This window comes from Patella vulgata, chromosome 4, assembly GCF_932274485.2.
Source record: "Patella vulgata chromosome 4, xgPatVulg1.2, whole genome shotgun sequence".
Taxonomy (NCBI): Eukaryota; Metazoa; Mollusca; class Gastropoda; family Patellidae; genus Patella; species Patella vulgata.
The window spans coordinates 78,782,852-78,901,447 of NC_065882.2; the positions used below are offsets into that span (position 1 = coordinate 78,782,852).

General features: G+C 37.6%; 2 protein-coding genes and 1 long non-coding RNA gene across 3 annotated transcripts; 2 read left to right on the plus strand and 1 right to left on the minus strand.

Annotated features, from left to right (window-relative positions):
- Positions 1-1,965: 1,965 nt before the first annotated feature.
- Positions 1,966-31,548, plus strand: LOC126819353 (angiopoietin-1 receptor). The gene is made up of 17 exons (XM_050547346.1): positions 1,966-2,315; positions 8,805-8,945; positions 11,295-11,435; positions 11,893-12,030; positions 12,604-12,741; positions 15,076-15,210; positions 16,932-17,066; positions 17,775-17,912; positions 18,683-18,846; positions 21,305-21,491; positions 22,851-22,961; positions 23,346-23,527; positions 25,290-25,403; positions 25,637-25,707; positions 28,703-28,840; positions 30,929-31,028; positions 31,459-31,548. The coding sequence occupies exons 1-17, from the start codon at positions 2,252-2,254 to the stop codon at positions 31,540-31,542; spliced, it is 2,181 nt and encodes a 726-aa protein (XP_050403303.1). The 5' UTR covers positions 1,966-2,251; the 3' UTR covers positions 31,543-31,548.
- Positions 31,549-39,690: 8,142 nt separating this feature from the next.
- Positions 39,691-66,585, plus strand: LOC126819346 (nucleolar protein 6). Its single transcript, XM_050547334.2, has 23 exons — positions 39,691-39,784; positions 40,955-41,164; positions 41,901-42,017; positions 43,378-43,560; positions 44,041-44,209; positions 45,181-45,315; positions 46,254-46,420; positions 46,949-47,069; positions 47,689-47,852; positions 49,446-49,561; positions 50,482-50,659; positions 51,553-51,675; positions 52,188-52,339; positions 53,765-53,999; positions 55,401-55,509; positions 56,467-56,621; positions 57,501-57,664; positions 58,496-58,648; positions 59,952-60,049; positions 60,955-61,169; positions 63,511-63,699; positions 64,555-64,656; positions 65,078-66,585. The coding sequence occupies exons 1-23, from the start codon at positions 39,758-39,760 to the stop codon at positions 65,213-65,215; spliced, it is 3,420 nt and encodes a 1,139-aa protein (XP_050403291.1). The 5' UTR covers positions 39,691-39,757; the 3' UTR covers positions 65,216-66,585.
- Positions 66,586-68,347: 1,762 nt separating this feature from the next.
- LOC126819393 (uncharacterized) lies at positions 68,348-103,863 on the minus strand. Its single transcript, XR_007679598.2, has 2 exons — positions 103,280-103,863; positions 68,348-71,696 (listed from the first exon to the last, which is right to left on the minus strand). It is a non-coding gene; the product is annotated as an uncharacterized LOC126819393 (long non-coding RNA).
- Positions 103,864-118,596: the final 14,733 nt, after the last annotated feature.

Here is a 118,596-nt window from a genome sequence, read left to right on the forward strand (position 1 = left end):
TTCGTACCTTTCCTCATCAACCGGGATAACTTTATGCAATAATTCCAACTTCCAAGGATTCTTTTACGTGCACGCCAACGTATACCTGGTTTTTCGTAACCTTTACTTATTGCCCTCCCCCCTCCCCCTTCTTTGACCCGCGACAAGGGGAAACTTGACTGAAAAAAATAGATGTGGTACTATGTGGTTTGTTAATATTAGCGCTATACATACCGAACTATTCTGGCTTTCTGTTGAAAAGGAAGATTCGTTTAATACTATCAATTGCTTTAATGGCATTTAGTAATTGAACTGGAATAAACAGGTCACAGTTCTATGGAATGCAGTTACTGCTTATTACGGAGCTTCTATAGAATACAATTACTGCTTATTACGAAGCTTCTATAGAATACAATTACTGCTTATTACGAAGCTTCTATAGAATACAATTACTGCTTATTACGGAGCTTCTATAAGATAAAATTACTGCTTATTACGGAGCTTCTATAAGATACAATTACTGCTTATTACGGAGCTTCTATAAGATACAATTACTGCTTTACTGAACTTCTATAGAATACAATTACGGATTATTACGGAGCTCCCATGGAATGCGATTACTGCTTATTATTGAGATTCTATAGAATACAATTATTGCTTATTGCTGAGTTTAATTGTATTCCATAGAATTGTGATCGGTATATAGCTAATTCTATATGTCGAACCGAACTAACCACCTTTCAATGTATTTAATGAATGAATTATCAACGAATACATCCAAGGAACAGAACTCACCACCTTTCAATGTATTTAAAGAATGGAATATCAACGTCCTACTTTTCTGCACCAACCGGGATAATGAAGACGGTCATACGCCATACTGTGTGCTATGGGAGCAATTTTGCCCTGGCAGCAACTGAATTCCAACTGTAAAGGATTATTTTACGAGCACGTCAACGTGCACACGGGAACTAGGTCAGGCCCTCCGTCAGGAACCACTGATAATGGGACACCAAGTCGGAATATCCCGATGAACTTTCTCGGCCAATGTTTTCCTCCGACTGGGCTAATGAAGACGGGAAGCGGCACTATAATGGCCTACTCTTATATCGAATTCCAACTGTCACGGGACCTTTTACGTGCACGCCAATATACACGGGACCTCGGTTTTTCGTACCATCCGAACGACTAGTTAACTGTCCAGGCTAGTGAGCCAGCGTAACCCACCTAGCCACGGTGGCTCCGTCCTAGTATAAGCTAGCGTCTTTCGCACTGAGCCACGGTGGCTCACACCATCTTTCAAACAGAAACGTGTAAAAACTTTGACGTAGCGAGTTAAACACCTGCATTATTAGGCTACAACTAGACTCCAGTTGCAAAAATAACAAAATGAAAAGTCATTATTTCCATATGTAGAAATATCATTTAGAAACAGAATAGAGCCGTTTCAGATTTAATTTGAATTAAAGGATTAAACAAAAAAATATTATGTAAACAAATTCTAAAAGCTAATACAGATTTTAAAGAAATGAAAATACAGTATAAAAGTGTTTCCATGTTTCTGACGACTAATGAAACATGAGGATATTGTGTTTTAAATGATCTTTCTTCCCACTCAAGATCTTTACTGCAGTTAAAAGCGCGGTCTACAGCAGTGGCACGAAACCATACATCACTGGAACTTGATGAACTGGGGAAACAGTTTCATTATTTGCACATCATGACACGAGCTTACCAGTTTCTACAAGGGGGTGCATTGTGAGAAACGACTGTAGCAATTCACAGCGCATGAGCCAGAACCCTATCAGCAGCGACAAAACAAACCGTTTATTCTCAGCATTCTCGGGGATTCTTTTTTTTCAAATAAAAATGAAATAAATAGTACGTTCTTTGTTGATGATTTTTTTTTTGGAGTAGCGCAAAGTGAGTCAGTTAACTTCACAAGTTTTAGCAAACGTTTGCGTTCACTATTTTTTGTGACACAAACATGATTGGGGGGTTTTAAGTTACAGGAAAACCTCCTTTAGTTTTCTTTCTTCAACTGTATGAGATTTGGACGTCGTGAAAAGACGTCGACTATAGCTGGAGTTCAAGTACAGATATGTGTAGTCGCTATTTTAGCCATTTTAATGAGAGTGCACAGGAAATAAAAGAAGTGGCTTAAATCGCAGCGTGACAGATTCATTCTCACTGTTGGATACATTGCAGAAGAAAATTTCATCTTTTTGAACAGTATAAACAGTAGAAGACGGAGAAAATACGAAGTATCAAAATGACAGTCTTGTTTCTGTGGTTCCAGTTTGTTTTTATACAGTTTTATCTTGTCAACAGCGAGGGTATGCCCTTTTCTTATATTTATATCTTAATTTAAAAATATTTATGTTTGTTTTCTTATATTTATTTTAATCAAACAATAGAATATTGTAGCATGTCGCCAGATCATCTATACCCCAGTAGTTGATATATTCACATCTTATTTTACTGTAAAACCATATTACGATTTAATTAAGGGGCGCATGGCTTTATTTTTTGAAACCATATATGGTTCTAACAGCACATATTAATGTATAATGAGTGTAGTTCTTTTTTTTTAAAAAATTGTAATTTCTAATCAATTATGTTCGGTGAAATACGGGAACAGTCCAAACTGAACGACAGTCGTTTACGCCTGCTTCGTCCGTTCTAAATGTTTTTTTTATTATTATTATTATTCTATCATTTCTGAATCAGCCATTATTATATTTACTGTCGCATAGTATTTTTTCTTTCTTCATTGATTTTGCGCCATAAACGATACGGTACACGACTCGTGTACCGTATTTTAAAACGTTCACTGTGTCTTAAATATTGGATATTACCACATTTTCACGGCAATATAACAACATCAAAGTGGATTGAAATGGACAAATATTGAATTCTAATTTGTGTTTTTAATTTCGACTGTTATGATGGTAGAGACTTAGCTCCTTTAAACAAATCACAGAATAACTGTTAAGTTCAGAATCTGTCTTCTAAGAAAATGTTTCAAGAATTGTTAATATTGTAACGAATATAAAATACAGCTCCTAAAAGATCATATGGGGCAATCATGGGCCTAAATCCAATAGCGGAATGGGAAAAATCGAAAGAATTTTCATAAAGTTGTTCGTTTTTCTTTAGCTAAGAGTACATTCAATGGACTACATATATCAATTTAATATGTAAATCCACAGGTTTAAATCGGGGAGTTCTTGTTGTTAGGAGGGGCTGGCGGTTGCTGGTAAGATTAAATGTGCCTGGCTATATCGAACTTCGATCCTTTTCTCAATCTGTGAATAAGCGCACTGACTTGATGGATTTGAATAGATTTTCTTAAGTACGATTACGTTTACTTACCTCCTTATTTAATTTCGATCAATTTATTATCATTGTGTATTTATTAGCCATGGGGGGGGGGGGGCGAATGGTTAGCACGTGCACGCTGTATCATACGGTCTGCCATTGAGTCAACTGGCGTGGTTTCGATTCCCAGGTTGTACGTGACAAGGAGTAGGGTCGCCTTCCAACCTCGTGGGTTTTCTGTGGATTCTCCAGTTTCCTTCCACTGCTAAAGACCCCTACGCGCTAGCGAATTATTGAAATAAAATTGAACCATGTGTTAGTCCCGAAATTACCTAGTTTGTGTCGGGTGGACGTTAAACCCATTTCATCTGTCGTGTAACAGACTGGTTTGGTTAAAATTGATACTGGATTAAAATGGACTTTTTATATTCAGAACATTTCAAAGGGTAATAGTTTTTCAAATAAACCTTCTGAAAATCACCAGGCTGGCAAAGGAGATGTTATCACAAATATACTCATATATTTTTACTTTTCGGATTGAGTTGGGGTGTTAATTAATAATTAGACGTAATAAAATACGTTCAAGAAGGGAACCCTGGGGTAAACCAATAAAATATTCTCCATAGTCCACATTCGTGGTTCGTTAACATATATGACTTATCAATTCGCCCAAATATTAACACTTAATCGAGAAATCTGTATTCCGTTTAATGCAGAATATCGCACGAATTTTAACATCAGTGCAGAATATCACACGATTTCCAACATTACGACACCCATTAAACATATTTTTTGTATTTCTTATCTGAAACACGAACAATTAAGACTTTGTATTCAACGTGAAAGATGCCATTGAAAGGTAAATACTGCAGGAGATACACGGTTTTAACCTTAGTTAATCTAAAAGACGAGCAGTTGGCCCTTCCCTCCCAGATAACACCATTATTATCTGGTCGCTATAACAGGACCAATTTCTTACCTACGGACATATAATCTGTGTTTCGAGCATGTGTTTAGTGCACTTCTGATTGATTCACTTTGTTAGATCCCTCGTTTATCACTAATCAAGTTGTCTGTGTTAATGGTGATAAGAGAAATTGTTTTTTTACCAGAGAGCTGTTGTTTGTATTTATATGCACAAAAGAAATATCGGCATATATTATCTTTGTAACGATAGCTGAAGAATTTACTAGGTTTTAAGTCTGTCGGCTGTTTTCTTTCTCCGGGGTTAATTTCAAAGAAAATGATTTGTTGAAGCAACACCTGAGCTTTGCCATTTTATTCGTTCTGTAGTAAAATATATTGCATGGTTCACTATTGCCGTTAGAAACGTCCTACTGTTCTGGTCCGACTGGGATAATGAAGACGGGCAATGAAATGAAATAGGGTTTAACGCCCTACTGGGCTAATGAAGATGGGCATACGCCATACAGTGGCTATGAGGGAAATTTTGCTCGGGCAGCGGCACTATGGCCTAATCTTATATCGAATTCCAACTGTCATGGGATTTGTACGCGCATGACAATGTATAGACGGGACCTCGTTTTTTTTATCCCATCCGAACGACTAGACAGCTCTCCTTGTCAGACTCTCCGTCTTGCACCACTGATAAGGGAAAACCACGTCGCTAGAGTAGATTTGGTTTTCTTTAAATAAATAGGAATAACGCTAAAACCCCTAAATAAAAACAAATTACGAGGGATTGCCAAGGGATCTTTTACGTGCACACAAGTGTGTACACAGAGCCTCAGTTTTTCGTCCAATTCGAACAGCTGTCTTTGTCCGACCCTCAGTCCTGTACCACGCCGGAAAATAACGATGAACCTTTTTCGGCCAACACCGGGATCGAACCTTGGACCTCCAGGCTAGCGAACCATCATCTTACTCACTTAACCACCATGGCTCCCGACAAACAATAAAACAACAGTCACAAATATATTAGTTATTAAAATGTAGTTGGTGCACTACAAATGCCAAAAGATAATATCTCAATTCTATACCCTACTTTTCATTAGCGGGTTATATCACATACATTGTACCAAGAAGTGGTCAGCCTTTTTATGGGCAGAAAATTGACCCACTGCTCCACTAAAGTAATAAAAAAAATATCGCTTTCATATCCTGTTGACGTCAGTGAAACTCATCGATTAAGAAATTAATTTAATTAGTAAATGAATCATAGCGAACAATGACATCACGTCAACAGCACCAAACCCGTTCAATAGAAGGAAATGAATGAAAGAAATTGACTAATTAAAATGAAACTGTTTTTCCGTTTAAAGTGTTTTTAGAGAGTGCGGCATCCTTTAGCTTCTTTGCTTCTCACATGTCGATTAGGTACAAATACATATTTTTCACGTAGTTGTTAAAAACAAAAAATATCTGAACATTAACACGTGTATTTTTGTGTGAAAGAAAAAAATCATTTTTCATTTGTAATATTTCATTTTTAAATTGTGTTACTTATTTCATCTGCTGAAATAGACGGTTGGTCTTTTTGTTAAAAATTTAACTAAATTTCGGGGATAACATATATAGTGTATTTGTTTCATCTAAAGAAATGTTTCGTAAATTGTTTATAAATTGGTTATAAACGAATGGCCGCGAGGAAGAGGCCTAGAGTGAAAACAAATTATTTAAATTTCCTGAGATAACATACCTAATGCATTTGATTCAACTAGAGCAGACACCATAGGGATTTATGAATGATGTTTTGAAGTCCGTGCAAACAGAAACCCATGTACAATTAGGTACGGGGGGGCGGGGGGGGGGGGGGTGGATGGCTGAATGGTTAGCGTGAGCGCGCTGTATCATAAAGTCTGTCATTGAGTCGACTGGTGTGGTTTCGAATCCCCGGTTGTACGTGTCAAGGAGTAGGGTCGCCTGTCCAACCTCGTGGGTTTTCTCCGGGTCCTCCGGTTTCCTCCCACTGCTAAAAACCCCTACGCGCAAACGAATTATTGAAATAAAATTAAACCATATGTTAGTCCCGAAATGACCTAGTTTGTGTTGAGTGGACGTTAAACCCCACTTCTCTCTCTCTCTCTCTCTCTCTCTCTCTCTCTCTCTCTCTCTCACACACACACCCCCCCACACACACACACAATTAGGTACGCAATTGTTGGTATTCGGGCCGTGAATTTTAGTAGCTGACATCAGTCAAATTAAGAACAAGTATGATCGTACTATGGACCAGGAACTGATGATATTCCAACATAGAGTTCACCAAATCCATGCAAAATTTGTCAACGAACAATCATGTCAATTTTCATGTCGATCGGACTTGAATTGACGGAGCCTTAGGCTTTTGTGAAGAGCGTCACCCCCAAGAAGAAGAACAAGATAAGTAGCAAAAATGAAATGAAATGGAGTTTAACGTCCTAAGATAAGTAGCGGTTAGCGACCAGTTCCTGGTCCCAAAAAATTCTGATCATCTTGTTATGGGATAATGTGCCACGTTTTTGATTTGGGCCTGTTTCACGAAATTTTAACTAAGATAAAATCCAAATTTTAGTAATTTGATTGGATAATATTAGATTGATTTTAGTGCTTAGTCAATCAAATTTGAAGTATATACTAAAATTGGATTTTATCTTTAGTTAAAATTTCGAGAAACAGGGCCCTGAATGGCTATTAAAAAGATGACGCGATGGTAGTAAAGTTCGGAACTACTGTAGATGAAGGACAGATTCATCAAAACCGTGTACAAAAATATTACACATCTAAATATGGAAAAAACTTCTTCCTTATATTCTAGTTTACAAATTTCGTCTTGAAATAAGAAGCCAAAAATAGCATTTTGTACATTCATTCCCAGATATATATGACACAGTTAGCTTATGGAGACATTCTATCTGGGCAGAACTTTTAGAACACGACACCAACTGAATTCTGAAAATAATTGTAAACCTATACATTGTCGTATTGATAAATGAAAACCTATTATTATTTCCGACAAGAAAATAGCTCGAATTCCATATGTATTTTCTTTTTATTATTAGAAGCAACCCCCGATAATGTCATCACATATCATGCACGAACTTTTTGTTACATATTTAGGTAGCTATTTTAATCCATACCGCCTAGTTTATATAATTCAATAAATGTGTCGCAGTGAGGTATGTGCCATATTGCAGATAGGGCCCGTGCACTGGGCTCCATTTGAAAGAGGCGCAACTTAGATTAAGACCATTGCATCAGTGAAATAAAGGATGGTGCAATTGTATTTTTCAATTGTATTTTTGAACTGATTTTATGGTAAAGTTATCTTTAACAAAATGGATGTCAGATGTTTAGTTCAAATGCTTGCACAGGCGCTATTTTCTGCCGATACGCCACTGATGGTGTCATCTCTGATTTGTCACGATGCTTATCACAAAAAGTACCTTGATCATCTTTGTGAATTGTCAAGGCAGATGCCACGCATTTTAATGTTTGATGTACATGTACTTATAATTATTAAACATACATTATGCAAGAGCTAAATCTTCCTATTGCATGTCTTTCTTTAGGCCTGAAATGTTATATTAACTATTAATTAGACATTTATTAACATGAAAAAACCATAATCACCTGTCGATGCCATATTATCTGTGCGATTTACAATGGATTTGAATCCGATCTGCTGTTCAAGGTCCATTGATGATTAAACGCATAAATGGATGATCTAGACTTTGTTAGTGACATCGCTTACAATGACAATCGGGGCTACAAAGATTTTAGAATAAGGTTTTCTCGGCTTAAGGTGAAGCAATTTGACTAAATTTTCAGCATATTCCCATTACAGCATCTAGTTTTTAATTATTTTAATGAGAACTACCAGCTCTTTATCTTATCTCCCATTATGTATCTTTAATCTCTTAAGGTTTATGATTGCTGTTATGTAATATTTTGTTAATTTTAAAAATTGTGTTTAATGACGTGTCCAAGGACTATAGGATATGGGTTCTGGCTGATAATAAGTTGGAGCAGATTTTCAGTAAATTGTCCACCAATCTGATTAAAATACAGATCCATACTTCGTTTCGTTTTTTTTATACTTTCGATGGCCTACACTACATGAAGATCTTACTAGTGGATTACCCAAAGTTCCGTGCAAAACACGCCTAAAGCTCGCCGTAACAGACCGTTTCATTGGCTTATCCCTGACACCATTCAGAACACGAGTTTAATAACAACTCTTCCAGATCCAAGTGTAGTAACGACAAGTAAAACGAAATTTTGAACTATAAAAACGAAACGAAATAGGATCTGTGTTTTAACCAGATTGATTGTCCACTTGACACATTGACGCATACTAGGTCATGTTAGGACTAACATATGGTTAGGGATCATCGAAGGACCCGGGGAATACCCATGGGTATGGACAGGCGATCCTTCCCCTTTTTACATATCACGCTATTTGACTCAATAATAGACCTTATAATCTAAAGTGAATGCATTTAAGGTAATGGTTGTGATGTTGGGTTTTATGGACCCTACGATCTAAAGTGCGTGTATTTCAGATAATGGTTGTGATGTTGGGTTTTATGGACCACACTGTTCTTACAAGTGTAGTGAAGGTTGTCTACATACATGTGATCCTAATAATGGCGTCTGTGAAGGCGGTTGTAAAAATGGCTGGGTGGGATTACAGTGTGATAGAAGTAAGTCTTTTATTCTATTAAAGATGAAAAAAATATAAATGTTTTCAATAAATGGAAAGATGAAAGAAAATTTGGAAATTTAAGAAGTTAAAAAAAGAAAATATTTTTTAACATTTGGAAATGTGAGATGTGAATAATGCCAGTGTTTTAAATAATTAAAAGTTAAAGACGTAAAATAAAATGCAAGTTTTTTTTAATAATTTTATTTATCAAAGACAATATCAAATTTCAAATAAATATTTTTATTCCCAGTTTAACTATTATAACATAATTAAACGTTTATCATATTAATGCTGATTTTCTTATCTTCGGTGATGGGGGTGGAGGTGGCTTTTACATAACAAGGAGTAGGGTTGCTTGCCCGCCCCCCCCCCCACCACACACACACACACTGCTAAAAACCCATACGCGCAAGCAAATTGTTGATATATAAAAATTGAACCTTTTTTTAGTCCCGAAATGACCTAGTTTGTGTTGATTTGCCTCTAAATCTCATCTCTCTCTCATAGTATTTTGTACTATTAGGTTATTATATTGTGGTCTATTGCTACATGACGGATACTTATGATGATTGGTGACTCCAACACGAGACATGCACACTAAGATTATTTATGGCATATTATACAGCTGTTGTGAATTATTTAATTAAGATGGAAGAGGGGAATGTTATAATGACCAATGATACCACGACTCAAACACGACAAACATACACAATTGGCGTAATTGGTTGAAGCCTTTCCTCTTCACAATGTAATAGAAATCTTGAAACAAAGGAAGCTCTATATCTTAGTATAAAAAACCTAAACGTCATATCTACGTGGATTTCCGTCCGTGGAAAAGTAGTAAAAGATGTAGTTTACTTAATGGCCGTTTAAACTTTACATTGGCTTCTATGAATTTCGTGTGTATCCTGGACAGATATTGTAATAATAATTATGATATCTTGTCGTACAACCTACCACCAAACAAACACTTCAGTTGATAATAAATAACATTTTGTAACAACATTACACGGTAAATGTACTCTTAATTTGCCACTTTACAGCGTTTTGTAACATTGTAACAACATTACACGATAAATATACACTTAATTTGCTACTTTATAGCATTTTATAACAACATTACACGGTAAATGTACACTTAAATTGATCAGTGACAGCATTTTGTAACAACATTACACGGTATATATACACTTAAATTGCAAATTTATAGCATTTTGTACAAATACTATAGAACTTTAGTAAAGGTTTCTACCAAATTGGGGTACTCTATCAGGACACGTGACTAAAACACGATAAATAAATATACGTTTAAATCTATTATTTATTGAGTGAGAAATATCTATAAAATTCTACTATTTTGGTGTAGTTGTCATTTACCATTTAAAAATGAAATGAAATGAAATGGGGTTTAACGTCCTACTGTTCTGCTCCTAAAATGGGCTAATGAAGACGGGCATACGCCATACAGTGTGCTATGAGGGAAATTTTGCCCGGGCAGCGGCACTATCGCCTACTCTTATATCGAATTCCAACTGCCAATGGGCCTTTTACGTGCATTCCAATGTATACACGGGACCTCGGTTTTTTCGTCTCATCCGAAGGACTAGACAGCTGTCCTTGTCAGGCCCTCCGTCCTGCATCACTGACAAGGGGGAACCACGCCGGAAAATCTGGATGAACTTTCTCGGCCAATGCAGGGATCGAACAAACTATAATGATTAGTAACCCCAATGACAAATACATGTATTGGTCCACACGTAAAGCATGTAAAGATGCATTATGTAAGAGCTAAATCTGCCTCTTGCAGATCTTTCGTTTGGCGTCAACAATTATTATATCAATCATTAATTAGACATTTAGTCACATGTCTAACCCATAATCAAGTCTATAGATTATCGGATTGATGTGATTTTCAACGGATTTAAACACGTTTACCAGTTAATAATTTGATTAAGGAGTGGATAATCGAGACTTTGTTCATTATCGTAACGACTTTAGCAATGACAATCGAGACTACGCTCTTTTTCAAACGGTCTCATCTTCGCCCAGAATAAAGTAAATTTTCAATATATTCCCATTTCAATATTTGTTTTTTGAACTATTATAGCGAGAACTGCCAGCGCTTTATCTAAATCTTGTATAATGCATCTTTTAAAAAATATCATTTTGTACATCTACACAGGGTGTCTAAAGTTTAGATATGGCGCTAATTGTGTTAGATCTTGTGTGTTATACATGTAGATTGTCTAAAGTATTTATATGGAGCTAATTGTGTTAGATCTTGTGTATTACAGATTGTGTAAAGTATTGATATGGGGCTAATTGTGTTAGATTTTGTGTATTACAGATTGTGTAAAGTTTAGATATGGTGCTAATTGTGTTAGATCTTGTGGATCTTGTGCTAATGATAAACCGTGTGATCCTATAACCGGAGATTGTCCAATCGGTGGATGTGTACCAGGATGGATTGGAGATAAATGTGATCAAGGTAAATGTTTCTGTTTATGATATCAAAAACCGTTGTGGTTTTTTTTTTTCAAATTATTATTTGTTGTTCTTTGTTCATCCAAGCTTAGAGTCTTCACAAAGAGTCATGTATTGAGTGACCATCTCCATCTTGGCTTCGTTCAGTGGAATATGAGCGATCCCTAAGATGCTCCAGAAGAAGCGATGTACCAGGCGATCTTCTTCATCATGACTAGGTTCAATAGACTTTGAGGGATGCTCTATTGGATCTACTCTTTTATGAAGTCTCGCTATATTCTGCAGAATTTGGGTATTTCTACTTTACTCATCTTCAGAACTTATATGAGTTTCTGTGGACGTTGACTGAACTTGACTGCAGTTCTATAGACAATGATGGTCAGATGAGCCCGTGGACTGTACTGTATTTTTCTAACTATTTCTCTGTGACTTTGATTAATAAATAAGACTTATGTTTTCAGTTTGTGAACCGTTTACCTATGGTGCCAACTGTAACATGGAATGTGGTAAATGTAGGTTGAAGATGGACTGTAATAAAATGTCGGGTGAATGCAGTGGTGGATGTGAGCCTGGTTATAAAGGAAAGACCTGTAGTGAAAGTAAGAAATACAAATTTTAACCATTAAAACATTATACACGTGTTCGGATTTGCGAAAGTGGAAGTAAAAAATAAGAATCTTAACTTTTAAAACACCTTAATAAAAATGCATATTTCCAATTATATGAAACTTCGAGCTTTCCGTTATACAAAGTGATAGTAAGAAATTAGAATTTTAACTTTAAAAACATATAAAATAAACATAAATATTTCCAATTATATGAAACTTCTGACTTACGGTATAAATGTGTTCGGGGTTTGCTAAATTGAAACTAAGAAATACGAATTTTAACTCCTATAACATATAGAATAAAAATGCACACTTCCAATTATGCACGTGATCGGATTTGCTAAAGTGAAAGTAAGAAATAAGAATTTTAACGTTTAAATCATATAAAATAAACATAAATATTTCCAAGGATATGAAACTTCGGGCTTACGGTATGCATGTTTTCGTTTGCTAAAGCAACAAAATGGGCTTAAATGTCATTATCTATAGATATGAATATTAATTAACTCTAGGCCTAAATATATGTTATCCAAACGATTCCCATGTCGCCATTTTGTTTTTCAGGATGTCCAAATAAGTCATATGGTGTAGATTGTATGTTAACCTGTGGACATTGTCTGGCTAATACTTCTTGTAACCATGACACCGGTCATTGTTTAAAGGGGTGTGCACCAGGGTGGACTGGTACCAAATGTACACAGAGTAAGAAAAGATTCTTCATTATATTAAAGATAAACAATCAAATTAAAACAGGTTATATTTTTGGCCCGTTTGTTCAGATGATGACTCCGTCCTGCACACCTGATAAGGGAAAACCATGTCGGGAAATCCTGATGAAATTTCTCGGCCAATGCAGGGATCGAACACGCGATCTCCAGGCTAGCAAACCAGCGTCTTACCTACATAGCCACGATATGTTTAAGAAAAGCGCGGTCTATCACGGGTAGGTGTTGTAAAACCATTGACCTTATAATACATTTTGCAGCATGTTGTATATCAACAGTAAATATAAAAACCCAGTACACTATATTAATTTTGGAATTTGAATATTATTCACCATGTCTTGATGTCCGATTGGGCATATTCCCGGTCGGACAATTTTGGGCGTTTCGAAAAAAGATTCGGACAAGTCCGGAATATACGGGTAAAATCCCATCATTCGGCGAGAGCTCGTACATTTATTTTATACATGTTATAGTAAGTCATTATTATAACGGAGCAGTGCGCATGCCCGGTAACCACAACTCGTTAATAACTTCTGATAAGCCGTCTGGACAAGGGCCAACTCTATTTTTAGTCCCCTCCCGCCCACTTTCTTTTTGTTGAATTGAATAAAAAGGGTTTGAATGTACATTTTCTGCCAGGTTTTGGTGAATATTCATGATTTTGAGACGGAAGGATACAAGAGTTAAGAGGTTGGTTAGGTTGAAATGTACGGTGGAATATTGCATGTGTATCTCAAGTTTTTCATGATGAACCTCATACGAGCTTTTGGGCAAGAGGTTGCCACATGTTGCTCTATCTGTGGTAGAACGTGTTCTGCCCAACGAAAAAGTGGCCGTCTAAAATTAAAGCGCGGCATCCATCGCTGTTTAGATCATTAAGCCGTTACCAGTCCATATATTATAGGGTTCATGGTAAAACTCGGGGTCGTTGTTTCAGGAACATGGGGAAACCCGTCCTGTTTCAATCAGAACGAGAATCGCGGACACATATTGACTGCACTCCCCCTCAACGATGAGAAATCTGTTATTTTAAGTAAAACGAAACAACTTGCGCTCTACCTCTAAACTTTACGATGATACGTGATTCAAGTACAAGAGTCAAGAGATTAAGTCATCATGTTTGCATCCAGTACAGTAAGAGACAATAGAATTCAGGACGGAATGCAATTTATGTTGACATTTATAAAACCCACACATAATATAATTGAACTTATTTAAATATTACACCTCCAGGCCCATAAAACATTTGTTTTTCAGCTGAGTATGTCATTGCATTTGTTTATATATTTATCATAAACTGAAGAACATCTAAAAATGTTTTAGTTGTAAAGCGCGAATCGTGACCAGAATGTCGACCTTGGATTGCTTGCAATTATAAATTTGAGGAAATCCGGTAACTAGTATTAGAGTATCTAGTTTTCTCACACATGGTTATAACTACACAGCAATAATTCGTTCAATTGAATACGTTAAACGGGGGAACATTTGTTAGACTTGGATAAAAATCAAATTTTACTTAATGTCCTATTGTTATGCACCAACATTGCTAATGTCGACGGACAAACGCCACGCGGTGTGCTATGTGGGAAACTTCGTCCAGCCTATACTATAGTCAATGGTGCAGAATGGGAACTGGGGGGGGGGCGAAACCCGAGATCCGGTATACACGTAAGCCCTGGCACTAAATGTTACAATTCAATGAGAGAGAGAGAGAGAGAGAGAGAGAGAGAGAGAGAGAGGGTAACGCCCATTTGACACAGACTATGTCATTTCGAGACTAGCAAACGGTTCAATTTTATTTCAATAATTCCCTTGCGCGTAGGTGTCTTTAGCAGTGGGAGGAAACCGGAGGACCCGGATAAAACCGAGAGGTTGGACAGGCGACCCTACTCGAAACCACGCCAGTTGACTCAATGACAGATCTTATGATACAACGTGCACGCTCTAACCATTTTGCTATCCAACTCCCCTACGATTCAACGAAGAGTGGGCGGACATGTCGCTTTCCAAACAAGACTCTCCCCTTGCATGGCGTATACCTCTCTTGATTATCCAAGTTGGGGCAGAAAAAATAAGACTTAACCCCCATTTCGTGTTAGAGGGGGTGGGGGGTGGATGACCGAATGGTTAGCATGTGCGCGCTCCCCCGAAATGACCTAGTTTGTTTCAAGTAGATGGTAAAGGGACCGTAAACCCCATCTCTCTCTTTCCCCATATCGTTTCATTTAAGAACTTGATCCATCATTATATTGTGTTTATTATAACAACCTTTCTATCTATTTGTCAGAGAAGTCTTTGTTATTTATCTTAGGATGTCAAGCTGGACATTATGGGCGTGGTTGTTTAGGAACATGTGGTATTTGTGTCAAGGGAACGTGTGATCATGTAACAGGTTATTGTAACCAAGGATGTGCCAGAGGATGGGGTGGTTTCCAATGTCAATCAGGTTTGCTTAACTTTAAAAATAATTCTTACATTGTTTAATGCACTTTAAAGCTGGATGCAAACTCACGATATTCGACGTCACCGATCTAATGTTTAATGTCTGTGTCTTGATTCAAATTTCATTGCAAATTATAATCCCAGTTACTGTTTTGTGGATGATGATCGAGTGTTGTCGGTACAAAGACAATCTGATTAAAATACAGATCCAAATTTCGTTTCGGTTTTTTTTTATACTTTAGATGGCCTACACTACATGAAGATCAATGGTCGTACGAGGGGCCTTTGACTCTATATGGCGTTAGACATTGATTGATCAATCAGCTTGACTTTTCTAGTGGTTTATCCATAGGTTTACCCACAAGAAGGTTTCATTGGCGAATCCCCCACGCACCCAGAATGCAGGTTATATAACAACTTTTCCAGACGAAATTTTTAACTATAAAAAAACGAAACGAAATAGGATCTGTGTTTTAATCAAATTGGTTCGAAGTCCTTGTTCAAACTGGAAGTACAGTTTCTAATAGCAGCGGTAATGTCTGTAGATATTGCGGCTTTATTTCTTTAGAAATGGTGAAGAAAAAATATTATTTAAAGCAAAAGATGTGTAGTATAATATATTAAGAAGACACTATATTATATATTATTTAAATAGAAATATAGTCTTCGTTTTATTAATGTAATCCAGCTTTAATTGTATCCATGATTGAAAATGAATATATCCGGGGAGTAATTCTCGCTTATTTACTTAGAAGACCGCCCGCAGACTTTGTAACCAAATCCCACATTTGTAAATTTGACCAGCATCCTGATAAATATTTATAAATTAGGTATACACTGGTACCCCCAATTTCGGAACTTTCCAGTACTCCCATCTTGGTAAACGTTTAGGATGTCATTCAGTACATCCAATATATACCAGAAACCCCCACAAAACGTTTTCTCGCAATTTTTAGGGGTTGGCCTCTATTTCTTCTTGATAAATTGACTGATCTATGGTTAGGATAATGTAGAAATGATTATTTTCGTAGCCACTCTAAGGCAAAAATTGACCACTTGATCCAACGATCTGTTGTACACAATGTAGGAATGGTTATCTTCGTAGTCACTCCGCGGTAAACACTGACCACTGGATCCTGTGATCTGTTATAAATAAAAAAGTGACTTACTAGGTTCTGCCTTGTTGCTACTGGGTGTTGTTGGTCTCCTTGCCTTGGGCGCCGCGCTTTCCGGGATTCCTGCGATCTGATGTAAATAAAAATGTGACTTGTTAGGTTTTGGCTTGCTGCGACTGAATGTTCAGTTTTCCCATAGGTCCCAAAGCCTAGGTGACCACCAGCTTTAGAAGCATGCGCCCTGTTGTAGGTAAAGCTACTCTTTAAGTCTATTTGAATGTTCAGCGAGTCTGATACAACGAAAAAAGAAACGCTATGCACACAAAATAAAATATCCACTAGCTTATTTGCCAATCCTTATAATTAGACCTTACGTAAGATTTAACCAGGTAGGTAAATGCCGTCATTGAAGGTCCAAAAGTAGATACTTGTCAGGCATCCGATATCGAATGTCCACTCTACAGGTCAGGATGATTTACGGACTTTTCGGTGATTTTTCATTGGATTATCGAGGGCGATTTCGCTGAAGTATTACACCAGACACCCGCTTAATATGACCGGATTGCAAATTCATTTAATTCTAATGTAGTTACAACGTTTGATTTTACAGAATGTGAACCTGGATCATATGGTAATAACTGTTCTCAGTCTTGTGGACATTGTAAAAAACAAACATCTTGTCATAGTGTAAATGGCATCTGTAGTGGGTGTGAACCCGGGTGGAGAGGTGTCTATTGTATGGAAGGTAAGTTTAGGGGTTTTGGATATCTGATATGTACAGATTCTAACGGGGGATGGGGTATACCTGATTTAAGGGGCACACAACTGGTGACAACGTGTCAATGTCGTGGTTCAATACTCGGTACCCATTTGGCCGGGTTTCTTACTATTTTCAGTTACAAACGAGGAACTATATCCTTGACCCAATAAGTAACATCGATCTGCAAGTAACATGGAGAGGAGAGAGTGGTTTAAACGCCCACTCAACACAAACTAGGTCATTTCGGGACTAACATATGGTTCAATTTTATTTTATCATTATCGCAGTGCAGCGCGGTATCTCTTTAATTGTAGATGTTTTTTTTTATCATTATAACAGTGGTATCTTTTTAATTTTAAATGTTTTTTTATTCTAGATGACAGGGTCATCTCACTAATTTTATCTGTTTTATATCATGATATCACAGTGGTATCTTTCTAATTTTAGGTGTTTTATGCCATGATTCTGGATCGCAGTGGTATCTTTCTAATTTTAGGTGTTTTATATAATGATTCTAGATCGTAGTGGTATCTTTCTAATTTTAGGTGTTTTATATCATGATTCTAGATCGCAGTGGTATCTTTCTAATTTTAGGTGTTTTATATCATGATTCTAGATCGTAGTGGTATCTTTCTAATTTTAGGTGTTTTATATCATGATTCTAGATCGCAGTGGTATCTTTTCTAATTTTAGAATGTGAAGCTGGTTTTTATGGAGAGAATTGTAAGTTTCGTTGTGGACAGTGTAAAGAAGGAACAACTTGTGATTCTATGACTGGATATTGTCCTGATGGATGTCAGCCTGGTTGGTTAGATAATACATGCTCCCATGGTTAGTATTTATATTCAACTATCACACACGCTCTATATAATACATGCTCCCATGAATGGTATTTATATTCGACTATCACACTAGCTCTATATAATACATGCTCCCATGGTTGGTATTTTTCTTCGGCGATTTATTTATATTCGACTATCACACTAGCTCTATATAATACATGCTCCCATGGTTGGTATTTTTCTTCGGCGATTGCACTAGTTCTATATCCTTTGAAAATGAAATGAAATGAGGTTTAAAGTCCTACTGTTCTGCCCCGACTGGGCATATGCCATACAGTGTGCTATGAGGGAAATTTTGCCCGGACAGCGGCACTACGGCCTACTCTTATATCATATTCCAACTGCCTTATATCCTTTGGACTTTATGTACTTCATGCTAATGACTCAGTGAATCATGCCCTGGCTCAATAAACAGGAGATTCCGTTTGTTAGCCCAGGAAGTTCTTCGGGGTTTCCTGCATGACAAAGAACAACGCATAGTTCATCAGAAGGTGCTACAACTGGGGTACCGTGTACATGTCGACTCCCAAAGATATTCACTTGCTCAAGGGATATATGATAAGATTAGCGGCAATGGAAATAGAACTTCATCGCTACAAATCTTACTGATCAGTTTCAGTTGAAGATATATCCATGTGAAAATTTAAGATTTGTAAAAACTTTCGACAAGCAGAACTTTTGATAAAACCTAATGCAGGGGTATAATGTGACACGATCAAAATATATAGCAATATATAGGTACACGAATTTGTATTTTAGCTAATTTAGAATCAAGCGATACAGTTGATCTGAAACCCATTCTACCCTTCTTGATCGTGGCCATGGTAGTTGTGGTAGCGGCTTTATCTTGTATGTCACTATACTTCTTGGTGATACGACCCAAACTGCGCAGTAAACCAAACAGACTTCAAACAGCTTCTAGGGTGGGTATTTGTTTATATCTATTTCCCATTTTGTTAACAATTTGAAGACGTCATACAAATTCTATGTTTCCAAAATATATATCTAGTCCTAAAGTTTCCCCATTTTTTATGAAAATTTTGAAAATGATATTGTTTATCAATTCTAACTCCCAGCTGTTTTAATGGTAAACGCTATTTATGTTGGGGGGTTGGATGGCTGAATGGTTAGCCTGCGCGCGCTGTATCATAAAGTCTGTCATTGAGTCGACTGGCGTGGTTTCGAATCCCCGGTTGTACGTGGCAAGGAGTAGGGTCGCCTGTCCAACCTCGTGGGTTTTCTCCGGGTCCTCCGGTTTTCTCCCACTGCTAAAGACCCCTACGCGCAAGCGAATTATGTAAATAAAATTAAACCATATGTTAGTCCCGAATGACCTAGTTTGTGTCGAGTGGACGTTAAACCCCATCTCTCTCTCTCTCTATCTCTCTCTATTTATGTTAAAACTCTACGGAAGCATATTAGGGCCAAATAAATTTTGAAAATATCCCTTAATTAGGACAAATTAGGACATAGTCTATCCTAATTAACACTTAAAAAGAATTATTTTTATTTATTTTTGGCCCTAATAATAAATCCTAATTAGGACACACTGAGTCCCAAAATAAGAGTTACTATATCCTAATTAGGAATGGTAAAAACTAGACATAATCTACGGAAGAGTATTAGGGCCAAAAAAATTTTTAGAATCTCATTATTTTTATTTATTTATATGACTCTAATAATAAGTCCTAATTAGGACACACCAAGTCCTAATCAAGAGTTACTGTCTCCTAATTACGAATTAGTATTTCATAATTAGGACTTAAGGATAATTTATTTATTTGGCACCAACTCTTAAATCCTAATTACGAGTTACTATCTCCCAATTATGAATTAGTATTTCATGATTAGGAGTTTAGGATAATTTATTTATTTGGCCCTAATAGTCTTCCGTAAGAATGAACACGGAATGTTATATTTGTAATGCTAATGATACTGACATAATATAACATATTACCCCACCTAGTTAATTATTTTAAAATTTTTAATTTTTTTAAAAACTGTTCCATATTTTTATGAATATGCTATGCAATTTCATGTATGAACGAACTCGTAATTACTTGTTATGCCCGTATGTTTTAACTATTTATTTACTTCAAATGGGCATGGGACAAGGCGTGTTTGTTTTACCAATTAGATATTTAATGCGTGCAGATGACATCAAACTAAGTGTTATCATATTATAATTAAATGAAAAAACAAAATCCCCAGTTCACATGGGATACAAATTCTATTACATTTCAAAGGTTGTTTGTTTTAAAGGAATTTTTTCCAGTTTGTTATCGTTTGAGATATTTCTGTTGATACGGATAGGTGCATATTTTAAAATAAAATAAGTGCAGACTTATTATATTCGCAGGCTATCTATTTAATATCTTAATGAAACTCATATGTTTTCCATTGACTATCCATATGGGGTTTAGATTGGCCAGCTATTTAGGTTTTATAATGGTCACCCATACATGTCTTACAATGTCCGCTCATGTAGATTCTAAAGTATCCGCTCATATAGGGTTTACAGCGTCCGCTCATATAAGTTTTTAATTTAACTGTCATACAAATAGGTTTTAAAAGGTCTGCTCATATAGGGTTTGAACTGACCAGTTATATGGTTTTACACTTACCAACCATATGTTTTACATTGCCCGCTCAAAAAAGGTTTTACTTTGACTTCTCAATATAGCTTTTTACATTGTCCGCTTATCTAGGTTATTACATTTCTCGCTGATCTACATGTAGGTTATTACATTGTCCGCTCATCTAGGTTATTACATTGTCCGCTCATCTAGGTTATTACATTGTCCGCTCATATAGGTTATTACATTGAAATGAAATGAAATGGGGTTTAACGTCCTACTGTTCTGCTCTTAACCTGGGCTAATGAAGACGGGCATACGCCATACAGTGTGCTATGAGGGAAATTTTGCCGGGCAGCGCTACGGCCTACTCTTATATCGAATTCCAACTGCCAAGGGATCTTTTACGTGCACGCCAATGTGTACACGGGACCTCGGTTTTTCGTCCCATCCGAACGAATAGACAGCTGTCCTTGTCGGGCCCTCCCTCCTGCATCACTGACAAGGGGAAACCACGCCGGTTATTACATTGTCCACTCATCTAGGTCATTACACTGTCTGCTCATATAGGTTTTTATATTTTATATTATCTGCTCATATAGGTTTTTATATTGTCTGCTCATGTATGTTTTTACATTGTCCGCGCTTATACGTTATTACCTCGTCCGCTCATATAGGTTTTTATATTGTCCACTCACATCGGTTTTTATATTGTCCGCTCATATAGGTTTTACACGGTTTATAATGTTAACGATTTATATAAATTGCGGTTATAAATTATTATGTTAATGGATTATTTCCTTAGGCTGAAGATGACCCTGAAAGAGTTAGAAATACTTATGAACATATCCAGGGTAGTCAATGGGAAATAGCCAGAAGCAACCTTGTCATAACCAATCAGCAACTGGGTAATGGTCATTTCGGGGAGGTGAAGAAAGGATTTATTAAAGAAAGAGGCAGACAGGAACCGGTTGCCATCAAGTCATTAAAAGGTAACTGAATGTTTCCTGTGTTGTTGGTAATTATTTAACGTCGCCGATCTCGATCGTGTAGTTTTGGTGACTCCCTCTTATTTTCCAAGGTTTAATACATTTTAAAAATGCACTCATTGATTAAATGACATTTAATTAAAAACAACAAAACCAATACACCAAAGGTACATAATCTAATTTAGCATTAAAAGATAATTGAATTTTTCATGTGTTTTGGGAAATTATGTAGTGTCGCCGAAATCGATTCTGTTTTTTTTATGACTATATCGTTTTTGTCACGGTTAAATACATATTAACAATGTACTCGCATGATTATAATTTAAAAAAACAAGGCATTCAGGCAGATAATCTCCCGAATTAGATTTAGTCGGATTAAAAGGGATTTACCCAACACTTTTACGTTGCTCTCTATATGGTTAGAATATATGTGGTAAAATACAGACACTCGCACGTGCTTTGCAATGAAATACGTCACGCGGATTCAAAGTTTCAACTAGTATAAATAATGCACGCTTGGCACATTTCCTGCACCATTTTTTGAAATATTGGTACGCCAACATCGAAGGATGACGTCACATCTGTGTTTTAAAAATAATTATTATGATAATATTTTCAGATTATATCTCTGAAAGGGATAACATTGGAAATTAGTAGACTGTACACAGTTTACAGTTCTATGGAACACACTAGTGTTTATTTCTGAGCCTAGTCAAAACGTCGCTCATTAATAATAAGCAGCAATGACATTCCATAGAACTGTGGCCTCTGTATTTCCAGTTCAATCCCTAAATTCCATTGAAACAAGCACTACGTTAAATTGTTTTATCTATGATATAGGCAGTCTTTCCTTATCATGGCCAAATGTTTAGCGCGTGCACTTTGTATTCTAAGTTCTGTCATTGAGTCAACTGGCGTAAAGAATATATAAAACTTATTGTCGAAATTTTCAATCATTTACAGTACGTCTAGTTGTTCGGATTGGACAAAACCGAAGGTCCCTTGTACACATTAACCCGGTCGGTGTAGTAAAAACGTCGGAATTCAAACCCCGTTTTGAAATTGAATGTCCAACCTCGTGAGTTTTCTCTAGGTCCTCCGGTTTCCTCCCAGTGCTAAAGACCCCTACGCGTAAGAGAATTATTGAAATAAAATTGAACCATATGTTAATCTCGAAATGACCTAGTTTGTGTCAAGTGGACTTTAAACCTCAATTCATTTTATTTCCATATCATGATGTTTAAATTTGGGTACAATTAAGATAGTAATGAAATTAAATTAGGTGGAATTATTTTGTGTATAGATTTTCCTTATCATGATATATGTCCAATTTGGATACAATTTAGATAATAATATTTTCAGACAACGCCTCAGAAAAGGACAAAACAGATTTTCTAAACGAGTTGAATATCTGGAAGAAAGTGGGTAAACATCCTAATGTTGTTTGTCTTGTTGGTGCTTGTCATATTCGAGGTGAGTTGCTTCTGTAGGTTGATGTGATTTAATAAAACACGAAGATTCGATTCATTCATTAATATCCCGTGTCCATGGATACCAAAAACCTATTTAAACATACATTATGCAAGAGCTAAATCTGTCTATTGTAGGTCTTTCTTTAGGCCTCGGGACAGACAAACAAAGACAATCATAAATATTAGTATAGAGAGATGCCCCGGAAATACAACCAGGACGGAAGAGCGGACAGACAGCGCCTATTTCAACATCCATCCCATTACGTCGGTTCGATGGTTTATTGTGTTATTTGCAATTTATTAATGTGTTCAGATATTTCGCCAAAATTTTTAAATTTAAGAGAACAACTTCTATTTTCAATTTGAATTTAATTATTTTTTTTAGGCGTAATGTATGTTGCAATGGAATATGCCAGATACGGTGACCTTCGAACCTTCCTGAGACGCAGCAGAAAAAACAAAGACCATCATACATATGCCAATATGGCGTCAACACTTCGTCAAACAACACTTTTAAAATTTGCTCTGGATACTGTTAGTGGATTAGCGTATATCGCAGAGAAAGGGGTAAAGAAAATTTTTAAACAATTATTTGATTTCTTGGTCATTATGCGCCGATTTCTTTTCTACTAAATTTTAATAAAATGAAAATTGAATGAAATGAAATAGGGTTTAACGTCATACTGTTCTGCTCCGAACTGAGCTAATGAAGACGGGCTATGAGGGAAATTTTGCCCGGACTACGGCCTACTCTTATATCGAATTACAACTGTCAATGTGTACACGGGACCTCGTTTTTTTTCGCCCATCCGAATGACTAGGCAACTGTCCTTGTCCGGCCCTCCGTTCCGTATCACTGACAAGGGGGAACCACGCCGGAAAATCTGGATAAACTTTCTCGGCCAATGCAGGTATCGAACACCCGACCTCCAGGCTAGTGAGCCAGCGCCTTTCCCACTTAGCCACCGTGACCCCGCAAATTTTTAAAAACAAAACAACAAATAGCACTGCAAATATACCAAGGCATTTAGTTTCTTTAAGTTTTTAACACCCATCTGCACCATACACGTCTTTTTCTCAACTACCCTGTCAAGTAATTTATCAAATTTTAACTTTTGCATCTAGTAGAACGCCGGGGGTTTACGATTCCTTTTCCTTGTAATTGCCAAGTTGTGTTCAGGTTCCACTCATATCGCATTGTTTGTATGAGAACACGTCTTCTATGTTTTCTTCGTAATTTATCATTGTCAATTCATGTCTGTCGAGTATGCGATATCATATCCTTCTTTGTCTTAAATTGTAAATAAGCCGTATACATAATTATAATGTCTGACATTTCGCGTACCAATCACACTAAGCCATAACAGATCTATACCAGATTTGGAAAGAGAGAGAGAGAGAGAATGGGGTTTAACGTTCACTAGGTAATTTCGGGACTAACACATGGTTCAATTTTATTTCAATAATTCGCTTGCGCGTAGAGGTCTTTAGCAGTGGGAGGAAATCGGAGGACCCGGAGAAAACCCATGAGGATGGACAGGCAACCCTTACTCCTTGTCACGTATAACCGGGGATTCGAAACAACGCCAGTTGACTCAATGACAGGCCTTATGATACAGCCATCCAACCCCCACATGGTTTGGAAACGATACCACATATTGCTTAAGGACATTTAATAAGAAATATGGGACCTTTCTGGTCGAGCGGTAGGGAACTAGAGAGAAAGAGAGAAAAGGGGTTTAACGTCCACTCAACACGAACTAGTTAAACCCGGAACTAACACAATTATTTCAACAATCCGCATACGCGGGAGGAAACCGAGAGACACTGAGAAATCTCAAGAGGTTGGACATGCGACCTTTCCCATTGTCACGTACAAGCTGTGAATTTAAGCCACGCCACTTAACTCAATGACAGATCTTGTTATTTAAAGCGCTTGCCGTCGGAGATAGGATAAAATTATGCCTAGTCTCTTTTACTTCTATAAACCAATCGGCCATCCCTCGGTAGGAAAGAATCCCCGGTTGTACGTGACAAGGAGTAGGGTCGCCTGTCCAACCTCGTGGGTTTTCTCCGGGTCCTCCGGTTTCCTCCCACTGCTAAAGACCCCTACGCGCAAGCAATTTATGGGAATAAAATTGAACCATATGTTAGTCCCGAAATGACCTAGTTTGTGTCGAGTGGACGTTAAACTCCATTTCTCTCTCTCTCTCTCTCGGTAGGAAACTCGCCCCAGGTCGTCTAGAGTGTACAAATATACCAAATGCCACATTTATACCATTTAAAATGCTCATCTCAAACGTTAATCTTCTAATTGATTTTGTTTTAGATAATTCACCGTGATGTGGCAGCTAGAAATGTTTTATTAGCTGACCATTTAACAGCTAAAATAGCCGACTTCGGTTTGTCTAAAAATGATGATACATATGTCAAAACTTCTCGGGTAAGTTAAAGTAAATCATTATTTTTTATCGAAGATATATACATAAAATCAGGGCCATTGGCCGGATGCATTTATTTATAACGATTGCTCGGATTGATGCAAATAATAAGATGCTAAAGATAACAATCAGCTAATACAGTCAAGGTATCTAAATATCTTTCTGCCATTTAATGAATTATTTTCCTACAGTTTTTAAATTTAAAGATAATATTCCTCATGTTTTATTATTTCAGACGCGTGTGCCAGTTAGATGGATGGCTGTCGAATCATTGTTTAATAATACATATACCACTAAAAGCGACGTGTAAGTAACTTATAACAGTCCATAATATGCTGATTACACTATTTTGCCTGTTTACACTATTTTGCCTATACCGTTTTTTTAGGACTTCGAATTTTATCTAATGGTTTGGATTGTTCGTACTTGGTTTTATTTTATTGAACTTAATGCTAGGTTCCCACTGTGCTGCGATGCGTTACGATAGGATTGTTCCCGTTGAGTACACGATCTGGTACGTGTAAATACGTCAGGATACGTTTCAATACGATCTTCACGATTGTTACGACTGACCTCAACATATGATAAGACCTGACAGGATCATCAAGATTACTCCAGGATTAAAAACACGGCTTCAGTCGTAGCGCGAATCGTGATAGTGTGAACCTAGCATAAATCTAAACTGAAAGCCGATTAACCGTTCATTGATTCCATTTATAGTTTATGCTGACTTACGGTCTCTGATTGCAATTTGTAGTTTATATTGACTTACTGTCTCTGATCGTCATTTGTAGTTTATATGACTTACTGTTTCTTTTCGTCATTTGTAGTTTGAATTGACTTACTGTTTCTGGTCCTCATTTGTAGTTTATTGTGTCGGGTCGTCATTTGTAGTTTATAGTGACTTACTGTCTGTGATCTTCATTTGTAGTTTATAGTGACTTACTGTCTGTGATCGTCATTTGAAGTTTATATTGACTTAATGTCTCTGATCGCCATTTGTAGTTTATATTGACTTACTGTCTGTGGTCGTCATTTTGAGGGATGTTTAATCCTAGGTAAATACAGTATTCAAAATAAATATCAGTTCAAAATGGCTCAGTTCCGTCATTTAAGTGATTTTGTAATTCCTTGGTAAACTACAATATTGAAAAGTCTAGATCTTAAAAATAAATATCAGCTCAAAATGGCTCAATCTCATCATTTAAGTGAGTTTTAATTCCTTGGTCAACTACAATAATGAAAAGAGGGGTGTGGATGCCGAGCTGGTGAAGACTAGTTCGATGAAGTTCACCCCACTAAATTATTCACATGACACCGCTACAAATCTAAGCTAGTCCCTTTTCAGCATATCGTTACATACGCGCGTCACCGCTTTGATAAAACCCCATGATGTGTCCATAAGAAATATGAAACTGCAACATAACAACTATTTATTCACCATCACATTAGTTATTTCACAAAGGTTCACTGGTTACAAGTCATATTCTGATAGATACATACATAGATAATCTTAGCGTTTTGGCTCGTGTTAACTTGCGGTAGAAAACAGTACGCTGTCACCAGCTCACATCACGCACTTTCATCTTTACTTTCATCGCACATGTTCACAACATCCGCTCGGTTGCTAAGCAACTGACTCGATTTTCAAGACACTAGATAATATCCTACAATATGCAATTAGACTCGATTAACTCACATTTAACTTAATATACTGCATGTATGCACAGACACATTATATTGCCATATGTAGATTTTGAACATTACAAGGGGATTTTAAAAAAACGAATATCAGTCCAAAAATGGTATAATTCCGTTCAGTATTTACAAAGATATGATGAGCTGAAAATATGTCAACACTCGACAGCCACTGTATATGATATATAAGATCTTATCAACATAAGGCACCACCAACTATGAATTGCACAGAATCATTCGATGGGCCTCATTTTAATCCCATTGAAACCAAGGCCCAGAGAATATCTACTTATTATATACTAATTTTCTTTTCTTAATTAAATTTTAAATAATTAGTATGAGTACATTAGATATCTTCACAAAAATGCAAATGTTGATCACTGGCTTTAGTATGTGCGTTTGCTCTAAGGAATTTGTTGTATCAACATTTCAAAATTTTTTCTTGTACTTAAAAGTGGAAGTCGAAAAGTCTGTAGGGTGGAAAGAATGTAACGTAAAGTTTTATATTTCCAAGTTGAAACAATGACTAGTATAACCTATAATAGAATTACCCCTACTTGACATGTGTTTCCTCTAAAATACCACTTAACAATGGTTTTCTTTAACATATTCATACAGTTATTATGTATTGCATTATAACTTGATACTTTCTTAGATCTCGTGCCGATCACTGCATTCCATATGCTGCTGATGATGATGCTATGTTGTTACACCATATGGTTATGTTTAAAGGATATCACCCTCGTAGCATCCGCGTCCACCATTTTTGCAGCAAAGTACCCGTATCCCGTCACCAAGATCCGCCATTTCATTTACTAGCCGCACCATCCGCTTGTACATAGTTTTCGTGGCACACCATTGATGCAGCAAAGTAACCGTATCTCATCCACAAAATTCACCTGTCAATCATGTACCTATCATCAATCATAGGAGCCACGGTGGATAAATGAGTGAGACGCTGCCTCGCTAGCCTAACCGTCTTCATTAGCCCAGTTCGGAGCAGAACAGTAGGACGTTAAACCTCATTTCATTTCGCTAGCATAAAGGTCGTGGGTTCGCTCCCGGTGTTGACCGAGAAAGTTCATCGGGACTTTCCGACGTGGTTTGCCCTTGTCCGTGGTGCAGGACAGAGGGCCTGATAAGGTGACAAGGACAGCTGTCTGGTCGTTCGGATGGAACGAAAAACCAAGGTCCCGTGTACACATTGGCGTGCACGTAAAAGATCCCTTGGCAGTTAGATTTTGATATAAGAGTAGGCTGTGTGGGCAAATTTCCCCTTATAGCACAGTGTATGGCATACGTTTTCACGTGGAGTTTTGGTATATGGTTATGTGGTTTTATTATTGTTTTCACGTGGGGTGGGGTTTTGGTATATGGTTATGTGGTTTTATTATTGTTTTCACATGGAGTTTTGGTATATGGTTATGTAGTTTTATTATTGTTTTCAGATTGAGTTTTGCTATATTATTACATGTAAATAGTTTTGTTAATGTTTTCAGGTGGGAGTTTAATATATTATTATATTGTTTTATTTAGTCATTGTTGTTTTCAGGTGAGGTTTTGATATATTATTATATGTTTTTATAAATTATTATTGTTTCAGGTGGGGTTTTGGTATATTATTATGGGAGATATTTACACTAGGTGGTACACCTTACGCCTGTATAGACACACAACAGTTATTTAACTTTCTCAAGGATGGTTATCGTCTCAAGAAACCTTCACTGTGTGATCAAAATCTGTAAGTTTTTATTTTAAAGCTGCAATTTCATATTTTTAAGTTATATTTTTAAAATTTATTAAAATAAAGCCTTAAAATAGATGGTATCCATAAACCGTCCTACCTTGTTAAAGAATAATCCTATTAATCCTATAATTCACTATTGCCAGCTGAGAAATTGGCAAAAATATCATTTTTAACTTCAAATTCCAACGTTTGAGGGTAGCTAATGCATGGAGGCAATAGGAAAACAAGGGAGGTAATTGTGTTATTATTTCCTGTGTCAATGATTTTTAAGTGTGAGAATGACACCTATGATCGTATAATAGTGAGTTGATAACCTATCGAGCAAAAGACATAGAAATAATTATGTTTTGACTTTCTTAGAAAATATGAAATTATCGCTTTAATCATCTATTAATCCTGGAAGATTGTCGACCGCAATATTTTTAAAGCGCAATATTCTTGAAAATGAATTTTAGGATACAGGAATTTTGATTATCTAATTTTCTACTGATTGGTTCCTCTAGGATGCCGTAGAGCAGGGGCCTGTTTCACAAAATTTTAACTAAGATAAAATCCAAATTTTAGTAATTTGATTGGATAATATCAGGTTGATTTTAGTGCTTAGCCAATCAAAATTGAAGTATCTACTAAACTTTGGATTTTATCTTTACTTAAGATTTCGAGAAACAGGGCCCGGGCGATTATTTACACTGTCAGCCCTCTCGACAGAATGCTTGTCTAAGTGCAAGGATATGTTAAACATTTAAACTATCCCGTCAATTTATAGGAAGAGTGGGCGGCATTATGTACCCCGTTTCTCTATTCTTAACTGTCACGACAACAAACACGTGGTATATAGGGATATAACTACTTCTCTGTTATATCTAATAACACGTGGTATATTTGGATATAACTACTTCTATGTTATTTAATAACACAAGATATATATGGATATAATTTATATATACATGTATCGTTTTTCCTGTTATTTATTAACACAAGGTATATATCGATATATACCTACTTCTCCGTTATTTAAAGGGGCATAATGGGAGATTAGATAATGAGTTGACAGTTCTCGCTATAATAGTTAAAAAGTAGATAACTGCTCCACTCTGAACCGAGATATAGCTTTTCAATTTTAGGCAAAAACCCCGATCATCATTACTAAAGTCGGTACGATAAAAAACAAAGTCTCGATTATCCATATTTACGTTTAATCATCTTTCACAAAATGTATTCCAATCCGCTAAATAGCGCAGGCTAGCGATGGCAACGAGGGTTGATTATGATCTGGATAAGTTCATTAATATCTATTTAAAATAATTTAGATAACATTTCAGTCCTAAAGAAAGACCTGCACTAGGCAGATTTAGCTCTTGAATAAAGTATGTTTAATAACGACGTTTCATGAAACACATACACTAATACATGATGTACATGATATGAGCTGTATGATAAATATACATCAAGTCAGCCTATTATGCAAGCTTACACCAAACTAATTAATAGTAAAAGATTACATTTGAAAACATTACCTGTATGTTACGAAACGTGGTTAGTAAATAACAGAGAAGTAGTTATACCCATATATACCTTGTGTTTGTTGTTAAAGGGACAATAACACTCTTGCTGGGTTGACAGCTCCAAAGAATAAAAAAAATAGCCTTATTCTAAGTACTAGATGTGTTAGTGTCCTACCTGTTGTGTACATTATCCATAAAATCCTATTTTACTTGTCCAGAGGGTTCAAAAATATTTTTAAATCCAAGCAACATTTGAAAAGCTTTACGTCAGGCTTTTCAAATCATTTAGTTATATTTTTCCAATTTTTTAAATTAGGTGTGTTAAGATGAAATTTGTATCATCAATTAATTGGAATATTGTAAAATAGTACATTTTGTTGACCAGAATAAAGATTGGGACATATTATTCAGTTACAACAAGAGTGGTATTGAGCCTTTAATATTTTATCCTGCTTCTAGATGGCATGTGATTAGAATTGATATTCTTAACCTGGCCTTGTTGGAGATGGTTATTAAAGGCATAATATCATATATGTAGGTATGCAATGGTGTTATAAAATATTGTATTATATTTTAGGTATGCAATGATGTTACAATGCTGGAATGAACGACCAGAACGACGACCAACATTTCCAGAAATTCAGGGTAGATTACAACGAATCATTGAAGATAGTCAGGTATATAGGGTGCTTACATAATCTATAAATATATTATCACTTCCGGTTTAGGAGGCATCTACTTCCGTTTTTACAAAACTGCGATTTTCTACCGCCCAATGACGGATAAACAGCTGCTCTCCCGGAAATATGAGGTCACACAACTTTCAGGTGTCGAATTATATTCGGTTCCGGTTTTGGTCGAGCAAGTTCGGAAGCTGGGGGGGGGGGGGTCCGACCAGATTGCCCCTTATTAGTAATGCAGGGCAGATTACCTGGAAAAGAACTAGCTAGTTAACCGCCATTTCAATTCATTTTATTATAACATTAACACAAATTTTCAAACCACTGAGAGGGTGGGGGTAGGGGCGGAACACAGATAATTATTTGGACTGATGGATGTGTCCTTGATTTGAATTTCTCCACATTAATCTGTATATTTTATTTCCAGGTGTATATGAATATAAATACTGAAGATGAATCACAATATGCTGAGATTGATACTGTTAAAGACACTGAGGATAACAAAGACTGAATTATAGTCTTTGGAATTGACACTGTTAAAGACACCGACAATAATAAAGACTGAATTCAGTAAACAATCGTAGCCAATGATAGTCTTTGGAATTGTTACTGTTAAAGACATTGGGGAAAATTAGGATTGAATTCCAGACACATCACATAATGATTGTAGCCTAGTCTAGAATTTTACAGCTGACCAAATACACTGCCGGTAATAATGTTTGGTATTGATGATGTTCACGACACTGGGGATAATAAAGACTGAATTCCAAACAAATAACATTCGATGTAATCTAACCAAGTCTAGACTTACCATATACACTGCCAAATTATAATACTTTGGAAATGTCTATTGGATGCTAATTGCTGAATTGTAATATGCATGGATCCATTAATATACCTTAGAATGAATATTCCAATGATTGATATCTCTGGTCTGTAGTAGATAGATGGTCAGTAGCTAACAGAGTTAAAGCAAACTTCAAAATAAACGACATTTTATAGAAGATGTGTAGTGATTTGCATTTGTATTGGTCTCATAACGCTTCAATTATCTAGTCTAGTCGTAATAGGAAATAATTCCTCCTACTTTCACGGTTAACTTTTCTGCCGTGTGATGCTCTGGAAAAACACCCAAATGCGTCGGAATTTATCGAGGAATGCCAGTTGCTTAAAATGGTGAAACGTGCTCTCTGTAATCGTCACAAACATCATAAGAGATGGGCAGATTCGAAGCCTCTCTTTTTGGTTAAAAGCAAATAATGTACTTGATTGATGTATATCATCAATGATAGATATTACTCATATTAAAATGATTACATTATATACAACATTATGGAATAGTTTGATGTCAATATGACAATTTGGAAAGAATATATAGTAGTGTTACTTGTCAATTATTCAGATTAAAAATGTTTCGGATTTTTAACTCTAATTAAAAGACAACACCCGACTTCCAAGGCCTAAAATAAGTACCCGGCGTGGGCATCAGGAAGAAACCTTGTCATTGCTTATAGTCTACCAAGAGTGTGCCGGAAATGAAAACGTTGCGTGTGCCCAACGAATAAAACCCGTCATTTGTTTATATCCCAACAAGAGAGTGTCTGAAATGAATACTCAACGTGGGTCCCGAGGTCGACAACTTGTCATTGGAAACATTCGAATGGAACTGAACAAGAACAAACTGCAGTCATATAGAATTGACCTGGACAAGTAACTTGTAGATTATATATTCATTTAGGGACCTAATAATATACTGGTATCTTGAAAAACTGAAATCTTGACTGTTATAGAACGTATAAACAAGAATAATTCTGGTGTGAACCCCATCATTTCTTGAAATCAGAAATATTAGAGACCTGCGTGTGTGTGTGTGTTGTTAGTTCCATATTCCCTTCAGGTTTCCAATTCTTGTTTATTTGTACAGCCTATACTCGAAACACCGCTTGAAGGATATAAACCTTAGTAGTGTAATGTTTTATGTGGTTTTACAAACCCAGACATTTTGTGTGTATATTATTCTTCTTTGAAGTTTAATTTGATGTTTATAGTTAAGTCACAAACCGTCGTTATTATTCTCTAATGACCGAATTGTACATTAGATATTATTTTATATCTTTATACACGTATTTTGTTATAACTTAAGTACACGTTTGACAGATGGAAAACAATTGGACTTAAAGAGACATTAATGCTTTGAACATTGTCGTCTGTTGGTACAAAACATATTTTGCCGTGATTAGACCACTTCCAAATAAGATTGTGTACAAATCTTTCGACACATCGGTCAATAAACACGTTTAAAGATGCATTACTATTCATACACTATTATAGCCCCTACAACGGTTTTCGGAGAATTCAGGAGGGAAGGGGGTGGGGGTCTAAGTAAACCAGTCCTTGGATTTTAGTTAATTAGGTTGGTCTAGCTTTATATTGAATAATTATAATGTTATATAAAATCAAATTAGTCAACTACCTTTATATTTTCTTAGTTTATATATCTATGTTAAATGTGTTAATATCTATTGAACGCCACGTCATCGTGTCCAATGTGAGGCCCCTTTAACATCACGTAACCTTTACTTTTTCAGTGTGGTGTCTCTTTAACATCACGTCATATTGTGTTCAATGTGATGTTATTTAACGCCATCTTGCTCAGTCTGGTGTATCTTTAACGCCACGACATCTTGTTCAGTGTGTTACTTATTTTAATGCTAAAATCTGATATTTATATATAAATATAGCCTTAGCTATCCAACACCAAATTTCAGCCTCGGGACAGTCTTAGTGTAGTCACAAATATTAGCAGAGATTGCTAGGCTTAGACATTTTATCGGACAACTGTGTTTCTACCTTGAATTTCAATTACCAAGATGGGATCTAACCACTAACTTTCCCACGCTCTTTACCCATCTCCAGACTGTGGTCTAGTAAAATGTCAGGATAAGGTTCAAAGGCTAAATCATACACCGAATGAGGGGGGGGGGCTGAGCAAATTTTAATCTCGACAATATCTGTACTGTTGGTGTGTACATGGTCAGTCGTCTTTCGTTTTGTTATTTAGTATATCTCTAAATCCGCTTTTTCATTTTGCCCTGACAATTGGGTGTCGCGTTATAAAACCCAAAAGGCTTTTGTCGTCATACGCCAATCGTCATGCGCATTTTACACGACTACCTCGCACCGATAATTGTGGTCTGGCATCGATATAATATTGGCCACGAGAATCATTTAATTTTTGCAAAATTCTCGGTGAAATAATCGGCAATGATAATTAGCCTATACAAAAACCATATTACAGCAGTTACCACCAATAAGATAAGATGCAAAATTATATCGCTTCAACTTTGGATATTCATTTATCTTGTTGTTTCCCTTTACAGTAAACTTAAAACTTTAGACAGCATAAGGATACATTCTAACATATGATTTCATTTTGAATTTAGTTTAAAATTTACTCTGATTGTCAGATATATAGCTGACCGAATTATACAAGTTTTTCCCACGAATGATTTACAATGGGGGTTTATTCCGTATTAATTTTATCATTTGTATATATTTAAATTTATTTTCGGCTAGATTTTTTTCTGGCTGTGAATTATTGTAGTCTGTGTATATTAAATGATACTAGATATCGTATTATTTATGATATGTTTCTTACAAAAACCTTTTGTCTTCGCCTTAACTAGATGTATTGTTTACTTCCAGCGATATCTGTATATAAACTTTTAGATATAGAAAGCTTTAAATTTAGACCCGAAGTTTAAAGTGATTTAAACACTGTCCATTTATAAATTTGAGGTCCAATTTTTTGTATATTTTTAGATTGTATAGATACATATTGTATACAATGGTTTATTATAAATTTCTTTCGTTCTTTGTTTCTTTTTTCGTCAGTCCTGCACCACCGGCAATTGAAACCAAGCTGAAAAATTACACCTTACTTTTTTGGTCAATACCGGAATCGAACCCGGGACCTCCTGGTTAGTGCGCCACTGCCTTACTCGCCGAGATCCCCTATTCGATCCCGGTGTTAGCCGAGAAATTTCCATGTTGGTTTTTATATTGTTCGACGTGCAGGGCAGCTGGCGAGAAATGGTGTCTATGTAACACTATTACAGTGATAACAGATATCAGTTTCGTATATACGGGATTTATTTACATCGGGAACAGGAACATACATACACAGAAACATAAATCAAACAGGAACTAAACTACACCAGGAACATAAACAATAACATTAACACGCAGCGGCTGAACTCGGTTAGTCCATACGCCGGTCTCTTCTCACTTCCCCCCGCCTCGCCTCTGTCCCTCGTCTGCGTCTCCCTAACTGTTAGCAAACTGATGGTACCTTTCACGTGGGTCTACACACACGTTATCATTACTATATATGGAGTTTACAATCTTAATTTCGCTGATTGGTATAAATGTATACAGATCTTATCTACATTGTCCACACATGTGGAATTGATAGCCTTCAATTACGTCCTTATAGATGAATAACAATATCTTATAGTATCAAAACCAGCTGGGGGTCAATAAGTTCTATGCACCTAAATAATCGTTCAATTTGATGAAAGTTATAGAGCACTTTCTCACAACTAGTCTTTCAGATAGCAGAACAGTTGGACGTTAAACCCCATTTCATATCTTTCGGATAGGACGAAACTGATGCATACCATCGGCAACACTTTAAAGCGCCACTGTCAGGGTAAAATTTCCTTTATAACGCACGTCCGTTTTCATTAGGAAAGTTAAATCTCTTGTCTTATCATGAATTTGATTCATTTGGTGGTGCCATCGGCATACAAGTGGTGGAGTTCGTTAAAACGTTATTAACAGAAGTCTAATGATTTAATCTATGACAGCCTACTTACAAGTATATATTTCAAATCACCAGACAAGATGACTGGATAACACTTCGACTTATAAATAGATAAAATATATCATAATATTCAAATATGAAAAAGTAATTTTCTCTATGGAATAAAAAAAAATATACGTCTATTCGTTTGACGGAGTTAAAAATCGCAATAAGTATATTTTGTGCTGGGTGTTTTTGTTTCGTCTGCCATGGAACGAAACCTGTAAGTTAATGGGATATCAACTTTCTTAAAGTGAAAGATAACCATGAAACAAAGGCAGCTTTGTCTAGAGAAACATAGTAGTGTATATGAACGTAATAAATGTCATGTCGTGAGAGGTGATACAATTCTTGAAACAATATATCGTGCGTAGGCTTGGGGTTTTTTTTAAAAAAAAAAGGTCTCTCTGATGGAAAATATTTATAGATATCTTACACAAAGCTAAAATTAAGAAATATGAGAGGCAGTAATTTATTTGACCTTCCATTTCAGACGATTTCATGTTTTGGTTTGAATGCTTTGCAGCATTATTCATCTTTGAAATTCTGAATATAAACGAAAACAAAAATGTCGTCCCCGTCACATGCATTACAAAAGACAATTTTTCTCGTGCTCTTACGACATTACGTTAGGTCATATCTAAATATTAAGGCCATCTACAGATTTCGTCATGGTCACGAGATGCAAAAAGGGTTACGGCACATGATTGTTGCCGGGGAGTGTGGATCAGGGTTTAGAGTATGGGTTAGGGCTAGGTCTTGTGACCTTGACGGAATCTGCAAGTGGCCTTAATATTTAGATCTAACACGTTATGTGATCATTCGGGAGATGTTTAGTTATCAAATGCAAATTATTTATCAACCGATATACGGGGGCGTGTTCCTCGTTTATCAAGGACACAAGGCTAAGTATTAGAACGCCCCTGTTTCGATCCCGTGCGGATTTCCCTTGCCAGTGGTCCATGACGGAGGGCCTGATACGGATAGTGTCTAGTCCTTCGGATTGGACGTAAAACATGAAGTAGTAAAGAATATAAAAAAACTTATTATCGAAGTTTTCAGTCATTAACAGTACGTCTAGTCGTTCGGATTGGACGAAAAATGGAGGTCCCAAGTATACCTTAACCGGTTGAGTTTCTGTTTCTTCCGTCCAAGGAATCCTTTTCGCTGTCTACCATGTGTGACGACAATATCAATTATATTAATGTTTGATTGTGTAAGTTAAACATACATTATGCAAGAGCTAAATCTGCCTATTGCAGGTTTTTCTTTAGGCCTTAAATGTTATCTAAATTATTAATTAGACATTAATTAACTTATCCAGACCATAATCAACTCTCGATGGCATCGGGTTTCTCCGATATTAAACAGTTCAGTCATATTTTGATTTAAACTAAAAATGGAAGAGCGAGACTTAGCTTCGAACAACCATTACGGTGGTTGAAATTATTGCACACGTCTTATCAAACCTTAAAAGGCTAATATATTCGCTCGCAATGACATTTGCAAATTATTCGTTCTACATTATCTATTTTCGAACTATTATAGCAAGAATGGCTAGCTCTTTATCTAAATCTTACATAATGTATCTTTAATTGGGCGTGTCTCGTAAAAACAGTAACTTTGGCTCCCCAAATCTTAAGGGCATATGGTTGTCGTGAAACGACAGGGCAACTGCAAACACAGACGCAGAAGGCGTTAATTTTCTTAAAAAGACTAATAGGCACATAACCTCAACCATTTATTAAATCGATTGGCGATGGGTTTGGTTTCATGGTATGCCTGTCAACCTTCGAACAGATATAGAAATGAAATGTAATGTAATGAGTTTTAACTTCCTACTTTTCTGTAATCTATATCACCCAGACAAATATTCTACCTTCCGTAAGTTGAAGACTAGGGGGTTCTGGGTGACCGAGACTAACTTTTCTGCACCAACCGGGGTAATAAATACGGAGTCATAACCCTACATTTAGTCCGGCCAGCGGCCTATCCACCAACTCTTCGAAATCCAACTGTCAATGGTTCTTTATGTGCACACGTACGGGACCGCGGTTTTAGTGTAATACTTTTAGTAGAATTTTTGCTCGAGAAATAACATATTCGCATAATATGTGATATGTACTTAAAATACTTAAATCAACTTAGGGTTTGAATGACATATTGTGATATAAAAACACTTGTAGAGCCATAACATAACTGGTTCTATGTCAACAACATGTTAACAGATATCTCATGAGAATATTCTTCAGTAAAATTCCATTCCACCATATAAGGGTGGGTTGTCGACGTCATTGGGCTCAATTAACCAATCTCTATAATTATTTACATCATATTTGACCAATTGGATAATTGAATGTCCAAAACCAGTAGATACAAAATTAGGATACTGGTGAGAATTCGCCAGACTTCTATTAGGTTCCAGAGAGCTTCCATCCTAGACAGCTGCGAGGCTGGCTAGGGTAGAGAAATGGTTTTAGCTAGTATTGTTATCTATTATGCTTGTATACCTGTATTCAGCTATATATATGTAAAATGTAGAAGCAAACTGTTGCATTGTTATTCCTGGTAAGACAAACGTCTTAAGAAACTGTAAGAAGTAAATACACGACGTGAAGCAGAAGTAAAGACAGCTAGAGACAAATTCTAGACGATCACAAGGCTACAGAAATATGTAGTAAGAAAAGATGCATGGGTCGTATGTAGGATGTGGCGAACGGTTTCCGACATATGCCCGCTCTCCACGTCAGACAGAAGACCTATGGTGCTACATTAGTCCGAAGGGCTAGGCCTTTAGTCCTGTACCACTGACAAGGGAGAGAGAGAGAAATGGGGTTAAGCCTTCAATCGACACAAACTATGTCATTTCTAACTTATGGTTCAGTTTTTATTTCAATAATTCGTTTAATCGTATGGGTCTTTACATGGGGGTTAAACGGGAGACCCAGAAAAACCACGGGGATGGACAGGCGATCCTACTCCTTGTCACCTACAAATGGGCTCGAAACCTGCAAGCCACACATTGACTCAATGACAGACGTTATATGATCTAATAACGCCCTAAACTCCACACCCTACCGGAAAGGAACGAAAGGAGAGAGAGAGAGAGAAATGGGGTTTAACGTCCACTCGACACAAACTAGGTCATTTCGGGACTAACATATGGTTTAATTTTATTTCAATAATTCGCTTGCGCATAGGGGTCTTTAGCAGTGGGAGGAAACCGGAGGACCCGGAGAAAACCCACGAGGTTGGACAGGCAACCCTACTCCTTGTCACGTACAACCGGGGATTCGAAACCACGCCAGTCGACTCAATGACAGACTTTACGATACAGCGCGCGCACGCTAACCATTCAGCCATCCACCCCCCCCCCCCCCCGGAACGAAAGGATATAGGCCCTATAGAAGTTTTAAGAATTTAACCATCGGTCATGTAAAATAATGTGCTAGTAGCCTTGTAGGTAGGCTAAGTAATTCGATATAATATAGGCTATTCAAAACAATAAAATTACTAGGTGAGGCACAATATTATATCTGCCTAAGTCGATTTTAGATGTTCAAAAGTAATGAAATGGATGTTTAATTTCTTGCTAAAAGTGGTAATTCTCCTTTAATTTAGTTTTTTATGTCCAAACTATCTGATAAAAATTAATTTTGATTATTTTATTAGTAAATCGTCGACAAACGATGGTGATCATTGACATCATATAGACGTCATGTTTGACAGTCTGGGTAACGGAGTAATATTTCTTTAAAAAGAGTTATCTCCCTTGTTTGGAAGGTGAGGGCCATGTTATGAATTACTACACGTGGTGTTGTTGATACTAATAATTAGAGAAAAATAAAAAGTATTTAGCAAAATGGGTGGAAAACGGGAAAGACATGAGGTAGATTTTTAACTTGAACTATTATTTTGTCTATTACAATTATTTTCGATTATATAGATGTCATTTTTCTTGTGAAATTGTAGACTAGCTAGCTGTAAACAGTCGCAAACATGTTTGAGAAACCATATGGAGTAGTCAGTAGCTAGCAATTCTAGAAAGGATAAACTTAAAATTAAAGACCTTGATAGATTTGTAGTTTCCGAATGCTGGAAGTGCAGGCATCTCGTCTAGTCTTCGCCAATACATGCATGTACGCAACGCACATAATTTCTGAATGTGGAATGGGTGTACAAATTTGTCTTGTATTTTAGGCCTAATTATAAATTGATGTTAATGAGTAGTGAGGGATTTGACTGACAGTGGCACAGTAAATATATCTTAGACTATGTAGAACACAGTTAAATGACTTGACATAATTAATAAACCTGGGTGGCAAACAACCATGCGAAGCCAAAGATAGAGAAGGCACCATGCGCATGGAAGTAGCATACACATGAAAAGTTGTGTTTTCTAGGATTAGGATGAACAAATAACAAAAACAGGTTCAGATTACTCCTTAATAATTTTTCAGTTGCCATCTGTGCTATATCTGTCAGTTGAATACTGTGTATACACCCTTCCCAATGACATGATTTTGGTAAATTTAAGTACATGTAGATGTTGCCTACTCATATGATACCTGTCGCAATAGATGCATTGTTTCCAATTCGTGTTTCCATAGACCAAGACAGAGTTTGTCTGAAAATAGAGGGTGCTCACTGGATGTAGGCCTACATGTACATGTAAAAATCCAGAATAAGTGTTCTGGTATTGAATTTTATAGGATAAGACTATAATCATAGATTATTTTTATAGTACTTAGTCAGTAGTCACCAACATGAGTTATGCCAGAATGTTAGGTACCGTACTTAAGTAGATCCAATGACGTTTGCCTATTTTTGCATGAGTTGAACAATTCTAATGAGAAAGCAATGACTGTTAAACCTTAAACTAACCCTTGAAAAATACAATATTCAGTATTCACATGACCATATCTCTTCTTAGGTATAGAAATGGTTGTGGATGCCTTTTTACTAGATCCTGCTTTTATTTTTCCTACTTAATGAACGAACTAACTTCTGTTTACAGATAAAATCTGTTTTAGTTATCAAAGATTTGCATATTTTTCAGTCAGAGGGGTCTTTACCTGATGATATAGAAGAGGATGATGAAGATGTTCTTCAAACGTTAACAGCACAGCAAAGGGAGGTAACTGGAGAACCTATGAAGAAGATGACTAAGAAAGAAAGAGAAAAGTTGTATAAAGAGCCAACAGTTGAAGAGTTAAATCAGATGAAAGAAACAGAAAATCTATTCCACTCAAATCTTTTTAGACTACAGGTTAAAACATATTAATATTAACATAAATCCATAATGTTTATTGTAACCATGGAACTTATATATTCTGGGAGCCACAGTGGCTTAGTGGGTAAGACGCTGGCTCGCTAGCCTGGAGGTCGCATGTTCGTTCCCTGCATTGGCCGAGAAAGTTCATCTGTGATTTTACGGCGTGGTTTCCTCTTGTCATTGGTGCAGGACAGAGGGCCTGACAATGTCAGCCGTCTAGTCATTCAGATGGGACGAAAAACTGAAGTCCCATGTATACATTGGCGTGCGTGTAAAAGATCCCTTGACATTTGGATTTTGATATAAAGAGTAGGCCATAGTGACGTTGCCTGGGCAAAATTTCCCTCAGAGCACGCTGTATGGAGCATGCACGTCTTTATTTGTCTAATCGGAGCAGAACAATAGGACATTAAACCCCATTTCATTTTATAATACATCCATGTTGCAACTAACAATGTGAATGTATAGATGATTGGGTTGTGACTTGACTTGATTGCACTCAGAGTAACAGCTAGGCAAAAATTATTCAAATATAAATTTGGCATAAAAAATAGGTCTTCAGCTGGTTTAAAAAGCATAGTTCTTGCTTGTAAATATCTTAACACCTCATCAAGATTATTTGGTGGGTTTTTTTTAAATTTTAACGCAATATTTATTTAAAATTTTTTTTAGACTTTTATCTTTTGTTTGATGCAATATTTATTTGAAACTGTTTTAAATTTTCTTGTAGATAACTGAAGTGTTAAAAGAAGTTTCTTTGAAAGAAAAACACAAGAGACAAGCAGAGAAATTGATATCAACATTGAAAGAAACAATTCTAGATATACCAGCTAGTGAACAATATGATGTAGGTTTAAGTTTTTTTAAATCTTTGCATGGAACCTGTTATTTTTATAGCAAGGGCCAATGTTTTGTTGTTCGGATGGGACGAAAAAAACGAGGTCCCATATACACATTGGCGTGCATGTAAAAGATCCCTACATCTGTAGCACTGATGTCTGGACAGAATTTCTCTCATACAACACTGCATGGCCCATCTTCATTCGCCCAGTCGGAGCAGGACGTTATACCCCATATCAATTCATTTTCAATAGGATCAATTCATTTTCATTAGTTGGATGGCTGTATCATAAAGTCTGTCATTGAGTCAACTGGTGTGGTTTTGAATCCCTGGTTTAACGTGACAAGGAGTAGGGTCACCTGTCCAACCTCGTAGGTTTTCTCTGGGCACTCCGGTTTCCTCCCACTGCTAAAGACCCCTACGCGCAAGCGAATTATTGAAATAAAATTAAACCACATGTTAGTCCCGAAATGACCTAGTTTGTGTTGAGTGGAGTTAAACCCCATTTCTCTCTCTCTCATTTTCATTATTTTTATAGCTACATTGAGCAGAAATTTGTAATTTTAGAGGAGATCAGACAAGCTAGTTAATTAAGCAACATGGGGGCCACAGTGACTCTGTTAGTATGCCTCTGGCTCACTAACCAGGAGGGGCTGGGTTTGATCCCTATGTTGGTCGAGAAAGTTCCTCAGATTTTTCTGCCAGGCCTCACCTTGTTAGCGGTGATGGACGTGGACTTTGAAGGAAAGGTGTCTAGTCCGAGTGGACAAAAATCAAAAATTTAGTGTATATCATCTGCCTATGGCAATAATAAAAAAATAAGAGTAGGCCATAACACTGTTGTCAGGGCAGAATTTTGTGTTGATAGCATGTGTCTGTATTCATTAATTAGTCAGGATGGTGCAGTCACGTATTTTAAGTAGTTATCTTTGGCAGTTGTTGTTTAAATGTACATTGCTCATTAAGGATGCATTATGTAAGATTTAAAGAAAGAGCTGCCCGTCCTTGCTATAATAGTTTCAAATAAGATAATGCAAAATGAATATATTGAAAATTTCTTTCAAATTACTTTATTCTGACCGAAGTTATCACTGTTTTAGGTTTTGACAGGATGTGGCATAGATTGTTTATTATCGTAGCAACGGTACTTATTAATCGAGACTCGCCCTCAATTCACCAGTTTTTTATTAAATCATTAAATGGCAATCAAGTTTCAATCACCAATGTTCTAGACAGTTGATTATAGGCTTGTCATGTGAATAAATGTCTAAATAATAAATTTGAAGCCAAAATAAAGACCTGAAATAGACAGATTTGGCTCTTACGTAATGCATCTTTAACAGAAATTTTTCAATTATCTTTTCAGTTGAAAGACACAAAGTGGTTAACAAAACAGAAAGTAAAACTACCTATACATCAGGCATCAAGTTGTATGAAGGGAAAGTTTCAGTTCTTACCTCCCTTGTCTGTTAGAATTATTGGTAGTTATCTACTAGATACAGTTGTTAAACCAGATACAGTCGTTGATCTAATGGTGGAGATGCCAAAGGTACGTGTAGGATTGTTCACACACCCATATTTTAATGTGGTTGAATATTGTCCGTTCGTTGTGGACATTATTTAGAGGCTAAATTTATCATCTGATCGAGTTGTAATTCATGCACAGTGTTCATGAGATGGAGATGCCAAGAATTAATATCCAAGTTTTTGCCCTTAACCACTTTGGACAATATCTTGTGTATGCTATAGCAGCTAAAGTTATCATCCAATATTTTGAAATTTATAAACAATTGTTCATGAAGAAGAAGAAGCATGTTGATTTTCAAGAATTTCTGAGTTGTAGAAATTGATCACTTGTTTCACTGTAACCCAGGTATCATTTAATCTTGTGTATCTAGCACTAATTTCTTTCACTGGACAGAAATTAGTGCTGGATACACAAGATTAAATGATACCTGGAGAATCCTGTTGATCTGCAGTGTGATTATTTATGTGTTCAATTATTAAATGCCATTTGTATTTCTCTTAGGCCTGTGTATCTGAAAATGACAGCCAGAACCACCGTTATCTTAGAAAGAGAGCTTTATATCTGGCTTGCATAGCAACACATCTCAACAAAGATTCACAGTGTGAACATTTACGGTTTACATATCTCCATGGCAACCATCTGAAACCCATTCTGGTCGTCACTCTAAAAGGTAAGATTTAATTTTGTAGATTCTTGGGAAAGGTTAAACCCAGGAAATGTATGAAATGATGTTTAATCAGAAGCGAATTCAAATTCTTCTTTATTTTTACTCCTAAAAAAAATGTTAATTTGTTAGAGGGAAATGGGGTTAAACATCCACTCGACACAAGCTAAGTCATTTCAGGCCCAAAATACGGCATTCATTAAGCAGTTGGGGACCGAAGGTCTTAGTGAAAACACCCGAGTGTTGGCAGGCAACCCTACTCCTTGTCACCTACAAGCATTTGAGTCAAAATCCCACCACTTGACCTTATGTTCTTAACCAGACTCGTTAGACCACCAACCCACCCACCCTCATTTGTTAGATATTCTTTCTACAAGAGATAATACAGTAAACTTCAGATAAGTCTGATCTAAGTGGACTGACCAATTTTATCCGAGTTAAGTGTAGATCCGAGTTACCCGAAGACTGAAATTAATCTTAGCCCGATTAGAAATAAACTGCAAGAGCCGGATAATAATTGATTTAAACCCACATCTCAAGCTTTTGTTCATATGTGCGAGTAGATAACTTCCATGTGGTGCCAGTAGATAACTTCCATGTGGTGCCAGTAGATAACTTCCGTTTTGTTGCCATCTTTGACACCTAGTTTAGAGTTTTCCAGGAAAATTCTATTATTGTGTTGCGTCACGTAGGCTGATTTGAGTCAAAATGGTAGGGGAAAGTATTTTGGGGCTCTGTGCATGGAATAGCTAACCGTGTTTTAGACCATCGAGTCGAAACTGACTTAGTCAAATTCCGACTTAGGCAAAGGAAAAAAGCCGGAATTAGATCAATGGATCAAAGTTTCCAAACAATTTTATCCGAGTTGCGGGAAGATCCCATTTATACCAATCTAACTTATGCAATGTTTACTGTATTCATATACTTTATAAGATTTTAGGATGAAATGTATTGAAATCCTACCATCGTAATTACAGGAGATAGTCGACCAATCACAGTACATATACATGTTGTTATGTCCAGTGATGCCTTTAATCCCGAGTTATTTAACATCAATAAATGTAACGTCAATACAAAATGGTGGAAAGATGTCACTCAACTAGAGGATAAAGGTAATATAAATCCAATTGGACTATTTTTTTTTTTAAGATGCATTATGTAAGATTTAGATAAAGAGCTGACCATTCTTGCTATAATAGTTCAAAAAAAGGTAATGAAAAATTAATATATTTAAAATTTTATACAAATTTCTATATTCTGGGCGAAGTTATGACTGTTTAAAAATGTGGCAGAGATCGTTTCTTATCGTAGAAATGGTACTTGACAACCGAGGCTAAGTCTTGATTATCCATTTTAGCGTTGAATTTTTAAATCTTGCGGGTGTTCAAATCCATTTAAATCTTGGCCATCCAATGATCTAGAGAGTTGAGTATGGCTTGTCATGTGAATAAATGTCTAAATAATAATTTATATAACAATAGTCAGATTTAGCTCTTACATATTCCATCTTTAAAAGGGCACCATAACACTTAAAGTCAAGGAACGTCAATCCCTTGCCAACTGCAATATTGTGAACGTTGAATCTCTAAAAGAAATATCAGTCTAAAAATGGTTCAATATTTACGAAGATATGACAAACTGAAGATTTGTCAACATCTGACATCCACAGAGAACGTATATACATGTATGATGGTGTCAAAACATGCCATCAGTATGGTAGCTTATTTTCGAAACCACTTGATCTCTTCAAATAAATGCATTCATAGGTCTTTTATACAGTAATCCACAGCTATTCACATTACTTGAGTAGTTCAGGATCAGTACTGGGAGTAGAAGCTTCAGGTTGTCAAAGGGTTAACAGGGTATCTAGGAATATGGCTGTATTATTAGGATCAGTAGTGGTAGTAGTAGTTTCAGGTGGTCAAAGGGGTATGGGGGTTTTTATATCCTGGATCAGTAGTGGGAGTAGTAGTTTCAGGTGGTCAAAGGGTTATGAGGACTTTGTAATTCAGAATATATAAAAATAAACTCAGCCTTTTACTGTTTGTAGATGATGTCGTATTAAAACCTACTCCTATAAGTAATATGGCTGTATTAGAAGATTTAACTCTCCAACAAAATACAGATCACCTGGAGAAAACATTGACTGATTTATCAGGTTTTACTGAGGGGATCAAATTACTCAAGATTTGGTTACGACAACGTGAGTTGGATAAGGTATGTTTAATGTTTATTATCCCACCCCTAACAAAAGTTAAAGGACAATATTGGTGTCAGTCATTATCACATATGTGATAGAACTTGTTAAACACGTTTCAAATATAATTTTAACACAGAGATCATTGCTACGATAGATGCGTTATGAAGATTTCAAGAAAGGGAACAGATGAATGCAAAAGGAAAATATGAGTTATCCTACTATATAACTGACTGAAGTAACAAGTGATAACAGATACATGGGCAAATTTCTGCTCACTAATAATTCCTTCGAAGGAAGACCAAAAGTTGTTATATGAGACTGGGAGGATATCTGACAAAAAAATAATTGACTGCCACTAGATAACAGAAAACTAAAAAAAAAAGTCTGTACATTCCCTTGTTTTTATTCATTCTATACTTAATAAAAACATTCTAGTGATATCATTTTTAAGTTGTCTCATATTTATAAGTATTTTATTGTATTATGACTATGTTATATTTTACAGGGTTATTTTAGTTATGTTATGAATCTGTTATATATTACAGGGTTATGGTTATTTCAACAGTTATATTATGACTATGTATGTGGTATATTTATTGTCTCAACGTCTACTCAATAAAATGATGAGTAGTTATCAAGTATTTAGAAGTACTCTGATACAGTTAGGTAAGAATTTACATACTTTTATAACTAATTGATCCTGAAAAATGAATATATTGAAAATTCCATTCAAATTACTTCATTCTGAGCTAAGTTATCACTCACTGTTTGGAGTTTTTGAAAAGATATGGCATAGATTGTTTATTAATATTATCGTAACAAAAATTTGTTTTTAAAGCATCGCCATCCGGTGTCTAGAGAGTTTATTATAGGCTTGTCATGTGAATAAATATCTAAATAATAATGTATCCTTAAAACATAGAAATTTAGGTTTTAGCTCCCTTTTGAGATCCGACATATTTAATTATTGTTTAGGAATAATTTATTTTTCACATGTCCAGCTAAAACTATTGTATAAAAATGATGTATATTTTTGATTAATTTGGTAAATGTTGTATAACGATAAAGTATATTTGATTGATGGGGTAAATATTGTATAAAGATAATGTATATTTGATTGATATTGTAAGATGATGTATATTTGATTGATTGGGTAAATGTTGTATTGATAATGTATATTTGATTGATTTGGTAAATATTGTATAAAGATGATGTATATTTGATTGATGTTGTTTAAAGATGATGTATAGTTGATTAGCTGATCAGTACTGTTTATATATTTCAGCTCGTAGTGATTGGTTGAGTAAACCACCATCATTGTATCGTAATAAGAAATCTGGTACTGATACAAGGGAGAAAGATATGATGTCAGTATTTGATGTGGTCTTTCTAGATACTACTGGTCTCGTTAATATTTGTTCAACTCTAAATAAATCTCTCTTTCAAAGGGTAAGGTGTTCTACTCTTAATAAATCTCTTTTTCAAAGGGTAAGGAATTAAATAAAATAGGGATTAACCTCCTTTTCTGCACCAACAGTGTGCATTAGGGACATTTTGCCAGGACAGCGGCACTACAGCCTCAAATTCTGTCAAGGGTTCTTTTACGTGCACATCTGTACTATCCGTATGACTAGACACTGTTCCGTGTCAGACCCTCCGTCCTGTACTAATGACAAGGGGGAAGCCCCGGCAGAAAATCCTGATGAATTATCTTGGTGACCTGGTTAGCAAGCCATTGTCTTACTCACTGAGACATTGCGACTCCCTGTATATATTATTACTTCATATAGGTGTGGTTTAATGGTCGAGAACGAAACATTGAGTAATATATTGAAACAACACAAGGGACATCAGTCCCGAGTTATTGTTTCAATATATAACGCAATGTCTTAAGCTCAAGACCATTAAACAACTTAAAATACAGACACTAGTACATGTTTTGCAATTAAATACGTCACACGTGTCCAAAATTTTTAGTATAAATAATGTACACGTGGCACATTACCCCTCCAAATAATGATAACCAACATCAAAAGAATGACATCACATCTGTATTTTAATTGTAATTATTTCCCCCCACCCCCCCCTAACAGAAGAGCCCTTAGTATTTCTGTTCTAAACTGTAAAGTTTCAATTTTTAAATAAAACAGTTCTACTTAAAAGTTATGATCAATTGAAATTTCATCTATTCATATTACTCAAATATTTAGCTGTGAGAAATTTGATATTTTAGCTAAAATGCAAATGATGCATCAAATTTTTTAACTTATTATTAGACAGACAGTTTAGATTCACATACGTGTTGCAATAATATTTGAACCAATATGTATTTCTAAGAGTACTTTCGATGTGCGTCCTCGCTAGAGATAAAGGGACATAATTTATAGGCGAGGGGGTCCCACGTGACCTCATTGTTTACCGTAAAGCACAGTTTTCCTGTACATTCATTACGAACTTGTGTGTTGACAAACGTTGTTTTTGTCGTTAATATGGAATTTAATACCGATACGATTCTCTTACCATTGAAAAGGTCACGTGGAACCAAGTTTTTACTAGCGACACCTGGTGGGAATTCCTTCAGCGAGGACGCCCATTGCATACAATATACATGGTTGACTTTTATTCTGTCTTTATGTCCCTTCAATTGTTTCTTGTGCCTCGCCTATGCCCGTCTGTCTGTCCGTCACACTTTTTGTGGCAATAATTCTGCTTCTTATTGACCTGAACAGTGCAATCTTGATATTGATGTGTATTAGATGAATGCTGTGACTGAGTATGATGATGAGCATTTTCTGCATAGGTTAAGCAGAGACACACAATTTTATTGGTCTAGACTTAGTCGCTGTTTTTATTGTATGTGCTTCCGCGACTTTCCACTCCCCTCTTCATTAGCTACATGGAAACGATCCCATTACATTTGCATTATACTGACTTTTTGCCGGGTAAATGCGTAAATGGAAAACAGGCCTAACTGTTGATACATTTTTAAATGTGTTTAGTTGTTGTTTTTATATGTGTTTAGTTGTTGTTTCGTTTATTTAGGTTATTCATGAAGCCAAGTTATCGGCTGATTATTTAACTGGTAAAACAAGTGAAGCTTTTGATCTTCTCCTGATGACTCCAGTTACCTTTGATAGAAAGTTTGATTATTGTTTCCAGTAAGTGTACTTTAATTTTAAACATACAGTACACAAGAGCTAAATCTACCTATTGCAGGTCTTTCTTTAGTTCTTTAGGCCTGAAATGTTATCTAAATTATTAATTAGACATTGATTAACTTATCCAGACCATAATCAACTCTCGATGGCATTGCTAGCCATCAATGTTTTTTGGATTAGGTTCCGATTTGCTGTTCGCTTTCCATTCATAATTAAATCATGAAATGGATAATCAAGACTATGTTTTTTATCCTACCGACTTTAGTAATGATGATTGAGGCTAGGCCGAAAATTTAATCGCTAAAATCTTGGTTCACAGTGGATCAATTTGCCATAAATTTTCAGCAAATTCCCTTTACAGTATCTAGTTTTTAACTATTATAGTGAGAACTACCAGCTCTTTATCTAATCTCCCGTAATGTATCTTTAAATCTTATACAAACTGTTAATTAGACATTTATAAACATGACATGATCATAATCAACTCTTGATGCTATTGGATGGCTCCGATTTTAAGTAGATTAGAACAGTTTAATGATTTAATTTAAAAATGAAGAAATGAGGCTAAGACTCGAATGACCAGTGCGGTGGCTACGATCAATGCACAACACATCTTGTCAAAACTACAACTACAATTTTTAATATATTCATTTTGCAATAACTATTTTTGCAATATTATAGCGAGAACGGCAAGCTCTTTATCTAAATCTTACATAATGTGCTTTTAAATATGTCACCAAATGGGGAATCCAATTTCTCTGTTGGCTTGCTTAATCCTTTAACTTGTTCTGAATTAAGAAATGTGATGCCAATAAAGATGACCAAAATACAGATAAATCCCAAGATCAGTATGGAAACAGACAATAAATATTTAACTCAAGTATACTAAATTTTTATTAAATACCATACAATTTTTACAGTATAGAGAATATCCGACCTATGGTAGAGAAGGGTGAAGAATTGGGTGGTATACACAAGATGGTAGATAATGGTGGACACTATTTACATGCTTATCTACCAGCTGTATTAAATATCTTACAGAAAGCTCTAGATAAACGAATATATTTAATACAATCTAGAGCTTGTCCTACTCCACAGGTATATATAATATTACTTTTATATATAAAATTAGAGGGGGGGGAGGAGCAAGGTCAAGCTCGCCTATCCAACCTAGTGGGTTTTCTTTGGGTCCTCCGGTTTACCCACACTGCTGAAGACCCCTACACGAAAGCGAATATGGAAATAACATTGAACCATGTGCTAGTCCCGAAATGACCTTGTTTGTGTTGTGTGGACGTTAAACCCCATTCCTCTCTCTCTCTTTGTATATAAAATTAAACAAGATCTACATCAGCTGGGTTTTAAAATAATCTGGTGGAGGAAAGAGAAAGCAAGGGACTATTAAAATGGGTACATCCATCTGTCTGTGTCACTTTTATAGAAAACAGTAACTCTGCCTCTAATTGGTGTTGATGTTTATTGGGTGAATGCATTTTCTGCTCAGACCAGAGTTATGTCGTATATTCAATTCGATCTGTCATATCATGATAACTTTGATTCGAATTAAGTGAGAGTAATGAAACTTGGTGTATAGTTTCACTGCATCAATACCTTGAGTAAGTGGAATGGTGAGCATTTTCTGCTTAGGCTAATATTTAAACTTGATGGTTGTTAGGTAAATGTCTTGACGGAGTTCAACAGTATCATTTTCTGCTTAGGCTAAGATAAACAATTTGATTGGTTGGATTCTAACTTGACCAATTTCAATCAAAAAGATAAATTAATTTTGTCTCTTTAATTTGGGATTAAGGCGGGGAACATCAGCCTGGCTATTGGCTTGTTAATTTGGGGTAATATAAATATATTATTAAGGTGTTATTGTATATATTTTAGTATGATATAAATGTATTGTTGATAAATGTATTGTTAAAGTGGGATATAAATGTATTGTTGATTAATGTATTGTTGAGGTGTAATTGTATATATTTTAGTGGGATATAAATGAAGAAGTAAGAACATGTGATGGTATAGAGAGAGTAACTATAGGTATATTAGTTGATACACTTGTATCTGTTAGAGCTGTTGAAAAGGGTCCAGCTGCCGATTCTCCGCAGGTAAGTTCCTAAAACTAGTTTCTCACAAAAAGATACCATAATACAAGTTTATGTCTCTAAAACAAGTTTTTCACAAAAAGATACCATAATTCAATACAAGTTTATATCTCTTTGTGGTAAATATTAAGCCTTAACAATATTAATAACTAGCGAATTACCTGACGCCGTATGGATTGAAAGTAGTTTAACTCTGAACCGGAAAGAGGTAGGCCAATGCCACCTAGCCCATGTTACAACAAATATCAGCCTCGGGACAGCCCTGGTGTAGCCGCCAACCCTGAGCAGAGAGAGAGATATCATTATCGCACATAAATCAGAAAGAATGCAACAGGACAGAAATGCATTTCCAAATTACTTTATTTCTAGTTTTCCTAATTTCGGCTTTCACATTGTCTTTTCCAACATCACTCTTATGTCTTTACCTTCTGAAAGCGTTTCTGTTGTATCTTTAACATCACTGTACAACTGATCATCTCTTCTCGCTGTTTTAATTGTTTTATAAATCTTCTAAGGCACGAGGATTCAGAGAATTTTGGGGTGAGGTGTCTGAATTACGAAGATTTCAAGATGGCAGTATTTGTGAAGCTATTGTCTGGTCAAAAGGTTCAAGCTACAGAAAGAAAAGACTGGTTTCTTCTAAGATAGTTCCTTATATTTTAAAGAAGTGAGTTGTGAATAAATTTCAGTTAATAAATGTGTGTTATAGTGTCTTTGAAAGGCATTTAGTGAAAGCGATATATAATAAACAGACAGCTTTATGGATAACATCATTCACTAGGTTTATTAACTGCAACGTTCCAGTGACGATACTCTCACTTGATAACTGTGAGAGTTTCATCATTGAAACGTTGCAGTTAATAAACCTAGTGAATGTTATCCATAAAGCTGTCTGTTTATTAATAATTGTGTGAATTTAGAAAATATATAAAAACTAATAAGCTTTTTTTTTTTTTGCCAATGTCATGGATTTTAGCCTTTAAAATTCATCATAATTTTGTCTGTTTATTTTTGTGTGTTAAGAAATTCACAATTTTGCAATTTATTTAAAATTGAGATTTGCAACTGATATAAAAAAAGTATTTGCTTATTGACTTGTAGATTTTAGTCGTTTCAATCATCAACAACTTTTCTCAACCTTTTTTAAATCTGGGAGCCCCGATGGCTCAGTAAGTAAGATGCTGGTTCACTAACCAGGGGGGATCGCGTGGCTAAGTGGGTAAGACGCTGGCTCGCTAGCCTGGAGGTTGGGTGTTCGATCCCTGCATTGGCCAAGATAGTTCATCCAGATTTTCCGGTGTGGTTTCCTCTTGTCAGTGATGCAGGACGGAGGGCCTGACAAGGACAGTTGTCTAGTCGTTCGGATGGGACGAAAAACCGCGGTCCTGTGTACATATTGGCAAGCACGTAAAAGATCCCATGGCAGTTGGAATTCGATATGGCGTATGCCCGTCTTCATTAGCCCAGTTTGGAGCAGAACAGATTTCATTTCATTTATTTCTTTAAAAGAGCTGGGGTGGATCCAGAGGGGGGTTTGGGGAGGTCCCGCGTACATATTGGCAAGCACGTAAAAGATCCCTTGGCAGTTGGTCTTCGATATAAGAGTAGGCCGCAGCGCTGCTGCCTGGGCAAAATTTCCCTCATACCACACTGTATGGCGTATACCCGCCTTCATTAGCCCAGTTTAGGAGCAGAACAGTGGGACTTTAAACCCCATTTCATTTCAATTCACTAACCTGGAGATCGCGGATTCGCTCCTGGTGTTGACCGAGAAAGTTCCTCACGATTTTCGAGCGTGGTTTTCCCTTGTCAGTGGTGCAGGACAGAGGGCCTTACAAGGAGCAGTACTGGTATCCAGTTATTCGGATGGGACAAAAAATAAACAATGTCCTGAATACACATTGTCGTGAACGTAAAAAAAAATCCTTGACTGTTCGAACTCGATATATGAGTAGGCCATAGTGCCACTGTCCATCTACATTAGCGTTGCAGAAAAGTAGGACGTTAAAATTCCATTTCCTTTGATATATTATGAAAATATTTGACATGTAAATTTTAAAGATGTCTGTACATTAGTATTTCTGTTTTCCAGATACGCTGGTATAGATATTGATGATATCAGATTTATTGGTGAAGAATTTGACATACCGTTACATCTACCGTTTCCCAAACAGCCTGATTTACCAGTTTATGGTACAGGGGAGGAACAACATGCAGTACTGTTACAGACGTACGACTCGTTACGTAAATCTTTACGTGCCCTACCTGATTTACCGTTACGTATAAATACTATACAAGGTATCCATCCTGTCTTCAGATTTACTGATGTAAGTTAATATAATCTACTTATAAACCATATTTCAATGTGGGTGAATTATGTCATCACCCATGTCCGTCCATCCAATAGAGGCTACAGATTTAACATATTTTAAAGATACATTATGGGAGATTAGATAAACAGCTGGCAGTTCTCACTATAATAGTTAAAAAAGGTAATGTAAAGGGAATTTGCTGAAAATTTCAGTCAAATTGATACAGTCTTAACCGAGAATTTAGCAATTGACTTTTAGACCTAGTCTGGATCATCATTACTAAAGTCGGTACAATAAAAACATAGTCTTGATTATCCATTTTTTTATTTAATAAGCGTTGAGCAGCAGATCGGATTGTAATCCAGTAAATATTGTAGGCTAGCGATGACATCGACAGTTGATTATGGTCTGGATAAGTAAATTAATGTCTAATTAATAATTTAGATAACATTTTAGGCTTAAAGAAAGACCTGCAATAGGCAGATTTAGCTCTTGCATGATTTATGGTTAAGTTCTGCATGAAAGGATTGTGTTTTTTATAAATGCAAATAAACCAAACAATCTGTCAGTTAGGAACAAGCCCACATTTATCTTGACAGAGAGAGAGAGAAATGGGGTTTAACGTCCACTCGACACAAGCTAGGTCATTTTGGGACTAACATATGGTTTTTAAATTTATTTTCATAATTCGCTTGCGCGTAAGAGTCTTTAGCAGTGGGAGGAAACCGGAAGACCCGGAGAAAACCCACGAGGTTGGACAGCCGACCCTACTCCTTGTCACGTACAACCGGGGAATCGAAACCCTGCCAGTTGACTCAATGTCAGACCTTATCATACAGTGCACAATTTTATGCCATATTTATCTTGACACACGGTCGTTCAGAACAGTTAATGCCACATTTATCTAAACATAAGGTCGATCAGAAACAATTTATATCACATTTATTTTGACACAAGATTTCATGCCATATTTATCCTGACACAAGGCCTCTTGGAACAATTTTATGTCACATTTAGGTCAGCTTAATTATTTCATGCCACATTTTATGTTTGTATATCTCCTATTATATAGGAATTAGTAAAGTTTGCCTGAAGACGCTTATAAGGGGAAAGTACAAGCAAAAACCTAGTTTTCTTTCCTAAAACAACTTTATTTCTAATATATATATATATATATATATATATATATATATATATATATATATTATATATATATATATATATATACACACACACAAAAATATAAAAGTTTTTGAAAAAAGAACTACATTATTTGTCGATAAAGTACAAGTACTTCTTTGTTTACGGTAGTTAAATACATAAATAAATAAAAAATATGTTCAGGTAAAAAATTCTCCACTTTACTTCATTCTGACAATGACATATATATATGTATTTATTGTTGTTATTGTACAGGTATTTCCAGTGATGGCATTAAATCAGTTTAAAGAAACAAAGAAGATTGGTGATAAATATTTCCCTACTAGATCTCAATCTGCTCCACCGTTTCACCCTGTTTTACCAGGTAAAATTTCTCATACACCATATTTCAGTATGATTATATATTGTCATCATGTTCATTGGGCTGTCTTGACAATTTAATGGAAAAATGGAAAAATAGCAGCACACCTAGCTAAATATTAATGAAAAATATTTGAATTTTGCAAAATAAAAACATGGCATGTCATAGACGGCATACAGCTGTAGACACAGACTGTCATAGACACATAGAATGACAAACTAAATAAAGAAAAACACAGCTATGAACTTACTTTATTGCAGTGTTTCGAATTTCATCAGTCAAATAGCTGGCTGAATGATTAGCGTGCGCGCGCTGTATGATAAAGTCTGTCATTGAGTCGACTGGCATGGTTTCGAATCCCCGGTTGTACGTGACAAGGAGTAGGGTCGCCTGTCCAACCTCGTGGGTTTTCTCCGGGTCCTCCGGTTTCCTCCCACTGCTAAAGACCCCTACGCGCAATCGAATTATTGAAATAAAATTAAACCATATGTTAGTCCCGAAATGACCTAGTTTGTGTCGAGTGGACATTAAACCCCATTTTTCTCTCTCTCTCTCTCTCTCTCTCTCTCTCTCTCTCTCTCTCTCTCTCTCTCTCTCTATTTTTGGGCCATGTAAACATAATGTACTTTATATAAGGTCCATGTAAAAACCATATACTTTATATAGGGTCCACGTAAAAATGATGTCTTTTAGATACCGTCATATATATGGTCTATATAAACAGTGTACTTTATATATGGTCCATGTAAAACAATGTACTTTATAATATGGTCCATGTAAAAACAATGTACTGTATATATATTTTATTTAATATGCAGTGTGTTTAAGTTATGTGTGTATTGGAAGGAAGTGTACTGTATATATGTTTTATTTGATGTATTATCGTGTTTAAGTTATGTGTGTATTGGAAGGAAGTGTACTGTATATATGTTTTATTTAATATGTATTGTTGTGTTTAAGTTATGTGTGTATTGGAAGGAAGTGGTAAATGGCCTGATAATATAGATGCTATAAAGAGATTGAAGGCAGCTATTTATATTCAAATATCCAAAGGTTTAAGCACTGACAAGAATTTAAAAGTTTATCTTCATGCCACCTATATAGACATCATGAAGGTAATTATAAGATTCTGTATATTTTTTCAAGTTTTGGTGGTTTCGATTCCCCGGTTGTACGTGACAAGGAGTAGGGTCGCCTGTCCAACCTCGTGGGTTTTCTCCAGGTCCTCCAGTTTCCTCCCATTGCTGAAGACCCCTACGCGCAAATGAATTATTGAAATAAAATTGAACCATTTGTTGGTTCCCAAATGACCTAGTTTGTGTCGAGTAAACCCCATCAATCTCTCTCTCTCTCTCTCTCTCTCTCTCTCTCTTTAAATGACATCTAGAAGCAGGGTTAACTATTCATAACAAAGCACAACACATGGTATAAACAACGTTTAATGGTTCTAACAGTTCAACGGTTCGTGTCATGTTTTTTTCAAGTTAATGATAAATATCTGTTTGTTCGTTCCTGGAGTTTTACGTCCCCTTCCACCAAGGGTGATATTGTAGACAAGATAAATATCCATCTAGTCGGCTGATTTATACATATTTTGGCTTACAGCAAATTAATTATTAACAAGAGGATACCATTATAATAATTAAAAAAGCAACCATAATGACAATAATAAGACAAATAATAATAGATAATTAGCCCTTTAGAAGCTAGTGAAAAGATAATCAGTACCTGAGATGTTGGCAGTAACAGTGATAATACTAAAGATCGAAGACCGACGTTAATAGGGTTTCACAATATTATGTTCAATCGCTAAATGCCATTCAAAGACTGATATTTTTGATGGTGTTTTTTTTGTTGTTTTTTTAAATATTTTCTGTGTGTTGATATTTGATATTATTTGTTATATTTTCTTTGTATTGATATTTAATATTATTTGTTATATTTTCTTTGTATTGATATTTGATATTATTTGTTTATATTTTTCTATGTATTAGGATGGTTATGTGTTCCGTATAACTATATCAGCTTTAAGAGAATTAAGTATATTGAAATCTACAACTAGTAAATCTGGTATGTTACGTGTACAGACTACAGATCAATCAATGGAGTTTGAAAAAACAGTGATAGCTTTACCTAAACTTACCAGTACTATACATGGGTATGTTTCACTATTATTCTCCATCGGGATATAACAATTAGAGGGAGGGAAATGGAACAGCAGTTAGGGAACTAGATCTGAACCACACTGTTCCATAGTTTATACCTAAACTTACCAATTATATGTTTCACTATTATTCTCTATTGTGATATAACAATTAGAGGGAGGGAAATGGAACTAGATCTGAACCACACTGTTCTATATAACTTTACCTAAACTTACCGGTACTATAAATATACGGGTATGTGTCACTAAAATTAGAGGGAGGGAAATAGAAAAGCTGTTCTTCTCTGTCGTGATATACAAATTAAAGGGAGGGAAATGGAACAGGGGTTAGTGAAAAAGATCTGAACCGCACTGTTCCATAGCTTTACCGGTACTATGTTCCATGATTATTCTCTATTGGGATATAAAAATTAGAGGGAGGGAAATGGAACAGCGGTTAGGGAACTAGATCTGAACTAGACTGTATAGCTTTACCTAAACTTACCAGTAGCGTAGCCTACTATAGATTTATTGGGTGTATATACAGTTGACACTATGATTATATCTCAGTGTATTTAGATAGAAGTTTTGTGTCTACCCCTGTACATTATATTTATATCAGGGAGTTGGATAGCCAAATGTTTAGCGTGTGCGCATTGTATCATAAGGTCTGTCAAGAAAGCAAATTACTGAAATAAAATTGAACCATATGTTAGTCCCAAAATGACCTAGTTTGTGTTGAGTGGATGTTAAACCCCATTTCTCTCTCTGTCTTGTATTTATATCAGGTTTTTTTCCAGTTGTAATATTTTTTATGGCCTGTCTTCGTATTTTCATTTGTTTCAGTATTTATCAACAACATAATACAGTGAGTTGTGCTGTAAGATTAGCTAAACGATGGGTTTCAGCCCAGTTATTATCAGATCATATACCTGAGTTAGCTATAGAATTAATAGTATGTCATATTTATCTTACACCAGCACCTTATACTAAACCAGGGTAAGTAAATATATACTTTACTAATCTCAGTCTGATTAAAACACAGATCCTATTTCGTTTTGTTTTATAGTTCAAAATTTTGTTTTACTTGTCTTTATTACACTAGGATCTGGAAGAGATGTTATATAACAGGCGTTCTACTTGATGTGAGGAATTAGCCAATGAAATGATCTGTTACGGCAAGTTCTTGGCCTTTTTTATGCACGGAACTGTGGGTAAACCGCTAGAAACGACAACGCTGATTGATTAATCAATGTCTGATGTCATAGGGTCAAAAGCCACTCGTTTGACCCCTGACATGAACTCCCACTATAACTTGTCAGATCTTCATATAGTGCAGGCCATTGAAAGTATAAAAAACGAAACAAAATATAGATCTGTATTTGAATCAGATTGTTAATAAACTCTAGTACTTGCAGTGTTTCGTTTGACTATACTCTCAAACACTGCTGGACTGTCTGATGATTCCAGTCCAAAATTATGACTGGTTAGAGAGAGAGAGAGAGAGAAATTGGGTTTAACGTCCACTCGACTCAAACTAGGTCATTTCGGGACTAACATATGGTTTCATTTTATTTCAATAATTCGCTTGCGCGTAGGGGTCTTTAGCAGTGGGAGGAAACCGGAGGACCCGGAGAAAACCCACGAGATTGGACAGGCACCCCTACTCCTTGTCACGTACAACCGGGGATTCGAAACCACGCCAGTTGACTCAATGACAGGCCGTATGATACAGCACGCACGTGCTAACCATTCAGCCATTCAACCCCCCATGACTGGTTAACAATCAGGTTAACAACCAATCAATTACAGTGTAACAAAGCAATCACATTTAACCAGTGCTCAAAATATGTTGACGTAAAATTGTATAATGGCGATCATGTCTAAATTACGCCACAATGCACGAAATTCAGTATAACTGATTTACCAGAGATTGCAGTGTGATAAACAAGGCTATCCAAAAAGTTGCAAGCAGGGGCAGGCAAAGTTTCCTTCATAGCACACTGCATAGCATATATATATCATATGTTGTTGATGTTGTTTAGAAACACTAAAAAATAAAAAGTTTTTGTTTATATAAAAGTCACTTTAAAGCACAGTTTTAAAATCGCTGAGAGGGCAGGTCATCTTCTCACTTTGATATAATGAAACTAAGTTAACACAGAAGGTCCAGGATGCCGTCGTAGCGGATTGATAAAACCCTGTGGGAAAAGGAATCCACTGTTTAATGTGGAAAAGCTTAGTTCTCACAGTAAAAACCACATATTAAATGCCATATTACAATTAATTTCTTTTATTATAGATCTCCAGGGGCTGGTTTCCTACGATTTTTACAATTATTATCTACCTTTGATTGGAAGAATACGCCATTACTGATAAATCTGAATACAGAATTTACAGGTAAAAATAATCTGTGGAACTTCAAAGCAGAATGATACAGACATCCTATATTAGTACAGGGGGTTGGGTGGCTGAATGGATTAACCCGTGGACAGTAGATCATAAGGTCTGTCATTGAAAATCAGGAGGTTTGGTTATGATTCCCTGCTTGTACATGATAAGGAGTAGTGTCTCCTGTCCAACCTCTTGGGTATTCTCTGAGTCCTCTTTTTCCTCCCATGGCCAAAGACCCCAACACACAAGCGAATTATTGAAATAAATTGAATCTTATGTTAGTCCCAAAATGACCTTGTATGTGTCAAGTTGTTCTCTCTGTCTCTCTCCCCCCCCCCCCCTCCCCCCAACATTTACGGGAATCAACTTCTAGGGTTCGTTTGCTTATTTGAATTTTCTATGCTTATCCCCATTGAAAAGTTTTATTTACTAAAATGGGTTCATTTGTCTGTCTGTGTCTGTCTGTCCGTCCGTCCGTCACACTTTTTGGGACAGAATAACTCTCCTTCTAATTGAGCTAGAATGTACAAACTTGGTGTAGGTGTTTATTAGGTCGATACTTTGATGGAGTTCGAAGATGAGCATTTTCTGCCTAGGGTAAGCAGAGATAAACAGTTTGATTGTTTGATGCTTTGGGACACAATAACTTTAGTTCTAATTAAGTGAGAGTGATGAAACTTGGTGTATACTTGATAGACAGTATTTAAGGCGAGTGCTAAATAAGTTTCATTACTTATTTGAATTTTATAGGAATTGAGAGATGAGGGTTAAAAATAGCAGAGACTGGACAAGCCAATAGATCTGTGTAACTGCTGATAAACGTTTTTTTAACCCGAAACATTCTGTTTTTGTACTGCTGTTGTGCAGGGATTTTTAAATATCTATTATTTGTATTTTTTATTTTTATACAGCTGAAGATTTTATTGATATACCAGCTCGATTCCAGAAAGAAAGAGAAAAATTTCCTCTCATGTTTCTGTCTACACCATACGATAGATGGAGTAGTTACTGGACGACGGAGAAACCAACAGCTATGATCCTCAGTCGTCTGGCTGTTCTAGCCAAAGAATCTTTAACTTTACTACAAGATCAAGTTCTGAATCCTTCGGCTGAAGATGATATTAAGGTATAGCTTAGTTCAAAAATCTTTCAAATCTTGGAAATATTTCAATGTTTGTACCTTTTCATCGGAAGATCCAGGAATATTCGCAGGAGAGGGTTTGCCCAGTACCTGAGACAATGAAAATTTGAAATTTTTAAGAAGTACATGGTCTCTATTATCATTTTGTCGTATATACATACACATTGAGTTTTTTTAAACAGAGAAATCCAACACTCCGTTCTCAGATTTTTGTAACAACCAAACAACTAGGTATACTATTCAAAAAAAGTAGGGGATATTTGATTTTGGGGGCATAATACTAAAATATGCAAATGACTACGAAAAAGTCACTATAGAACCTAACAGAAGAAACATTTCCAGTTACATGTGACGCCCAAACGCACCAATAGCTACCGCATGGAATGCAGGTGATGCTTGGGATCATCATGGGGGTCCAACCCAAGATTTGCACGACTCTGACTTTGAATGTTACAGTCATTGTGGCATTGAATTCCAGGGTGGAAACATCAGTTTAATTGTTTTAGTGACCAGAAAACAAATTTTGATATGCGTCGGCTTACCCAAAATGAAAATGAAAGGTTACGTGCCCTTGGCATGCTACAGATCGGCACAACACAGGCGGTTGTGGCGCGGACGATGAATGTTTCTCAGTCTGTCATAAGCAGGCTATGGTCCAGATACCGTGATACACAATCTGTACAGGACAGACCACGCTCAGGTCGACCAAGGGCGACAACTCAAGCCAGGATCGATTTATCCGTACCTTGGCCTTGAGAAATCGTGTCATCACAGCAAATCAGATCAGCGCTCGTCTTCAAACAGACACTGGTGTGAGAGTGAGTGGCCAGACGATTCGGAATCGACTGCATAGGGGTCACCTTCGCGCCCGACGTCCTCGCTTGATCCCTTGTTTGAGAGATCATCACATTCAGGCAAGACGTCGTTGGTGTAGGGATCGTCAACACTGGGATAATCGACGCTGGAGCAATGTGATGTTTTCAGATGAGTCAAGGTTCACTGTTGATTTTTTGGACAGACGTAGGAGGGTGTGGCGTCGTCGAAACGAGCGCTTCCAAGACGTTAACGTCATCAGACATGATCGATTTGGGGGTGGTTCTGTTATGACGTCAACAACGTCCTGCCAATGTCCAAGAACTTACTGCTGCGTTGCAACAGGAATGGGACAATCTGGACCAAAATGACCTTAGACGTCTCATTAGGAGTATGCCACGTCGGATCAATGCTTGGTTGTGATGCTGTGGTAACTTTGCTGTTTGACCCCGGGTATCATTTTACCCTTATAATGGTCAGTCTGTGCCTTACTTAGTCTAACGATCATTTGGAATAAATCGATGAATGTGAACTTCATTTCATTTTGTCATTTGTTTCTTCGTCAGTTTCATTAGGTGACTTTAATAACACTTAAAAATCAAATATCCCCTACTTTTTTTGAATAGTATATATAATATCAAGCCTCCATAGCTCCATTTACAAAGCACTTGATACAATTATTCACAGGCCTGGAAATAACACTTTTAGATGTACCTGACAAAATGTCAGGCAGTAATGAAATAGTACCTGACATTTTCAACTTAATGCCGGACGTGTATTATTAATATCAGCAAAAAAGACATATCAGTGCCCAAAATGACAGGCACCAGAGGTTTTGTGCCTGACAAAGCCTGAATCTGTGCCTGACATTGTCAGTGGCAGGTGCCTTATTTCCAGGCTTGCTTATTCATTTGAGTAATTCACATAGCTGAAATATTTTGTTCTCCTTCTATATCTACCTATGGGGAACCATGTAAGTGAGTAAGATGCTGACTCGCTAACCAGAGCCCTGGACTGTTGTATTTCGAAATAAGAGTAGGCAATGTCTCTCATAGCACAATGTCCCTCCCTCATAGTACAATGTACATGTGTGGTGTATACTATCATCAATCATAGGAGCCACAGTGGCTGAGTGAGTAAGACGCTGGTTTGCCAGTCTGAAGGTTGCGGATTCGCTCCCGGTGTTGGCCGAGAAAGTTCATCAGGATTTTCGGGTATGGTTTCCCCCCTTGTTAGTAGTGAAGGACAAAAGGGTCTGAGCTGGCTAGTCGTTTTGATGATACGGAAACCGAGGACTCATGTATGTAAAAGATCCCTTGGCAGTTGGAATTCGATATAAGAGCAGGTCATAGTGCCGCTGTCCGGGCAAAACTTCCCTCATAGCACACTGTATGGCACACCGTTCAAAGCGGAACAGTAGGACGTTAAACCCCATTTCATTTCTTCTTCATAACCCCAGATAGTGCAGAAAAGTAGAATGTTAAACCCCATTTCATTTGTCTATTTATTTCAGCAAGTATTTCGACCACCATTAGAATCGTATGATGCTTTGATTCATCTTAATACATCTCTCTTACCACGATCCTACCAAGCTATAGATAATCCTCGAGATAAACTTGTACCAGATGTAAAAGATGCTGACGATAAAACATTTCCTCTCATAGATTACGATACTTGTCAGTTATACCTACACGAATTAAGGGTATGTTTTATTTTTATTCCATTATTATGATTATTAGGCTTCCGCATTATTGTTATTAAAGGCCCTATATTCCACATTATTGTTGTTAAAGGCCCTATATTCCACATTCAAATACAGATATGACATCATGTGGTGTTGGAGTATCATTATTTCAAATCATGTACAGGCAACGTGTCAATCATACACAGGGATCTCACAAGCCTTTATGGCACACCTGGGCAAAAGTTTCAGTGGCAAGTTTCCCCCCACCCCTTTGCATACTGTAACTGCTTTGTTAAGTGCCTGCGCTCAGTTGACTTTTTGTGATTAAAGAAATTTTAAAATTCAATTTTTTATATTTTATTAAGAATATCCTTACGAAATGAATATTTCTGGTATGCACTTAGATAATTTGCCACCCCCCAAGAAGTGTCGCCCCCGGGCATAATGGATATCATGGGCATAGCGTACCGTTTGGAAACTGTACTCAGTAGTACTAGTAGAAATTCCCCGATGGATAGACTGTAATTCATCTTATTCAAATTTGAGATACATAAACGCACGTCTTGCGTACATTTTGGAAAGTTCTGCATTATAATTGTGCTCAAATTTGGGGTTTGGGGAAAAGTGTATTTACATGAATATGCTGCGCTACGCCCATGGCAATTCGCTTTTGTTCATTGTGGTTTCATTGTTTACTATATGGTCGTTGACATTTTTGGTTTTTATAGCCTTGTATTTGTGAGGTGCATGATGATCTGGGCACCTCTAGGCCTAGCTGGGGCTCGGTCACCAGGTCCCAAAATCTCCATGTAACGAAAGGGTTAAATATGTATGATTAATATTCTTCTCATTGTGATATTGTTTTATTTTCAGGAGATTTATGATGACGTAGCTTTATTCTTTTATGATCAGTTCGGTGGATCGTGTATTGGGGTTTTATGGAGACCTAATGTTTTTCATAAAAAAGATGTCAAGGTAAGTTGAACTCCTTCAAAAATTTCATCAGCCTAAAAATATTTTAGCATCTGTGTCATCAACAACATCATCATCATCAATACCAGTAGTCATTATTTTTAAAGTTTATTTCTTGGAATTACGGTTGGGGGAGGGGGGGGGGGCGGATGGCCGAATGGTGAGCTTGTGCCCGTTGTATCATAAGGTCTGTCATTGAGTCAACTGGCGTGGTTTCGATTCCCTGGTTGTATGTGATAAAAAGAGGGGCGCCTGTCCAACCTCTTGGGTTTTCTCTGGGTCCTCTGGTTTCCTCCCACTACTAAAGACCTCTACACACAAGCGAATTATTGAAATAAAATTGAAACATATGTTAGTCTCAAAATCAACTAGTTTGTGTCGAATGGATGTTAAACCCCACTTCTCACTCTCTTTTTATTTCTAGGTACCGAATCTATGTAAAAGTAAGCCATCTACCAGAGGAGATGATGTTGTGCTTGAGTGTAATATAGACGCTATAATTGAAGACTTTAAAATTCTAGGAGAACAATTAGTTAAGAGTATAGATGTAAGGAGACGTTGATATATCGTCGACAAGTCATTGACGAGGATGGTGAACTTTTATTTACTTGATGTTGAACAGCAAAGTTTGGAAGAAAACTTGTAGACACGAAATGAAATAAAATCTGGTTTAACGTTCTACTGTTCTACTCCGACTAGGCCATACAGTGTGCTATGAGGGAAATATTGCCTGCAACATGTAGACACATGTACATTTTACAAAATATAAACATTGTACCTGTTGATGTTTATAGATACTTTTGCAATATTACATATATATGTATTTTTTATTAAGAAAAATATTCTTACAAAATGAATATTTCTGGTATGCACTTAGATAATTTGCCAGCCCCCAAGAAAGTCACCCCCGATGTACAATTTGATTGTGTTTGAAGATTGAGAATAAATCTATTCAAGTTGGATCTAGTATAATTGCTGATGGGGACAACTGCTGACGGAAGAGACAATTGTTCTGCTTCCATACATAGCTATATGAATTACAGGCCAGTATATTGTAGGTATATATAAGAATATGTTAAAACTATATATATATATATATATATTTCATTACATTAAAATGAACTGGTAAATAACTACAGTATATTTTCAATATGATGTTGGTTGAAACATAAGAATGCTTTCCAGCAGGATTTTTAATAAAGCCTTGATGTGAAGTATTTAGTAGTGTTGTTAAACCGTAGATATAAGCAGCCAAATTTAAAAGTGTTATTTTGAATGGGTATTATAGAAATGTGTTTAATAGTGCTAATAATTAAATACTGCTGTATATAAATATAATGTATGTTAAGACTTTAGCACTCAATCGCCCAAATCACCCAGTGACCCCAACTAGGGCTTCTTAGACCAAACCACCCAGCGGCCTCAACTAGGGCTCCTTAGACCAAACCACCCAGTGACCTCAACTAGGGCTCCTTAGACCAAACCACCCAGTGACCTCAACTGGGGCTCCTTAGACCACCCCTAACCACCCTTGTGACATGCAGCCAGTGCATGCTCAAAGATCCTGGAATTTCCCTGTGGGGGGGAGGGGGGCATAAATATCTTCAAAAATTTGTTACATCAGCATTGATATCTATTTAATTTTATTTTACCTCAGCATGGCCAGCATTCTTGCATCGGAGCCCCTGATCCGATACATGAAACCCTGCTCAGGCACATATGAATTCTCTTGGTTCGGTAAGGTCATGATTCTACTTGTACTTCTGATATCGTGTCTGGCAGAACTGTCTTTGGAATTAATTCCATTTCACTTGACTGCAAGTTTATCAATTTGGAATCACCCCCCAATACCTCCCATCTACACATCAATAATCTATTATGTAATATTGTTAATGAATTAAATGTTCACATAATAAAATGAAATGACAATCTGTTATCGTTTTTATAATGGGTTCGGCTATTGGTCTCCTATTTCCTCCCAGTACAAAGATGCCCAATTTGATTAAAACACGGATCCTATTTCGTTTCGTTTTTTATAGTTCAAAATTTTGATTTTCTTGTTTTTACTACATTAGGATCTGGAAGAATTGTCATATTACCAGCGAGGGAGGGATAAGCCAGTGAAACAGTCTGTTACAGGGTAAAGCATTAGAAACGCTGATTGATTACTCAATGTCTGATGTCATAGGGTCAAAAGTCGCTCGTACGACCCCTGACACGAACCTACCAACCTTGAGTACAACTTGTAAGATCTCCATGTAGTGTAGGCTTTTGAAAGTATTTTTTTTAAAAAAAAGAGACGAAATATAGATCTGTATTTTAATCAGATTGAAAGATGCCTACACGCAAACGAATTATTAAAATTATATTGAACCATGTTGGTCCAAAAATGACCTAGTTTGTGTTAAGTGGACGTTCAACCCCATCCATCTCTTTATCATCTTATTGCATTATCTTTGGAAACTGTAGATGAATAATATGAAGTCAAGTATTTTGATACCGAGAGTGATATTGTCAAAGATTAGTAACTATTTCTCATGTTTTCATGATAGAAATAAAAAGAAATGAAATGGGATTGTCGCTGTCCAGGCAAAATGTCCCTTACAGCACACTGTGGTGTATGTCTGTTTTCATTAACTCAGTTGTTACAGGATACATGAAATGAAATGAAGTTATGTTTAATGCCCTACTGGGCTAATGAAGTCGGGTATACACCAAATGTGCTAGGAGGGAAATTTTGCCCAGACAGCGGCTCTACGGCCTAGTCAAGGGGGAGATAATTAAGTCTGAGGCGGTACAGGAGGCAGACCACCATTAATTTCCCCATTGACTTCAATGTTAATTCTGGTTTCTTTGCCTAGCTCCAACAAATGGTCATGTCTTTGCACCAAAATTTGTATGAGGTTGACCACTAAAATTTTGAGATACACAAGCTTGAAGTAGCATACTAAAAACATGTAACTATTCGCCGTACATATCACCGTAACCAACCTGTTAACTCTGTTATCCTGCCGCCTCTAAATCAAGAATATTTACCAAAACCTAGCAGAAAATGTCAATTCAAACCCTCTTGACCATTCTAGACCAAAAAATGGGCAAGCTAAAGGGGAGAAAAGAGAGAAGGGGGGGGGGGGGGGATTGCTATAAATAGCGACAGGGTGAAATTTAATAGTGGTCTGCCCCTATACAAGAGTTATTTAATGGGAGATAATTGATTTCTGCACATAAAAATGAATAGGCTGGGCTACCCAGTGTAATGTTATGCCAATAATTTTTTATAGGTTCACCCTTAGGGCCCGTTTTCTGTATGCGTGTGTTTGCGGCGTTTTCGCCGGCGAACAAATTGGTCCAACGCAAATGTAATGGGACCGTATCAGGGACGTAACTAGCTCAGAGCGACGAGGGGGCGGGAAGTGTTCTCAGGGGGTGCTGTGAAATTGTTTTTATGGTCGACAACTTTTTCACAGGGCAAAACTTTTTGCAGGGAGGGCTTTGTGCCCCCCCCCCCCCGACCCCTAGTTACGGGCCTGGAGGGTATCGATGTAACCGGCGACAACACCTACATGGAAAACGGGCTTGAGATTTATTGCAGTAATTCTGGGACTAGGAGAGAGTTTGTACGGTAACAATTAATACACTTCTTCGGTTCTGAATGTGGGTCTTTAGGGATAGGATATTAAAAAATGGCTAGATGAACAGATTAGAAGTAAATTTTATTTGTAATATTATAACAGTGACATAATATATTTATAGTAATACAAACATATAGGCTTATAGGAGATGAATTTACACGATCTGTCATACATCACCAGTTTTACCGTCATAGCATAGTGTATAGTCGTTCGGATGTACGCATTGTCGTGCACATAAAAGATCCCCTGACAGTTGGAATTCGAAATTGTAGTAAGTCGTAGCGCCGTTGTCCGGTAAAAATCCCCCCCCCCCCCGACACACTGTATGCCGTAACCCCGATTTCATTATCCCAGTTGGTGCAGTAAAGTAGGACGTTAAACCCCATTTCATTTGTTCTTTCTATGGAATACAAACTGTTCATTACTGAGTGACGTTTCCACTTCGATTATTTAGTCTTAATCAAGCAATAATACATTTATAGAAAATCCTGAGACATTAAACCATCAAGGGCGGATCTAATGGGAAGCGCACCCGGCGCACGCCCCTCCTATCTGGATTTCTGACTGAAACAGTCCCATTATAATTCATTATTTTTGAACCGGATTCTTGTCTCAGATCACGAGAAATGGCATTTCCGGGCTTCTAGTTTTCGAAATTTTCCGGTGGAGGCCCGTGCGCCCACCACTCTCCTATCCATGGTCTCTGGAACCGTCCTTGATCATAGTTTGATAAGTCTACTGAATGCGGTCTTCGATAGAAGGCTCGATCTCGCTTTAACTACTTACACCGTACATCTTGCAGTCGTTGCTCCAGAAACATGACTGAATCCTTGTCAAAACGTCGCTCGGTAATGAATAGCTGCAATATTTGTAGCCGTGATAATTCTTATTTATGGATACAATTGACACACTTTTCGAGGCTTTGAGCAAGTAAAATTATTTTCAATTGCCAAATGTTTAACACATATCAGTTTGCATGGAAATAAGTAATTGTGTTACAAATAGTGAAGAGTGGAACACTGAAATCTTAAATCTTATCTTTTCGAACAGTTATTCTATATTTTCGAGTGACATAAAATCGCGTAATTCTAGTTCGACGGCCATTTTAAAATCAACAGAAATTTCGCATCGCAATTGGATTTAATCAACTCATATAATTATGCGGCATGGTTTCACCTTTATTTCAATGGGAATTGGTTTATTATATGTTAAGCTATGTACAGTACAGTTTGGGGCCAGTGTAATTGGAAATTACGGGAGTTATAGGCCAGTGACTTTTTGTAGTCAAATGACTGCAACACTTGCTGAAAGGAGGGTCTTAGGACGGCCCGCTACTGTGGCTGGGGCACGATGGAAGACATCATGTAGTGGAACCATTTCTAGGTAATAACGGTAATGTGTATTCTATAGAATGTGTAATTCCAATATATAATGTCCCATCGTTTAAAGTAATTGGTGGGGGTGGTGTGGGGGCTAGTAGTCTAGACAGTTCTCACTATACTAGCTAGTTAAAAAATAGATAATGAAAACAGAATATGCTGAATATTTCAGTCAAATCGCTTCACTCTGAACGGAGATATTAGTGATTCAATGTTAGCCTAGCCTCGATCGTCATTACTTCCGTTGGTACGATAATAAATAAAGTCTCGATTATCCATTGTTACGGTTATTTCATTCATCAAAAAACGTAATCATATCCGCTAAATTTCGCACATTTGAAGTTCATTAAATGTCACTGCAACACTTCAGTATAGAGATCTGACATTTCTGCCCCACCTCCAATCCACGCCTTGCTGAAAATCCTTGATCTGTCTTCATTTTATCCGTGAAATTAAAGTGAAGAATAATTAGGCCAAATTATTTATCTTTTATGATTTTCAAATGGTGGCCGAATCAAAATGGCGCTAACTATGTAAAATATACGACCACATTTAAACACACATTCAGTTATTACATAAAAATATCCACTAAATTACACCATCTAAAATTTCACGACACTGCTTACTTCTGGGTAAAGTAAAATACATATTTCTATTTCTATTGGGTTGTAGCTTATTCTTGCGACAAGATTCGATAGTTCACTGAAGTTTCATTTACTAGAAATTTGGAATATGATTTCACACTCATGGCATTTTAAACCATGTAGCTAAAAATTTCAGCTCAGAGCTCGAGTGACGACATTTGGGCTTCAGCATCAATTTCTTGGTAAGGCTCCGTAATTGAAGTAGTCAATGATGTAATGGGGCTAGACCCAATAGATATTCGAAGTTAATCCAATCAATAATTCAATATTTCATTCGCTTAATTCATTGCGCAAAATTCGCCACCAAGATTAATAATTTATGATGAAAGAAATGCTTATAAGAGTAAAAAATACAAACAACATATATTTAGCAAACCAAAAAATGTGAACATTTACAATCGTTAGAATAAACAACAATAGGCCAATTTGGTTAAAACACAGATCCTATTTCGTTTCGTTTTTATAGTTTAAAATTTCGTTTTACTTGTCTTGTAGTGTAGCACACTGATCCGCAGTGAATATTCGCTTGGCCGCTACAATCACTGATAAGGATGACATCGATGTGACTTAATGACTACAAAATATTAACTTTTTTCTTTCGACAAATTAAATTCTGAAACATTTTTTTTTAGTATTAGAAAAATAAATAAAGGTGTTTGAAGTATATCTTGATAAAAAATATTCCATATTTAGCGTAAATAGGTACAGAAAATAGCACGCGGAGGCGTAAAATGGGTAAAACGATATAATTCTGCCCGTACCAGTTCATAGTAATCTTTTTTGGCGTTATCGATGCCATCTTGCTTTGTTGGTAAACATTGTGATATGACGTCACCCTTAGAACTACAGCGGTCTGACCTTTTAAAGGTCAGTCATCTTGGACAGAGATAAAATACGGATGTCGCATTAAAACAGATTGGTAGTGTAGGCCATCGAACGTATAAAAAAACGAAACGAAATATAGATCTGTATTTTAATCAGATTGAACAATAAGCCTGCTATAATCGCCATGGGCGTCAATACAGTCTACACAATGGTGGTTAATGAATTAAAATTCGACATTTTATTCCAGTTTTGATTGGATGCCTTGATGATGATTGTTTCGAATCACAAACCATTAATAGGAAAGATCCACCACCTTGCATAGTGTCGCGATACAAAACAGGCACGTGAGTCTTGTGTGCAATACGAAAGAGGTTCCAGTTGATGACCTCATCAAATCAGAAATAATTTCCCTATAAAACAGATTCACGTGGTTGTCTCAAGTCCAGTGATAAAGTACTCCAATTTCGGGACACGTGAAGGCAAACAGCATCAGAGGAAGTGACGTGGTAGTCAGGTGACAGATGACGCAGCAGAATGAAGAGCTTCTATTTGTTCTTTTTTGCCTGTAACAGAAAAGAGAAAGATCTCACATAAGTTATTTAACAATAAGATAACTGAGTAATGTACGCGATTAAACAGGTTTTCACCACTTACTAAACTTACGCATTCTCTCTACTCAACTAGCTCCACTAAACTAGTTGACCGACATTTTAAATCCTAACAGGTATATATGACATACATGTACTAAACTTTGGCTGCCTGTCTACAGTTAGCTGTCTACAGTTAGACACTAAGCTAGTTGACCGACATTTTTCTAAGTCCTAACTCGACGATATTAGTCAAAAACATTAAGTATCGTTGACTAATGAAGTTAGGTCTTTTAGTATTGATACCTTTGGTCATTAAATCATATAAGTGGTCAGTATTCTAAACTAATGTTTAGTATGTTTAGAAAGTGGTTAGAAAATATACACAGTTGTCATTAATTTAGGTGTGTAAATAGCTGTTGTTGATCGTAGTGTTTAACGTCCGCTTCCACCGAAGGTGATATAGCAGACAAGTCTTATTTTACGGAACCGAATTGGCCTCTTGGACGAACTTCTCATTTGGCTTCTCTTGCATGTTTCCCAGGAAACACTTGTCTGCGATATCACCTTAGGTGGAAGCGGACGTTAAGCGTCAAGGAAGAAGAAGAAGAACATGGGTCCTTCGTTAGTTAACCTAAAATAAAACTATCGTCGAACCATACCTTCCTTTTATTGTCAAGGTAATAAACGCAAGGGATGGCGCCTGATAGTCTTAAAGGTTTACTTTGGGCAACAAACTTTACTGTCAGTCAACACTGTCAGCCAGAATATTTCACATACTGCACTATCATTTATTATGACCCTGTGTCGTAGACATTTTTCTACTAAAATGAGCTATACATTTGAAGAGTGGCGGAAGCAAGAGTTTCTCCTTGGGGGGTGCATTCTGAAAAATCGGTGTTATTTGTAGCACCTATACTGATATAACTTACGTTGCCCTGATCACCAAAAAGCCTAGTTTTACATGTTTCATGGAAACAAAATAATATGTGAATTTTTTACACTCTCAGTTTTGGGTCGAGCTCCTAGCTTCCCACCCCCTGGACCCGCCACTGTATTTGATCACTGTACATAACTTTCTATTTAAATTAGATTTATGGTTAAGTCTTTGTGTGAAGAGATAATGGTAGGAAATAACAGTCATTAAATATATCTCTTTCATACACTCTTATCGTATATTTACACCGACTACATGATAATCTTGGCGTCTACTACAGTTAATTTGTAATATAGTAGTGGTGAAGTCGACCAGATCCTATTATCGAAAGTAATAGCTCACACAAATATACAAAATGGCACGTTTAGGTTTCATCTTCACAGAGTAAATCTACAACAGTTGAGCGTGTACCTTAAAGGACAATATTGGTGTCAGTCATTATTACATATGTGATAGAACTGGTTAAATACATTCCTAATATAATTTTAACACAGAGATCATTGCTACGGGACACTTGTAACAAGCACGTGAAGAAACGGGAAGTGACGCCAAACATGACAAACACGAGTTGTCCTTCTATATAACAGACTGAAGTAACGAGCTGTAACAGACAAACGATCGAATTTCATTTCACTGATTATTCCGTTGAAGTTGAAAAGTTATTATATGGGACGGTGAAGGGTATCTCACAATTCAAAAATAGAATTGGCTGTCACTAGATAAGGGACACTTCAGTTAGTTATATAGAAGGACAACTCATGTTTGTCATGTTTGACGTCACTTCCCGTTTCTTCATGTGCTTGTGTTACACAACTCCCGTAGCAATGATCTCTGTGTTAATTATATTTGGGATGTATTTAACGAGCTCTATCACATATTTTATAATGACTGACACCAATATTGTCCTTTAAGGTACAAGAGGTACATATAAATATGGCAACCGTAAATCATTACTCATTTATATTACCTGTGGCATTATTATCCTAACTTTGAGCTTAGGCCTTTTTACCTGTGATTTTACAATTATACCTGTAATCCTGGGCCTTTCTACCTGTGATATTACAATCCTATCTATAATCCCGGGCCTTTATACGTGTGACATTACAATAGGCATCTTTACCTGTGGCATTACAATCCTAACTGTAACCATAGGCATTTTTACCTATGTTATTACAACCCTAACTGTTACCATGGACATTTTTACCTGTGACATTACAATCGTAACTGTAGCAATGGGCATTTTTACCCGTGACATTACAATTTTTACCTGGGACATTACAATCCAAAGTGTTACATTACAATCCCAATGGTAACCATGCTTGGCCTTTTTTACCTGTGACCTTAAAATCCTAACTGTAGGCACTGGGCCATTTTATTTGTGACATTGCAATCCAAACTATAATCCTATGCCTTTGTACTTGTGACATCCAGACCGGGTCATTATCACCCGTTGATATTTTGATTTTCTTATCAAATTAGATGTTAAATAATAGATTTGTGATCAGCGTGGCGTGCTTTAAGCTGCGAGAAATTGGTTATAGTATCAAGGAGTGGCTAATTCTATTTGTTAAGGCCAGCTCAATTTTTGTCAAGGTCGCTGAGATGTAAATAAGGTTAAGGCACGTGATTGTTGGCGAGATTGTAGGTTAGGTTTAGGGTAAGCATTAGGGCTAGGTCCAGGGTTTGGGTTAGGGTTGGGATTAGCGCTAGCCCTGTTTATATCTCGTGGCCTTTGACCAAACTTGAAGTTGGCCTTATCAATTAGATCTAAACCATCAAGGATCAGTGCAGTAGTATGACAGTTTAATATAGTTGTCCAGTAACAAGTCTAAGAGTTTGGTATGATTGTCCAGTAACTAATACACAGAATATAATTATTATTACACATCAATTCCTGTTCATCAACTCACAGACACACTAAAGCTATTTCAATTATTAAATATTAATCAGTTCATCTCGATCAACAATAATTACTTTGTCTCTTCACATCTTCCCACGCAGATTCTCTTATAGCTCCATCACAAATATTTGAAAATTATTCGAGGTGTTTCCCAAACCGATGGGATTTAACGTCCCATTGTTCTTTAACAACCGAAGAGTCCAGGGGAAGAACGAGCTAAGTCACATTTTTGTTTTTTCACATAAAAGGTAAAACAGACTTTTGGACGAGAATGTTTGACGTGAACAAAACAACGAGTGGATTTAATTACAGCTTCAAATGATGTTTAATACGAATCGTTATTACCATTACAACAACTGATTTCCACTTTTTAGCCAAATTAAGGTCAAATAAAGGGTACAATGGATTTGTATTTGTCCGGGGGGGGGGGGCATTTCAGAAGGGCCCTGGTTCGATGTGACTCCGATCGTTTTTACCTGAAATTGATTGTTCCACAGAAAGCTTATACAATTTGCTATCAGTATCAGATGGCGCCATTAACTGGAGTTCATTGAAAATGTGACTTCGATCGTTCTTCCCCGGGGCTCTTCAAATATTTGAAAATTATTTGAAGTGTTTCCCAAGATTTAAAGTCCCATTGTTCTTCAACAACTGGGACAATAGTGAAATGAAATGAAATGGGTTTAACGCCCTACTGGGCTAAAGGGGGTTGGGTGGCCGAATGGTTAGCGCGTGAGCGCTGCATCAGAATGTCTGTCATTGAGTCAACTGGCGTGGTTTCGATTCCTCGGTTGTACGTGACAAGGAGTAGGGTCGATTGTTCAACCTCGTGGGTTTTCTCCGGGTCCTCCGGTTTCCTCCCACTGCTAAAGACCCCAACGCACAAGCAAATTATCGAAATAAAATTGAACCATAAGTTTGTGTCCAGTGAACGTTAAACCCCATCTCTCTTTCTCTCTCTCTCTCTCTCTCTCTCTCTCTCTCTCTACTGGGCTAATAAAACCGGGCATACGCCATAGTGTGCTATGGGGGGAAATTTTGACCGGACAGCGGCACTATGTGCCTACTGTCGAGGGTTATGTTGCGTGTTACGCCAATTTATATAATATGGGAGCTCGGTTTTACGTCCCATCCGCATGACTAGACACTTTGATTGCCAGAAACCCCGTCCTGTATACGACTGACAAGGGTAAACCACGCCCGACAATCGGCAGTTATACCTAAGCAAAAACATATCGTCGACAAATAATCCAGATGACAAGCCTGGAAATATGGCACCTAGGTCTGTCACTGACAATGTCAGACACAAATTCAGGCTTTGTCGGGCTTAAAACCTCCGGTGTCTGTCATTCTCTCTGGCACTGACTTGATTTGTTCATTGATATTTTTTATACATGTCCGGCCCAAGGTTTCATTAGTGCCCGATAATTTTGTCAGGTTCACCTAAAACCGTTATCTCCTGGACTGCAGATTGGTCCATCACTACGTCATGTATTGCCATTTAGAGTTTACATCTATTGATTACACGCGGCCATCTTTAGGCGAATTGTTGTAAATCTGAAATATGTGAATACCCGGCTGTACGTGACAAGGAGTAGGGTCGCCTGTCCAAACTCGTGGGTTTTCTACGGGTCCTCCGGTTTCCTCTCACTGCTAAAGACCCCTACGCCCAAGCGAATTATTCAAATATAAAAATAAAACCATATGTTAGTCACGAAGTGACCTAGTTTGTGTCGAGTGGACGTTAATCCCATTTCTATCTCACTCTCTGAAATCTGTTTTTAATTTGGATCTGCTAACATCAAAACCACGACATTATCAATGCTACAATGTTTTTTATTTAATCTTTTCTTCTTTTTTAACAATTTAAATAATGACCTTCTGTCATGCAGGCGTTGTAAATTCAGCAAGTCTAAGGCCAATTTTCCATGCTTTCACCGGTTACATGGAAACGGTCTCATTCCATTATTTGCGGAAACGAGTACGTGGAAAACGGACCAAAGTCTAAACTCCCAAGCCCGTCATATTGAGCACGATTTTTTTTACATATTTCGAACTTAAATGGCCAGAAACATGAAACAGAAAACCACAATTGATTTATATATAACGTTGTAGTCTTTTTTATAGCCATGAAAACATTAACTCGTGACAGTTAAAATAAACAGACTATAGATTATAGTATAGCATTTTATACCAGAGACAGACGTTTTATTATTATTACATTATTTAGTATTAACCTAAAATTCAACCTGTACTGTTTTGTATGGGAGACAACAGCCGTGGATTATTTAGACTACGGTCGTTTGCCGACAGTGTTACTGGCGATGTTGGACTTATCTTGCAAACCATTTTAATGTCATTTCCACACGAAGATAAACCGTTGACGAAAGAACTCCACCGGGTAAAGGGTTAGGATTGTACATGTATATGGAAGACAACAAGAGTTGATCATCAAGACTACTATCATTTGTCTATATATGTTGTTATAGCCAATTTCCAATGGAGGTACTTTTGACGGTGCTAGTCTTACATATATACTGTAAACCATTTTAATGGCGTTCCCAGTTGACGGAGACCCATTTGGAGGCAGACCACCATTAAATTTCACTATCTCGGAAATAAAATTCTCTTCCTGTCTTTTGTCTACCCTTTTGCATGCCCATTTTTGTTGATCTTTTGGTCTAGAATGGACGAAGCGGGTTTGAATTAACATTTTCTGCCAGGTTTTGGTAAATATTCATGATTTTGAGGCGGAAGGATAACGGTGTTATCGGGCTGGCTATTGTGATATGTACGGCAACTAGTTACATGTTTTTAGTATGCTTCTTCAAGTTTGTGTATCTCAAAATTTGGTTGTCAACCTCATACAAATTTTAGTGCAAAGACATCATGACCATGACCATTTGTTCCTTTAGCGAAAAGCATTCAGCCCATCGAAAATTTGGGGAAAAGTTGGAGGTGGGCAAAGAGGCCAGAATTAACATTGAAGTCAATGGAGAAATTAATGGTGGTCTGCTTCCATTGGCTAACATAACTCCACCAGGGCCCGGTTCCTAGAAAATTCTTAAAGTAAGCACAAAGTCATGCTTCACTTTTTCTTACGTAAGAAACTTATAAAAATACCGACCATTCTTACGTAAGCACAAGTCAAGTATATAAGTCTAAGCACATTGTGACTGGTAACGTTTACCTTAAACTGAGACTACGATGCTCTTTAACGTCATAAAAACAACTTTGGTATGAGAATTACGTCATAAATTTGTCGTCTGCTTCATTGACGTCATAATATTATATATATATATATATATATGGTTGATTAATTAATTTGATGCATTTGACATGTCCCCTATAGGCCTACACATATAAAATGTGCCACAAGATAAAAAATGCAGACACATACAAACTAACTGAATAATTGTGAGAGTGCCTGATCTTAAAGTAGCCTGTGTGTCTAGTGTAGCCTATTGTTTACTAATTGGCAAATAAATAAAATGGTTTAAGGGTAGGCCTAGAAGCGAATTTTTCTATAGCATTCTTAATTTGAAATTTCTTCTGGAGAAGGATTTTCTCTGTCTTGTAATTGTCTCTTTGGTATCAAAAGGTGTCGGAAATGCCGTCGAATAACTCTACGGTCAGCCATCTTTCTGAAGCAGAAACAGACTTAAGGTTGGTAAGCAAGCCGTAGGCCTATAGGCTACCTTGCTTGGGACTTGTGCTTAGATTGACTATGTTTAACAACGAAGTTGTGCTCAAGTTTGTTTTTTTTCTTTCTTGGAACGCATAATAACGTTCTTGTTGCTTACAATGAAGTCTACTTAAAATCTAAGCACAAGAACGTTCTTAAGAATTTTCTGGGAACACAAAATAAGGTAAGTTTACTTAAATGCAAAGTCTACTTAAATTTAAGCACAAGAACGTGCTTAAGAATTTTCTAGGAATCGGGCCCAGATCTGGAACTTAATATGGAAGACAACAAGTAAGATAAATCATAAACACTGCAACTATTCGTTGTCGGCAAAATAAGTTTACAATGATAGTACTTTTGGCGGTGCTAGTCTTCTATGTATACTACATACCAGTTTTAATGACCGACAGACGCCATTACACTTCCACCGAGTGAAGAGCTAGAATTACAAATATGGTAAAACAAAACTAGGTTTATTTTCGTATTTACGTGTTTAGGGCTACGTGTTATTTAAGAGGATCGACAATCACTTACCCCATTGTCTGCGATATCACCTCAGTGGAAGCGGACGTAAAATACAACTAACTAACAACAACACTTACCCCACATCACTAAAACATAAAATATTGACTCAGAAATACAATTGTTCAATTGCGATGGTTCAATGTACATTGTTGGAACCTATACTAAGACTCGGTCTTTGTACCATCCACTTCAATCCTTTGTCGACCGATCGAATTTTGACGTATCCCAATTTTAAAATATACATTTGGGTGCTATTTCACACAAAAACTATAAATTTAACTGCATTTATTGTGTGATAGGGCTAAATTCTTCGAAATTTTAAAAAACTTTTATAAATTTTCGGACAGATAAATTCTTTAGACCGGCATTTTCATCCCAGTTAGTTAACTCTGGGAATTATGGGCGAAACGAGAAATCTGCCCTGATTCCAGGCAACGATTGTTCCTATCGCAGCCAACTTCCCTATAATCCACTTTTCGTTTTCCGGCGTGCCCCCCCCCCCCCTTGTCAGTGGTGTTGTCCGGAGGGCCTGAAAAGAGACAACGTATGGTCTTTTGTCCCGTGTACACATTGGCGTGCACGTAAAAGAACCCTTGGCAGTTGGAATTCGATATAAGACTGGTAGTACCGGTGTATACTGGCACACTTTCAGAGCATACTGCATGGCATATGCCGGTCTTCATTAGCCCAGAAAAGTAGGACGTTAAACCCCTATTTCATTTCATTCTCCACTTTTTGTAAAAGATAGCTTCAACGGCTGTTGGTATTTAACGGTCAGTGTATCTATATATATAACAATGGGTTTAGATATTCTGAAACTAATATACCCAATAGCTAAATATAGATATTTTGACATGAATAACCCGACAACCATATATATTACAAGAGGTGTGTAAGTACTAAACAATTTGTAGGTATGTTATTGGTCTATGATTATCACATTACAAGCATGTTCTCTGTTTTTTGTCGAATAATTTGATGCCAAAACGATTCATCTTGGCAGTTTTGTGTTATAATATTTAACTTTGTTTCTGAGTATAGGCCTATAACCAGGGGTTGGGATGGCCTAGAGTGTCACGCTTCGACCTCTAGCTGGCCGGTCACCTCTAGCTTGCGATTGTGGTTTCGATCCCTGGTGTGAGCGTATGTGGCTTGGAGATGGGGGGCACCTTCTCAACCTCGTGGGTTTACCCCAGCTACAACGATTTCCTCCCACAGGAAAGACCCCTGCCCGTGCGCTAAGATAATAAAAATATAAAAAAAATACTTGTCTGCGATATCACCTTCGGTGGAAGCGGACGTTAAACACTAAGAACAACAACAACAACAACAGGCCTATAACACTGACTCATTAACCAGGGTATCTTCGGTTCGATCCCTGTGTTCTCCCATAAAGTTCCTAGTGATTTGTTAGCGTGGTTTGGTTTCCATCCTGTCAGTGGAGCGGTTGGAGAAGCCTTACAGAAACGAACTTCTAGTTAGTTCGTTGGCGTCGTAAAACCTTAACGGTTAGAGAATTCGATGGATTGCCGCTGTCCAGACAAAATGTCCCTCATAGCACACTGTGGTGTATGTCCGTTTTTCATTTACCCGGTTGGTACAGGATACATGAAATGAAATAAAATGAAATGAAAGGGGGTTTAACGTCCTACTGTTCTGCTCCGACTGGGCTAATGAAGACGGGCATACGCCATACTGCAGTGTGCTTTGAGGAAAATTTTGCCCGGACAGCGGCACTACGGAATACTCTTATATCGAATTCCAACTGTCAATGGATCTTCTACGTGGACGCCAATGTGTACACGAGGCGCCAGTTTTTCGTCCCAGCTGTCCGTGCCAGGCCCTACGTCCTGCACCACTGACAAGGAGAAACCACACCGGAAGTCCCGATGAACTTTCTTGGTCAACACCGGGAGCGGACCCGCGACCTCCAGACTAGGTACACGATACCTCTCATTTCATTTATTCTTAATTCTATATTAGACCACTGTAGTACATTTAACTCTGTTTCTACATTTCACCGCGTTCGAAACAATTATGTTTATATTTTGTTATAAGATATTCCCTTATTTATATGTATATCGATATATCTGTGTAGAAGGGCCTTCATCATCCTTCTCAATATCTCATTCGCCTTCAAAGAGAGAGACTTGTGTTGATCATTTTTTTGATATCAAAAAAGACTCGCAGGAGATTCTCTATATATCTCAACAATTTTTTAATTTCACGTCTTATATATTAAAAAATGAATATGGTGATGCTTCAAACATTGGTATCACATTCAATGTTAATGTTCAAGAATCCCAAGTCGAAACCGGATGCTGGGACGTTAAACCACATTTAATTTCACTTCCTTAAAGGGCAATATTGGTGCCAGTCATTATCACATAATATGTGATAGAGCTGGTTAAACACATTCCAAATATAATTTTAACACAGAGATCATTGCTACTATAGCTGAGTAATACAGGTTTCCTGAATCGGAAGTGACGAACGCCAAAAGAAAACACGATTCATCTCTCTATAAACTGACTGATGTGACGAGTGATAACAGATACAAGGCCGAATTTCTGCTCACTAATAATTTTTTCGAAGACCAAAAGTTGTTATATGGGACTGTAAGAGGATACCTGACAATTCAATAAAGTAATTGAATGTCAATAGATAAGAGAACACGAGAAAAATAGAAATAGTCCGTACATTCCCTTGTTTATATTCATTCTATACCTTATAAAAACATGGTAATGCACGGACCTTTTCTGTTTTTCTTTCGTGTTCACATTCACAAGTTTGACCTTTTCGTATCTAATATTGAATCTATGTTTTTGTCAACACAGACAACGTCGCTATGGAGAAAACTAAAAAATATATAAAATAAACATTTTTTTCACACAAAAGAATTGGCTGGATCTCTATGATTTAAGTCTTAAACAATTGTCTTCTGGTTTGTCTTGTGTCATGATAACCTGCCTATATTGATAAAGATAAACAACATGAATGGGGTTTAACGTCCAACTATTCTGCACCGACTGGGCTAATGAGAGAGAGAGAGAGAGAGAGAGAGAGAGAGAGAGAGAGAGAGAGAGTTATTTAAGTCCACTCGACACAATCTAGGTCATTTCGGGACTAACATATGGTTCAATTTTATTTCAATAATTCGCTTGCGCGTATCGGTCTTTAGCAGTGGGAGGAAACCGGAGGTCCCGGAGAAAACCCACGAGGTTGGAAGGCTAATGATGAATGGCATCGAGAAAATATGCCCAGACAGTGACACTGCTGCCTACACGTATTTCGAACTCCCAACTGTGAAGAGTTCTTTTACCTTCCGTGGAGTTGGGTGGCCGAATGCTTAAAGCGTACGCGTTTGGGTCAGAAGGTTTGTCATTCAGTCAAGTTACGGGGTTTCGATTTCATACTTGCACGTGACAAGGAGGAAATCCAGCCTCGTGGGTTTTATTCTGCCCCCCCCCCCCGCTAAAGACCCCTACGCGCAAGCGAATTATTAAACCGCATGTTAGTCCCGAAATAACATAGTTTGTGGTCGAGTTGACGTTGAAAATACCGAATAACTCTGTCGTGCCACACCAGAAGCGAACCGGAGAACTCCTGGTTAGCTGGCCAGTGTCTTACTCATTTAGTCACCGCGACTCCCCGGCAAAGCGTTTAGATGTAATCATTTTTGTATTCCACTGCCTGTATTGAAATGACACCCAACTTAGCCGACATCCGTTTAAACGAATCAACCCGGGTACCCAATCAAATTGCTACAATGGCTGCATTGCGTCTATTCTGATCTCACTCGGCAAACCTCGACAGATTCCGTTATTCTGCAGCTAGCCTCGGCTGTATGACGGTAAGTGATATGTACCTACGCCTATACAATTGCGATGCGGCACCGGTTTACTTATTAGGAAAACTTTCCGCTTTTAAAGAGAAGTTATCAAAATTGCGTCGTTCGAAGCGTGTATAGAATTTTTAGTGCAAAGTTTTCCTTGTTTGAAAGAAATCGGATAAACTTAAAAGAAAAACAGCTTCAGACTTTGAAATATTTGTATGATAAAACATTCTTCAAAGGCGTCGTCATGGCCAACGCCGTTGGTAATCCGGGAACTTGAAAGTAGTTCCAATAGCAGACTTCGTCATACAGCCGAGGCTAGATGTAGGGTACTGGAATCTGCAGAGGTTTGCCGAGTGTTCTGAACTAAGAAACTCGCATTCAGTTTTGAGCGATAATTTCGTACGTATTGCATGCACCAGCAGTGTCTTTATTGGCACAGATTTTATTCTTGCAATCGCGAAATTTAAAAAAAAATCATAATGAATCTAAATTGACTTACAAAATACGACAAACATAAATTTCTGGAAGCAGACCACTTTTTTAAGCAGTTACTCTAATTTGCGGGACTACAAGGAGTTTTTCGGCGTGGTTTCCTCTTGTCAGTGGTGCAGGACGAATCTCAATTGACTTACAAACATAAAAAGGGCCATTTAAAAACATTTCTGGAAGCAGACCACTTTTTTAATCAACGAGAAAATACCATTCAAACTGTCGAAGAATGTTAAATACCCTAATTTACATAGAAGTTGAGAATTGGCCTAGTGGTTGATTACCGGGTATAGTAAGCATTGTTTAACTTGTGTCTATCGTCAATATTAGATTCTGGGGGTATTAACGTGGACGGTAGTGGAGTCGCATTCATTGGTTAGAATCAATAGACAATCGATAGGTTAAATCAACACGTGATCTGAATACAGACTGTTATACGAGATTCACAAAATAGGCCACCCAAGAAAGAAGATTTCCGAACAAAGAAGAATTAATGTGAATGAATGAATGAATGAATGAATGAATGAATCCACAGTACCTAGGCCAAATTGTCAGTTACTCTAATTTGTGGGACTATGAGGAGTTTTCCGGTGTGGTTTGCCCTTGTCAGTGGTGCAGGACGGAGGGTCTGACAGGGACAATTGTCTAGTCGTTCGGTTGGGACCAAAAACCGAGGTCCCGTGTACACATTGGCGTGCACGTAAAAGATCCCTTGACGCCCTACTGTTCTGCTCCGACATGGCTAATGAAGACGGGTATACGCCATACAGTGTGCTATGGCGGAAGTTTTACCCGGACAGCGGCACTACGGCTTACTTCATCTGTCAAGGGTTCTTTTACGACAATTTGTACCCGACTCCGGTATTTCGTACCCTCCGAACAACTTTACGTTGTCCTTTGCCAGGCCACCCGTCCTACACAACTGACATGTGGAAATCACGCCGGAAAATTCCCCATGACCTTTGTCGGCAAACATAGTGATCAAACACACTTGACCTTTCGATTAGTGAGCCAGTGCTCATAGGTAATCTGATATTTCTCAAGATGACATCAATACTAAAACGCCCCGGTTGTACGTGACAAGGAGTAGGGTCGCCTGTCCAACCTCGTGGGTTTTCCCCGGGTCCTCCGGTTTCCTCCCACTGCTAAAACCCCTTCGCGCAAGCGAATTATAGAAATAAAAAAGAACTATGTGTTAGTCCCGAAATGACCAAGTTTGTGTCGAGTGGACGATACCCCCTCTCTCTCTCTCTCTCTCTCTCTCTCAATACTAAAACGCTTGCATAAACTGATTTCTTTTATTGTTCTAGATGTTTTTTTTTTCTCTGGTAATATATCGCTTTGAACGTAGCTTTATGGGGATTAGAAGCTCGAGAGCTGAAATTAGAAAAGTTTATTGGACACAAGAACAAAAAACATATCAGACAAAATCCTTCCTTCTTGATATCAGAATTGAATTGAATTCAATTATTTGCTTTATATCTTTAGACAACATTACATGACAGAAAAAGACGATATTATGGATTCTGAAACGAAGACATTGTTTTTTTAAAAGAAAAGCAGACTGTTACGATTCGAATGGTTACTATAGCAACATCTTGTCAGATAGTACTTAAGCGAATTAAACAGGGCTTAGTGTGGATTTTGTTCCACGCACATTCAGGGAATATTAAATTAGACAGGGTGCTGTGTCAGTGCCCTTTCTAGATTATCTGCCCTTTGCCAATACCGATAGTCGTCCCGTGATCCTCTATTAGCAATGATTATTTTTTGCCGTATTCCATCTGTTCATTCCTACTGCATTTCATATAAGATACCAAGTGTCTAGGAACATATTTCCAATATCAAGGAACACTTTGGGGGTATCAGAGATTCGGTCAAACAACCGCCATATTGGATTTTAATGTGACTCCCGTTTTAAAAACTCACTTGTATCTTAAAAACTATAAATGCCAGAAACAAAATTCTAACGCTTACAGTTCTTGGTGAATCTAACCAACTGTTAAAATTCGTTGACAATAGCCGCCATATTGGATTTCAAGATAGCCGCCATTTGTGACTATATCCTACTTCATTCAGTGTTAAAATGCACCTACAGTAGCCCCCATATTGGAATTTCAGGATGACCGCCTTTGTGTTCGGCTTTTCCGATACTATATTATCGAGATTTAGAATTCCAAACATTTCATGATTTTAATGTATATATGCTAAATAATTAGTACTTTGATTTCAAGATGAACGTTTTGTATGTTGAGCTGCTCTACTATAATAAATATGTAATTAAATAAATGAAATGGGGTTTAACGTCCTACTATTCTGCTCCTACTGAATTATTGAAGATGGACAGTGTGCTATGAAGGAAAGTTTGCCCAGGCAGCGGCACTATGGCCTACTCAATGCGTACACGGGACCTCGGTTTTTCGTCCCATCCGAACGACTAGACAGCTGTCCTTGTCAGGCCCTCCGTCCTGTACCACTGACAAGGGGAAACCACGGTAAATAAATAAGAATACAATACCAAACCAAAGATGTATATTTATCATAATAATATGAAGAGAAGGGTGAACAATGGGATTTATCGATTGTCATCTGTTTTAAAAGGTACCGACACTCACGACTATTTATGTTGTGGTGGTTTTCATTTCGTATGACGAAAAACCGAGGTCCCGTGTACACATTGGCGTGCACGTAAAAGATCCCTTGGAATTCGATATAAGGGTAGGCCATAGTTCCGCTGTCCGTGCAAAATTTCCCTCGTAGCACACTGCATGGCGTATGCCCGTCTTCATTAGCCCAGTCGGAGCAGAACAGCAGGACGTTAAACCCCATTTCATTTCATTTCTTTTGATGTGATCGAGACTATACTTTAATATTGAATGTCATAGACTTGCATGTTGTAGAGCCCGCTGAGTGATTTCTTACCAAGTCCGCCACTGAATGTACCTCTTCCCCCAATGGTACTATTTATTTTTATATTTTGTTAGTTATGTAGGCTAAGTTAGAATCAGGGGTTAAAAAATCTGTTATTTTCTGATTATACGCGGGTATGACATCGAGTACAAGACGTAATATATTATTATATATTATTAAAAACAGATGCTTATATAATCTATTGAACCTACTAGATCGATTAAAGGGCTTTATTATCTGATATAAACATATAAAATACTACAACAATTCCATCATACTTAATCCTATAGAATAGTTTTATATCCATAACTAATCCCACTGGATTACTATATATTCCTAAAACATCTTTATTCAAATAACACTATGATGTTGTTGAATAATTTATTATCTATGACAACACAAACTCGTTTAAAAGAGAAGTAATCTGTAGTTGTTATTCACTTCTTGTTGAGAATATTGATCTATTTTCAGAAACGCACTCCCTCGCTTTTTAAAGATACATTATGTAAGATTTAGATAAAGAGCTGATCATTCTTGCGATAATAGCTCAAAAATAGATATTCTAAAATGAAAATATTGAAAATTTCATTCAAATTACGTCATTCTGAGCCAAATCATCATTGTTTGTAGTTTTGACAAGATGTGTGCGTTGCCATTGTGGTAACCAGGGCACTGGTATATTCGACACTTAGCCTCGTTTTCCCATTTTTAAATTAAAGTTTTAAATGGCGAACCGTTCTAATCTCGTTAAAATCTCGAATATCCGATGCCCTTGTTTCGTTAATAAATGTCATATATAACATTTCAGGCCTAAAGAAAGACCTGCAATAGGCAGATTTAGCTCTTTCATAATGTATGTTTAATACTATTCTGTGCAGTTTAACGTTCACTCAACACAAACTCGGGATGTACATAATGAAGCAATTTAATTTTAATAACTCGCTTGCACATAGGGTCTTTAGCAGTAGGAGGAATTCAGAGCAATCGAAGAAAACTAAGGAGGGTAGACAGACGACCCTACTCATGGTCACGTACAAGTTAGCAACCGAAACCACGTCACTTCACTCAATGACAGACCATGCGCATACGTTAAACCTTTCGGCCACCTCACCCTTAGGACAATTACAGGTTGTCTGGGAAACGGTTGTCGTAAAAAATTATCCTGACCAAGAAAGACTTCGTCATCCAACCTATCTCCAGAATGTCATTGGTCTCCAACATGCGTTCCTCCCCAGTTGTACGTGACAAGGAGTTGGGTCGCCTGTCTAACCTCGTGGGTTTACTCCTGGTCCCCCGGTTTCCCCTCACTGCTAATGACCCCTACGCGCAAGCGAATTATTGAAATAAAATTGAACCATGTGTTAGTCCCGAAATGACCTGGTTTGTGTCCTTTGGACGTTAAATCTCTCTCTCTCTCTCTCTCTCTCTCTCTCCCCTCTCTCTCTCTCCCTCTCTCTCTCTCTCCACCAGTTTAAATTCAATATAACAAAACCGTAAATATCGAAGTAAAATTAATACATTTGAAGATAAGCGAAACAGAAAATACAAATTTGATCATCAATAATAAATGTATGAGATACAAACATCCCATGTATGTTTCCTATATAAATAACACGTAATTGCACTAAAACCATAATGACATTACTTCCGTAATTCGGTTAATTCAAGCATAATCTGTGATTAGGCTATAGACAAACCAATCTAGTATGATACGGTATTGACAAAATGAGTTTTGTATTCTGACAGGCTTAAAGAATACATGTTATAGATTCATTATGTCTAGACGCATTATACGCGCATTAAATTCATGTTTATTCTGGCATTGTACATGTCAGCAAAACATTTTACACGCGTTTTAAAGTGACAAAATATTTTACACCGCGTTTTAAAGCGACAAACCAGTTTACACTGGACTAACACATGAATCAATTTTATTTCAATAATTCACTTGCGTGTAGGGGTCTTTAGCAGTGGGAGGAAACCGGAGGAAACGGAGAAAAACCCACGAGGTTAGACAGGCGAACCTACTCTTTGGCATGTACAACCGGGGAATCGAAACCACGGCAGTTGACTCAATGAAAGCCGTATGATACAGCGCAGCGCGCACGTGCTAACCATTTGGCCACCCCTGAATGGGGTTTAACGTCCTACTATTCTGCTCCGCATATAATAATGTAATATGGATGTATATAAACTGATTTACATTCAATCGTTTCAGTGTTTACTGTAATTCCTAATCAGTTATGTTCGGCGAAATACGCCAGAAGTCTCAATCGAATGGCAATCTCTAGCGCCTGGCGTTTCAGTCTACACCGATAGTATTTGTTGCGCATGCATGCAGATAAGAATATAAGGTTACCGTTTGACATGATTTGTGGAATATGTCTAGCCTCGTTCTGCCAGTGTCTTGTTAAAAATGGCGCTGAAACGCATTATGGTCCACGATTCGTGTACCAATGGTAAAATGTATATTTTGTCTTAAATATTGGATATCAGAAGCCCACCTTTTCCCGGTAAGATCAAAACATCAATGTTGATTTAAATTGACAAATAATTCGTGTTTTTAATGTCGAAAACTTTGGATGATATTGAGTTAGAGACTTGGCTACTTTAACATGGCTGAATAACTTTCATTACGGCTAAACGCATCAGTACAGATATTTTGCGAAAAACGAAACATTCCATTAAAAAGACAATTGAAATGGCATGCATATTCAGCCAGAGATTAACAAGAAGGGTATATTTAATCCATCTCATACCCAGTCATATGATAAATTAAAGGCAAGTCATCCATAAACATATTATCTTAAGGTTCCATTTATAGTTGATGTGTTCACGTGATGTCATGGAAACACTAAAGACTGTCCCTGATGAATGGAAATTCCTCCACATGGATGACATTTGTAACGATCGAGTCATGTAATTGAGTGTGGAACCACGTTCGTAATACAAAAGGAGTATTCTGAAAGGCGACTTCCAAATTCTAAACGGATTATCGCCCTTATTATTATTAAATTTTTTGAGATTCTGAGATTCTCATTCATGACGTCAACTGGCAGACTATCGCCATTCAGAAGACGACCATCGTAAACACTGGTCACATTCCGTCTTTCTTGTAAATCATTAAAAAGGAGGGAGGGGTGTTCGGGGCGGGATGGGTGTGGGTTTCGGTGGATGGCCGAATGGTTAGCACGTGTGCGCGGTTTCCTACCACTGCTAAAGACCCCTACGCGCAAGCGCCGATCCAGTCTATGAAAAAAGACAAAACGACAGAGTTATACACCAGAGTCACCCCCCTACGCCCCCGATCAAGTAATATCATTCATACACTGCAGACAAAATCAGGAAACTAGATTCATTATTTTTTAATGTTAAAGAGACTAATTCGCTATTCTTTGGCACCTAGAAATGGACACAGATGGGTCACAACGCATATAATAATGTAATATGAATTTATATAAACAGATTTACATTCAATCGGTTCAATGTTTACAGTAATTTCTAATTAGTTATGTTCGGCGAAATATGCGAAAGGTTCAAATTAAATGGCCGTCTTTGGCGTCTGGTTATTTCATTCTACACCGGTAGTATTCTCCCCAGTGGGATATATTACAAATGGCGCTCGAAAGTATTCTGGCACGAGATTCGTGTGCCAATTATAAAATTTTTACTTTGTCTTAAATATTGGATATCAGAAGACCATCGTTTCACGGTAAGATAACAACACCAATGTTGATTTAAATTGACCAATAAGTCCTGTTTGCAATGTCGAAAACTGGATGATATTGAGTTAGCGACTTGCCTCATCGCCTTACCACCGTGCTGACCATTGTTAACGATAATACATTATTCCTGTAGTCAGTCTAGAATGACAGTAATACACGGCAAATAAATCATTGTTCTAGATCTGTTACTAGCTTTGAAACCGGGACAATCGTGTCTACTGTCTTAAAGACACAATACTCCAGCTATAATAGACTTCCGGTTGATACACAACACGCCGTTCAAAAAATGATTAAAATCGATTGTATATGATTTAATCGTCATTTCCTCCTATATATGCCAAGGCTGTATATAACCTGTGTATTTTGGTTTAATATCTAGAGAATGCCTTCCGGTGCAATGCTTAAAGGACACATGTTTGGAGATAGAGAGAAGAGAAAAGAGAGAGAGAGAGAGAGAGAGAGAGAGAGAGATGGGGGGGGGGCGTTTAACGTCCACTCGACACAAGAGAGAGAGATGGGGTTTAATGTCCACTCGGCACAAACTAGGTCTTTTTGGGACTAACACATGCTTCAATTTGATTTCAATAATTCACTTGCGCATAGGGGTCTTTAGCAGTGGGAGGAAACCGGATGACCAAGAGAAAACCCACGAGGTTGGACAGGCGTTTATTCTTTAGAATATATTTAGGTTGAATGTCCACTCTACAAACACCAGGTCATTTCGGGACTAACACATGCTTCAATTTTATTTCAATAATTTATTTGCGCATAGGGGTCTGTATAATAGATGTATTTAAAGTGATTTATAATCAATTTTAAAAGAAAGAAAATTATTCTAATCAATTATGTTCGGTGAAATACGTGAAAAGACCTAATTTAACGACCGCCATTTGTGCCTGCTTAATGGCACGTCAATATAACAACGTCAATACTGACTGAAACGGTCCAATATTTAATTCCAATTCCTGTTTTTAATTTCCGTTGGGGGGGGGGGGCTGAATGGTTAGCACGTGCGCGCTATATCATAAAGTCTGTCATTGAGTCAACTGGCGGGGTTTCGTTTCCCCGGTTGTACGTGACAAGGAGTAGGATCGCCTTGATAATATCAAGATTCACCATCTCTTTCATTCATAGCAGGGTTGGACGGCTGAATGGTTGAACTTGTGCACTTTAGATCATAAGGTCTATGATTGTGTCAAGTTGTGTGGTTTTCCATCCCCGTCTTGTTCGTGACAAGGAGTAGAGTCGCCTGTCCAACCTCATGGTTTTCTCCGGATGCATCAGTTTCCTCTCACTGCTAAAGACCCCTACGGGCAAGCGAATTATAGAAATAAAATTGAACCATATGTTAGTCCCGAAATGACCTAGTTTGTGTCGAGTGGACGTTAAACCCATTTCTCTCTCTCTCTCTCTCTTTCTCTCTCTCTCTCTCTCTCTCTCTCTCTCTCTCTCTCTTTTATCTTCGATTATTATTTAAATATTGAGTTAGAAGTTCAGCTCCTTTAATAACATTTTAGCTTCAAGACCACCACTGCCACTTATGTGCCCTAACTTTAACAATAATACGTATAAAATGGAGTAAGAGTCAACGCACACGCACACCTACAATTATTTGACATAGCTAATCCTCAACGGGGTTAAATAATTTATAAATTTATAGCCCTTTGGCGCAACTCAGTATTCTGTTGAGTGTAATTAATCTGCGTTCATTGTTTGTTTGTTGCGTGGTATGATTCAAGCATAGATATATTTATCAATCGACTCACCCTTCGTGAAATACCGACAACAAAACTGCCGGTTACAGTAAATGGCATCCATTATTTAGCAACCTATTATTTTACAGTCGCGTGAGTAGAATGTAGCAGACGGTTCGTGTGCGCTCTGGGACTATAATGGTTTCCTGGGAAGACATTACAAGAATTGCCAGTTATTCAAAACAAAACACTGGTAATTGTAAAACCCGTCTATATATATATATACCACTGACAGAAATATATATATAAACTATTACTAGGGAATATTGGAATGAGCGGTCAAGTTTTTGATTATCGGTGAAATGTAATGAAATGGGGTTTAACGTCCTACTGTTCTGCTCCGAACTGGGCTAATGAAGACGGACATACGCCCGGACAGCGGCACTACAGCCTACTCTTATATCGAATTCCAACTGTCAAGGGAACTTTTACGTGCACGCCAATGTGTACACGGGACCTCGGTTTTTCGTCCCATCCGAACGACTAGACAGCTATCCTTGTTAGGCCCTCCGTCCTGCATCACTGACAAGGGGGAACCACGCTGGAAAATCTGGATGAACTTTCTCGGCCAATGCTTGAATACCGGTATAATGTTTCTGGTAATGAAAACTGCTAAAGAATGGCTAGATCTAGTTCTTAAGACCAACTCAATATTTCGTCAAGGTTGCTGAGATGTAAATAGTGCGAGGGCACGTGATTGTTTACGAGATAAATTCGTTAACGTGTACTGTACACTTTCTTTGATATTTGGCCCCAGTTAAAGATACATTATGTAAGATTTAAATAAAGAGCTGACCATTCTTGCAATAATAGCTCACAACTACTGCGGAGTGTGGCTGATTCAAATTCTAACGACAATTTTTCTTTTTTATACGACTTAATGTCCGCTAAAATTTATTCAGATTGATTATTCAAATAAGAAAACCCAGCTAAAACATCATCGAAAGATAATCTTCCGAAATGGTTCCAATCGAATTAAAAATATGCTCAACAAAAGATTTTAGACCATAGTGTAGGTCCCACCTGAAATATTAGACACTGTCCTTGCCATGCCGTCCATCCTGCATAACAATCCGATTCAAATACAGATCTATATTTCGTTTCGTTTTTTTATACTTCCGAGGGCCTGCACTACATGAAGATCTGACAAGTTATAGTGGGAGTTCATGTCAGAGGTCAAACGAGCGGCTTTTGACCCTATGACGCCAGACATTGATTAATCAACCAGCGCAGATGATTTCATTGGCTAATCTCTCACGCCATCCAGAACGCAGGTTATATAACAACTCTTCCAGATCCTAGTGTAGTACAGACAAATAAAACGAAATTTGCAACTATAAAAAACGAAACGAAATAAGATCTGTGTTTTAATCTGATTGTCCTGCATCTCAGGGAAATTTCTCGGCCAACACAGGGAACGAACCCGATTCCTGCAGGTAAGCGAGCAAGCCTCTTGTTCACTGAACCACTGCGGCTCCTTGATGCACTGTTTGACCTATGGAAGCAGCAACTGGGTTATGACAATATATGCTATAAAGACAAATTTCAAGCTGAGTAAAATCTTGGTTGATCGATGTGTCTGTTTAACCGGATTGTGTGTAACGACTTGGGACGACGAGAGATTTTCAATTTGACAGGACAAGATGATATACGGCTTTCTAGAAAGCAAAAGTTCGAGACAAAAAATCCCAATTCCCTACTTTAAATCTCAATGCCTTTCTTGCTGTAATTCCATATAAGATCGCACAAAGAAACAAATAACTACCTCTCGTAGGAATGTTGGTAATGCTATTTAGGCATTTAACCTTCTCGAGTAGAAAATGAAATGGCATTAAACATTTTTTACTGTGCAGTGGTTAATCAAGACGGTCATACGCCATGCAGAGTGCAATGAGGGGAATTTTACCACTTTATTAAAGATACATCATGGGAGATTAGATAAAAAGCTGGCAAAACTAAATATTGTAAAGGGAGTTTGTGAAATATTTAAGTCCAATGGATCCACTTTGAACAGAGAATTTAGCAACTGAATTTTGGGCCTAGCCTCGGTCATCATTACCAAAGTCGGTACGATAAAAACATAGTCTCGATTATCCATTTTTTGATTCAATCATGAATGAGAGTTGAGCAGCAGATTGGATCTTAATCCAGTAAATATCGCAGGTTAGCGATGCCATCGAGAGTTGATTATGATCTGGATAAGTTAATTAATGTCTAATTAATAATTTAGATAACATTTCAGGCCTAAAGAAAGACCTGCAATTAGCAGATTTAGCTCTTGCATATGTATTTTTAACTGTCAAATGTTCTTTGACGTGCACACTACTGAGTGGACTTTGGGTTTTAGTTCCATCCGAAAGACTAGTCGAATGTTCCATACCAAGGTCTCTATCCTGCACTACTGACAAGGGGTGGGGGCAACCTGGAAAATCCCGAGGAAATTTCTCAGCTTACACCGAGATTGAACCCTTCTTAGTGAGTCAGTGCCATGATCCACCGTGGCTCCTTAGGCGTATAATATGAACAATAGCATATTGTTAGTAAGTGCTCATGGCTGTTTATTCCCAGATTTAATTAATTCATGCCGTCATGGTTCAGTGAGTAGGACGTTGGCTCGCTAACCTGGAGGTCCCGTGATCGATGTAGGAAGGAGGGTCTGGCAAGCGACAACGTATAGTCGTTCGATTGGGAACGAAAAACCCAGGTCCCGTGTACTTATTGGCGTGCACGTAAAAGAACCCTTGGCAGTTGGAATTCATAGCACACTTCATGGCGTAGCCCAGTTAGAGCAGAACCATAGGACGTTAAACCCCTTTTCATTTCGTTTAATTAATCGAGACTATATGGGTTAATGAGTCAGAGGTCATTCCCACAGATCACTGAACCACCTTGGCTCCTCAAACCTCGTAGGAAAGATGTTGATTCTATTTAGCCACCCCTTGTCATTGATGCAGGACGGAGGGCCTGACAAGGACAGCTGTCTAGTCGTTCGGATGGGACGAAAAACCGAGGTCCCGTGTACGCATTGACGTGCACGTAAAAGATCCCTTGACATTTGGGATTCTATATAAGAGTATTCCTTAGTGCCGCTGTCCGGGAAAAATTTCCCTCATAGCACACTGTATGGCGTATGTCCGTCTTCATTAGCCGAGTTCGGAGCAGAACCGTAGGACGTTAAACCCCATTTCATTTCATTTATTTCTATTTAGCCACTTAGTTTTCTGGAGATGTTTTATTAAAGTCGCATGAAACGCCATCAACGTATTAAAAGAGAATATCAATAAAATGGCACAAACATGTAAAGCACGGCATTCCAGTACAGAAACAGTCGTGTGTCAGTTGAGATTTCGTTCCATTTATAAGCTGATTAGAACATTCCTGAAACTGACAGTTGCCATTATTTCCCGCTGAGAGGATTCCTGTTCAGGTGGTTGATGGAAAAACGAAACAAAACAAAAACTATATTGATATTGAAAATTCATCGGCATTTAACATTTCTTTTTCTCAAGAGGATTTCTACATCAAAATATTCCGAAAATCTAAAACGTGGCACCGACATCGTATTCCCCATTTCATCCATAAAAATTAATAAAATGATCACACAAACTTTTCTCATTACTTGTACATATTATTTTTCAGGTGTGTAATGCTATATTTCAGGTGTGTAATGCTATATTTCAGGTGTGTACTGCTATGTCGCCACTGTCGTGCGATCTGATACGTGGCGATACGTTCGGTTACGTTTCAATACGATCAACACGATTGCTACGAATGACCTAAATATATTCTAAGACCTGATAGGATCACCACGATTACTCCGCGAATAAAACCACGATTTCAAATGTAGCACGAATCGCGATAGTGGAAACCTAGCATAGGAAAGAGAGTCGGGTAATGGACAGAAATTTCGTGTAGCAGTTGGATTAAATCAAATCATATAATTTATATATGCGGGAAGTTTTCACATTTATTTCAATGGGAACTGGTTTATTAGATGTTAAGCTGTGTGCAGCACGGTTTGGGTCAGTTTAATTGGACATTAGGAGAGTTATAGGCCAGTAACTTTTTTGTCATCAAATAATGACAAAACCTGCCCAAGGAACTCCTTAGAATGATCCACTACTGTTGCTTATGGTGGCTGATTGGTATCATGTCGTGATGTCGCCCGTCATAAGATAACAACCCGACAACATGACATTTTAACCAGACACTACGACATTTTAACCCGACAACACGACTTCCCGACATTTTAACCCGACAATACGACATTTTCACCTGACAATACATTTTCACCCGACACCACGACATTAAAAATGCCGTAATGTCGCGTAATAATGTCGAATTGTTGGGTTAAAATGTCGTGGTGTCGGGTTGTCGTGGTATCGTGACGTCGGGTTGTCGGGTTGTCACGTTATGAAGGGCGACACCACGACATCACGACACGATACCAATAAGCCACCATAAGCAAGAGCATGACGGGAGAAATCGGTATAGTGGAATCATTTCTAACATAAATCCAGCCTATTGACCTTATCGGATGTGCAGACGAAGAGAGCAATATTTATTGAACCGGTTTACACACGTTGACTCTGGTGCTTTCAATGAGATGACTTTATATTCCTGAATATAACCTTTAAAGATAGAAATCGTCTTTGTTCCTAATGTGTATAGACATGGCGGTTAACAGATGGTCGTATACTGATGAAGTATGGACATAAGAATGAAGGAGACGTGCTTTATTAATAATGTGGCGGGAAACGTTAATCTGTTGATGTAAAGCAGACGGTAATAAACTACAAAAACATCTGCTCATCCACATCAAATCAGTGTTACTTTAATAAACCAGGGTAGTTAATAGATAATAGTTAACCTACATTTGGTACACGTCCGAAAGTTCACTGGTGGCAATTTACACTAGTCAGTAGGTTCATTTTATTTCGAGTAGCAATAATGGAGAATTATTGGTCAGGGTTTCAATCACTGTTTCTGGTCCGAAGTTTCAGCAATTGGCGTTTGGGTATTTAAAGTCCAAGGAATCGAAGTTCATTGGTCCGAGGTATCAGCAGTTGGGGTCCTCGGGGTCGAAGTCCATAATTGGTGCCAGTTGAGGTTCCCAGTTGTCGAAGTCCATTGGTCTGAGATGTCAGTAGTTAAAGTCCATTTGTCCGAAAGTGCAATTTAAACTCCCAGAAGTCAAAGTCCACTGGTCCGAAAGCGCCACAATTGAAGTTCCGGGAGACGAAGTCCATTAGTACGAAAGTGCCGGAGTTCAGGTCCATTGGTCCGAAGGTTCAACTGTCCGAAAAACGAAACCAGGCTTATATTTCAGCGAGAAAAAGAGATGTTATAGCTATAGAAGTAATATGAATACAGCTGTTTATTAAACATATATTTATAATAATTATTGTTCTTGTGATAAAACACAGAGATTGTATGTGACAATAATAATATTAATATGACAGTACAATTGATACTAAGAGTGATAGTGAGAGTTATTTTGACAGAAATCGCGATATATTTGTCATAATATGTATATTGTCACTCATAGTATAATGAGTTACTCGGGTGATATATTATTACTCATAGTATAATGAGTTACTCCGGTGGTAATTAATCGGTAAGACTTGCATGATCCATTAATAAACATTAAACTTATATGTGAGTTCACCAAGTATGAAGAAGCATAAAAAATTTTAATAGGCATACGCCGTACTTTCGGATGAGGAGAACAGTTGCCCCTTTTATTTTGGGTCCTATTTTTGTTGTGTTCTGTATTTCCTGTAGGTTTACACGTTTACTGTCTCCAATCAATGACTTTCGTGTTCCAAATAATAGGGACCACATCGTTTTCGCCGGGTTCTCGGGTTTTCCCCCATAGCTAACGACGCCTACTTGCAAGCGAAATCCATATTGAAATAAAGTTGAACCACTATGTTAGTCCTGAAATGACATAGTCTGTGTCGCGTTGCCGTTGAGCTCTCTCGCTCTCTCTCCGTTCCATACGTCTAGCCTCAGCTGTATGACGAAGTCCGCCATTGGAACTACTTTCAAGTTCCCGGATTACCAACGGCATTGCCCATGAGGACGCCTTTGAAGAATGTTTTATCATACAAATATTTCAAAGTATAAAGCTGTTTTTCTTTCAAGTTTTAAAAGCGGCAAGTTTTCCTAATAAGTAAACTGGTGCCGCATCGCAGGTGTATAGGCGTAGGTACATATCACTTACCATCATACAGCGGAGGCTTCATGTAGAGTAATGGAATCTGCCAAGTGCCATACCTCGTCCTTCAAACTACACTGATGTTGGAGAGAACTAATCATTGTACCATGTATCTCTGTGGATGGTTCCAGTAAACAATTCTATCGTTATACATGAACGTATTTTCAATAATGACAGACGAGGCAGTACGTTTGCTTTAATTTAATCAAATTGCCATGTTTCAGTTTAAGTGTCACTGAATTCCCTGATTATTTAAAGCGAAAAGTACATAGTTTCGTAGAAAGTCAAAACATATTTATTTCTATATCTATTATTTAATTTGTCAAATCACTACTACACAATCATGAGGAATCATTTTAGCACTTAACAAAAACATTGGAAATAGTTTCTACTCGCCGACGGTATTTAGAATTTGTATCATTTCTTTTCACTGGATAACTAAGTCTACACAATGACAGATTGAGTTGGCTCGATTGTCATAAAGGTCCGCGGTTTAACATATAAAACAGATAAGGATAATGATGCCTGGTTGAGCGAGCCTTTTCAAATCTGCACATGTACGTGATAATAACACCGTAAAATCAACGTTGGGTTTAAAAAGAAAATGATATATTTGCCAATTTCTCAACTGATACAAGTGAATGATTTAGGATTATTCCTTAACATGGTAGAACTGTGGGCCATGTATTTTAAGGCTTGATTTTATCATATTGTAAACATGACTTAAACAAATGCAATTATTCCTTTAAACTATAAGACAAGAAACTATATTTTCGGGTGCAATTTAATCAGTCAATCATACATCAACAGCACACATACGACCGCCTTGATTATCTCAATAGGAGAAGGGGGGTTGGATGGCCGAACGGTTAGCACTTGCGCGCTGTATCATAAGGTCTGTCATTGAGTTAACTGGTGTGGTTTCGATTCCCCGGTTGTACGTGACAAGGAGTAGGGTCGCCTGCCCAACCTTGTGGGGTTTCTCCGGGTCCCCAGTTGTACATGACAATCGCCTGTCTAACCTCGTGGGCTTTCTCCGGATTCATCCCAATGCTAAAGACCCCTACGTACAAGCGAATTATTGAAATAAAATTGAATCATGTGTTAATCCCGAAATGACCTAGCTCAATAGGAGAACAAATCTAAGACAGCAAGACATTATAAACCATATTTCATTTCATGCGACCCAATCTGGGTGGTAAAGACAACCATTGCAGGAACGGGTACAGTTCTGACCAGAATTATGAGAAATTACAACGAAACAGAGTATTGATAATACACACCGGGTCTGTACGCAGTTTACGTCAGTGTGTATTCTGTTTTTCTTTTACTCCAGAAACTATACACAGGGGTGGGGAATTTTTTTTCAAGAAGCCGACCTCCGTCCTAAAATAGCTGGTCATCTGATGCTAGACAGTGTACAGAATCTCACTCCTAGAAACCTTTTCTCGGACATTCTGGGAGGTTTTCTCGTCCCACACAACGATACCTTGAATTTCCGACCATGAAGTTTAAAGTCACATATTTTAAAAAGATACTAAGGTCGAAATCTTTAATTGTATATAACTTGTCATTTCATTTTTGTATTTTAAATATTTATATGCATAAAAGATTTATTTTATTTTTAATATTATTTACAGTGATATTGTTTTTATTTATCCATATATTTTTATGTCATATAAGGGGGGTTGGATGGACGAATGGTTAGCACGTGCGCGCTGTATCATACAGTCGGTCATTGAGTCAACTGGTGTGGTTTCGATTCCCCGGTTGTACGTGACAAGGAGTAGGGTCGCCTGCCCAACCTTGTGGGGTTTCTCCGGGTCCCCCGGCTTCCTCCCACTGCTAAAGACCCCTACGCACAAGCGAATTATTGAAATAAAATTGAACCATGTGTTAGTCCCGAAATGACCTAGTTTGTGTCGAGTGGACGTTAAACTCAATCTCTCTCTCTCTCTCTCTCTCTCTCTCTCTCTCTCTCTGTGATATAATTTAGCCTGTCTCGAATAAATCACCATATGTTGGGCGCAATATTCTAGTACGGTTGATGCTGACGTGCCATTAAACCACATTTCATTCATTCATTAAAAAGGTGCTACCTAGTGTTAATAGGACCAAATTAGATGGGTTTAAAAAACTATATGACCTATATATACATGTACCATATTCAGTACAGTCAAGGTTTTCATCTGTGGAGTAAGTGAGTTCTATCCAATTTTACACTATCACGATCAGCCCTACGATTAAAATCGTGGTTTTAATCTTAGAGTTATCGTGGTGATGCTATCAGGTCTTATCATATATTGTGGCCAGTCGTAGCTATCGTGTTGATCGTATCCAAACGTATCCGAACGTATCGGCACGTACCAGATCGTGGACTTAATAGGGAAATCCTATCGTAACGAATCGCGCGACAGTGGGAACCTAGCAATATTGTTTCGTGATTCACGATTTCGTGATTTGACATTGGCATACAGTGTGGTTGATTTATTGTGAAAAAAAATAAAATGATTATTCAACACAAATGACGATCTAGAGAGAGGCTAACAACCCAATCATGTTCCTTAACCTTTGGAATTTGACGCTGTTTGATGGCTTCGGGGGGAAAAGACCATTCACATTTTACACAGATAACAATTTTCACAGAGTTGTCAAATTCTCTTTGAAAACCCCAGAGATAACTGACTTTGACAACAAAAAGAACTCAGTTGCAATGGATCTTAATTCCAATATAACTAAAACCAAATTATGTCGGAGAATTAACATGGCATGTCCTATCTCAAACAAAATACAGTGCAGTTCTTGCATTCAAATATACATAAAACATCGTGCACACCAGTTTTGCGAGAAAAAAAATAATTTGATTTTGTAAACTGATTTTCGTGTTTCAATTCCGAAGCTTTTCTCTAACTTGAAACTAATAACATGAAACCATTTCTTTTAGATGTCCTGGTTCAATCACATTTCCTTCCTGTACAACCCATAATTGATATCTGTCGTCAGAAAAAGCCCCAAGAAACACGAAATCAAAATTGGCAGATACAGTTAAATAGAAAACTATACATGTTTAGATGAGTATAAATCAGACCAGGAATTACGGCTATTGAAAAAAATCAACAATTTAATTTCCTCGATCGATTCCCCTTTGGTCTGATGTGTCAGTAACATTTACCCAGCGGTGTTTATCAATAGGTTCTATGTATTTAATACTGATCGACGCTCTGTTCTTGAGATGCTTGGGTTGACGTGAACCACCTGCACACGCGCTATAGATCTATCAATAAGAGTCTACAGATTCCGTTCTTCTATAATTTATATATTCCATAGAAGCGGGGAGAGAGAGAGAGAGAGAGAGAGAGAGAGAGAGGGGGGGATCTTTAGCATAAATTATTTCAATGGCATTTAATGACTGAAGAAGCCTAGTCCAAATCGTTCAGTTATAAGTAGTAATTGTATTCCCTAAAATTGTGACCCGGGTCTTTAGCAGTGTGAGCAAACCGAAGAACCCGTAGAAAACCCACGAGGTTGGACAGGCGACCCTACTCCTTGTCACGTACAACAGGGGAATCCAAACAACGCCAGTTGACTCAATGACGGACCTTATGATACAGCGCGCACGCGTTAACCATTCGGCCATCCACCCCCCCCCCCCCTAGAAACGATGAAAGCATGACTCTTAAACCCTTAAATGACTTGTATTTGAGCAGTTAATAGGATATTCTATGTTCATGCTACATGTAATTTCTCCGAAATGGTTCGGGAAATAAAAGAAACTTAGCCCAATTTGAGATTGGTCTTAAATGTTCTATTGTCACATATGCAAGGCCGGAGAGATATAACTCGGTCCAGAAAGCAGCATTCTCATCAACACCTTTATGTATTTCAACTATGTATTTCTACATATACTGCTTACATATTCTATAGGTTATTTTACGTATACGCCAATGTGTAAAAGTTGTGCACGTAAAAGAACCTTGACAGCTGAAATTCGATATAGGAGCAGGCCGTTACTCCGCTGGCTGCGCAAAATTTCTATCTTAGCACACTGTGTGGCGTACGCCCGTCTTTATAAGCCCAGCAGAAAATTTGTAATTTGGACTTATTCTGATTTTGAGAAATTATTGCACAATATGGCTAATTTGGGAATGAAATACCATTTGCAACAACATTACAATAGATTTTCCATAACATTTTCTCATACAATACATCAAATGATGAAATGATAGAAATGAATATATTCATATCTGATGTTTTAATCTAATTACATATGTAGGATAAAGCACGAAACTGAGGTTATGCTGGGGAAAGATAAACTAAAGAAAAATAACTCGAGAAAAAGAAAAACCGAGGTCGGAGAAACCCCGCGAGGTTGGACAGGTGACTATACTCCTTGTCACGTACAACCGGGGAATCGAAACTCCGCTTGTTGACTCAATAACAAACCTTATGATACAGCGCGCACCCCCCTAAAATTCAAAGATACAATTTTCTTCATAGTAAGTTGATAAACACAAAATGATTAAAGATACATTATGTAAGATTTAGATAAAGAGCTAGCTATTCTTGCTATAATATTTCAAAAATAGATAATGTAAAATGAATAATTTGAAAATTTCATTCAAATTACTAGCCTTTACTTTGATGGTTTAACCAGACGTGTGCAATAATTTCAACCACCGTACTGGTTGTTCAAAACTAAGTCTCGCTCCTCCATTTTTAGCTTAAATCAAAATATGGCTGAACTGTTCTAATCTATTTAATATCGGAGAAATCCGATACCATTGAGGGTTGATTATGGCCTGGATAAGTTAATTAAGGTCTAATTAATAATTTAGATAACATTTCATGCCTAAAGAAAGACCTGCAATAGGCAGATTTAGCTCTTGCATAATGTAATGTTTAACTTTTCGCGTTTGGTAAATTTATTGTTGTTGTAAAAATGTTATCTATTGGGTCCTAAAATCACCGATAAGAATGTTTATTTTGTAAATATCTGCTCAAAGTATTGCAAAATATCAACAAGGAAAGATATGTTAGAGATATGTAATGTTAACACAATATATCCAAAATGTTTTTTTTAAAATACTGTGAGCGATATTGGCAAACAGAAAACAGTATCGTCGGTCTTTGTCAGTGAGGAGGGTCACGGTGGCTAAGGGGGTAAGACTGGAGATCGGGTGTTCGATCCTTACATTGGCCGAGAAAGTTCATCAGATTTTCCGTCATGGTCCCCTCTTGTCAGTGATGAAGGACAGATGTCCAGTCGTTCGGATGGGAGGAAAAGCATATATAGGAGTGCACGTAAAAGATCCCTTGGCAGTTGGAATTCGATATAAGAGTAGGCCGTAGTGCCGCTGTCCGGGCAACACTTCCCTCATAGCACACTGTATGGCGTATGCCCGTCTTCATTAGCCCAGTTCAGGACAGAACAGTAGGACGTTAAACCCCATTTCATTTCATTTCATTTAACTTTGTCAGTGATTAATAGGACCCTATCTTTTTGATAAATGAAATACTGTATGATTAATATTCCTAATTTGCAAAAATATATTGGTGCTGCAAACATCCATTCTTACCTGTTGGCTATTTCTTCCTCCGATCCAGAAGCTTGTCGGAAATTCGGTGGCCAATTTCTTGGACTTTGAGTGGAACACCTGGACTCTTTCCTGGGTCGCGGTGCATGCGAAGCTGATAACGTAGTTGACAAACTCATTTTTGCGTTTGACGAATTCTTAAATCCGAATGTTTGTCGGTCTGTTTAAATCCGGAACTTCTTAAGATATCTAAATAATTATAAATGTCGATCATCGAAACAAACCAACGCGGTTTTCTTTAGTAGAGTAATCACAGTCAGTAAGCACACTGTTACATAGAAACTAACCACAGAATAATACCAATGATTCGAGAGTTACAGGAATTAATGGAATCGTGTCTCGCGCGCTGTCCAAACCTATCGTCTGCTAAACTAAGTATCGGTCGTTTAGTTAGAATTCCAGCACGCGTGATTTCGCTTCAGTTGTCTTCAGACGAACAGCTTATTTCCCTATGATTCCCAGTGATCATAAAATTTCAATACATTACTCGAAGCACAGATTGTTTTCTCAGTCGAATGCTTAAAAATGAATACAAATAACAATTGTCTAGGATTGCATTCAGAACAGCTGAGAAAGCCAATGACCGTATATTTTAAGTATATGTTTAAACTATGTCGGAGACAGAGAGAAATGGGGTTTAACGTCCACTCGACACAAACTAGGTCATTTCGGGACTAACACATGGTTAAATTTTATTTCAATATTTCGCACGTGCTAACCATTCGGCCATCCAACCTCCTAACTATATCGATGCGAGCGGCATGGAAAGAACTGGTACATGTTTTAACTATTTTGGTACATGTGGCATGGAAAGAATTAGTGAACGTTTTAACTGTTTCATTGCGCGTGGCATGGAAAGGACTAGTGAACTTTTAACTATGCCATTGCGCGTGACATGAAAAGAACTTACTAGTAAACGTTTTAAATATGTCGGTGCGCGTGGCATTGAAAAAGAACTAGTAAACGTTTTAACTATGTTGGTGCGTGTGACATGGAAGAACTAGTGAACGATTTAACTATGTTCGTGCGTGTGACATGGAAGGACTAGTGCATGTGTTAGATATGTCCGTGCGTGTGGCATGTTAAAAAACTAGTACCTTTTTACTTTCTGTATTTTAAGCAACTAAGACAAAGCTACGACGAATATTCCCTATTTGAATTTAAAATGCATGGTTTTCAAGTCTTTATCATATTATGGATTGTCAATCCATCAATTGTCATTCTTAACCTAATGGCAAATCCATTATTCATCATGTTTTTTGGCAGTATTTATATCCAAACCAGCGACCCATTTTTGTACCTTGTAGTCCCAATCTACAAGGCATTGTCCAAATGTCCGCATGACCAGTACGCCCCTGTTTTTTTTACCACATGCTTACAAAGATGTTTGTTGAAATGATACGAAATGGGGTTTAGCGACCTACCTCGCTGCACTGACTGAGATAGTGTAAAAGGACATACGTCATACAGTGTTGAGACACGGTGGTTGAGTGGGTAAGACGCTGGCTCCCTAGCCTGGAGGTCGCGTATTCGATCCCTACATTGGCCGAGAAAGTTCATCGGGGCTTTCCGACGTTATTTGCCCTTGTCAGTGGTGCAGGGCAGATGGCCTGACAAGGACAGCTGTCTAGTCGTTCGGATGGGACGAAATACTGTTTTCAAGTGTATACATTTGCATGTACGTAAAAGATCCCTTGGTAGTTAGAATTCGATATAAGAGTAGGCAATAGTGCCGCTGCCCTGGCAAAATTTCCATCATAGCCAACTGTATTTCGTATGCCCGTCTTCATTAGCCAGTCGGAGCAGAACAGTAGGACGTTAAACCTCATTTGGTATACAGTGTGCTATAAAGAACATTTCCTCTGGACATGAACTTGTCGTCCCCTCCGAACGACTAGACACTTTCCTTGCCAGGGGAACCCACACTGGGTAGTTTGTTAATTCATGAAATAAATACTGTAATTACATACTGACCTACTTTTCGGATGAATTTTCTACAAGTAATAATTTCACATCTACATATGGAACTAGATCATTGTCGTTAAGGAGAGGAAATTAAGTCAGTTTTCTTTCTAAGACAAGACAAGCGTAAAATTATGGGAAATAGAAGATAGCCATTACATGAATTTATGGTTATTATTATAGTATAGAATAGAATTAAATGGTCATATTATCATATTATTTACACTATAATTAAACTGTTAACAGAAGCAGTATGTAAGATTTGGTTACAAATGAAAATGAAATGATATGGGGTTTAACGTCCTATACAGTGTGCTATGAGGGGACTTTTGCCCGGATAGCGAGACTACTGCCTACTCTTATATCAAAGTCCAACTGAAAAGGGATCTTTTACATGCACGCCGATCTGTACACAGGAACTCGGTTTTTCGTCCCGTTCGAACGGCTATATACGTTGTTCCTTGCCAGGCACTCTGTCCTACACCACTGATTAATTTTCTCGAATACGCGACCTCTAGGTTAGCGAGCAACCGTCTTACCCGCCCCGTCGCCATGGCTGCCGATTCGGATAAAAAAGCTGACCGTTCTTACTATAATAGTTTCATTTCCGGCGGGGTTCCCCCCTGTCAGTGAATCAGGACGGAAGTCCTGACAAGGTCAGCTGTCTAGTCGTTCGGATGGTACGAAAAACCAAGGTCCCGTGTACACATTGGCGTGCACGTAAAAGATCCCTTGACAGTAAGCTTTAGCTCTTATATAATGTACATTATCAATATTTCGTTTCAATGTATTTTCGTTCCATATTTTATCACGGTAATGACCGTACTTTTGGTGTAGTGGTAGGATTTACTGTCCAGATTTGGTCGAAGTTCTGCGGTTGCGCGTGCAGTTCGTCTTTTATTCACGGGTCATATCAATTACTGACGCTTTTAAGATGTCAAAATATTATGGACAATTTCGTCTCCCCCAAATTCTTAAACCTAACATTTCTGATCTCATTGTCACGCCAAAAGAAAAGACCAAGAGCGACTTTGAAACTACAGAAGAGATTAAAACGTTTAGGCTCACAAGAGAAAAATTCTGGATTGACAAATTGAAAACAACAGCCCCCCTAGGTTTGAATATTCATACGGCTAGCGCAATAGCCCCTTTTGTAGTTCCATTTAGCGCAACAGCAGCAAATGCATCCAAAATCATCAGAAAATCACCCGAAAATCTTCACACAGAAACTTATAATTGCATATTCTAAAAATAAAAATCTGAACGACATCCTAGTGCACAGTAAATTAAATTAAATAAGACCAGCCTCCACCCTAACCGTTAGTAAATAAAATCAACTAGATATAAGAATTCCTAGCCCTACACCAGTTATGTGGAATAAACACATTTTTATAAAATCCAATTCGTAGTAGGAAACACACTAATGTAGCTCTCCCCCGAGAGCCTCAAATTTATTCTTTTCTCTTCAGAAACAAAAACACCAGAATACCAGAAGCACCATCCAAGGAAGACCATCAGCGTCACCAACACCAAAAACAGTGAAATCATCTTTGTAGATAAATTTAATGTATTGTATGTATTTTGAATAAAACTAGGAAATACCACAAACTAATTTTCCATCGTCCTACGTCAGTGCTTATGTGGAGACTTAACCTCTCCCCCAAATTCTTAAACCTAACGCACAATCCACAAGCAGCAAATTCCCTTTATTTTATCTAGTTTTTAACTATTATAGTGAGAACTGCCAGCTCTTTACCTAATCTCCCATAACGTATCTTTAATTTTATAAGGAGATAAAGAACACGTTGCAGGTGTTTTGTTCATTAAGATAAACTGTTTATTTGCATAAAATTACATTACTTATCACTATGAAAATATAACCAGAATAGCATCCGCAACCTTGCAGTATAGAAATGAATTCATCGCTGTGAAAAACGAGCTGGTATAACCAACACTATCTGACTCCAGTTTGAGTCCATTCGTGTGCCAAATGTTCTACAGAATGGAGAGAGAGAGAGAGAGAGAGAGAGAGACCTGGGGTTTAACGCCCACTCAACACAAACTAGGTCATTTCGGGACTAACACATGATTCAATTTTATTTCAATAATTCGCTTGTACGTAGGGGTCTTTAGCAGTAGGAGGAAACCGGAGGACCCAGAGAAAACCCACGAGGATTGACAGGCGACCTTACTCCTTGTCACGTACAAACGGGGAATCTAAACCACGCCAGTTGACCCAATGACAGACCTTATGATACAACGCACACGTGCTAACCATTCGGCCATCTAACCCCCCAGCTACAAATACGCCATTCAGTTCAAGGGTTGAAACATTGTATTTTGATGATTTTATTTGAAAGATACTTTAAACATTAATTTCCAAATTTTTATATTAGGAATAATATCTGTGAATATTTCTGGCCAATTAAGACCAGAAATAGTCAATGTCAGTGTCATGGTTATCTACAAATTGTGAGAGAAACAAAATATTAAACGCCATTTAAAGATACATTATGTAAGATTTAGATAAAGACCTGGCAGTTCTCACTATAATAGTTAAAAACTAGATAATGTAAAGAGAATTTGCTGAAAATGTCAGTCAAATCGATCCACTCCGAACCGAGCATTTAGAGATTGAATTTTAGGCCTAGATCCGATCATCATTACTAAAGTCGTTACGGTAAAAAACACAGTCTCGATTATACAGTTTCAATAAGTGTTGAGCAGCAGATCAGATTCCAATCCAGGAAAATACCGCAGGCTAGCGATGACAATGACAGTTGATTATGGTCTTGTTTTGTTAATAAATGTGTAATTAATAGTTTTATAAAACAATAGGTAGATTTAGCTCTTGCATTATGTATGTTTAAGCATCGTAGACGAGTGTAATAAACAAACATCACATTTCACTGTGTACAGACACAAAACAAAACAGCAACAAGAAAAACAAGACTCTATCATGTATTTGTGTGTTCTGATAAATTCGTTAACATTCCACTGCTCGGTAATATCTTAATAATGTATTATTAACGCTATATTCACAATTATCTGTTAATAAGATGCAATCGTCTCGTATGACAAACAATACGCAAGAAACTGGTTAACGGACTTCTGTACTCCCGTTCAGGATGGAGTCTAACCATGAAACTATTCCATTGTTTTTTTCTGACAACTAGTTTCATTATGTATAACAATCGCTGTTCAACTAAATCGGGTCGATTTCGATTTGCCAGTTTTTACGTATTTTTGAAAAAGGTTTCGAAGTGTTTGGTACTAAGACGACCTGAAGATACGTTTTAAATGTTCCTTTTATTAATTAGAACAGGTTTCGCTTTAGTTTTTATATTTTACGCTGACATTTTATTACTCTAAAACTTCCTAGTGCAAAAACGGAAAATTTGACCTCCCTGGTCACGAAGAACAAACGTGAATTTAGCAAGTTTACATTTTTATTGAGTGATTACTTTCGATCATCATCTTCACATTCACTTTCAGTGCAAATTACCTCATTTGACCTGTGACCCCGAATATCTCGAAAACGACCCAACGGCGGACTGATTAACACACGGCATCGTATTCTACGCAAAAGTTTACTCTAACATAGTTGGGCCTGGTTTTGTGCCGATTTGATGCCCCCCACCCCCCTGCACTGGGCCTCCTGTCTATAATTTGTGGCACGAAAGGTGATTCTCAGCCTAATGTCCTGGCAAAATATCATACAATGTTTATCGTGCAATATTCTGTATTGTAGCTTACAGATTAAATAAAAAAAACAGCCCGATAACGTCTTTCATTAAAAATACATTATGTAAGATTTAGATGAAGGACTGGTTGTTCTTGCTGCAATAGTTCAAAGATTCATAATGAGAAATTAAAATAATGAGAGAATTTCAGTCAAATTACTTTTTTTCTGAGCGTTTGAAGTATTGAAAAGATAATCTCTTTTATCAAGCACCATTTTTACGACAATAAACAAAGTCTCGATTATCCATTTTCGTTATATTATTAAATGAGCGGATTCTAATGCATTCAATGTCCAAGTCATCCAATGTTCTAGAGAATTGATTATTGACTTGTCATGTGAATAGATATCTGAATAATAGTTTATATAACATTGAATCTGAAAAAAAAATGCAATAGGCAGAATTAGCTCTAACACAACGCAGCCTGGAGGTCGGGTGTTCGATCCCTGCATTGGCCGAGAAATGTTCATCCAGATTTTCCGGCGTGGTTACCCCCTTGTCAGTGATGCAGGACGGAGGGCCTGACAAGGACAGCTGTTTAGTCGTTCGGATGGGGCGAAAAACCGAGGTCCCGTGTACACATTGGCGTGCACGTAAAAGATCCCTTGACAGTTGGAATTCGATATAAGAGCAGGCCGTAGTGCCGCTGTCCGAGCAAAATTTCCCTCCATAGCACACTGTATGGCGTATGCCCGTCTTCATTAGCCCAGATCGGAGCAAAACATGAGGACGTTAAACCTCATTTCATTTCATTTCTAACACAACGCATCTTCAAATGTCATTACTTTTAACATTTATTTTCATTTACCTTAGGTAAAAACTGTCGTATTTTAAACTACGGGTTTATTTCAAAGATAGAACTGGAAAACTTCCATCAACACTGTTAAAAATAAAGTGTTGCTTTATTAAAATAGATATATAGTACCTATATGTTTTGCATGTAATTCAGCTCAACTTTGCTTATCTTTTCTAAAAAAAAGGGGGGGGGAATGGTTAGCGCGTGTGCGTTGTATCATAAGGTCTGTCATTGAGTCAACTGGCATGGTTTCGATTTCCCGGTTGTACGTGGCAAGGAGTGGGGTCGTCTGTCCAACCTAGTGGGTTTTCTCTGGGTATTCCGGTTTCCTCCTACTGCTAAAGACATCTACGCGCGCAAGCGAATTATTATGTTAATTCCGAAATGACTTAGTTTGTGTCGAGTAGACGTTAACCCCCATCTCTCTCTCTCTCTCTCTCTCTCTCTCTCTCTAACACCAGATACCACTTACTTACGAGATGTCCAAACCACAAAAACTGTGTTTTTATGTTGTCCATACTAAATGGAATGTAATGTCTTATCCTTCTGCACCAACTGGACTAATGAAGACGGGCATACGCCGTACAGTTTGTTAAGGGGGAAATTTGGCCCGGACAGCGACACTACGGCATTCTCTTATTTCGAACTTCAAGAGTCGGGGGTTCTTTTACGTGCAAGCCAATGCATACACGGGATCTCGGTTCTTCGCGCAATCCGAACGAATAAACACTGTTCTTGCCGCCAGGCCTTCCGTCCTAATTCTGTCGGAGAATTCGGGTGTAATGTCTGCAAGTTGCTGGACGAATGAATGTCGGATGTCAGATGTTTTGTTTTTGCCGACGAACATCGATAATCAGACTTTTTTCTATCCTATTAACTCGCCTTTGACACCCCGGCCCCCCCCCCCATTCTTTTGCATAGTCCTTTCGCAGGTGTCGGGTGGGGTGGGGTGTCAGTTGGTCAGGGCGGAGAGCCTGGCAATGGTGGTAACCACACACAAGAATTCCGTTAAAATTTGTCTGAACGTGTACCATTCTGCACACTGAGAACTATGGACCTCGAGAATAGATTTATTTCTTGAATGGCCGCATTAACCAAAAAATAGCATACTTTTCTTGTAATGTAGTTTCTACTTAGCTGTCAGACACATAAATACCAAATAAAACTTTTCAATTTTATTGAATGGTAGGGGAATATATATTTCTCAGAATTCTCGAAGATTGTGTTTTGAATAAAAACGTTGATTTAGTAAATAAAATGTTGATCAACCAGATTGTTATCTGGGCCCTTATTCACGAAAACTTAAACTAAGATACAATCAAAATTTGAAGAAATACTGCAATTCGATTGGCTGACCAGTAAAATCAATTTTCATATATCCAATGAAGTTGCAGTATTTCTTAAAAGATTTCGGTAGTAACTTAGTTTAAGTTTTCGTGAATAAGGGCCCTGTTCTCAAGCGGGGCTAATTGTAGACTGATGTGAAATGAAATAGAGTTTAACGTAATACTTTTTATTATCCGACTGGGCTAATGATGGTAAATGTCGCCCGGGCAGTGGCACTAAAACCTACTTTTGTTTGAATTCCAACGGCCAAGGGTTCTTTTTACATGCACGCCTATGTGTACACAAGATGTTTTTCTTCCTACCCGAACGTCTGGACACTATTCCGTGTCCCCTTAGTATGCACGCGGACAGACAATTTGTGTGGAGTGGACGTTAAACCCCATTCCCATCATTCCCTCTATGATTAAGCGTGATTTACTATGGGTAGTTTATAGATAGCATACGACTGATTTTCAACTAGTTTTTAAAAAATGCTAAAAAAATCAAAACCCAAACAACAAAACCTCACATTTGACTTACTATTTTATTGATATCGAGATGGGATGGGAGGGATGGCGGGGTAGTCGAGTGATTTGACTGGCCTGATTTCGATACCAGGTTTGTACGTGACAAGGAGTAGGGTGGCCTTCCCAACCTCATGCGTTTTCTCTGGGTCCACTGCTTTGCTCCCACTGCTAAAGGACCTCAGCAGGCATGTGAATTATTGAAATAAAATGGAACAAAATGTTAGTCCCGAAATGACCTACCGGTAGTTTGTGTGATGTGGACCTTAAACAACATCTCTCTCTCTCTCTCTCTCTCTCTCTCTCTCTCTCTCTCACACACACACACACACACACACACACACACACTAAGTGTTATTTAGATATGAATAGCTTATAGATAACATACGGTTGACTTTTAAGCTAATACCATTAAGAGATTTCAGAGATTGTTGGCTACTGGCTTGACAATCTTACAATCATCTTAATTGAATCATATCGTATGGCCTGTCTGTTTATCAGTCACATTAATGGAAAACCTATTTTGATTATTGGCATTCAACTATATTATTCATTACTAATTCTGGCAGTTAGGGTCACTTGCAATATAAATGCGATGGACGAATTTCCTAATGTTTTGTTACAGGAACAGGTCAAAAATATCCTTAGGCTTGTCAGCTTTATATTTAGAAGACTCTTGTGCAATTAGCCCCGTATTCGCACAATCTGACTAAAACACAGATTCTATTTCGTTCCGTTTTTTTTTATGGTTTAAAATTTTGTTTTACTTGTCTTTACTCGGATCTGGAAGAGTTGTTATATAACCCGCGCTCTGATGTGAGGGATTAGCCAATGAATCGGTCTGTTACGGTGAGTTCTTGGCGTGCGTAGCACGGAAATGTGGGTATCCTAGTAGAAACATCAACGCAGATTAGTTAATCAAAAGTCTGACTCCGACGTCATAGGGTCAAAAGCCGTTCATATGTAGCGTAGTGTAGGCCATCGAAAGTATAAAAAAACGAAACGAAATATAGATCTGTATTTTAATCAGATTGGTACTGGCATTATTTGATTAAAGGTCTAAACTGTACTCAAATTGAATATTTAATTAGGAAAACAACAGAAAAATATCAACAGTGAATAAGAGAGAGAGAGAAATTGGGTTTAACGTTCGCTCGACACAAACTAGGTCATTTCGGGACTAACGTCGCGCTGTTTCATTAAGTCGACAGGCGTGGTTTCGAATCCCCGGTTGTGCGTGACAAGGAGTAGGGTCGCCTGTCCAACCTCGTGGGTTTTCTCGGGGTCCCCCGGTTTCCTCCCACTGCTAAAGACCCCTACGCTCAAGCAAATTATTGAAATAAAATTAAACAATATGTTAGTCCCGTGCCGAGTACGCCTCACTTCAGTGGGTCAAATCGGCAAGGTACTCAGTACGGCATGCTTATGTTTGACCCGTTTACACTACAAAAAAATTAACCGTGCCGTGCCTGGCACACTTAAAATTTGTAATGTAAACGGGGTTATAACTATAGTGTTGGCTTGTTTGTATCTTCTGGAGAGGTTGCTGAAATTTTCAATTCATCATTATCTTTGGAAACACTGAAGGGGATTCAACTTTTGCAAGAAATCCAAAATCTTTAAACAGACGAGCAATGACTTTACAATTTTGGGAAGATAATTACATTTAGAAATAATTAATCAGTCATATTATATCGTTTTATAACCCATATGTGTATTCGGGGCATGTGAGAAATTCGATATTTGGTGTCTTTAGGGTGAGAAAAGGGCTGGTGGCCTATAAGGTTCGGATGAATCTTGCATGAGGCCTCTGGATGAAAATGTCATAGGGGCCTTTTATCAACAGTGAAAAGGATGGGAAGTCTTCTGGTTATTGTCCTTCATACTTCTACAAATGCAATTTGTACATGCATGCATGCGTATGTCCTGGTTGCCTTACCGTAGCTGCGAACATTTTATGCCCACCGTTTTAAACTCCACATATGTCACACATTCTTTATTAGAACTGATTTGGGACCTATTTAATATTGCGGACCCTGGCTTCACCCCCGCCCACCCCCACCCCGTCCCCTCCCGTACCCTCAACACACACACATACACCTTAATCCGACCCTGCCCATTATCATGTCTAATGGAAAACAAGACAAGTTTCTGATTGTTCAAACCGATATCGGAAGATGTCCACGTCCAAACGACTCAATATTGTGAGCTGAAATTTTGAAACACGGTAAATACACCATTTCCCGTTTATTTGGCGCTTAAATTGCATACGTACTCAGACTTTAATTTCTGACACTCTGTTAAAATCGGGATGGTCCCTTTAATTCTTTACATATCAACAAGTTTATAAAATAAAAACCATTCAGAAGCCCTCTCCATTTATTGTAGTCACTGGAGTGCTGTTTGGCTTCCATCTGAAAATGACAACCTCTTATTACTGACATGGTGTGGGGCATGTTATTACAAGAATTATCGTGAACAATTCAAATATTGTGGGAGTTGCGTGGGAGTATTCTTCCTCGTTTAATGAATAACGGTTTTGCATGAATTGGTTATCTCTCGAGAAATACTGGGTCAGCTTTAATAGCAATTCACATCCTCTAGTGCTAGTTTTTATCAGTTCTGTGTAGATTAGTATTTCACCATAACAAGAGCTATTCAGTCGGTTAAATAGATAATATATCCGTCTGTTACTCCCGGTTTCAACAATATTATGTCGTATCTCTCGCTTAGACGATAAATCACGCTAGCTGAACGATGATCGGTGATACGGGAGAGCAGATATTGACACCCCCTGGCAAAAGATCTACTCTAGATAACTTTCTGTGTTGCTATTTACAAATTTAACGTCCAATACATTATATATGATATTATGGGCAATCTAATTGATTATTCTATTAAAGCGAATATACCCCCCCCCCCACCTTCCCCGCCCCACACGCACACACACACAGAAAAAAAGGAGGGGGCGATCTCACTTTTCGGCCAGACGTGTAAGCGAAAACAACAATTATTTATATTCAAACAAATGAAATGAAATGAAATAGGGTTTAACGTCCTACTGTTCTGGCTCACTCAGACTGTCCGTCTTAAGTGGGTAAGTCGCTGGCTCGCTGCCCTGGAGGTCGGGTGTTTGATCCCTGCATTGTCCGAGAAAGTTCATCCAGATTTTCCGGCGTGGTTGCCCCCTTGTCAGTGATGCAGGACGGAGGGCCTGACAAGGACAGCCGTCTAGTCGTTCGGATGGGACGAAAAACCAAGGTCCCATGTCCTAATTACAGTCGGTTATTCTACAAAAAAGCCGCGACTTAACTCTGACAATTGTGCGATTCGTAATGATCTGAGATACGTTCTCGGTAAACCATGCCAAGTTGGTAGGGCCTATTATAAGGCAATTTTTTCGGAGCACGTCTTTCTGACAACTTTTATTCAAGAAGGGGTGGGGGAGAGGGTGCCTCCCCACCCGCTTTTGAATTTTTTGAAAAATACATGTTCTCTAGCGTCAATTTGGCGCGTATCTGCGGAGGTTCGACGAGGTCATTGCCAAAACACAGAAAACTGACAAACTAGACTGTGCGGGAGCCTATGGTTCATACCTATAGATTAATTCGTACCGACGACTGATGCAACTGAAGAATAATAAGCTCGAAGTTTAAATTCATGATCCGGCGGAAATTAGAATTTTTTAAATTTTTAATCCCTCACGATTGAAGACATGCCAGAGTGAAGACATCGCTCTTGTGCGACATAGAAAAGGCAATTTCTGAGACTGGGGGAGATTGGTCACACGTACGACGTGACGTAACGAATTTTCAGATTTTGTACACTGATGGACCTCTCCGAGCACGGACATGCTCCAAGGCACGCTAAAATAGGCTCTGCCAGTTGGTACAAAAAAAGTAGGACGTTAAACCCCATTCCAGTCCTTTTCATTTCCTCGGGAGACACTGCGATCGAATCGTAGACCAAGTGAGCCAGCACCTTATTCTTCTTAACACCGTGGCTTCCGCTTGACGGAAAGCAGGCGCGGATCCAGGGGGGGGGATGGGATTCCCAGATTTTAGTTTCTGTTTAATGAGGCCGTGACGAAGACTCTAGGGACTACACCAAACCACTAATGCATGCGGCACTCTGATGATTACCCTTTGCTCCAATGTATGCCCGCCCCCCCCCCCTCGACAAAATCCTGGATCCGGGCCTGGAAAGAGAATTACTAGATTGTGTCATCTAGATTTGGGAATTGCATCTTTATAGTTCATAGGATGTCAAAGGCATTTAACAAATGTCAAATATCATCCTGCTGTCATTGTGGGTAGAAAATATATTCAAAACCGAGGATTTAAAAAACAAAAGACGGACATTAAGAGGTTTATTTACAGTTATAGTAGTTCATCTATTTGGCTATTTCGTTTTCTATGAATAACATTATAAAGAAATATTATATTCCAGCCGTTTACATTTGTTTTTCAGGGTATCTGAAATTACATCGTCAAATATATTTACACAGTAATAAGAACAGTAGACAGGCTGTGGTTTCAAGATTTACAAGGGTAGACATATTAAATATTGTATTATCAGTAAAAGCTAATATATACAGTGATAAATGAATAAAATGGGGTTTAATGTCCTACTGTTCTGGACAGACTGGACTAATGAAACGGGGATAACGTCCTACTGTTTTGCTCCGACTGGGATAATGAAAACGGCCATACGTCATTGGGAAAATTTTGCCCGGACAGCGGCGCTACGGTCTACTTTTATATCGTATTCCAACTGCCGAAGAATCTTTTACGTGCACGCCAATGTGTACACGGGACATAGCTTTTCGTCCTATTCGAACGACTAAACAGCTGGCCTTGTCAGGCCCTCCTCCCTGCATCACTGACAAGGGGAAACGATAAATGAAGTAGACCCCCTAGATTACATAATATTGTGCCAGTGGTAATTTGTTTCCTGGGGGGGGGGGGGGGGGTTGCGGGTGTGTGGGTGGAGCACATACAAGGTTACATTAAAGGCACAATAGTCAAGATAATATTCGGCAACACTCCTTTGATTGAGATGGAGCCGCAGTGGTTAAGTGAGTAAGGCGCTTGCTCGCCAACCGGGCGGTCCAGGTCTCGATTCCGGTGTTGACAGTGGTATTGGGCCTGTTATTTGTTGTACTGTTGGCATTGTCTGTAATATTGGTTGTAATGTTACCATAGTTCACATTCTAAACACTATTTATGGAATAACAATTACTGGTTTATTAACATGCAACGTTTCGACGATCACACTTTTATCTTTATCAAGCCAGTGATGAGAGTATCACCGTTTAGTGTGTTACTGTTCAATTACTAAATGCCGTTTAAAGAAGAATTGTTCATTGTCTGTAATTCTGACATTATCTGTGTTCTTTTACTGTTCATAGTGGTGGCAGTGTCAGTAATAGTGGTTTTAGTGCTGGCATCGTCTAGATTCTGGTATTATTCATAGTACCGGCATTATCTGTAATATTGTCTGTAGTGCTGGCATTGTGTGTATTTTTCTACTATTCATAGTGTTGGCATTGTGTGTATTCTTCTACTTACTATTTATTCATAGTGTTGGCATTGTCGGTAATGGTGGTTGTACGGTTGGTATAGTCTGAAATGTTGGCTAAGCATTTTTTCCATTCAGATAGCTTGAACAAACATCTTGTTTAAAACAATAACGTTAGCATTGTCTGTAATATTAATTTTCTATTTTCTTTTACTGTTTGTAGTCTTGGCACTATTCGTAGTGTTGGCATTGTCTGTGGTGTTTGCCTTGGTTAAGGTGTTTGAATTGTCCGTATTATTGTAATTTATTATGGTACTGTTGACACTGTAATGATGGCATTGCCTGTATGCTTATAGGCCAACTGTCTGTTGTATTAGCATTATCTGTGTTTCTGTACTGTTTGTTGAGCAATCTGATTAAATCACAGATCCAATTTCGTTTCGTTTTTATAGTTCAAAATTTCGATTTAACTTGGCTTTACTACACTTGGTAGTGTAGGCCATCGAAAGTATAAAAAACGAAACGAAATATAGATCTATATTTTAATTAGATTGTTTGTAGTGTTGACATTGTAAAATTGGCATTATCTGTATTCTTCTACTGTTGCCACTGATCATTCAGATTATCAGAGAAATAGGATTTGCCCTCCACTCCACACAAACTACATCATTCGGGGACTAACATCTGGTTTAATTTTATTTCAATAATTTGCTTACGCATAGGAGGAAACCGGAGCACACAGAGAAGTGAAATGAAATGAAATGGGGTTTAACGTCCTACTGTTTTTCTCCTATACCGGACGGCCAAACGCCATACAGCGTGCTATGAGGGAAAATTTGCCCGGGCAGCGGCACTATCGCCTACTCTTATATCGAATTCCAACTGCCAAGGGATCTTTTACGTGCATTCCAATATATACACGGGACCTCAGTTTTTGGTTTCATCCAACAGCTGTCCTTGTCAGGTCCTCCGTTCTGCACCACTGACATGGGGAAACCACGTCGGAAAATCCCGATGAACTTTCTCGGCCAATGCAAGTATCGAACACCCGACCTCCAGGCTAGCGAGCCAGCGTCTTACCCACCCATAGAAAACACACAAGATCGGACAGATGACTCTAATCCTTGTCACTACAAACTGAGGATCGAAATACACTACTTGACTCTACCACAGATCTTGTGATTTAAAGTGCGGGCCGTACCTAGCTCAGAACAACGAGAGGGGGCGGGAAGTGTTCTCAGGGGTGCTGTAAAATTGACAGACAATGTATATCTATGATCGACAATTGGTTTGTTCAAGGGGGGGGGGGGGTCGAAACTTTGCCCCCACCCCCTAGTTACAGGTCTGTGCACAAGTTCAACACCACTCGGTCATCCAACCCTACTATGAATGAACGAGATGATGAACTTGGATAACAGGTGTAATACT

Excerpts from the sequence above, each read along its gene's own strand:
- LOC126819353 (XM_050547346.1), top strand. The coding sequence starts at position 2,252 with ATGACAGTCTTGTTTCTGTGGTTCCAGTTTGTTTTTATACAGTTTTAT. Across the intron at positions 21,492-22,850 it reads TGCCATCAAGTCATTAAAAG|ACAACGCCTCAGAAAAGGAC; the intron begins GTAACTGAATGT and ends TAATATTTTCAG. Across the intron at positions 22,962-23,345 it reads TGGTGCTTGTCATATTCGAG|GCGTAATGTATGTTGCAATG; the intron begins GTGAGTTGCTTC and ends TATTTTTTTTAG.
- LOC126819346 (XM_050547334.2), top strand. The coding sequence starts at position 39,758 with ATGGGTGGAAAACGGGAAAGACATGAG. Across the intron at positions 52,340-53,764 it reads GTTCCTTATATTTTAAAGAA|ATACGCTGGTATAGATATTG; the intron begins GTGAGTTGTGAA and ends TCTGTTTTCCAG. Across the intron at positions 60,050-60,954 it reads TCTGAATACAGAATTTACAG|CTGAAGATTTTATTGATATA; the intron begins GTAAAAATAATC and ends ATTTTTATACAG.